Raw genomic sequence first — 144,179 nt, 5'->3', positions numbered from 1 at the left:
TGTGGGTGCCAAGTTTGCTCCTGGTCCGTCATTCATGGGTGTCGCAGTGGGCTCAGGAAGTGAGTGAGTGTACTGCAAATCCCATAATCCGTGACCCATCCTCCTCCAAACTGCACAAGGACGTGAAGTGGCTCATGCGGGGATCTGTGCGCCGCATCCCAGCCTGTGCGCACTCGGTGACATTTTGCAACCCTAGCCATCCGCTCGAGACTAATAAAGCAGGCCCAGCGCTCTTCGCACGGGGCTGGTGATGCCCTGAATTGTGATGCGCGTGCAAGAGCGTGGAACGGTGCGGAATCTTAATTCGGCCTCCCTGATTTCTCATCTCCCGCACATCCATATTCATCAGCCCCATTACCACAGCAGCATGCGGCTTTTGATTACCCTGCTACCTTTGGCTCCTTTTCCACTGCATTTCAAACACACCACCACAATATAGATAGATATTAAAAAGGAGGCCGCATACATAAAGCGCACGGCGCATGCAAATGATGCTCATTTCTTGATCTCTCTCCAGGGCCCTCTTCTCACACAACTCTGGATGGGGAAGTCGGCCAAGATCTGCCACGCCAAGCAAACTTTGCCGCTTCGAAGAAGAGGCTGGGGAGGGACGTTACTTCGCCTCCGAGAGTCATTAACTCTCCTCCGCGCATTTGCATTTTTCGCAAAGAGAGAGAGAGAGAGTTGCCAGGCAAAGCAAAGGGGGAAAAAATATATATAAAGGCAATACAAATCTATTCAGAATACAAATTGGCAATGCAGGGAAGAAGGGCGGTCTTTGGACAGCATCCGAAATCCAAGCACTGCGGGTTGTGGCGCATTAAAAGTCACTACTGACCAAAAAAGGTCATGAGTTCGAGGCCAGCCTGGGTTGGAGTGAGCTCCCGACCATTTGTCTAGCTTGCTGTCGACATTTGCAGCCCAAAAAAAAGTTGCATCTGTCAAGTAGGAAATTTAGCAATAACTCAATACTTTCAGCAACTGATGCCAGTCAAGATATGAACATCAACAAAACATTTATTTCCAAGGTTGACCCCGAGAGCGGCGGAGGCCCCCGCCTTCAAATTGGTGTGAACCACAGCAGAGAGTTCCGCAGTTCCTGGGAGCCAAGTTTGGGACCAACTGATGAAATGTGCCCCAGCAGGCAGCTCAAAACTAGGACTGCACTCAGCCTTCCACTACTTTCCCCCTCTCCTTACTTTGTAACCAATCCCTAATAAAGGTACTTCAATTTTGCAACTTTTTAACTTTTTCTGCTTGAAACTTTGTATCCTTCCCTGCCTCAAACTAACCCAAACTTGAAATAAACTTCTTTCCGGGCTCCGGGCAGCCGCGGGCCCGCATGAGATGCCTTCTGGGCGTCCCGGGGAGGCCAAATCTGCGTCAGTTAAAACCGCGGATACGGAAACCTACCTATTGGACCCCCGTATCCGCTAAAATCTCAAAATTGCGGATTGGCCCCGTTTCAATTTCATATCAGCCAGCACGTCAACGACTTAAATCTAGAAATCGTTTTCTAAGATCTACAGAGACACTTCCTGGAACACTTCAGCAAGCGAGAGTCCAAAAGTGGCAGGGTCAAACCCAGAACCTCAGCCAATGGCTGATACCAAATGAGAGACTCCACGCTGGGCACACAGAGGACTGGGTGACTTGGAAGGCGCTGGACAGACTGCGCTCTGGCACCACGAGATGCAGAGCCAACCTCAAGAAATGGGGCCACAAAGTGGAATCCTTGACATGCGAGTGTGGAGAGGAGCAAACCACTGACCACCTGCTGCAATGCACCCTGAGCCCTGCCACATGCACAAGGGAGGACCTTCTTGCAGCAACACCAGAAGTACTCCAAGTGGCCAGGTACTGGTCAAAGGACATTTAATCAACTACCAAGTTTGCAAATTTTGTCTGTTTGTTTGCTTTGTTCTGTTAGAAATGTAATATAATTTGACTGGTTGCCCTGACACGACAAATAAAATAGCAGTGAAGACAGAGAATAGGGTTAGGATGAAAACACATCCCTGTTTGACACCTGATTCCACCTTAAATGGGTTCAGTGAGAGGCCGAGCTTCTCGTATCCTTCTGCAAAGGTGTTTAGAGTGGCTTGTAGGTCTTCTTCTCCCTTGGTTTTCATATCAGAGGCTGAGAGTATGTGACGTTCCCAAGGTGGACTTTCCATGGCCAAGCAGAGACTCAGACCCAGCTCTCCAAGGTTGAGTCAGAATCCAATGCTCAAACCACAACACCAACATGGCTCTGCTATCTGTGATTTCCTTTCATTTCCAAAACAGAGAATCAAGCTACATCTTGAGTCTCTCTTTGAGAAAGAAAACTGCCGAGATGAGAAACAGTTGGTGTCTCTCCAAACAAGGAAAATAACCAGAGGGAACGCCACTCAGTCCAGGCTTGTCGGTCTTTTAACAGTCGACAAAAGATTTCTGGGCCGGAACAAGAGTCAAAAGGGGGGACCAATGTTTTGGAAAGGGGAGAAAAGATTCATCTATCTATGTATATAATAAAAGTCAGTGTTTGTATGTGGAGGAAGGACGGGAGGGAGGTGTATGTGGCAGCGTTCTGATTGGCTGCCACTGTGGTACAATTTGCATATGGTCTCTGAGTGGCTGAGAGGGGAAAGGAAATTTGCATATTGTTTCTGATTGGCCAGCTTCAACAGAAACCCCTGGTGGCGCAGAGGGTTAAACCCCTGTACCGGCAGGACTGAAGACCCACAGGTTGCAGGTTCGAATAAGGGGGAGAGCATGGATGAGCTCCCTCTGTCAGCTCCAGCTCCTCATGCAGGGACATGAGAGAAGCCTCCCACAAGGATGGTAAAAGATCAAAACATCCTGGCATCCCCTGGCCAACTTCCTTGCATACGGCCATTTCTCTCACGCCAGAAACGACTTGCAGTTTCTCAAGTCGCTCCTGACACAACAAACAAAAACACAAACAAACCATTCTAACATTCTCAAGTGGATGACAAGAGAAAGGAAAGGGCCTGAGGGATTTCAAGTACCTTCACTCACTCTACATCCTACTGCAGTTTGGAGGAGGGTGGACAATGGATGATGGGACTCGCAGTACCTTCACTAATTTCCTGAGACCACTGCGAGCCATATAAATAACTGATGAAGATCAACCTTGACACACAATTCCTTTCTCAAATAACCTGGGTCCCCAAGCTAGTCCTTATATAAACCTCTTCAATTCGAGGAGACATTAAAGAGCTGGGAGGAACTATTTACAAACAACTACTTACTAGGCATAACTATTTACTATGATTATCCTATGGATATATTCATGGGCATTTTGTCGGTTGCAGTGTGCAAGCAAGATCCACCAAACCCTCTCCTGCTTACTTACTTACTTACTTACTAGCTGTCCCCTACCACGCGTTGCTGTGGCCCACATGTAGTAGTTCACCTACATCCAAAGAGCACTGTGGACTAAAACAATGATGGATCTGGACCAAATTTGGCACACATACTCAATATGCCCAAGTGTGTATACTGGTGGAGTTTGGAGGAAATAGTTTTTGGCATTTGGAAGTTGTAGCTGCTGGGATTTATAGTTCACCTACAATCACCTGTTCACCTGGCAAGGAAACTAGTCCAATGTGGGCTAGGCAAAACTACGGTGAGGTGGATCTGTAATTGGTTAAGTGGACGAACACAGAGAGTGCTCACTAATGCTTCCTCTTCATCTTGGAAAGAAGTGACAAGTGGAGTGCCGCAGGGTTCCGTCCTGGGCCCGGTCCTGTTCAACATCTTTATTAATGACTTAGACGAAGGGCTAGAAGGCATGATCATCAAGTTTGCAGACGACACCAAATTGGGAGGGATAGCCAATACTCCAGAGGACAGGAGCAGAATTCAAAACGATCTTGACAGATTAGAGAGATGATTGGCCAAAACTAACAAAATGAAGTTCAACAGTGACAAATGCAAGATACTCCACTTTGGCAGAAAAAATGAAATGCAAAGATACAGAACAGGTGATGCCTGGCTTGAGAGCAGTACGTGTGAAAAAGATCTTGGAGTCCTCGAGGGGAGGAAGTTAAACATGAGCCAACAATGTGATGTGGCGGCAAAAAAAGCCAATGGGATTTTGGCCTGCATCAAGAGGAGCATAGTGTCTAGATCTAAGGAAGTAATGCTACCCCTCTATTCTGCTTTGGTTAGACCACACCTGGAATACTGTGTCCAATTCTGGGCACCACAATTCAAGAGAGATATTGACAAGCTGGAATGTGTCCAGAGGAGGGCGACTAAAATGATCAAGGGTCTGGAGAACAAGCCCTATGAGGAGCGGCTTAGGGAGCTGGGCATGTTTAGCCTGAAGAAGAGAAGGCTGAGAGGAGACATGATAGCCATGTATAAATATGTGAGAGGAAGCCACAGGGAGGAGGAGGGAGCAAGCTTGTTTTCTGCTTCCTTGGAGACTAGGACGCGGAACAATGGCTTCAAACTACAAGAGAGGAGATTCCATCTGAACATGAAAAAGAACTTCCTGACTGTGAGAGCCGTTCAGCAGTGGAACTCTCTGCCCCGGAGTGTGGTGGAGGCTCCTTCTTTGGAAGCTTTTAAGCAGAGGCTGGATGGCCATTTGTCAGGAGTGATTTGAATGCAATATTCCTGCTTCTTGGCAGAATGGGGTTGGACTGGATGGCCCATGAGGTCTCTTCCAACTCTTTGATTCTATGATTCTATGAAAGAGCATTCTGAACTCCACCAACAATAGAATTGGGCCAAATTTCTCACACAGAATCCCCATGACCAAAAGAAAATACTGTGTTTTCTGATGGTCTTTGGCGACCCCTCTGACACCCCCTTGTGACCCCCCTAGTGGTCCCGACCCCAGCTTGAGAAACGCTGGCTTAGATGGTTCATAAGGGGAGTTGCGTTCGGACAGGTAAATTGGTCTGAACGCATCTCCCCTTATGAACCATCTAGGACTTCAAGATCGTCCGGAGAGGAGATCTTCTGGAGATGGTAGTTTTCCAAAAGATTCACTGTTTTTCCACTGCATCCAGGTGCAAGACAGTCAAGTCCTTTATGTGCCATATTTATTTATCGTGTCATCAGCAACCATACCATTGTATTACAATTCTAACAGAGCAAAACAAACACACAGATTAAAAAGAAAAAGAAAAAAAGACACACACAGATTTTGCAAATTTGGTAGTTGGTTAAATGTCCTTTGACCAGTATTTGGCCCCTTGGAGTGCCTCTGGTGTTGCCGCAAGAAGGTCCTCCATTGTGCATGTGGCAGGGCTCAGGGTGCATTGCAGCAGGTGGTCAGTGGTTTGCTCTTCTCCACACTCGCATGTCGTGGATTCCACTTTGTAGCCCTATTTCTGAAGGTTGGCTCTGCATCTCGTGGTGCCAGAGCGCAGTCTATTCAGTGCGTTCCAGTCGTCTGTGTGCCCAGGGGGGAGTCTCTCATCTGGTATCACCCATGGATTGAGGTGCTGGGTTTGGGCCTGCCACTTTTGGACTCTCACTTGCTGGGGTGTTCCAACGAGTGTCTCTGTAGATCTAAGAAAACTATGTCTTGATTTAAGTCGTTGACGTGCTGGCTGATACCCAAACAGGGGATGAGCTGGAGATGTCTCTGCCTTGGTCCTTTCACTATTGGCTGCTACTTCCCGGCGGATGTCAGTTGGTGCAATACCGGCTAAGCAGTGTAATTTCTCCAGTGGTGTAGGGCGCAGACACCCCGTGATAATGCGGCATGTCTCATTAAGAGCCACATCCACTGTTTGAGCGTGGTGAGATGTGTTCCACACTGGGCATGCAGACTCAGCAGCAGAGTAGCATAGCGCAAGGGCAGATGTCTTCACTGTATCTGGTTGTGATCCCCAGGTTGTGCCAGTCAGCTTTCGTATGATATTGTTTCTAGCACCCACTTTTTGCTTGATGTTCAGGCAGTGCTTCTTGTAGGTCAGAGCATGGTCCAGAGTGACTCCCAGGTATTTGGGTGTGTTGCAATGCTCCCGTGGGATTCCTTCCCAGGTGATCTTCAGAGCTCGGGATGCTTGTCTGTTCTTAAGGTGAAAGGTGCATGTCTGTGTTTTAGATGGATTAGGGACGTGATGCAAATGGGAGCAGCTTTTTCGGGAAAAGAAAACAGATGCTGCCCCTGAACGGAGCTACCATAAATTCATTGCTGGGGGGAAAGAAAATTGGGGTGCCCCTCTCTCTTCTCCATCCTGGTCTCCGGGAGCCATAAATCTTGAAAGGCATCAGACCGGAGATGCATGTTGCTACCAGCCCTTCCTCGGGTGGATTGTTTGGCAGCCATAAATCTCGCTGGCTCTGGAGACAAGGGGCGATTTCTAATTGCCAGGCTGGTATCCTACAAGAGAAGAGCCGGGAGCTGTATTGGTCCTGCCTTGACAAAAACCAAATTCCGCAGCTATTTCCTCTCCTTTCCAAAAGCCTCACGGCTATTCAGATGTCCAAAGATGGCCTGGGATCCACAACCAGTTCTCCTTGCTTTTGCTATTCCTATTGAAAATTTCCTTCGAGTGAAATTTGCAAATGCTAAGAGGCTTTGAATGAAATTAACAGCAAAAGAGAAACATACCCTTTCTCTGTAGAAAAGGAGCAACATGGAAGAAAATGTTTTTAAGAAACAAGATGTGGCATGTAAAAGTCATACAAAGTTCAAGCCTACATAGGAAGTTGTTGTGTTGTAGTTAAGCCAAAGGTTGTGGTTAAGCGCAGAGTCTGCAGGTACAAGAAGATACTTTCCATCAAAAGGTCAAGGGAGAGGGGCTAGAAAGAGAGTATTTTCCATGACCTATTACTTGAATATAAAAGTCAGCAGAAACAGAGGAGGGGCGTGGCAGTCACTTGAAGGGTAGCATCTGCGTATGCTGCCAGGCTGTCTGTCTTCTTCATGAAGAAACTAAAATAAACCTTGTTTTTTAATCTTTTTGGGGGGGACTGTCTCCTTCTTTACATGTTCCCGTGATGTGGACCTAAGAAGACCCAATTTAGGGTCTCTAACATAATTAGGAAGAACATGAGGAAGAACTTCCTGACTGTGAGAGCCGTTCAGCAGTGGAACTCTCTGCCCCGGAGTGTGGTGGAGGCTTTTAAACAGAGGCTGGATGGCCATCTGTCGGGGGTGCTTTGGATGCAATTTTCCTGCTTCTTGGCAGAATGGGGTTGGACTGGATATCCCACGAAATCTCTTCCAACTCTATGATTCTATGAAACAAAGATCTCTTGTTTGGTCATCTGATCAGATCTTCCAATTCAGTCTTCATTAAATCTACTAGCTTAAGTACCTGGCGATATCTAAATAAAAGATTTTGTAATGCTACTTATTACTTACCCATCTGCAATGCCGTTGTCTCCTTCCTAACGTGTTCCCGTGATGTGGACCTAAGAAGACCCAATTTAGGGTCTCTAACATAATTAGGAAGAACTGCCTGACTGTGAGAGCTGTTCAGGAGTGGAACTCTCTGCCCCAGAGTGTAGTAGAGGCTCTTTCTTTGGAAGCTTTGAAACAGAGGCTGGATGGCCATCTGTAAGGGGTGCTTTGAATGCAATTTTCCTGCTTCGTGGCAGAATGGGGTTGGACTGGATGTCACACGAGGTCTCTTCCAACTCTATGATTCTATGAAACAAAGATCTCTTGTCTGGTCATCTGTTCAGATCTTCCAATTCAGTCTTGTGGTTTCTTTCATTAAATCTACTAGCTTAAGTACCTGGCGATATCTGAGTAAAAGATTTTGTAATGCTACTTATTACTTACCCATCTGCAATGCCATAAATACAGCTTAAAGGTGTGACATTAGAAAATGTGGACCATTTCTACTTCCTTGGCAGCCACCTCTCCACAAAAGTCAACATTGACACTGAAACACAACACCGCCTGAGCTCTGCGAGTGCAGCATTCTTCCGAATGAAGCAGAGTGTTTGAGGACTGGGACATCTGTAGGGAAACCAAGGTGCTTGTCTATAAAGCTATTGTCCTCCCAACCCTGCTATACGGCTGCGAGACGTGGACTGTCTACAGATGTCACATACAACTCCTGGAATTATTCCATCAGCGCTGCTTCCGGAAATTCCTGCAAATCTCTTGGGAAGACAAGCAGACAAATGTTAGCGTGCTGGAAGAAGAGCAACAATGTGCTCTTCCAGCAAAAGGCACCAATCAATCCCTCTGCAATGCCAGAAGTACAGCTGAATGGTGTAACATTAGAAAATGCGGACCATTTCTGCTCCCTTGGCAGCCACCTCTCCACAAAAGTCAACCTTGACAGTGAAACACAACACCGCCTGAGCTCTGCGAGTGCAGCATTCTTCCGAATGAAGCAGAGAGTGTTTGAGGACAACGAGGGATCGCCTAAGTCAGTAAATAAAGTCTGGCACTCTGCTATATTTTTAGTGGAATCACACTGAAATACAAAACCTCTTGAGCTCTGCGAGTGCAGCAATCTTCCAAATGAAGCAGAGAGTGTTTGAGGACCGGGACATCCATAGGGATAACAAGGTGCTTGTTTATAAAGCCATTGTCCTCTCCACCCTGTTCTACGCCTGCGAAAGGTGGGCTGTGAATCTACTAGCTTAAGTACCTGGCAATACCTGAGTAAAAGATTTTGTAATGCTACTTATTACTTACCCATCTGAAATGCCAGAAATATAGCTTAATGGTGTGACATTAAAAAATGTGGACCATTTCCGCTCCCCTGGCAGCCACCTCTCCACAAAAGTCATCATTGACACTGAAATACAACACCGCCTGAGCTCTGCAAGTGCAGCATTCTTCCAAATGAAGCAGAGAGTGTTTGAGGACCGGGACATCTGCAGGGATACCAAGGTGCTTGTTTATAAAGCTATTGTCCTCCCAACCCTGCTATACGCCTGCGAAACATGGTCTACGGATGTCACATGCAACTCCTGGAACAAGTGAGGGTTATTTTTGAGCCTAACAGCTCTGATTCCCAATATTCTGGTGTATCTAACCATGGTTTATTGCAGCAAGCCAGGATAGTGTATGATCCTGGTTTGTTTAGAAACCATAAATCAGCCCAAGTTTCCTCCAACTTGGATAAAGCAACATCTCTTTTGCTTCTTTCACTCTTAAGACCCAGCCATTTGTTTTCCCTGTGTACCCTTCCCTCCAAAGACAATCGGTGCTTATGATCTGCACCAGATTTCTTACAGTTAAATCAGGTAGAACTAAAGTGGAGCTGTTCTCCGGGAGCCACGCTGCGCCGCGCTCAGCTGGAAGCCGGCTTTCCAAAGTGCGTTCCAATGAATTGCGGCAGAGATTGGAAGTCAAGCTGTGCTTTGAGGAGCCAGAAATGTGCGGCTCTAGCCGGGGAACAAGAAAGGGCTCGTGCTCCCTTCCAGCAAGTCAAGCCACAGCCATTGCAAAGGGGGTCTCTCTGGAAAGGAATATATTAAAATACTAGCTGTCCCCTGCCAGGCGTTGCTGTGGCCCAGTCTGGTGATCTGGAAAAATAAAGAAATGAGAAAGTATTGGTGTCTAATATAGATAATTTCTTTATGTTTCTGGGTAAACAATATTTCTTGCTGTTGTAAGTTTTTTCAGGCTACATGGCCATGGTCTAGAGGCATTCTCTCCTGACGTTTCGCCTGCATCTATGGCAAGCATCCTCAGAGGTAGTGTTGGAACTAGGAAAATGGGTTTGTATATCTGTGGAATGACCAGGGTGGGGCAAAGGACTCTTGTCTGCTGGAGCTAAGTGTCAATGTTTCAACTGACCACCTTGATTAACATTTGATGGCCTGGCAGTGCATGGGGCAATCTTTTGTTGAGAGGTTGTAATTTTAGAGTTTTTTTAATACCAGTAGCCGGATTTTGTTCATTTTCATGGAAATAAGTGTACCATAACCTTAATAAAAAAAAGGTTTAAAATGACGTCACATCCGTTTGGCAAATGTGGAGCCAAACCTTTTGAACATGTGGAGACCACCTTTTGAAAACCACTAGTCAAGAAAAGTATGACTTTGTTAGAAGTCAACTCTTTGAACAGGTGATATTCATAAGTCTTAATGTAATGGCACACAGGTAACTCACCTGTTAGACTGAAGAACCATGTCTTTAAACTGCCAAGGATAGAGGCATGCCACTACAAAAATATATTGCGTTAGCAGAGGATGGTTGTTTCTTTGAAGTAGAATTTGCTGTTGTAATTGCTCAAAAAGATATATACTCCCTTAAAAACTTCTTCGTTAAAACATGCACTCAAGAGACAAAAACAAAGCAGAGCTCTCTGTGCCAAGTTTGGTCTTTATTGGTATTTGCATGAGTGTCGCTGTGGTTTCAGGAAGTGAGTGAAGGTACTGCAAATCCCATCATCCGTCATCCATCCTCCTCCAAACAGCACCGGGATGTAGAGTGGCTCATGGGAGCTCTGTGTGCCAAGTTTGGTCTTGATCGGTCATTAGATGAGGGTTGCAGCAGACTTGGGAAGTGAGTGGAGGTACTTGAAGTCCCATTTTATTTATTTCTTATTTATTTCGGGGTTCTTTTACCCCGCCCTTCTCACCCCGAAGGGGACTCAGGGCGGCTACAGAAAATAAAGGCACAATTTGATGCCTACATCACAGAACAATCAACACAAAACACAAAATTACATCAATTCACAGGTAACAACAATTCAACCATTATAAAATCAATAAAATCATTAAAAACCAATACAAACCCAATTCCTCCTCCTACATGGTCAGCGTTCGCTAACTCATAGTTCTAATTTTCCGTTCCACTTCGTCAATCCTGTTGGTCTTACTCGCCTGAATGTCTTATTTAATTGCCAGAGTGCCCAAAGGCCTGGCCCCAAAGCCACGCTTTCACTCTCCTCCTGAAGGAGAGGAGGGATGATGATGTCCTGATTTCCCCCGGGAGTGAGTTCCACAGGTGAGGGGCCACCACTGAGAAGGCCCTGCTCCTCGTCCCCAACAGCCTCACTTGTGACAGTGGTGGGGTCGAGAGCAGGGCCCCCCCCAGATGATCTCAGACTCCGAGGTGGGACGTAGAGGGAGATACGTTCGGACAGATACACTGGACCGGAACCGTACAGGGTTTTGTAGGTCAAAACCAGCACCTTGAATTGTGCTCGGAACTGAACCGGCAGCCAGTGGAGCTGACACAGCAGGGGGGTGGTATGCTCCCTGTATGACGCTCCGGTGAGCAGTCTGGCTGCCGCTCGCTGGACTAGTTGAAGTTTCCGAACAGTCTTCAAGGGCAACCCCACGTAGAGAGCGTTGCAGTAGTCTATTCAGGATGTAACAAGAGTGTGGACCACCGTGGCCAGATCAAACCTCCCAAGGTACAGGCGCAACTGGTGCACAAGTTTTAATTGTGCATAAGCTCTCCCAACCACTGCCGAGACCTGGGGTTCCAGGCTCAGTGATGAGTCCAGGATCACTCCCAAGCTGCGAACCTGCGTCTTCAGGGGGAGTGGAACCCCGTCTAACACAGGCTGTAACCCTATACCCTGTTCGGCCTTACGACTGATCAGTAGGACCTCTGTCTTGTCTGGATTCAATTTCAATTTGTTAGCTCTCATCCAGTCCGACACAGCAGCCAAGCAGTTCAAGGTCTGGACAGCCTCCTTGGTGACAGGCGAGAAGGAGTCTGTCCTCTTCGAAAGTGCACCAGGTCCATGGTCTGTCCTCTTCGAAAGTGCACCAGGTCCATGGTCTGTCCTCTTCGAAAGTGCATCAGGATATAGAGTGGGTCATGGGGGCTCTGTGTGCCAAGTTTGGTCTTGATCAGTCATTGGCGAGGGTCTCCGTGGTCTCAGGAAGTGAGTGAAGTGACTGCAAGTCCCATCATCCATCTCCAAATTCTTCCAAACTGCACCAGGATGTAGAGTGGGTCATGCGGGCTCTCTGTGTGAATTGTGGTCCTGATCCATTATTGTTGGCAGTTGTAATAGTCTCAGGAAGAGAGTGCAGGTATTGCAAGTCCCATCGTCCATGGTGCATCCTCCTCCAAACCGCACCAGGATGTAGAGTGCGTCATGGAGACTCAGTGTGCCAAGTTTGGTCTTTATCAGCAGTAGTGGCTAGGGGGCTTTTGCATGGTTAAAACTTGTGTGCCAACTGTGCCCGTACCTTGGGAAGTCAGACTTGGCCATGGTGGTCCACGCTCTCGCTACATCCAGGATAGATTACTGCAACGCGTTCTATGTGGGTTTGCCTTTGAAGACGGTTTGGAAGCTTCAAATAGTCCAAGGAGCCAGGTTAATAACTGGGGCGACATACAGGGACCATACAACTCCCATGTTACATCAGCTCCACTGGCTGCCTGTTTGCTATCAGGCACAATTCAAAGTGCTGGCTTCAGCCCATAAAGCCCTAAATGGCTCTGGCCCCATTTACCTGTCCAAACGCATCTCCTTTTACAAATCAACTAAGATCTTCTGGGGAGGCCCTGCTCTCGGTCCCGCCACCATCACAGACGTGTTTGGAGGGGATGAGAGACAGGGCCTTCTCAGTGTTTGCCCCTCAGTTATGGGACTCCCTTCCTGGTGAGATTAGATCAGCCCTGTTCTTCAGAAGGATGGTGAAGACCTGGCTGTGGGACTGTCCTGAATTGCCCTTCAAAAAAAAAAAAAGGAAAAGAAAAATGCTTTACTTCAGCAAGCACAAAGAATAAGCAAATGCAATTGAAAAGTGCAAAAGAAAGCAAGGAAGTCTTAATCCAGACACAAATTAAAGTCTCTTACAAAGTCTCAAACAAAACATCAGACAACGCGCAATGAACTAAGTCCTTAGCGGCAGACACAAAGCAGATTCCATTGGAGTGAAAACATCAGTATCAGGGTCGTTGTTACCAGTGAAAGCTGACTCCTCCTGCTACTAATTTATAGCCCTGAATTCCTCACTCAGGAGGTGTGTCTCCCAATTAGCTCAGCGTTTTTAGCAGCTATTCTAGCTGCACGCCGTCTATGCTCTGTCTCTTTTCGTCTCTCTAGAAATGTGGGCACTTTCAAACCCTCATCGTCTGATTCTTCTTCTTCCTCCAATTCCTGAGCACTTCCCTGCTCCCCTTCCTCTTCCGAAGATGAGGAATCCCCAACAGGGACCAAGCCTTTGGGGCAGTGCAAGGAGGCAAAATGGTGCCCTGAGATGGTTTTTAGGCAACTTTTAACATGGATATAATTGATTTTAATGTTTGTATATATTTATGGTTTTATATACCGGCATTGAATGTTTGCCGTATATATGTTGTGCTCCGCCCTGAGTCCCCTGCGGAGTGGGAAGGGTGGAATATAAATACAAATGTAATGTTCGTTTGTGGGATTAACATAACTCAAAAACCACTGGACAAATTACACAAAATTTGGACACAAGACACCTAACAGTCCAACGAGTGTCCATCACCCATAAACACACATACACACACACACACACACACACACACACACAACCCCAGCGGAACAGACTGAAAAACCTACAAAATACACCATATATACATACATTCATATAGATATACACATTCATACACACACGTCGTGTATATATATGCACAAAGACACACAAATATAGGATAGATAGAATGGATGGATGAATAGATAGATAGATAGATAGATAGATAGATATAGATAGGGGATGGGATGGGATGGGATGGGATGGGATGGGATGGATGGATGGATGGATGGATGGATAGATAGATAGATAGATAGATAGATAGATAGACAGACAGATAGGATGGATAGGATAGGATAGGATGGAGGGATGGAGAGAGAAAGAAAGAGAGAGAGAGAGAGATCTCTCTCTCTATGCATCCACCCATCCTGTCTGTCTGTCTGTCTGTCTGTCTATCTATCTATCTCTCTGTCTTTCTCTCTCTCCCCATCCATCCATCCATCCATCCATCCTATCTCTCTCTCTCCATCCTATCTATCTATCTATCTATCTATCTATCTATCCATCCCATCCCATCCTATCCTATCCTATCCTATCCATCCATCCAATCTATCCAATCTATCCTATCATCTATCTATCTATCTTTCTATCAATTCATCCATCCTATCTATCCTATCTAATCTAGCCTTCTAATCCATCTGATCTAGCTATCTTATCCACATGTCCATCTGTCTGTCTATATACACATATGCACACAGATATATATGTACACATGCACACATGCATACACACATACATATATACACTACAGTACATATACATATGCACACACATACATATCCACATACATACATATATACACACAAATATGCATATAGACAAGCACACAAATATACACAATATGCATGTACACATATAAGCACACAAATACACACACACATATATATACACACACACATATATATATCCACAAACACATATATACACAAATATATACAAACACATAAACACATATATTCACACACAAAACAGATATACACAGACTGAGCCACAGCAAAGCATGACAGGGGACGGCTAGTGTTTTAAATAAAGTAAATAAATAATCTAACCCTCTGGGAACGTCCAAACAAGAAGTCCATAATCCAGGAACAGACTGACTATGACAATCCAAGATCCATGCGTTTAGACACCAGTCTATGTGGGAGGACTGTGTTAAACGAGGAACTATAGTCTGCAAAAAGCATCCCCACATAGTTCCCCCATTGTTCCAGGTTGCTCTATCCAACTTGACCAACTATTAGGAATTTTTGGGAGCTGAAGTCCCAAACTTCTGGAGGACCATGGGTTGGGAGTTTTGTGTGCCATGTTATTGTTCATTCGTTCAGTCGTCTCCGACTCTTTGTGACCTCATGGACCAGCCCAAGCAAGAGCTCCCTGTCGCCCGTCACCACCCCCAGCTCCTTCAAGGTCAGTCCAGTCACTTCAAGGATGCCATCCATCCATCTTGCCCTTGATCGGCCCCTCTTCCTTTTGCCTTCCACTTGTGTGCCATATTTGGTTCAATTCCATCATTGGTGGAGTTCAGAATGCTCTTTGATTGTAGGTGAACTATACATCCCAGTAACTACAACTCGCATATGTCAAGGTCTATTTTCCCCCAAGAGCGCCTCAAGAGCCCCCCTGGGCAACATCAACTATACCGCAAGTGCTTACTTTGCGTAATGGGTTGAGGTGCCCCTGTGAATGAGGAACTATAGTCTGCAAAAAGCATCTCCACATAGTTCCCCCATTGTTCCAGGTTGCTCTATCCAACTTGACCAACTATTAGGAATTTTTGGGAGCTGAAGTCCCAAACTTCTGGAGGACCATGGGTTGGGAACCACTGTGTGAAACATCATGGAGGGAATCCAAACACAAAAACACAGCTTTACATCTCTCTGCCCCAAATGAGCCCACAAGAACTCCTATATGGCCACAATTTGGAAGAGAGAATGCCAGTCCCTTCTCATGACTCTTCTGGGCTCCAGTGGGGTTGTTGTCTCTTCTCTTTGAGAACAATTACATTTCCATGTTCCCAGCCTTTCAAGGTAATGAAAACTCCCCCTGGCCCTAAGGTCAAGCCATTGTTTGTGCGTTGTCAGGAGGGTTATTGCTGGCCGAAGGACAATTTCACCAGGAGGTTTTGTTTTTTTGCAAAGGGAAGACCCCGGCCACGGGACTATTAACATTCCTTCTGACAATGAGATCCCCAAAGCTTTCGTTTGGAAAAAGAGGCAAGTGGGCACCAGGCCCATCTCCTCCCTTTCTCCATTCCCCCCTCACTCTCAGCTTTCTGCACGCTTCTTAAAGGCATTGGGGATTCGTTTTATACAAACTCGTGTATAATAAAAGCCAAAGTATGTATATATGTATGCATATATAGCTGTCTTTCTGTCTGTTTGTCTATTTATCTATGTATCATTGTGTATTTCTCCATCTCTCACTCTATCTGTCTATCGGTCTGTCTGTCTGTCTATCTGTCTGTCATTGACTGTCTCTATTTATTTATTTATCTATCCATCCATCACCCTATCTGCCTGTCTGTCTGTCATTGACTGTCTGTATCTATCTATCTGTCTGTCTGTCCATCCGTCCATCCATCCATCCATCCATCCATCCATCCACCTACCTACCTACCTATCTCCCAAACGGATGCATACAATTTCATCAGTGACATCTATCTTTCTATCTGTCTGTCCGTCCATCCGTCCGTCTGCCCATCCATCCACCTACCTACCTATCTCACATATGGATGCATACAATTTCATCAGTGACATCTATCTTTCTATCTGTCTGTCCGTCCATCCGTCTGCCCATCCATCCACCTACCTACCTATCTCCCAAACTGATGCATACAATTTAATCAGTGACATCTATCTATCTATCTGTCTATCTCCAAAATGGATACATTTCATCAGTCATATCTATCTATCTATCTGTCTGTCCGTCCATCCATCCATCCATCCATCCTATCTATCCTATCTAATCTAGTGATCTTATCCTTCCGTCCATCCATCCGTCTGTCCATCTATCTATCTGTTTGTCATTGACTTCTCTACCTACCTACCTACCTACCTACCTACCTACCTACCAACCTGTTATCAGGTATCTATCTATCTATCTATCTATCTATCTATCCCTCATCTATCCCTCTATCTATCTATCTATCTATCTATCTATCTATCTATCCATCAATGTGTCCATCCATCCACCTACCTACTTATCTCCCAAATGGATGCATACTGTTTCATCAGTGACATCTATCTATCTATCTATCTATCTATCTATCTATCTATCTACCTACCTACCTCCCAAATGGATACATTTCATCAGTCATACCTATCTGTCTGTCTATCCATCCATCCATCCATCTGGACCAAACTTGGCACACAGACCCAACATTACCAACTTGGAGTCCTGGCAGGGATCGCGAGGGATTGATCCACTATTTTGGGAATTGTAGTTCACCTGCAATCAAAGATGAGCACTAGTACCTCACCAAACGACAAACCCCATGGTCCCAAAGCATTGAGCCATGACAGTTCATCGAACTGTCAAACTTGTGCTCCCTTCCGAAGGGTTGGACTACAACTCCCAAGAAGTGCTGGAGCACAACAGCTGATTTCAAACAAAAGCACAAACTGAACACTTGGGATCACCAACTCTTTAGTAAACTAAATTATCCAGAGAAGGTGATGTATGAGCTCCTCTCTTTTGCATCTTTATCCCAATGTACAAATAGTACAAACAGCAATAAGGCCTCTCTTTAATCCTGATTAAAAACCAGATTCTTGGCTGGTTTGGATTATTTTCCCCTCAATGGAACAAAGAACTTATTTTTCCAAATCCAAAGCTGATATTCCCTCCCTGGAAAGCTGGCATCCCAAAAGCTGTTCCAAGAGACGACACACAATCATGGCACGCTTGTGTCGACGTGTACACACATATCTCTAGAAAGCACGGCCATCAAATAGCTTGTTTTCCTACTTCAAAAAGCAGCTTGTTTGTGTAATTGCCAGCGCTCTCCCTGCTCTTCTTCGTTATTACAATGGCTAATTAGTCCGTTTTCTGCTTGGTCCCCTGTAAACAAAATGTCTCGTTTTGTGAGCAATTTGTAAAATATTTCCCCCCCCCCCCTTTCTGCATCGGGGGATGGGAACACGGGGCCCCATTTGATGCATTTTGACATTAATTTGGCAGCGCTGGTTGAGTAAGGGGTTCACTCTCCCCGGCTAAAAATAGGTTGTTTTTCCCCCCCGCTTCCTTTTATCTGTTGCTGAGCAATAACGTTGTATGTCTTTTCTCCTCTTTGCTGCAACAACAAGGGCGATGGGTCCTTTTTGGAATGCCCTTCATGTTGTCTTTCTATTTTTCTCAAAGCTTGGAATTGTTCTAATATTACAGCAGAGTCTCAGTTATCTGGAACTCAAGCAACCAGCAAAACAAAACCAAAAAAAGCAAGGAAATAGTCAATCAATTCAATTCAATTACGCAATCCTTCGTTGTCCGAGTAGGATTGTCCTACAAATGCAGGCATCGGTTTGCAGGTGGAAGGCGGTCCCAGTTGGGATTGGCTTAACGCACCTTCCTCTTGGCACATTTCTTCCTTTCACCCTCCATTTGTGCCTCTTAGAATTCTACAGCACTGCTGGTCACAGCTGACCTACATCTGGAGCGCTCAAGGGCCAAGGTTTCCCAGTTCTTGGTGTCTATGCCAGAGTTTTTAAGAGCCCATCTTTCAATCTCTTTTCCTGCCCACCAACGTTCCATTTTCCATTCTTGAGTTCAGAGTAGAGCAACTGCTTTGGGAGACGGTGGTCGGGCATCCAGACAAGTTGGCCGGTCCAGCGGAGTTGATGGTGGAGGACCATCACTTCCAGCAAAAGGCACCAGCCAATCCTCAAAAGTCAACATTGACACTGAAATACAATAGTGCCTGAGCTCTGTGCAGCATTCTTCCATTTACTTTGAGTCCATCTTTCAATCTCTTTTCCTGCCCTCCAACATCTCATTTTCCATTCTTGAGTTCAGAGTAGAGCAACTGCTTTGGAGACGGTGGTCAGGCATCCGGACAACATGGCCGGTCCAGCGGAGTTGATGGCAGAGGACCATCGCTTCAATGCTGGTGTTCTTTGCTTCTACCAGCACGCTGACTTCTGTCTGTCTTCCCAAGAGATTTGCAGGATTTTTCGGAGGCATCGCTGATGGAATCGTTCCAGGAGTTGCATGTGACATCTGTAGACAGTCCACGTTTCACAGGCGTATAGCAGGGTTGGGAGGACAATAGCTTTATAAAGAAGCACCTTGGTCTCCCTACCGATGTCGGTCCTGAAACACTCTCTGCTTCATTCGGAAAAATGCTGCACTTGCAGGATTTTTTTTGGAGGCAAGCGCTGATGGAATCGTTCCAGGAGTTGCATGTGATGTCTGTAGACAGTCCACATTTCGCAGGGTTGGGAGGGCAATAGCTTTATAAACAATCACCTTGGTCTCCCTACGGATGTCCCAGTCCTCAAACACTCTCTGCTTCATTCGGAAGAATGCTGCACTCACAGAGCTCAGGCAGTGTTGTAATTCAGTCTCTATGTTGACTTTTGTGGAGAGGTGGCTGCCAAGGGAGTGGAAATGGTCAACATTTTTTTATGTTACGCCATTAAGCTGTATTTCTGGCATGGGAGAGGGATTGGCTGGTGACTGCTGGAACAGTACTTTGGTTTTCTCGATGTTCAATGACAGGCCGAACTTCTCGCATGCTTCTCCGAAAGTGTTTAGAGTAGATCTTCTTGTAGATCTTCTTCTGAATGTGCACAGATGATGTTGTCATCAGCATGACATCGAGCATGCCTCCTCCCCCAACAAGGGATGGTGACTTATAGTTCTGCAAAGGACAAGGTACCAGACTGCACAATAGGGGTTAAGTCTTGGTCAATTTGCCAAGGCCTTAACAACAATGAGGACCCCATGAAACTTCGGGAATAGCTAGACCTTGGGGTCTCTGCCTCTTGCGGGAGCTGTAGTTCTCCAAGGACGGGGAGCAAAGCTAGTTTCCAGAGACACCAGGTCCATTTGGGCCACTCAAGAACTCCTGCCAGGACCTTTGTGCAACACCCTTGTGTTTTAGCCATCCCCTATGGACACTCTTTCCCTCCACATGGACAAAACTTATGAAATCTTGCCTTTTATGAACTTTAGATGTATGAAATGTGTTTTCTGATTTCTTTGTGTGGCAGAAGCCTTTCCCCTTTTCCTCTGATCTTTGTTTCCCCTATATATATGAAGAAACTCCACCAAAGGGACTACAAAGCCTCAAACATTCCAGGAATTTTTTATCCACTCGGAGGAATTGCCCAGCCCTCAGCTTGTCCCTTTGGCAAAAATCTTAATCATATTTCCTCCTGAAGAACAAAAGGTCCTCGAAAAAACCTTTTGCCTTCGCTCTGATTATTCATTCCACTCAAAGCACAATAGATCAGGCTGGCCTTTGTCTCGCCGGCCGCATGGCATGGCACTTCCTTTCCCAGATTCCTTTGTACTCCCTCATCCTGCCTCCATCTCTCCTGATTGGCTGTTGCCACCAGGTGGCAGAGATCTCCCCATTGGTTCCTACGGACCACTGGAGCCCATTGCCCAATCATAGCAGGGAACAATAGGGAAGCCGGGGCGGGGAGTTTGAACTCTGCAACTTTGAATTTGCTATAAATATGACTGTATTGGTGTATTCCCCTCATGCTTAGCTTGGCGAATTATTGCGGCTTTGCATCCATTTCAGCTGAATCACATTAAACCTCTTCAACTGGTGAGGCTTTTCATTGGGAAATCAGGGAAAATATGGGATGCTTCTCTGTCTCGCCAGGGAAAAAGAACTCTTTGATGAGTCTAATTGGTCTCTGCCACCCGGCAAAGACCCCTAAATTTTAGCTCTAGAACAAGCATACAGGAGTTCTATAGCACTTGGCATGGATTGGTGGTCTCCCACCCAAGTACTAACCAGGACCAACCATGCTCAATTTCAATCTAGGTAAAGGTTTTATTCATTTATTTATTTTATTTACAGTATTTATATTCCACCCTTCTCACCCCGCAGGGAACTCAGGGCAGATTACAATGTACACATATATGGCAAACATTCAATGCCAATTAGACATACAATGTATACAGTCATACACAGAGGCTATTTAACTTTTTCTGGCCGCCAAGGGAGCTGACGCTTTCATCGTCCATCTGCGACACTGATGAAGTACTTCTGCATTCCCCACATGCTTTTGCTGGAGTCTTTTTATGGCCTCATAAATTAGTTAATTAGCCTCCCCACACATAGGTGGAACCTTATTTTCCTACTTGACAGATGCAACTGTCTTTCGGGTTGCAAAGGTCGACAACAAGCTACACAATTGGTCGGACACTCATTCTGACCCGGGCTGGCTTCGAACTTATGATCTTTTGGTCAGAGTGATCTTAATGGCTGGACTAAGTGGCCGAAATATAAAGATATATTAAAGACAGATAGGGAAGGAAAAAGCTTAAAACCAATGGAGGAAATTAAAGAAACATATAAAAATATAACATGGCTTCAATACTGGCAGATACAAGAATATTTTGGAATTGACAAGAAAATGGGATTTGAGACAAAAGATAACAAATGGAATAAAATTTGGGACACAGAAAAGAAGAAAATATCAAAAATATATAGAGAATTATTAAAGTGGAGCACGGAAGAAGAAGAAGTGAAGGACTGTATGGTGAAGTGGGCTAAAAACATAGGCAGAACGATAAGACTAGACGATTGGAAAAAGGTGTGGAAGAAAAAAAATAAGTACTTAAAAGCCTATGATATGCAAGAAAATTGGGTAAAATTATTTTACAGATGGTACATGACACCATGCAAATTAAACAAGTATTACAAAAACATCAACCCAAAATGCTGGAAATGTGGCATAGAAGAGGGGACCTTTTTCCACACATGGTGGAATTGTAAAAAGGCAAAAAAAAAAATACTGGAGAGAAATACACACCATACTACAAAAAATACTAAAAATCCAAATCCCTTTAAAACCGGAAATCTTTCTGCTAGGAATCATAGATGACAAGATTGAAAGAAATACGGAAAAACTGATATTCCTATCATCAACTGCTGCGCGAATATGCTATGCAAAGTTATGGAGAAAAAACAAGACACCAAAAATTGAGGAGTGGAAAAAGAAAATGATGGATGTAAAGAATATGGATAGGCTGAGTTATCTTCTTCAAAGAAGTAAAGGAATAGAAGAGACGGAGACAGATTGGGAAAAATTTGAAGAATATTTAAAATAAACACAATGGAGGAATACTACTTAAGTAGACTACAAACAAACAACAAATAGGAAGTAATATAAAAAGAAGAAAAATGGAGAAAGGGAAAAAAGAAAAGGAAGAGACCATCCTCGATGAATCCTGGAAGTCTACTCAAGAAGAAATTACCATCTACACCATTTCTTAATTTCTCTCAATTTTAATTACCCCTTCCCCTTCCTCTATAGATACTTACTACTACTATACCTCTACATTTCTACTCTTTTACCTCACTATCCCCTACACTGCCATTATTCTCTTTCTTCACATCCCCGCCCTACCAAAACCCCCTTCTTTTTTAACTATTGTGTACCAAGAAAACTAATAAAGATCATATTAAAAAAAAAAAGATTGATCTTAATGCAGCTGACACTCAGCCCTGACATGAAGTCCAGTCGTGTCCGACTCTGGGGTATGGTGCTCATCTCCATTTCTAAGCCAAAGAGCCGGCGTTGTCTGTAGAGCCCTCCAAGGTCATGTGGTCGGCATGACTGCATTGGGCACCATTACTAACTTCAATCTACTGGCCAATTAATCCTTCTTTTGTGCTAAATAAATAAATAAATGTTAAAAGTGCCTAACGAATTCTCTTTTCTTTATTTCGCATTCCTGGAGCGTGACGAAAATGGTTGATTTCTGAAACAAAGAAAACTCTCGTAGCGATTTTCTCCAAAGTTTCCTCAAAGAAAGCAAGGAAGGAAACCAAGCCTCCCTCAGCCTTGAGCAGGAGCTGAATGCGCTTGCACTTCAAAGTGTGTTTTCAAGGGTTGCATGAATGCTTTGCAAATATCTATATCTATATATATATATATAAAGCAAAGCAAGCCCAAATCCAATGCCTTAATGGTTTACGCGCAATGCTACGTTCCTTAATTGTCAATTGGCTAATTAGCAATGCCCAATTTAACATTCTCGGTACATAAGATGGGGGTTCAGGGGAGAAAACGGTTCTCTCTCTCTCTTTCTTTCTCTTTCTCTCTTTTTTCCCCTTCCTATTTTTTGTTTTTAAGGCAAAAAAGGGATTAGCTTAAATAAATAATTTAAAACAAAGGCAGAGGCACCTCGGCGGCTTTCGTGGCATTTACATAAAAAGCTAAAAAGGGGAGACAAAGCCCAGCGCAATTAAACCGAGACCTCCTCCTCGCCTTCAGATCTAACCAGGGGGAAATTTTGCACAAAATGTGACTTTGGAAAGGAAGCTGTTGCTGTGTTGAAAACCTTTTTTTTAACCTGGTAATATCTAGAGAAACCATGTTTATTTAATGTGCTGTCGAAGGCTTTCATGGCCGGAATCACTCGGTTGTTGTAGGTTTTTTTGGGCTGTCTGGCCCTGTTACAGAAGCATTCTCTCCTGACGTTTCGCCTGCATCTGTGGCAGGCATCCTCAGAGGTTGTGAGGTCTGTTGGAAACTAGGAAAATGGAGTTTGTATATCTGTGGAAAGTCTAGGGTGGGAGAAAGAACTCTTGTCCATTTGAGGCAAGTGTGAATGTATCAACTGGCCACTTTGAATAGCATTGAATGGACTAGCAGTTTCAAGGTGTGGCTTCTTACTGCCTGGGGGAGTCCTTGGGTGTGATCCTGGATTCGTCGCTGAGCCTGGAGCCCCAGGTCTCGGCGGTGACCAGGGGAGCATTTGCACAGCTTAGGCTCATGCGCCAGCTGCGCCCGTGCCTCGAGAAGTCTGACTTGGCCACGGTAGTCCACACTCCGGTTACATCCCGTTTAGACTACTGCAACGCTCTCTACGTGGGGTTGCCCTTGAAGATGGGCCGGAAGCTTCAACTGGTCCAACGTGCGGCAGCCATGATACTAACAGGAGCGGGACGCAGGGAACATACAACCCCCTTGCTGTACCAGCTCCACTGGCTGCCGATTTGCTACCGGGCTCAATTCAAGGTGCTGGCGTTGGTCTAAAAGCCCTAAACGGTTCCGGCCAAAGATACCTATCCAACCACATCTCGGCCTACGAGCCCACCAGAACTTTGAGATCGTCCGGGAAGGCCCTGCTCTCGATCCCGCCTGTCTCACAGGCACGCCTGGCGGGAACGAGAGATAGGGCCTTCTTGGTGGTGGCTCCTCAGCTGTGGAACGCCCTTCCCGTGGACATCAGACTGGCTCCTTCCCTGATGATATTCCGCAGGAAACTAAAGACTTGGCTGTTCAAGAACGCGTTCGAACAAGAAGTGCAATGATTGGTAATGACGACAGGAATGGAACAACGGAAAATGACACTGGATTGTGGTTTAGACGATGAGACGACGTGGAATGGCTTTTGTAGTATTGATGATGTTTTTTGATGATGATGATGTTTTGGTTAATGCTGGACTGATTATTTTAGATTGTGTCTTGAATTTTGAACCTTGTCCTTTCCATGTTGTACACCGCTGTGAGTCGCCCCCGGGCTGAGAACAGCGGTATAGAAGCAAAGTAAATAAATAAATAAATAAATAAATAAAGGTGCCACTGCAACTCCCAGATCCAAGGTCAATCACCCCCAGTTGGCCATGTTTGGTCCAGATATGATGTTGGCTGTCTTCAGGACTTTCTGGATCCAGGTAAATAACAACTCCCATTGGAAAAGGGCCATCATTCCCCAATCCTTGCCTCTATGCACAGTTGCGCACATTGGCTCTATGTGCCAAGTTTAGTCCAGATCCAGTATTGGCTTGGTTCAACACCCTCTGGATAAGGATGCACTGCAACTCCCAGATCCAAGGTCAATCACCCCCAGTTGGCCATGTTTGGTCCAGATATGATGTTGGCTGTCTTCAGGACTTTCTGGATCCAAGTAAACAACAACTCCCATTGAGAAAGGGGCCATAATTCCCCAATCCTTGCCTCTATGCACAGTTGCGCACATTGGCTCTATGTGCCAAGTTTAGACCAGATCCAGCATTGGCTTGGTGCAATGCCCTCTGGATAAGGGCGCACTGCAACTCCCAGATCCAAGGTCAATCACCCCCAATTGGCCATGTTTGGTCCAGATATGATGTTGGCTGCCTTCAGCGCTTTCTGGATCCAGGTAAACAACAACTCCTATTGGAAAAGGGCCATCATTCCCCAATCCCTGCCTGTATGCGCTGTTGGGCACATTGGCTCTATGCGCATGGGGGTGTTGGGATAACGATACCAAAGGTTTGCTAGGGGAGATCCTCTCTCACTCAGACTCAGCCCCCCACTACACCCCCAAATGATGGGAAATGAAGCAAGGTTTCCATTTGGGTTGTTGTAGGTTTTTCCGGGCTATATGGCCATGTTCTGGAGGCAATTTTTCTCCTGACGTTTTGCCTGCATCTATGGCAAGGTAGTGAGGTTTCCATTTGTTTTGCAGGCACCCTCTCCCTCCACTCCCTCCTGATGGTGTTGTTGTTGTGTTCGACCCGCTCTGCCCCCTCAAAAATGAAAGAGGGCCCAAGGCATCCTCCCTTGGCTATCAATCACAAGCCCCCTTGCGGCCCCCTCATCCCATCCCATTTCGATGGAAATGAGGCCGTTGGCAGCCTCCTCTCCGCCTCCATCTGAGCATCTCCTGGACCAGGCAGAGGAAGAGAAGGAGGAGGAGGCAAAGGAGGTCAGCCTCCCCTGGCAAGACCCCAGAGGATGGACGGATGTGAGGGATGGACCTCCTTTGACCGTCTCCCAGGCGGGGTGAAAAGGTGGAGGCCGGCTGCAGAGGGCCGCGCAATGAATATGGATGGGCAGGCGGGCAGAGAGATATTGACAAGCTGGAATGTGTCCAGAGGAGGGCGATTAAAATGATCAAGGGTCTGGAGAACAAATTGGGAGGGATAGCCAATAGTCCAGAGGACAGGAGCAGAATTCAAAACGATCTTGACAGATTAGAGAGATGGGCCAAAACTAACAAAATGAAGTTCAACAGTGACAAATGCAAGATACTCCACTTTGGCAGAAAAAATGAAATGCAAAGATACAGAATGGGGGACAATGCCTGGCTCGAGAGCAGTACGTGTGAAAAAGATCTTGGAGTCCTCGTGGACAACAAGTTAAACATGAGCCAACAATGTGATGTGGCTGCAAAAAAAGCCAATGGGATTTTGTCCTGCATCAAGAGGAGCCTAGTGTCTAGATCCAGGGAAGTCATGCTACCCCTCTATTCTGCCTTGGTTAGACCATACCTGGAATATTGTGTCCAATTCTGGGCACCACAATTCAAGAGAAATATTGACAAGCTGGAATGTGTCCAGAGGAGGGCGACTCAAATGATCAAGGGTCTGGAGAACAAGCCCTATGAGGAGCGGCTTAAGGAGCTGGGCATGTTTAGCCTGAAGAAGAGAAGGCTGAGAGGAGATATGATAGCCATGTATAAATATGTGAGAGGAAGCCACAGGGAGGAGGAGGGAGCAAGCTTGTTTTCTGCTTCCCTGGAGACTAGGACGCGGAACAATGGCTTCAAACTACAAGAGAGGAGATTCCATCTGAACATGAGGAAGAACTTCCTGACTGTGAGAGCCGTTCAGCAGTGGAACTCTCTGCCCCGGAGTGTGGTGGAGGCTCCTTCTTTGGAAGCTTTTAAGCAGAGGCTGGATGGCCATTTGTCAGGAGTGATTTGAATGCAATATTCCTGCTTCTTGGCAGGGGGTTGGACTGGATGGCCCATGAGGTCTCTTCCCACTCTTTGATTCTATGATTCTATGATTCTATGACGGGGTCAAGCGACCTCTTCCTCCTTTCTGTATCCCTCCAGTTTGCCTCAGGCAAGGCAGCCGGGTTGCTTCCTTGCCTGCGGAGAAAAGACCAGGGACACCCAAAAGAAGGGGACAGTGACATTCAAGAACAAGGCCTGCATGCATTTCCATCATGGGACATTTCCACTATTTCCAGCTACCAGGGTTGAATGAAAAGTAATGCCTCCACCTTCGTAACTTCTCAACAGATGTCAGTACTTTGTCGAAGGCTTTCATGGCTGGAATCACTAGGATCTATCTATCTATCTATCCATCCATGTGTCCATCCATCCACCTACGTATCTCCAAATGGATGCATACAATTTCATCCACCTACCTACCTATCTCCCAAACGGATGCATACAATATCATCAGTGACATCTATCTATCTCAGTTGTTGTGGGTTTTTCCGGGCTATATGGCCATGTTCTAGAGGCATTTCTCCTGACGTTTCGCCTGCATCTATGGCAAGCATCCTCAGAGGTAGAGGTCTGTTGGAATTAGGACAATGGGTTTATATATCTGTGGAATGGCTGGGGTGGGGCAAAGAGCTCTTCCCTGCTGCAGTTAGGTGTGAATGTTTAGCTGATCACCTTCATTAGCATTTGAAGGCCTGCCTGAGCCTGGGAAAATCTCTTGCTGGGAGGTGTTAATCTGTGCCTGGTTTTTTCCTCTCTGTTGTTTAGCTGTTATAATTTTAGAGTTTTTTAATACTGGTAGCCAGATTTTGTTCATTTTCATGGAAGAGGAAGAGGAGGAAGAGACCATGAAAATGAACCAAAGAGACCAAGGAAGAGACCATGAAAATGAACAAAATCTGGCTATCAGTATTAAAAAACTCTAAAATTATAACAGCTAAACAACAGAGAGGAAAAAACCAGGCACAGATTAACACCTCCCAGCAACAGATTTCCCAGGCTCAGGCAGGCCTTCAAATGCTAATGAAGGTGATCAGCTAAACATTCACACCTAACTGCAGCAGGGAAGAGCTCTTTGCCCCACTCCAGCCATTCCACAGATATATAAACCCATTGTCCTAATTCCAACAGACCTCACACCTCTGAGGATGCTTGCCATAGATGCAGGCGAAACGTCAGGAGAAATGCCTCTAGAACATGGCCCTATAGCCCGAAAAAACCCACAAGAACCGAGATGTCAGTACTGGTATGTGGCCAGGGGCGGCTCGTCCATTACGTGAAGTAAGCGGTCGCAGAACACTTTTTTTTTACAGGGGTGCAGAGGCGCGTCTGTAAATGCCCCTCGACTGCCACTTGAGGAGCGCCCCCTCAGCTCACAACAAACCCTAACAGTCCGGGGGGAGTCTTGGCTTTCCTGCCTCACTGCTGGGCGATCCTCTTCCCAAAGGGGCCGGGCCCTTGAGCCTCAGCTAGCCAGTACCTGCTGCATACGTTGCTCAAGTCTCATTGACCGACCGTCTGCGCAGGGTTCCATACTTCGCCTTTCAACAACACAGCCGTTCAATGCTCAGGCTTCCCACCAAAATGGAACTGTAGGGGAGAGTCTACTGAACAAGCCAGTACCTGCCGCATACAGAGGCGGCCCTAGGTAATTTTCAACAGTAAGCTCCACCCGGCCACCGGGTGCGCGAGCAGAGCCGGCGCTCAATCGTTCTCCGCGTTCGATCCCTTCCCCATGACCGGCTCCCTTTCCCGATCCTCCGGCACTCCACTCACCTCCTCTCCTCTCCCCAATCCGCGGGTGGGCCAAGGGGCGGAGCCACCACACCTGGCCCGCTTCAGGTCCAGAGGCGTGTCTGAAGACCCCAGCGTGCACACCAAAAGTCGCCTCTTCTCCTGACTTTCTCTTCAGCCATTGGGACCAAGAGAGAGAGAGAGAGAGCCCCTCCGGCTGGAGGTATCTCCCACCTCCGCTCCCTCCTTTGTTTTTGCGCCTACCTTCAGGAAAGGTGGGCATCTCCACCTCTCTCTCTCTCTCTCTCTCTCTCTCTCTCTCTCGGTCCCAATGGCTGAGGAGAAAGTCAGGAGAAGAGGTGACTTTTGGTGCACACGCCGGGGTCTTCAGGCACGCCTCCGGACCCAAAGCGGGCCAGGCAAGGGAGTAAGTGCGGCAAGTGTAGTTACTGGGATGTATAGTTCACCTACAATCAAAGAGCATTCTGAACTCCACCAATGATGGAATTGAACCAAATATGGCACACAGAACTCCCACGATGAACAGAAAATATATATCAATGATTGGTTTGGGGTTCGGGGGGCGCCAAAATAATGTTTGCTTACTGTTGAAAATTACCTAGGGCCGCCTCTGTATGCGGCAGGTACTGGCTTGTTCAGTAGACTCTCCTCTACAGTTTCATTTTGGTGAGAAGCCTTAGCATTGAACGGTTGTGTTGTTGAAAGGCGAAGTATGGAACCCTGCACAGACGGTCGGTCAATGTGACTTAAGCAACGTATGCGGCAGGTACTGGCTTGTTCAGTAGACTCTCCTCTACAGTTCCATTTTGGTGGGAAGCCTTAGCATTGAACGGTTGTTTTTGTTGAAATGCGAAGTATGGAACCCTGCACAGATGGTCGGTCAACGCAACTTAAGCAACGTATGCGGCAGGTACTGGCTTGTTCAGTAGACTCTCCTCTACAGTTTCATTTTGGTGAGCCTTAGCATTGAACGGTTGTGTTGTTGAAATGCAAAGTATGGAACCCTGCACAGACAGTCGGTCAATGCGACTTAAGCAACGTGCAGTCATTGAATTCTTGACAGCAGAAGGTGTTACCCCAAAGGAGATTCCCGCCAAAATGGAACTGTAGAGGAGAGTCTACTGAACAAGCCAGTACAAACAGCTTGCATTCTCTGAGGAATCTCTTTTGGGGTGACACCTTCTGCTGTCAAGAATTCCATAACTGCGCATTGCTTAAGTCGCATTGACCGACCGTCTGCGCAGGGTTCCATATTTTGCACTTTAACAACCCAGTCATTGATCAGTCATTGAATGAGGGTCGCAGCAGTCTCGGGAAGTGAGGGGAGGTACTTCAAGTCCCATCGTCCATTGTCTACCCTCCTCCAAACCTCACCAGGACGTAAAGGGGGTCATGCGGGGTTATGTGTGCCAAGTTTGGTCTTGATCAGTGATTGGATCAGGGTCGCAGCGGTCTTGGGAAGTGAGTGGAGGTACTTCAAGTCCCATCATCCATTGTCCACCCTCCCCCAAACCTCACCAGGATGTAAAGGGGGTCATGGGGGGGGGGGGTTATGTGCGCCAAGTTTGGTCTTGATCAGTCATTGGATCAGGGTCGCAGCAGTCTTGGGAAGTGAGTGGAGGTATTTCAAGTCCCATCATCCATTGTCCACCCTCCCCCAAACCTCACCAGGATGTAAAGGAGGTCATGGGGGCTTTGTGTGCCAAGTTTGGTCTTTATTGGTTTTTATTGGGGGGCCACAGTGGTCTGTGGGAACTGAAGAGTTTGAAAGTATTACAATTCCCATCATCCATTTCCACCCTCCTCCAAACTGCAGCAGGATGTAGAGTGGGTCATGGGGGCTTTATGTGCCAAGTTTGGTCTTTATCAGTTTTTGTTGGGGGGCACAGTGGGAAACGAACTCTGTGTGCCAAGTTTGGTCTTTATCGGTTTTTGTTGGGGGGCCACAGTGGTCTGTGGGAACCCAGGGGTTTGAAAGTACTACAAATCCCATCATCCATTGTCTGTCCTCCACGTAAAGGGGTCATGGGGGTTATGTGTACTGAGTTTGGTCCAGGCCCATCATCTGTGCTGGTCACAGTGGTCTGTGAAAATGGGAGCCAAGCTACCACATATACCGCCTTCCGCATGCATACATATACATACATACATACATACATACATACACACACTCTATTTTATTATATACATAAATATAGATATAGATTAACTCAGTTGTGAACTTGCAGGGAGCGGTGTTACAGGGCTTAGAGAAGAGGAAAATTGCAAACACACATCGACACCCTCCTAGATTGACTCACACACGCACACGCACATGCACACACACACCCTTGGCACCGCACTGCCGATGCCACTTGGCACCCCTTCCGCTTCTCGCCACTCCGAGCATTTGGCATTGTGCTTAACAGCTCTCTCGCCCCATCAATTGGGGACCATTAGGGTGGGTTCTTTTCCCCGTGTAAATGTTGCCGAATATAAATTGTAATTAACGCCGATGCCAAAATGGCACTTAGAGAAAATAAGCACATTATTAACATCTGCTGATTCCTGCCTGGAGAGCACGCCGACGCATACGGCGCCACCGCCGACGCAACGTTCCTTCGCATTACGAGAATTTGTGGCAGGCAGCAAGCGCTCAGCAAAGTCGGGCAGGGAAAGGTCCCCGTCGATCTCCGATGTGCCAAGGAAGGTCACCGCTTGGGACTACAACTCCCAGAATCCACCGCCGGCCTGCTGCTAGGGGACTCTGAGAACCCCAGGCTTCCAAAGTTCAATTCCAAACTGTGGATACGAGCCAAATTGGGTTGTTGTGTGTTTTCCGGGCTGTCTGGACATGCTCCAGAAGCATTCTCTCCTGACGTTTCGCCCACATCTTTGATATATCTGTGGAATGATGTCCAAGGTGTAAGAAAGAACTCTTGTCTGTTGGAGGCAAGTGTGAATGTTGCCACTGGACAGCTTGATTAACATTGAATGGCCTTGCAGCTTCAAGGTCTGGCTGCTTACTGCCTGTTTACATACATATCTGTGCTTAGGTGGCACTTACAGTTGGAGGCAAGTGTGACTGTTGCGGTTAGCCACCTTGTTTAGCATTTAATGGCCTAGCAGTTTTTAAGGTGTGGCTTCTTACTGCCTGGGGGAATCCTTTGTCGGGAGATGGTTAGCTGGCCCTGATTGTTTCTTGACTGGAATTCCCCTGTTTTTTGAGTTTTGTTCTTTATTTACTGCTATGATTTGAATCTGGCAATTGGCCACCCTGATTCGCATATGATGGCCTTGCACTTTTCAAGTTCTGGCTTCTTACTGCCTGGGGGAATCCTTTGTCGGGAGATGGTTAGCTGGCCCTGATTGTTTCTTGACTGGAATTCCCCTGTTTTTTGAGTTTTGTTCTTTATTTACTGCTATGATTTGAATCTGGCAATTGGCCACCCTGATTCGCATATGATGGCCTTGCACTTTTCAAGTTCTGGCTTCTTACTGCCTGGGGGAATCCTTTGTTGGGAGGTGATTAGCAGGCTCCGATTGTTTCTTGTCTGAAATTCCCCTGTATTTTTAGTGTTGTTCTTTATTTATTGCTATGATTAGCATTTGATGGCCTAGCAGTTTTCAAGGTCTGGATTCTTACTGCTTGGGGGAAACCTTTGTTGGGAGGTGATTAATTGGCCCCGATTGTTTCTTGTCTGGAATTCCCCTGTTTTTTGAGTGTTGTTCTTTATTTACTGCTATGATTCGCATCTGGTGGCCTAGCAGTTTTTAAGGTATGGCTTCTTACTGCCTGGGGGAATCCTTTGTTGGGAGGTGATTAGTTGGACCCGATTGTTTCTTGTCTGCAATTCCCCTGTTTTTTGAGTGTTGTTCTTTATTTACTGCTATGATTAGCATTTGGTGGCCTAGCAGTTTTTAAGGTATGGCTTCTTACTGCCTGGGGAAATCTTTTGTTGGGAGGTGATTAGTTGGTCCTGATTATTTCTTGTCTGGAATTCCCCTGGTTTTTTTTTAGTCTTGTTCTTTATTTACTGCTATGATTTTAGAGTTTTCTAAATACTGGTAGCCAGATTTTGTTTATTTTCATGGTTTCCTCCTTTCTGTTGAGATTGTCCACATGCTTTTCGTGGATTTCAGTGGCTTCTCTGTGTAGTCTGACATGGTGGTTGTGAGAGTGGTCTGACATTTCTGTGTTCTCAAAGCCAAATTGTGCCATGGATTGGGGAAAGGTGGGGAGAGAGAATGGTTTCCTCCTTTCTGTTGAGATTGTCCACATGCTTTTCGTGGATTTCAGTGGCTTCTCTGTGTAGTTGGACGTGGTGGTTGTGAGAGTGGTCCGGCATTTCTGTGTTCTCAAAGCCAAATTGTGCCATGGATTGGGGAAAGGTGGGGAGAGAGAATGGTTTCCTCCTTTCTGTTGAGATTGTCCACATGCTTTTCGTGGATTTCAGTGGCTTCTCTGTGCAGTCGGACGTGGTGGTTGTGAGAGTGGTCTGGCATTTCTGTGTTCTCAAAGCCAAATTGTGCCATGGATTGGGGAAAGGTGGGGAGAGAGAATGGTTTCCTCCTTTCTGTTGAGATTGTCCACATGCTTTTCGTGGATTTCAGTGGCTTCTCTGTGTAGTTGGACGTGGTGGTTGTGAGAGTGGTCTGGCAATTCTGTGTTCTCAAAGCCAAATTGTGCCATGGATTGGGGAAAGGTGGGGAGAGAGAATGGTTTCCTCCTTTCTGTTGAGATTGTCCACATGCTTTTCGTGGATTTCAGTGGCTTCTCTGTGTAGTCGGACGTGGTGGTTGTGAGAGTGGTCTGGCATTTCTGTGTTCTCAAAGCCAAATTGTGCCATGGATTGGGGAAAGGTGGGGAGAGAGAATGGTTTCCTCCTTTCTGTTGAGATTGTCCACATGCTTTTCGTGGATTTCAGTGGCTTCTCTGTGTAGTTGGACGTGGTGGTTGTGAGAGTGGTCTGACATTTCTGTGTTCTCAAAGCCAAATTGTGCCATGGATTGGGGAAAGGTGGGGAGAGAGAACGTATACAGATAGCAAGAGACGTATAGAGAAGTGTTTATATACTTTCTCGACAGGGAAATCCACTGTAAATGCAATTCATACAGATAATCATCGTCACGTTTGAACACACACACACATATTGTTACAGATACTCAAGCCGGCCCATGACTTCAAGCACAACACAGCGGAAGCAAGCCACTGAGAAATAAACCCGGGAGAAGAGTGACCGGTGGCTGCTTCTCTCCTTCCCGGTCAAACGACCCCACGACGAGGAGAAGCTCCAAGCCTTGCCACATGCCACCTCCGCTGCAAAAGGGACACAGAAAGCCAAGTCTTTTCTTACGAGTCCACAAAGGATGGGTTTGTAAAGCAATACTGGAAGGGGATCCAGATGGTCAACGGTTCGGAAAAAGTGGCCGGCCAAAGGGGTCCAAACGGTCAAAACTGTGCCCAACCGTACACCCTGAAAGACCTGTTATTGTCGAAGACTTTCATGGCCAGAATCAAGGGTTGTTGCAGGTTTTTCGAGCTGTATGGCCATGTTCTAGAAGCATTCTCTCCTGACGTTTCGCCTGCATCTATGGCAGACATTCTCAGAGGTTGTGAGGTTTGTTGGAAACTAGGAAAATTGGGTTTATATATCTGTTCAGTTGGCCATCTTGATTAGCATTTGATGGCCTGACAGTTTTTAGATGTGGCTTGTTACTGCCTGGGAAATTCCTTTGTTGAGAGGTGATTAGGTGTTCCTGATTGTTTTTTGTCTGGAGTTCCCGGGGGAATCCTGTGTTGGGAGTTGTTACCTGGCCCTGATTGTTTCTTGTCTGGAATCCCCCTGTTTTTGAGTGTTGCACTTTATTTACTGTCCTAATTTTAGAGTTCTCAGTTCATTCTCGCCTGACGTTTCGCCTGCATCTCTGGCAAGCATCCTCAGAGGTTGTGAGGTTTGTTGGAAACTAGGAAATTGGGTTTCTATATCTGTTCAATTGGCCACTTTGATTAGCATTTGATGGCCTGACAGTTTTTTGTTGTGACTTGCTCCTGCCTGGGGGAATCCTTTGTTGAGGGGTGGTTAGCTGTCCCTGATTGTTTCTTGTCTGTAGTTCCCCTGTGTTTGAGTTTTGTTTTTTATTTACTGTGATAATTTTAGACTTTTTTAATACTAGTATCCAGATTTTGTTCATTTTCATGGTTTCTCCCTTTCTGTTGAAATTGCCCACATACTTGTGGATTTCAATGGCTTCTCTGTGTAGTCTGACATGGTGGTTGTTATAGTATTTGAGAACACAAAAATGCTGGACCAGTCTCACAACCACCATGTCAGCCATTGAAATCCACAAGAAGCAGGTGGACAATTTCAACAGAAAGGAAGAAACCATGAAAATGAACAAAATCTGTCTACCAGTATTAAAAAAACTCTAAAATCATAACAGTAAATAAAGAAGAACACTCAAAAACAGGGGAACTCCAGACAAGAAACAATCAGGGACAGCTAATCACCACTCAACAAAGAAACCATGAAAATGAACAAAATCTGGATAACAGTACTAAAAGAAACTCTAAAATTAGGACAGTAAATAAAGAGCAACACTCATAAAAAGGGGAATTCCAGACCACAAACAATCAGGGTCAGGTAACAACTCCCACCACAGGATTTCCCCAGGGAGTGAGAAGCCACACTTTGAAAACTGCTAGGCCATTGAATGCTAATCAAGGTGGCCAATTGCAAAATCTCTAAAGTTATAACAGTAAATAAAAAACAAAACTTGAACACAGGGGAACTCCAGGCTAGAAACAATCAGGAACACCTAACCTCCTCTCAACAAAGGAATTTCCCAGGCAGGAACAAGCCACACTTTGAAACTGTCAGGCCATCAAATGCTAATCAAGGTGGACAATGTAAACATTGTATTGTCGAAGGCTTTCATGGCTGGAATAACTGGGTTGTTGTAGGTTTTTTCGGGCTATATGGCCATGTTCTAGAGGCATTCTCTCCATCTATGGCAAGCATCCTCAGAGGTAGTGAGGTCTGTTGGAACTACGAAAAAGGGTTTATATAATATCTGTGGAATGACCAGGGTGGGACAAAGAGCTCCAACAGACAAGAGTTCGTTGTCCCACCCTGGTCATTCCACAGATATATAAACCCATTTTCCTAGTTTCCAACAGACCTCACTACCTCTGAGCATGCTTGCCATAAATGCAGGTGAAACGTCAGGAGAGAATGCCTCTAGAACATGGCCATATAGCCCGGAAAAACCTACAACAACCCAATTAAAACATTCACAATTGCCTCCAACAGAGAAGAGTTCTTTCTCCCACCCTGGACATTATTCCACAGATATATAAATCCAATTTTCCTAGTTTCCAACAAACTCTGAGGATGCTTGCCACAGATGCAGGCAAAACGTCAGGAGAGAATGCTTCTAGAACAGTGTTTCTCAACCTGGGGGTCGGGACCCCTGAGGGGGTCGCGAAGGGGTGTCAGAGGGGTGGCCAAAGACCATCAGAAAACACAGTATTTTCTGATGGTCCTGGGGATCCCATGTGGGAAGTTTGAGCCAATTCTATCGTTGGTGGAGTTCAGAATGTTCTTTGATTGAAATGAACTATAAATCCCAGCAACTACAACTCCCAAAAGTCAAGGTCTATTTTCCCCCAGGCTCCACCAATGTTTACATTTGCGCATATTGAGTATTTGTGCCAAGTTTGGTCCAGATCCACCATTGCATGAGTCCACAGTGCTATCTGGATATAGGTGAACTATAACTCCCAAACTCAAGGTCCATACCCACCAAACCCTTCCAGTGTTTTCCGTTGGTCATGGAAGTTCTGTATGGCAAATTAGGTTCAAATCCATCGTTGGTGGAGTTCAGAATGCTCTTTGATTATAGGTGAACCAGTTTGGTCCAGTGAATGAAAATACATCTTACATATCTGATATTTACATTATGATTTATGACTGGAGTAAAATGACTGTTATGAAGTAGCAACAAAAACAATGTTATGGTTGGGGGTCACCACCACATGAGGGACTGTATTAAGGGTTGAGGTTGAGGAAGGTTGAGAACCACTGTTCTAAAACATGGCCACATAGCACGAAAAAACTACAACAACCCCATTAAGGACTTTTCCAAAAGGCTCTGCAAAAAATTATTATGGGTATAAAACTAAACAAAACAAAACCGGAAGAGGTTCTTGAAGCAAAAATCCGAAGAGCAAACCTTAATATTGGGTCCTCCTTCCAATTAAATACAGGGTTAGTCAAAATGAATAGGCCAATAAGAAAATTAATTGTAGCCGAATGTATGTTTACTGTAACCAAACCACAGCTACGTAGCGACAGATAAACTATCAAAGTTTTTTTTGAGCAACACACATGTACGTTAATGCCGCTAGGCGTCGCTAGGAGTCGCTGTTTTCAAAATGGCGGAATCAGGCAAAGAGAAGGCGTTTTGTGTGATGACATTTGCTAAAACAATGTCAGTAATTACGGTCCAGCGAGAATTTCGAGCCAAGTATGGCAAGGAACCACCTCATCGACATTCCATTGCGAGGTGGGTAAAGCAATTTGAGGAGACGGGCTGCTTATGCAAGGGTAAAACCACAGGACGACTTAAAACAGCGCATATGTGCTGCATTCGATGCCATTACGTCGGATGTGCTGCAACGGATGTGGAATGAACTGGACTATCGCTTGGACGTCTGCCGTGTCACACGGGGCGCCCATATCGAACATCTCTGAAGGTGAGACAAAACTTTGATAATTTATCTGTCGATACGTAGCTGTAGTTTGGTTACAATAAACATACATTCGTCTAAAATTAATTTTCTTATTGGCCTATTCATTTTGACTAACCCTGTACTTTTCCGTAGTGCCTGAATCACTCCAGGTTGGCACCAAATCACAGAGCGCAACCTGAGACATGATGGGGAACCGTTAACGAAGTTCTCCTACACAACGAATAGTTGTGGCATGCAAAAACACAGGCATCGGAGTCCCCGGCCTTCCTTGCAGTGGGATTGCACAGAATGGAAAGTCCCCTGGAGAATCCCTAGTCAATCGTTCCAACGCTAGCACAGAAATCAAAGCTTGGAAATGTTAATATAGGGACTACAACTCCCAGAATCCCCTGCCAAGGGGATGTGCCAGCTGTAGTCCCAGAAAGGCAGCTTTCCCCAAGACTAGCACAGAAACCAAAGCTTGGAAATGTTAATATAAGGACTACAACTCCCAGAATCCCCTGCCAAGGGGATGTGCCAGCTCCTAGTCCCGGAAAGGCAGCTTTCCCCAAGACTAGCACAGAAACCAAAGCTTGGAATTGTTAATATAAGGACTACAACTCCCAGAATCCCCTGCCAAGGGGATGTGCAAGCTGTAGTCCCGGAAAGGCAGCTTTCCCCAAGACTAGCACAGAAACCAAAGCTTGGAAATGTTAATATAAGGACTACAACTCCCAGAATCCCCTGCCTGGGGATGTGCCAGCTGTAGTCCCGGAAAGGCAGCTTTCCCCAAGACTAGCACAGAAACCAAAGCTTGGAAATGTTAATACAGGGACTACAACTCCCAGAATCCCCTGCCAAGGGGATGTGCCAGCTGTAGCCCCGGAAAGGCAGCTTTTCCCAAGACTATCCCAGGCTTCACATCCACAGGACTAAAAGAAAACAAACCGACAAGCAAGTGAGCACCTTGCTTTGTGGAGAGACGCCAACACGTTAGCCAGGCTTGGCAGTTAAGGCTCAAGAGCGCATTGACACAGAATCCCTTTGCATTTCAGCCCCTTAAGACACTAAGGGAAAAAATAATAAATCATTGATGCACCAAAATATATCGATATATATATATATATAAAACAAATAGGTTCCCAAAACAGGCAACAACAGGGACAGCAAGGAAAAGGGGAGTACATTCTTTCAAGTCAAACCCCGCTTGCCTTTGAACTGTCATTCAAATTAGAGAAGGATATATTATTAAATAGCAAAACAAAAGGCTCCAATATTTCCCGACCGCAAACCCGGCCCGAGTTTGCCGGAAACAGGGACAGGCTAGGAGTGAAATGAATAAATACGAGGGTTTTTGCCCTCCAAGGGATCGGTGAGTCTGTCCGGCATCCTGGCGCACGAGGCCCTCCTCCCTGCAGCAGCACTGAAATGACCACGGCATTCAAACAAACTGGCAGCGAGACTCAAGAACGGGGATCCCAGTCGAGGAGAAGTGTCCTGCTCCGGCTCCTTGGCCATCACCACCACAGGTTCGGAGGCTCCTCGGCCACCCGGCTTTTGAACAAGGTGATCTCATCCAAGTGCATCATAGGGACGTCTCGGATGACGTCGGTCAGGTCCTCGTGGAGCAGAGGAAACACCACCACATCCAGGGCGGGTCGCTCAGCCTGAAAACTAAACCAGAAGGAGAAAGGTTATAGGGCCAACGAGAAAGTAATAATAATAATAATAATAATAATAATAATAATAATAATAATAGAATTTCACTGGGCAGGGCCACATTCAAGGCAAAAAAATTTAAAAACACTGGGAGATAGGACGATGTAAATTATCAGGATGAGGATCCGAGAATGAGGGAGGATTCAGTTGCACGAACCCTAAATAAAGTGCTTCTAAGGACATACTCTCACCCAACCTTTTTAACTTGTATGCAAAACACATCATGCAAGGATGTGTGGGGCTTGAGGAATGCAAAGCTGGGGTGAAAATTGCTGGAAGAAACATTAACAACCCCAGATATGCAGATGACACCACTCTGATGGCCGAAAGCGAGGAGGAGCTGAGGAGCCTTCTAATCAAGGAGAAAGAAGAAAGCGCAAAAGCCGGGTTGCAGCTAAACATCAAAAAAACCAAGATTATGGCAACAAGAATGATTGACAACTGGAAAATAGAGGGAGAAAATGTGGAGGCCGTGACAGACTTTGTATTTCTAGGTGCAAAGATGAGTGCAGATGCAGACTGTGGCCGGGAAATCAGAAGACGCTTCCTTCTTGGGAGGAGAGCAATGCCCAGTCTTGATAAAATAGTAAAGCGTAGAGACATCAGATTGGCAACCAAGATCCATTGCCTAGTCCAAGCCATGGTCTTCCCTGTAGTCACCTACGGATGTGAGAGCTGGACCTTAGGGAAGGCTGAGCGAAGGAAGAGAGATGCTTTTGAGCTGTGGTGTTGGAGGAAAGTGCTGAGAGTGCCTTGGACTGCGAGAAGATCCAACCAGTCCATCCTCCAGGAAAGAAAGCCCGACTGCTCATTGGAGGGAAGGAGACTAGAGACAAAGCTGAAGTCCTTTGGCCACATCATGAGGAGACAGCAAAGCCTGGAGAAGGGAATGATGCTGGGGAAAGTGGAAGGCAAAAGGAAGAGGGGCCGACCAAGGGCAAGATGGATCCTTGCCCTTGAAGTGACTGGACTGACCTTGAAGGAGCTGGGGGTGGTGACGGCCGACAGGGAGCTCTGGCGTGGGCTGGTCCATGAGGTCACGAAGAGTCGGAGACAACTGAACGAATGAACAACAAGGACATTTAGTGCAAAGTTTGGTCAGGGAGTTTTTTACATTCAATCACTGAAGGCACATTGGAATAGCCAGGTTTTCAGATTCCTCCTGAAGATTGCTAGCGTGGGGGCTTGCCTAATATCTCTGGGGAGTGAGTTCCAGAGCCGGGGGGCCACCACAGAGAAAGCCCTCTCTCTCTCGTCCCCGCAAGTCGCACTTGAGATGCGGGCGGGAGCAAGAGAATAGTCTCTCCGGAAGATCAAAGAGATGGCGTAGGTTCGTAGATGGGGATACAGTTGCGTAATGTGTTGTTATTGTTACGTGCCTTCAAACCATTGGTTACTTATGGCAAACCTAAGGAATACAGCAAGCATCGTCCTAAGGACTGCAACATATTCTATCCATCCCTCTATTTGCTTATATCTTTGCATCCCACTCCCTCGAACCTAGCAACAATGTAGCTTATAAAAGAGAGAAATTTATAAAAATAATAGAATCATAGAGTTGGAAGATACTGTTGCACTCCAGGACAGGAAAAGCCCTCTGAATGTAAACACCACACCGTTGATTGGAAAACAATCCTTTTATTGAAGATAATTAAAAAGCAGCAAAGTAAAATGCACTTTAAAGAAATGGGTGAATCCAATTAAGTAAGACGATAAGCAGGAACAAAAAGAGTCCAAGGTAAAGAGCAGCAAAGTCCATAAAAACAAAGTTCACACTTCTCTAATATAATTCAGAAAACCAGGATACATTAATCCAAGGCATGAGTTTGCATTCATACAATCCAAGAATCCAAAACATGAAACAAGAATGACTTAGACAAGAATCTTCCAAGCAAGGCTTTCATGAAACAAGGATGAGAATTTCACTTGATTCCAAATGATGCTTCATCTGACTACATTTCTCATACTTGGAACTTTTATCCCCTCTTTAAGCTATTCCAAGCGCTCAGAAAATTGGTTTCACTTTAATTGAGATTTCCTTATCTTTTTCTGTTGGATTCTGGCAGACCGCCGAAGCCACTGTTCGGTTTGCCTGTTTTGACTAATCTCCTGCCACCTATCTGTTTGCTCATTAAGTCTTGCAGCTGGGTCAGGTGCCCAGTTGTTTTGAAGCCCCAAATCCTGGGAACTCTCTGGTAGCAATTCAGGGAGGACACTATCATCCCCACACCCTTCAGGGACATTCTATTGGGAAACTATACTTTACACAGGGGTCTCCTGGGCCTTCTCTGCATCAGTATCATTGACCAAACCACTGCCATCTTGAAATTCATTGGCATCACTTCCCACATCCAAAGCACCCTAATCCTTAAAGACAATCAATCATAGGCTGAACTCCAACAGATACCTCGTGGGCTATCCAGTCCAACCACCTGCCAAGAAGCAGTAAAATCACATTTTAAGTACCCCGACAGACGGCCATTCACCCTCTATTTAAAAGTCTCCAAAGAAGGAGACTCCACCACACTCTTGGGCAGAGAGTTCCACTGCTGAACATCTCTCACAGTCAGGAAGTTCTTCCTAATGTTCAGGTGGAATCTCCTTTCTTTCCTGTTGTTTGAAGCCATTGCTCCAGACAAGAAACAATCAGGGACAGCTAATCACCTTTCAACAAAGGATTCCCCCAAGCAGTAACAAGCTACACCTAAAAACTGTCAGGCCATCAAATGCTAATCAAGGTGGCCAATTTAAACATTATCACCAACCTCCAATAGATAAGTGTTTTTTCTCCCACCCTGGACTTTACATAGATATATAAACCCAATTTTCCTAGGTTGTTGTAGGTTTTTTCGGGCTATATGCCCATGTTCTAGAGGCATTCTCTCCTGACGTTTCGCCTGCATCTATGGCAAGCATCTTCAGAGGCCTGCAACAAAAGGAGCATAGTGTCTAGGTCCAGGAAGTCATGCTCCCCATGCTCTATTCTGCTCTGGTTAGACCACACCTGGAATATTGTGTCCAATTCTGGGCACCACAATTCAAGAGAGATATTGACAAGCTGGAATGTGTCCAGAGGAGGGCGACTAAAATGATCAAGGGTCTGCAGAACAAGCCCTATGAGGAGCGGCTTAAGGAGCTGGGCATGTTCAGCCTGAAGAAGAGAAGGCTGAGAGGGGATATGATAGCCATGTATAACTTCCTGACTCTGAGAGCCGTTCAGCAGAGGAACTCTCTGCCCTGGAGTGTGATGGAGGCTCCTTTTTTGGAAGCTTTTAAACAGATGCTGGATGGCCATCTTTCAGGGGTGATTTGAATGCAATATTCCTGCTTCTTGGCAGAATGGGGTTGGACTGGATGGCCCATGAGGTTTCTTCCAACTCTTTGATTCTATGATTCTATGAGGTAGTGAAGTCTGTAGAAACTAGGAAAATGGGTTTATATATCTGTGGAATGACCAGGGTGGGACAAAGAACTCTTGTCTGTTGGAGCTAGGTGTGAATATTTCAGTTGGCCACCTTGATTAGCATTTGATGGCCTGGCTGTTGTTTGGTATGGCTTGTTAGTGCCTGGTGCAATCTTTTGTTGAGAGGTGATTAGATGTCCCTGATTGTTTCCTCTCTGTTGTTTTGCTGTTGTAATTTTCCTAGTTTCCAACAGACCTCACAACCTCTGAGGATGCCTGCTGTAGATGCAGGCGAAATGTTTAGAGAAAGCTTCTAGAACATGGTCATACAGCCCAAAAGATCTACAACAACCCAGTGATTATGGCCATGAAAGTCTTTGACAATACATTGCTCCAGTGCATCCTAGTCTCCAGGGCAGCAGAAAGGAAGCTTGCTCTCTTCTCCCTATGACTTCCCCTCATCTCTTGATGCATGACCCTCATCCTGTCTCCTCTCAGCCTTCTCTTCTGCAGTCTGCGACTGGGTAAGGAGCACATTGACTAAGTCCATGGCAACTCTACTAGAAGATCACCATGGTCCCACTTGTCCGTTGTGCAAGGACGTGATGCAATTCACCTGGCCTCCATGGAGGTAGAGCATAAAGAAAGGAAAGAACCAGCCCCTGAAGATGAAAACAACTCAGAGAGGAGACCATTCTTGGTTGCCAAAGCGCACTATGTGCAAACTCTGTGTTCAGAGGCAATGCTCCTTCTTGCATGCCTTCCTAAAGGACATTTGGTTAGGCAGGACTCAGGCCAAACCCAGAGCTTGCAAGAGGACTTCTTTTGTTTACTCCCACGGGTCCCTAGCTTTGACCGAGATGGACCATTAGTCTTCAACCATCTTCTCAGGTTCTTCCAGGCTCACAAAGAGCCAAAACCAGAGCTAGGAAAAGGCTGTTTTATGTTTTCACTCCCACTCCTGCAGTTTTCCAGCAAGCCAAGATGCAGCTGAGGTGGACCACCAGTCTGACCTCCAACCAATTCCTTAATTTCTTCCAGATTTGTGTTCAGACAAAGAGCAGCGCCTTCTCATGAATGTCTGCTGAGGACAGACATTAGAATCATAAAATCCGAGAGTTGGAAGAGACCTGGTGGGCCATCCAGCCCAACCCCATTCAACCAAGAAGCAGGACAATCGCATTCAAAGTGTTACTTCTTGAAGCACATCCTGGCTTGTGGGAGTTGGTGGAGTAGCCTTTGAGCCGTACAGGGGCTTTGACACCAAACATGAGTTTTCTCACATGGTGGACATCTGCACAAGCAAAGCAGGAGTGAGACTGCAGAGATCTAGGGATGAATTCTTGTAGCCATCCCTCATCATTTCCATAATAACGCTGGGAGCAGCACACATCTGGACCCAATGAACATACTCAATGCTTCCTGAGCAACCCAAGCATGCAATTTGGTGTAATTCTGAAAATATAGGCATGCTCCTAAACCTGATAATCTCATTTGAAGAGTGGAAGGAGCCACTCTCAAAGACTGAGTTTGCAATTAATACATTTTTCAAAAATTGGCACTTTTTAGCACTGGCACAGACTCACAGGTCTCACATGGAATAGGAGCTGCAATGCAATATATCTGAATTTATTATTTACTAGCCGTCCCCTGCCATGCGTTGCTGTGGCTCAGTCTGTGTATATGTGTTTTGTGTGTGCATATGGATTTGTATATATATATATGTATACTAGCTGTGCCCTGCCACGCGTTGCTGTGGCCTATAATAAAACTTATCAAAGTTGAGGTAGATATCTGGACTATTATGAAAGAGAGGTCCCTACCTATTCCTTCCCCCTTTTCCTCCCCCTTTCTCTCCTTTCTTCCTTCTCTACCTCTTTCTTTCTTTCTTTCCTTCTTTCACTACTTGGTTTCATCCTTCTCTCTTTCCTTCATTCCCTCCCCCTTTCTTCCTTTGCCTTTCTTCCCTCCCTGTTTGCTTCCTTCTTTCACTTTTTATTTCCTTTTATTTCACCACCATCATAACAATAACAGTAATGCAATGCATTGCCTCCGGGACCTGACACCTCTCCCATTCCCCCTCAAAGGGTCTCATACGAACAATAGCATAATAATAATAATAGAAATAACAACCTTTACCCGCCACGTGTTGCTGTGGCCAATCTTCCCTCTTTCTCTCCTTCTTTCCCTCCCTCCCTCCCTCCCTCCCTCCCTCCCTCCCTCCCTCCCTCCTTCCTTCCTTCCTTCCTTCCTTCCTTCCTTCCTTCCCATCTTTCCTTCTCCTCTTCTTTCTCTATCTCTTTCCTTCCTTCCCCTTTTTTCTTTCTCTTCTGTTGTCTCTCTTTTCTTTCCTTCCATCTTTCCTTTTCTTTCCTTTTCTTCTTCCTCTAACTTTCCTTCCTTCCCCCTTTTTCTTTTCCTCCCTTTCTCTTTCTTCTTTCCTTCCTTCCTGTCTTTCCTAGATTTGGACAGGGCGGGAAGGGGCGGGGTGGGGTTTGGAGGTGGCCTGAAGTAAAAGGAGGTAAGATTGGGGCAGGGGAGTGATGGAGCGTGGGGTTGCGTGTGTGTGTGCGGCAGCGGGGGGAGTGATGGAGCGTGGGGTTGCGTGTGTGTGTGCGGCAGCGGGGGGAGTGGGGTTGCGTGTGTGTGTGCGGCGGCGGGGGGAGTGGGGTTGCGTGTGTGTGCGGCGATGGGGGGAGTGATGGAGCGTGGGGTTGCGTGTGTGTGTGTGGCGGCGGGGGAGTGGGGTTGCGTGTGTGTATGCGGCGGCGGGGGGAGTGATGGAGCGTGGGGTTGCGCGTGTGTGTGCGGCAGGGTGTGTGTGTGTGCGGGAAGCGGCGCGGCGGGGCTTGGAGTGGGCATGGTTTCCGCAGAGGGAACGTTGGCCGGAAGGCCATGTGCGCGCGCCAGGGAACTTGCAGCTGGGCGCCAATGCGCATGCTCAGTTGTTTTGCCGTTTTGTGAGTGTGTTGTTGTGTTGTTTTTCATTTTGAGTAGATATGTTTGTACCTTGTGGGTTGTGTTATGGGCATGGGAATTTTGGTTAAGTTTCGTTGGGGTTTTTTTGAGTTTTGTTCTTTTGCCATTTTGTGAGTGTGTTGCTGTGTTGTTTTTCATTTTGAGTAGATATGTTTGTACCTTGTGGGTTGTGTTATGGGCATGGGAATTTTGGTTAAGTTTCGTTGGGGTTTTTTTGAGTTTTGTTCTTTTGCCATTTTGTGAGTGTGTTGCTGTGTTGTTTTTCATTTTGAGTAGATATGTTTGTACCTTGTGGGTTGGGTTATGGGCACGGGGATTTTAGTTAAGTTTCGTTGGGGGATTTTTGAGTTTTGTTGTTTTGCCGTTTTGTGAGTGTGTTGTTCTGTTGTTTTTCATTTTGAGTAGATATGTTTGTACCTTGTGGGTTGTGTTATGGGCACGGGGATTTTGGTTAAGTTTCGTTGGGGGATTTTTGAGTTTTGTTGTTTTGCCGTTTTGTGAGTGTGTTGTTGTGTTGTTTTTCATTTTGAGTAGATATGTTTGTACCTTGTGGGTTGTGTTATGGGCATGGGAATTTTGGTTAAGTTTCGTTGGGGGTTTTTTGAGTTTTGTTTCCTCGTTGGATGCCCCTAACAAATTTATATATATAGATGTGTATTTGCATATATATGTGTGGTTTTGCGCCTGCGTTGTAATACATTTTTTGTTTTTTGGATTTTTTAATCTCTCTGCTGTATTTTTCAGTGTTTTTATTTATTTGTCGTGCCAGGGCAACCAGTCAATTATATTACATTTCTAACAGAAACAAAGCAAAAAAACAGACAAAATACAAAATTTGTGAATTTGGTAGTTGATTAAATGTCCTTTGACCAGTATCTGGCCACTTGGAGTGCTTCTGGTGTTGCTGCAAGGAGGTCCTCCCTTGTGCATGTGGCTGGGCTCAGGTTGCATTGCAGCAAGTGGTCAGTGGTTTGCTCTTCTCCACACTCGCATGTCGAGGATTCCACTATTTCTGAAGGTTGGCTCTGCATCTCGTGGTGCCAGAGCGCAGTCTGTTCAGCACCTTCCAAGTCGCCCAGTCCTCTGTGTGCCCAGGACGGAGTCTCTCATTTGGTATCAGCCATTGATTGAGGTTCTGGGTTGCACCTGCCACTTTTGGACTCTCGCTTGCTGAGCTTTTCCAGCAAGTGTCTCTGTAGATCTTAGAAAACTATTTCTAGATTTAAGTCGTTGACGTGCTGGCTGATACCCAAACAGGGGATGAGCTGGAGATGTCACTGCCTTGGTCCTTTCACTATTGGCTGCAACTTCCCGGTGGATGTCAGGTGGTGCAATACCGCCTAGACAGTGTAATTTCTCTAGTGGTGTAGGGCACAGACACCCCGTGATAATGCGGCATGTCTCATTAAGAGCCACATCCACTGTTTTAGTGTGGTGAGATGTGTTCCACACTGGGCATGTGAACTCAGCAGCAGAATAGCACAGCACAAGGGCAGATGACTTCACTGTGTTTGGTTGTGATCCCCAGGTTTTGCCAGTCAGCTTTCGTACGATATTGTTTCTAGCACCCACTTTTTGCTTGATGTTCTTGTAGGTCAGAGCATGGTCCAGAGGGACTCCCAGGTATTTGGGTGCGCTGCAATGCTCCAGTGGGATTCCTTCCCAGATGATCTTCAGAGCTCGGGATGCTTCTCTGTTCTTGAGATGAAAGGCACATGCCTGTATTTTAGATGGGTTGGGGATCAGTGTTTTTTATGAGTGATGGTCACTCGTTGGCCTGACAGGTGTGTTGTGTCCAAATTTGATATCCATTCGTCCAGTGGTTTTTGAGTTATGTTAATCCCACAAAGGACCTTTACATTTTTATTTATATAGATTTATTTATTTACAGTATTTCTATCCTGCCTTTCTTAGCCCGAAGGCGACTCAAGGCGACTTACAAAATGGCAGCAATTCGATGCCATAACCATCTAAAAAATATAATTATGAACATTTCAAACAGCATTATAAAATCCAGACACAAAACCATTAAAAACATATACTAGCCAATATCTTCCTATTAATCACATTTTCCGATAGCATTGTCCATGTTTCAGTCTTACATAATTCTGTGTTTATCTATTGCACTGCATTCCCAAAGGATTTTAAAACGTTTTTTTCTGGAAAGTCAGGAGGAAGGGGGTCAATCTAATATCCCTGGGGAGGGCGTTCCACAGTCAAGAGGCCACCACTGAGAAGGCCCTGTCTCTCATCTCTGCCAAACGTGCCTGCGAAGAAGGTGGGATCGAGAGCAGGGCCTCCCTAGACAATCTTAAGTTCCTAGATGGTTCATAAGGAGAGATATGTTCGGACTGGTAAACTGGGCTGGAACCATTTAGGGCTTTATAGGCTAAAGCCAACACTTTGAATTATGCCCGGAAGCAAACTGGCAGCCAGTGGAGCTGGTGCAGCAGAGGAGTTGTTTGCTTCCTGAGCGCCGCTCCAGTTAGCAACCTGGCTAGACTATTTGAAGCTTCCGGACAGTCTTCAAAGGTAACCCCATGTAATGTGTTGCAGTACTCTATATGGGATGTAACCAGAGCGTGAACTACTATAGTCAAGTCAGGCTTCGCAAGGTATGTGTGCAGCTGGTGCACAAGCTTTAACTGTGCAAATTCTCCCCTGGTCACTGCCAAAACTTGGGGTTCCAGGCTCAGCGATGAATCCAGGATCACACCCAAGCTGCGGACCTGCGTCTAAAGGGGGAGTGTAACCCCGTCCAACATAGGCTGTAACCCTATGCCCTGTTTGACCTTACAACTGACCAGTTGAACCTCTGTCTTGTCTGGATTCAAGTTCAATTTGTTCGTCCTCATCCAGACCGTCATAGCGGCCAAGCACTGGTTCAGGACCTGAAGAGCCTCCTTAGCATCTGGGGGAAAGAAGTGGCAGAGTTGGACGTCATCTGTGTACAGGTGACACCACATCCCGAAACTCCAGATGATCTCTCTCAGCGGCTTCATGTCACTGCCTTGGTCCTTTCACTATTGGTTGCTACTTTGAATTGTGCTTGGAAGAAAACTGGCAGCCAGCGGAGCTGGTGCAACAGAGGAATTGTTTGCTCCAGTTAGCAACCTGGATGCTGCCTGCTGGACCATTTGAAGCTTCCATACAGTCTTCAAAGGCAACCCCATGTAGAGTGCGTTGCAGTAGTCTATACTGGATGTAACCAGAGCGTGGACTACTATGGCCAAGTCAGGCTTCGCAAGGTACGGGCATAGCTGGCGCACAAGCATTAACTGTGCAAAAGCTCCCCTGGTCACTTTGTTCATTAGTTCAGTCATTTCTGACTCTTTGTGACTTCATGGACCAGTCCACGCCAGAGCTCCCTGTCAGTCGTCACCACCCCCAGGTCGATCCAGTCACTTCAAGGATACCACCCATCCATCTTGCCCTTGGTCGGCCCCTATTATTATTATTATTATTATTATTATTATTATTATCTTTATTTATACCCCGCAAAATCTCCCGTAGGACTCAATGCGGCTTACAAAGGCCAAGGCCGCCAACAATCAACGACATACAATACACAATAAATTCAAAAGCAAATAATAAACATCAAGCAAAACAATAAAACAGTAAAACAATGACACCGCGACATAATTAAAACCAAAAGCTGGGCCAAATGTAATGGACAAAAATTAAAATGCTGAACTTGACAGGTAATATGTAGAGGTATATGGAGGTAGGTGCAATGTGCAGATAATCCTGAATCTCTAGTAAAGTGCAATTGGGCTTAAAACCAGGAGTTTCCTATTCTGGAATGGCACACTGAAACAGCCAGGTCTTCAGGCTCTTCCTAAAGACAGCCAACGTTGGGGCTTGTCTGATGTCCTTGGGGAGAGAGTTCCAGAGTCGGGGGGCCACCACAGAGAAGGCCCTGTCCCATGTCCCCACCAAACGCACCTGCGTTTCCTTCCATTTTCCCCAGCATCATTCCCTTCTCTAAGCTTTCCTTTCTTCTCATGATGTGACCTCTGGTCACTGCCGAAACCTAAATGGCAGTATGTTGAACAAGGATGCGACACGGGATGCCAGTGACAGGACCCAAGTATTTTAAAGTGCAAAAGAAGGGCTCTGCATTCACTTACACTCCTTTCCTTGGATTTTTGCAGAGAGCTGAGCTTTTTTTTCCTTCCCTCTTTCCAACAACCCTTAATCTCTGTTCTCCTCCCCTCTCGGCTCTGGCCTCCTTCCACAACTCGAGCATCTCTTGGCCCAGATTTTCTGCTACGTCGCTAATTTTTATTAAAAAATGACCAGGAAAAGAAAGGCAGGCCGGCGTAGATCTCCCCCCTCCCCACCGACAGCGGATAGGGAATGAATGCCAGAAGAGAAAGCGCTGCACCAGCAGGGTTGCAATTGCAGAAAGACGGCCGGCGTTAAATCCATACACAATATTTACCAAAAATGGGGGTGGTGTGCAGGGAGGGTTTGGAGTGGGGGTGAGAGGGAGGGAGAAAGAGAAGAGAGGAATAATCATTGAAAGCTGGCTTAGACAGGGAGCTCTATATAATGATCGCCACGTAGGGAGGCAATAGGACACACAGCAGGAGGGTCAAGATAAGGCATGCCGGGAAAGAGAAAGCGCCAGCACGCACAGGCACACACTCCCACAGCAAGCTAAAATATTTGGTATTGATCGCCAGAGGGCACAGGCGTGGGTCAGGTCTGTTTTCAGAGGAGAAAGGGAAAATGCTCGCTGCTGAAGCTTTAAAAAGCAGGCGCTAGCATCAAGCCGCAACAGGGCAATGGGCACATGTTGTGCGCAAGCAGTTTTTTCCCCTGCCAAGGGTGCAATACATTGCAAAACACCTCAAGGTCTGGCATAGGTCTCTTCTTACCATAATGAACAGGAGAAACAGGTACAGCTCGAGCACAGTGGTTCCCAACCTGTGGTCCATGGACCATCAGTGGTCCCCAAGAATAAAAATATGTATTGTCGAAGACTTTCATGGCCGGAATCACTGGGTTGTTGTAGGTTTTTCCGGGCTATATGGCCATGTTCTGGAGGCAATTTTTCTCCTGACGTTTCGCCTGCATATAGATATGCAGGGCAAGCATCCTCAGAGGTAGTGAGGTCTGACCTCACTACCTCACTACCTCTGAGGATGAAACCTGCTCTCGATCCCGCCTGCTTCTAAAGCACGGCTGGCGGGGACGAGAGATAGGGCCTTCTCGGTGGTGGCTCCTCGGCTGTGGAACGCCCTCCCTACCGACATTAGATTAGCACCATCTCTGATGGTATTCCGAAAAAAAGTGAAGACCTGGCTATTCGAGCAGGCGTTCGAACAATGAGTGCAATGATTGGTTAATGAACACTGGAATGGATCATTGGATGACAAATCTGGATCATGTTTTGATGATGAGATGATAGTGAATGGCTATTGTAGTAATTGTTAATTGATAATTGTTATTGTTATTAATTACGCAACTCTATTAAGTTGATAACTGCTTTTATACTGTAATTATTGAATTTTGTTGTCTCTTGTTGTTGTGAACCGCTGTGAGTCGCCTTCGGGCTGAAAACAGCGGTATATAAGCGAGGTAAATAAATAAATAAATAAATAAATAAATAATACAACAACCCAATAAAAATATGGTCCGCGGCCTCACCATTACAACACCTTAGCCTCAAAACCACATAGCAATGAGAGCGACTGGTCTCGTGAAACCCTCTAATAGTGCCGAGGCAACGAGGATGTCGGGAGGGGAGAGGCTGACTACCCACAAAAGATTACTACTACCACATTAGCTCTAGATCATTAAAAATGGTTTTCTGTGGGCAAGCAGAAGGTGACTATTGGATGGCATATGTTCTGTATCAGAAACTAGAGCTGATTTGGTGTATCCAGTTTTCTGAATCAGCACCCCAATTAACCAAACCAAAGTTGACCAAAAACTGATTCCTAACCCTTTTGGTACTAATGGTGGAGAGTGGTCCCTGGTCTAAGTGGTCCCTGGTCAAACTGTTCCTTGGTCAAGTGGTCCCTGGTCAAAGTGGTCCTTGGTCAAAGTGGTCCCTGGTGAAAGTGGTCCCTGGTGAAAGTGGTCCCTGGTCAAAGTGGTTCCTGTTCAAGTGGTCCCTGGTCAAGTGGTTCTTGGTCAAGTGGTCCCTGGTCAAAGTGGTCCCTGGTCGAGTGGTCCCTGGTCAAGTGGTTCTTGATTAAAGTGGTCCCTAGTCAAGTGGTCCTTGGTCAAGTGGTCTCTGGTCAAAGTGGTCCCTGTTCAAGTAGTCCTTGTTCAAAGTGATTCCTGGTCAAAAAAAAAAGGTTGGGAACCAGTGCTCTAGTAATACTTGAAAGTGGGATGCTCTTTGGGAAGGGAGACAGAGAAACAGGCAAGTGATAACTGGTCAACGTGGTCCCTGGTCAAAGTGGTTCCTGTTCAAGTGGTCCTTGTTCAAAGTGGTCCCTGGTGAAAATGGTCCCTGGTCAAAGTGGTCCCTGGTCAAAGTGGTTCCTGTTCAAGTGGTCCCTGGTCAAGTGGTCCTTGGTCAAGTGGTCTCTGGTGCTCCTAAAGAGACACGCCGAAGGCCATCTCCTTGGAAGGCAAGTGACACAACCACATCGTCAGTAACTCCGAAGCCTTGTCATGTCAGATTGTGTGGAGACTGTACAGAATGACCAGCTTTAAGAGGGGCAATGATCATTCATGGATACTTCGGTATTGAATCTCTTCATTGTGGAACACTGATTAGGAACAACAGCTTTGAACAGAGCTAGGGAAAGCTCCTTTTTGGACTACACAGCCTGGCTGAGGGATACTAGGACTTGTAGTCCCAAAAAGTGCTCAACCTGGTCAAGGACTATGGATTTCACCCCATCCGTTTTCCAAGTCTCAACAACAACAAGAAAGAGTTGGTTTGCGTGGGCTTGTGTATTGTGCATTCAGAAAGCCAGAGGATATATCTTTGCACTCCCTCTACAGCTTATGGCTTCCAGCAGTCAATAAAGTAAGGGAGTTCCCCTCTCCAACATACTACGAATTCCAAAATTCTTCCTTAACAAGCTGTGTTAAATGCAGTTTAACACAGAAGCTACACACTTCCAAGAAAACTATTCGATCCTTCAACCCACATAAAATTGGAGCAATATAATCTACTTTGCATAATCTCGTCAGCAATTTTCTCCTGTTCTGCACAACTTGTTCTGCTTTTCCTCGAGATGGGAGAAGAAAGGGCTTGGAATGAAACAGCCCAATGTTCTTCAAACTCTGAGATATCCTATTCCGCCCCCAGAGGATCCCTGGGTGTCGCATAGCTCCAGGACCACAACAGCGAAGTGTTTGCCATCACTTTGTTTTCAAAGAAAGCTGATATTCCCCAGAAATCTGTATCCCAGGCCCCAACCCATCCCCACCGCAACGTGGCCCGCCACAGAAATCATGGCATGCACATACAACACTGATTATGGTTGCCCCACAGCCTCTATATCTCCTCCGATGCATTTGCTTTGATCGACAGCCATCGCTTAAGCTCCCCTTCAAGACTGTGCCGACCAAGAACCCGCAATTCTTCAAACACTCGAGGGTAAACCGATGTCTCATCACTCTCCAGCTGCACTAGATTAAGTGCGCTGCAACTACCGCCCTGGTGTCAGTCTGACCCGGAGGCACACGGAGGTGAAAACAAAGGCACCGATTTAATGAGAGGGCCACAAGATGTTCTCTAATCTCTCCGTGGAAGTTGGCTCCTTCCGCCACAGCTGCAAGGGCTTCCCACTGGATCGGCCTCCTCAAGTGCGGAGACTGTCAGGAAAGACTGTCAGGTGGAGATCAAGAAGGGGAAAGCGAAGGCAGAGGCAGGTGGGGAAATGCTGCAGGTCTGGCCAACAAAAGCCAGCCACAGCTGGCAAGCTGACGGACATCGCTGTGAAGAGGTACACTAATGTACATCACCATAACACACCCCAAACCATAGTAGCACACGAGCCAGCTGCACCTCTGTTAGTCTCTTGAACACCAAAAAGAACTAAATGGTGGAAGATGGAGCCTTGCACAGAAATGACTGTAAAGCACAGTAGGCAAACTATAATGTTTTACTTGAATGGGTCTCAGTCCCCTCCATACTTACCCTACGTGCTCATGTACTTACTTAGAATCATAGAATCAAAGTGGTGCCGTGGGTTAAACCCCTGTGCCGGCAGAAATGAAGACTGACAGGTTGCAGGTTCGAATCCAGGAGAGGCGGATGAGCTCTCCTCATGCGGGGACATGAGAGAAGCCTCCCACAAGGATGATAAAAACTTCAAATCATCCAGGCGTCCCTTGGGCAACGTCCTTGCAGACGGCCAATTCTCTCACACCAGGAGTCACTCCTGACACAACAAAAAAAAATAGAATCAAAGAGTTGGAAGAGACCTCATGGGCCATCCAGTCCAACCCCCTGCCAAGAAGCAGGAATACTGCATTCAAATCACCCCTGACAGATGGCCATCCAGTCTCTGTAGGAAATCCCTCGTTGTCCGAGTAGGATTGTCTTCCAAGATTGGTGTCCTGGCGGTGGGTACGTAGGTGACTGTGGAGCCCACATATTCTCCCGCAGTGAAGGCATCGGTTTCCAGATGGAAGGCGGTCCCGGTCGGGGTTGGCTTGACATGCCTTCACCTTGGTACATTTCTCTCTTTTGCCCTCCATTCGTGCCTCTTCAAATTCTACAGCATTGCTGGTCACAGCTGACCTCCAGCTAGAGCACTCAAGGACCAGGGCTTCCCAGTTCTCGGTGTCCATGCCATAGTTTTTAAGGTTGGCTTGCAGCCCATCAATCAATCTCTTTTCCTGTCCACCAACATTCCATTGTCTGTTCTTGAGTTTGGAGTAGAGCAACTGCTTTGGGAGATGGTGATCCGGCATTCAGACAACGTGGCCAGTTCAGTGAAGTTGATGGCGGAGGACCATCGCTTCAATGCTGGTCGTCTTTGCTTCTTCCAGCACGCTGATATTTGTCCGCCTGTCTCCCCAAGAGATTTGCAGGATTTCTCGCAGGCAACGCTGATGGAATCATTTCAGAAGTTGAATGTGACATCTGTAGACAGTTCACGTTTCGCAGGCATAAAGCAGGGTTGGGAGGACAATAGCTTTATAAACAAGCACTTTGGTCTCCCTACGGATGTCCCGGTCCTCAAACACTCTCTGCTTCATTCAGAAAAATGCTGCACTCGCAGAGCTCAGGTGGTGTTGTATTTCATTGTCGATGTTGACTTTTGAGGAGATGTATCTGCCAAGGGAGCGGAAATGGTCAACGTTTTCTAATGTTACACCATTAAGCTGTATTTCTGGCATTGGAGAGGGATTGGCTGGTGACTGCTGGAAGAGCACTTTGGTTTTCTCGATGTTCAATAACATGCCAATCTTCTCATACGCTTCTGCAAAGATGTTTAGAGTGGCTTGCAGGTCTTCTTCTGAATGTGCTCAGACGACATTTTCATCATGTTTAAGTCTAGAAATTTTAGTCAAAACATCAGCCCAAAAAAACCTGGGTCAACTTATCTATGGGTCAATATGAATTCAGTACCTTAACGCTTATCAAAAAAGGAACCATCCCCTAATCAATGGTATTCCCCGTAGCAACCTATAGATGCGAGAACTGGACCATAATGAAGGCTGAGCGAAGGAAAATAGACCCTTTTGAACTGTAGTGCTGGAGGAACATTCTGAGAGTGCCTTGGACCACAAGAAGATCAAACCAGACCATCCGCCAGGAAATAAAGCCCAACTGCTCATTGGAGGGAAGGAGATGAGAGGCAAAGATGAAGTCCTTTGGCCACATCATGAGAAGATGGAGACGATAATGATGCTGGGGAAAAGGGAAGGAAAGGGGTAGAGAGGCTGACCAAGGGCAAGGTGAATGAATGGTATCCTTGAAGTGACTGGCTTGGCCTTGAAGGAACTGGGGTGGTCAAGGTCAACAGGGAGCTCTGACATGAGATGGTCCAGGAGGACACAAAGAGTTGGAAGCAACTGAATGGATAGTCCAGTAGCAAAAGGCAAGAGCTTAGTTCATTGAAGGAGAACCTAAAAGAAGCACTGACCTACTCGACTCTCTCTGCTATGATGCTGCTTTCGGCCTTTTTGAATGCCTACGTGGAAAAATGGCGGCAGTGCCTTTTGAGCTGGCATTGCTACTTTCCCTTCTCCACAAAATGACCATCAACATATCCATCAAACTAAAATCCAGGAGAGTTTTTGGTGATGGGCGAAGGACCGCAGAAAAGTATTTTGAAGTTCTTTGCCCATCATCCATGTCGTTAACAGGATTAAGAGAAATATAAGTTGGGCAGCTTCTGTCTAGTACGCCTGCAATTCTTTAGTCCAATTTAGTTCTCTTATCATCCTTTTAGCTTCTTTCAAAAGCAGGTAAAGAACGTGTATTTCATGATACAAAGTCAGTGGCACAAGATGGCACAGAGGAAGAGGCAACAAACGCAAAGCTTTCTAGCAGCATCCCTAGGTTTCTCACAGCTGCCTTTCCCAACTTGCATCCTTCCTCTGCACCAAAACTGTGTTTTGAACTACTATTGTTATCATCCCCATTACTCTCCAAACTGAGACAGTCTAGAGCAGTGTTTCACAACCTTCCTAATGCAGTGACCCCTCAATAGAGTTTCTCATGTGGTGGTGACCCCCAACCAGAACATTATTTTTGTTGCAACTTCATAACAGTAATTCTGCTACCGTTATGAATCGTGATGTAAATATCTGATCTACAGGATGTATTTTCAAATCCCAAATACCCGATATGAACAAATTTGAATACTGGTGGGATGGGGGTGATTGATTTTGTCATTTGGGAATGTTGGAGTTGCTGGGATTTATAGTTCACCTACAATCAAAGAGCCTTCTGAACTCCACCAATGATGGAATTAGATCAAACTTGGCACACAGAATTCCCATGACCAAGAAAAAATACTGGGAGGGTCAGGTCGAGATTGACCTTGAGTTTTGGAGTTGTTGTTCACCTACACCCAGAGAACACTGTGGACTCAAACAATGGCAGATCTGGACCAAACTTGGCACAAATACTCAATATGCCCAAATGTGAACACTGGTGGAGTTTGGGGGAAATAGACCTTGACATTTGGGAGCTGTAGTTGTTGGGATTTACAGTTCACTTACAATCAAAGAGCACCCTGAACCCCACCAATGACAGAATTGGACCAAACTTCCCACACAGAACCCCCATGACCAACAGAAAATACTATGTTTTCTGATGGTCTTTGGTGACCCCTATGACACCCCCTCGCGACCCCCACAGGGGTCTGACCCCCAGGTTGAGGGCAGTGTTTCTCAACCTGGGGGGGGGGGTTGCCAGGGGGTTTCAGAGGGGTCACCAAAGACCCTCGCAAAACATGTATTTCTGATGGTCTTGGCAGAGAAGGCTAAAGATCTCTCTGCCTGTCCTTCTTTTCCTTTTTGGAAACAGACAGCCAATCCTTCCACAAAAAGCCCTTCTAAGCTGTGAGGAGAGGGCTGTTTCTGAGACTCCAAGTGGAGAGGAGAGAGCAGGCGTGCTCGGCACATGGCAGCATGGTGCACATGTGCAGGTGAGGAAGAGCGTGTGAGGCTGGAGGGAGGTTCATGCCAGTGAGTCCTTTCAAGGCAGAGAAAAAAAGCACCCGTGTGATGTGGGACTGAGAGTGGCCCAGCAACATCCATTGTTGTTTGTGTCCACGGTGCTCTCTGGATGTAGGTGAACGACATCTCCCCTAAATCACTGTCAAATCATCCAACATCCCTTCAGCATTTTCTTTTGATAATGGGGGTTCTGTGTGGGAAGTTTGGCCCAATTCTATCACTGGGGGAGTTCAGAATGCTGTTTGATTGTAGGGGAACTATAAACCCAGCAACTACAACTCCCAAATGACAAAATCACCCCCCACCCAAACCCCACCATTATTCAAATTTGGGCGTATCGGGTATTTGTGACAAATTTGGTCCAGTGAATGAAAATCCATCCTGCATCTTAGATATTTACATAATGATTCATAACAGTAGCAAAATTAGTTAGGAAGTGGGAACCAAAATAATGTTATGGTTGGGGGTCACCACAACATGAGGAATTGTCTTAAGGCAGTGTTTCTCAACCTGGGGGTCGGAACCCCTGAGGGAGTCATGAGGGGGTGTCAGAGGGGTCGCAAAAGACCATCAGAAAACACAGTCTTTTTGTTGGTCATGGTGGTTTTATATGGGAAGTTTGGGCCAATTCTATTGCTGGTGGGGTTCAGAATGCTCTTTGATTGTACATGAACTATAAATCCCAGCCACTATAACTCCCAAATGCCAAGGTCTGTTTTTCCCAAGATCCACCAGTATTCACATTTGGGCATATTGAGTATTTGTGCCAAGTTTGGTCCAGATCCATCATTGTTTGATTCCACAGTGCTCTCTGGATATAGGTGAACTACAACTCCAAAATGCAAGGTCAGTGCCCACCAAACCCTTCCAGCATTTTATATTGGTCATGAGAGTTCTTTGTGCCAAGTTTGGTTCATTTCCATCCCTGGTGGAGTTCAGAATCCTCTTTGATTGTAGGTGAACTATAAATCCCAGCAACTACAACTCCCAGATGAGAAAATCAATCTCCTCCCCAATCTAATCAGATTTGGGTGTATCGGGTATTTGTGGGAGTATCGGGAAGTGGGAACAAAAATAATTTTCTCATTGGGGGTCATGACAACATGGGGAACTGTATTTAGGGGGTTGCGTCATTAGGAAAGTTGAGAAACACTATATTAAGGGGTTGCGTCATTAGGAAGGTTGAGAAACACTGGTCTGGATATTTTCTTCTGCTCCTTACTAGGGTTAAAGTTTGAGAATGTGCTCTGGATGCCCTGAATCGATTTACTCTAGGTAAGTAGCTTTTAGTAACTGTCCCACAACTACGTAAAGTCGGAAAGCTTGTGCATGCCCCCCTCAAGGCAGCCAAAGATCGATCATGGGAGTTGGCACCTGCAGGTGAGGATTTCAGTGCGCAAGGATCCCCTAAAACCTTGTATGACTCCCTTTCAAGATAGGAAATAAACTTCCAAGATTGGAAATATCTGGGCTTGTACACCACAGGAAACCAACAGAACTTGGAAGCACAACTTGTTCAGTCTGAACCCTGTCCGAGCACAACCAGAACTCAGATATTTGTGTTTGTTTGTTTTGGACTTACGAGGCTAGAGTGTTCTAGCAGTTCTGGTGCAAAGAGAGAGCCTTTCTCAAGCTCTGGACCAAAGTGGCCTCCTAAATACTTCTAGGAATCCCAAGACATAAGCGCGCCTGCCAACTGCATCGCCACTTGTGATCCTTCAATAGAAGAAGAGGAAAGAAAGCAGGCAATTTTCCCCCAAAGAGAAAACAAAAGACCATCAGGTAACCTGGGAGGATAATTCTCGAGATGTTAGGGATAGATCAGAAATCGCCCTGATGAAAAATAAAACAAAATAGCATTAAACTTGGGGGGAAATCCCACTTTTTTCTCTTATTTGAATGCACGAATGATCTAACTCTGAAATTATGCATGTTTGGTCCAGATAATGGGTTTTAATTCAGGGGGAAACGGAGAACTCTGTTCTCTCTTTACATGAGTGCAAAATATCATATTTCTTCCACTGCTGACGATCGTGCCATCACCGCCCAAGCAGGGAGCTTTGAAATGGTTGAACAGAAGCTCTCTGAAGCTTTAGGTACTCTTGCTGCCTATTACAGGGGAAACCAGCTGATTCCTAATCCATCTAACACAGAGACGTGTGCTTTCCACCTTAAGAACAGACAAGCATCTTGAGCTCTGAGGATTACAAAAAGCACTGCTTGACTATCAAGCAAAAAGTGGGTGCTAGAAATAATATCATATGAAAGTTGACTGGCACAACCTGGGGATCACAACCAGACACAGTGAAGGCATCTGCCCTTGCGCTTTGCTACTCTGCTGCTGTATACACATGCCCAGTGTGGAATACATCTCACCACATTTAAACAGTGGATCGGCTCTTAATGAGACATGCCGCATAATAATAATAATAATAATATAATAATAAAATTACAATAAACACAATCACGGTAACATGGGTGACCTACATGTAATGGATAAAAGAAAATTGGGTAGAAACAGATTAAAAGGAGTTTGTGGAGCAAAACTTTCCTATGGGGGGAATGCACTCCAATAACAAAAACCGTTAAACTAAACACTAGTATGAGGATGTAGATCAAATGCGCAGCGGAAGAGCCAGGTTTTGAGGTTATTTTTAAATTATCACAGGATGCCTACATTCCACACCATTGGAGAAATTATACTGTTTAGCCAGTATTGCACCACCTGACATCCACTGGGAAGTAGCAGCCAGGAATGAAAGAACCAAGGCAGTGACATCTCTGGCCCATCCCTGTTCGGATATCAGCCAGCATACCAATGCCTTAAATCAAGAAATAGCACCTTAAGATCCACAGAGATACTCACAGGAACACTTCAGCAAGCAAGAATCCAAAAGTGGCAGCCTAAAACCCGGAAGCTTAAGCCATGGCTAATGCCAAATGAGAGACTTCTCCCTGGGCACACGGAAAACTAGGCGACTTGGAAGGTACTGAACAGACTGCACTCTGGCACCACGAGATGAACGGACTGCGCTCTGGCCCCACAAGTTTTCTAAGATCTACAGAGATACTCACAGGAACACCTCAGCAAGTGAGAGTCCAAAAGTGGCAGGCTCAAACCAGGAACCTTAAGCCATGGCTGATGTCAAATGAGAGACTTCTCCCTGGGCACACAGAAGACTGGGCGACTTGGAAGGTGCTGAACGGACTGCGCTCTGGCACCACGAGATGCAGAGCCAACCTTAAGAAATGGGGCCACCAAGTGGAGTCCACGACATGCGAGTGCGGAGAAGAGCAAACCACAGACCACTGACTACAATGTGGCCTGAGCCCTGCCACTTGCACAAGGGAGGACCTTCTTAAAGCAACACCAGATGCACCCCAAGTGGCCAGCTACTGGTCAAAGGACATTTAGGATAATGCCAAGTTTTTAAACTTTCTTTGTGTTTTTAAATACATTACAACTGTAGCCTGAATTCACTTCTGACACGATAAATAAAAAATAAAATTGCAAGACATCATCGATTGTAAGTCACACCCTAATTTCAGTACCACCGTCATCACCACCACCAAAAATACATAAGACACACCTACCATTCTAAGACGCACTCCACTTTTAGAGATGTTTATATAGGAGGAAAAGTGCATCTTAGAATGGAAGAAAAACAGTATTCAATATTCCACAGCAAGCTTGTCACAAACGGGAAACCAATGTTTATATTGCAACACCCATATTTAGTCTCCGGCAGCCAAGTTAGGTTTGGAAGTGTAGGCTTACTGTGAAGGAAAAATGCAAAACTTTGTCGTATCCCCAATTTTAGACATGCAACCCATCCAAAAACAGGTGTGCCCTATGTACATAGTTTTTTGAGGAGTATTAAGCTGTAGGATGACTAAGTACTGATCATTTTTTCCTGCAATTAGAAGTTTCACTGCAAAAAAAACCCTCTCAAAAATCTCACCTTCAACAAAGCTTCAAACGACAGAAATTTGCTCCTGGTAATTAGAAAGTTTCTCATTAATTTTCCAGCAGCTTTAATGTCAATCAATCTGACATCCAAGAATACAGTTAAGCAAATCCTCCAGGAGGTTGCACCATATAGGCAGAATATGTCTCAGACCAAAATAGATAGAAATCCACCCCGTTGAACCATGAGTTCGGTCCATTCTGAACCAAAACAGACAAACCCTTCCCAAGTTCCATTTTCATAGGAAACGACAAACATTCTCCATTGTGCGCTTACAGGAAATCACATTACAGTTGTTGAAGGAAGAGCAGCTGTTCGGTTTGTGCTCCTACATCAAATATTCATTGTTTAAAGATATTTGAGATGCATTCCTTAAGGAATTCAACGTTGAATTGGGGGAAAAACATTCAGCAGTGCTAAATTTGAAGGTTTTTGGAAACCTGAAATTATCCCATGTTAAAGCCAGCTGTGCCCTACGGCAGAACTCAAATAGTCTGTCTTTACCCATCTGAAATATTCCACACCAGTAATTAAGCATGCTAACATAGATTTCACTGTGTGGTAGGGGACCTCCACGTTTAACTCTCTTACAATTGCTGCAGCTCCATAACTTTGGGACAAAACCCATCTTTGGACCCTTTCTGCTACTGCGAATTTTGTAGATGAGATGGACAAATAGATTCATCTAATCAAGGAGAAATCTTTGACTAATATTGGTGGACATATGGAGATATTGACAAGCTGGAATGTGTCCAGAGGAGGGCAACTAAAATGATCAAGTGTCTGTAGAACAAACCCTATGAGGAGCAGCTTAAGGAGCTGGGCATGTTTAGCCTGAAAAAGAGAAGGCTGAGAGAAGATATGATAGCCATGTATAAACAGGTGAGAAGAAGTCACAGGGAGGAGAGAGCAAGCTTGTTTTCTGCTTCCCTGGAGACTAGGACGCAAAACAATGGCTTCAAACTACAAGAGAGAAGATTCCATCTGAACATGAGGAAGAACTTCCTGACTGAGAGAACCGTTCAGCAGTGGAACTCTCTGCCCCTGAGTGTGGTGGAAGCTCCTTCTTTGGAAGCTTTTGAACAGAGGCTGGGTGGCCATCTGTCAGGGGTGCTTTGAATGCAATATTCCTGTTTCTTGGCAGAATGGGGTTGGACTGGATGGCCCAGGAGGTCACTTCCAACTCTATGATTCTATGATTCTATGTCAACATGGGCTTGAAGCTAAACTTTAAAAAAATGTGGAAAATCTGGGAAGCCCTGAGATGCATAGAGGGAGAAAGGTGAAAAATGTGCAAAGAGGAAGGCGTGTCAAGGACCGCCTTTCATGTAGAAGCCCATGTCCTCACTGCAAAAGACCATGTGGCTCCATAATAGGTCTCTGCAGTCACTTATGGACCCAATGCCATGAACTATACATCCCAGCAACGACAACTCCCAAATGTCAAGGTCTATTTTACCAGTGTTCACATTTGGACATATTGAATATTCGTGTCAAGTTTGATCCAGATCCATCATTGTTTGAGTCCACAGTGCTCTCTGGATGTAGGTGAACTACAACTCCAAAACCCAAGGTCAATGCCCACCAAACCATTCCAGTATTTTCTGTTGGTCATGGGAGTTCTGTGTGCCAAGTTTGGTCCAATTCAATCGTTGGTGGAGTTCAGCATGCTCTTTGAATGTCGGTGAACTATAAATCTTAGCAACTACAACTCCCAAATGACAAAATCAATCCTCCCATCCCAACCCCACCAGTATTGAAATTTGGGCATATTGGGTATTTGTGCCAAATTTGGTCCAGTGAATGAGAATACATCCTACATATTAGATATTTACATAACGATTCATAACAGTAGCAAAATTACAATTTTGAAGTAGCAATGAAAATAATTTAATGGCTGGGGATCACCACAACATGAGAAACTGTATTAAGGGGTCACGGCATTAGGAACATTGAGAACCACTGAGATAGATAGATAGATAGAGATGGATGGATGGATGGATGGATGGATGGATGGATGGATGGATGGGTGGGTGGGTGGATGGATGAATGGATGGGTAGATAGGCAGACGGGCAAGTAGACAAATAGACAATATTGTGGAGAATAAGTTAAACATGAGCCAACAATGTAATGCTTCAGCAAAAAAAGCCAATGGGATTTTGCCCTGTATCAATAGGACTCTAATGTCTAGATCCAGGGAAGTCATGCTCCCCATGCTCTATTCTGCCTTGGTTAGAACCCAATAGAAGACTGTGTCCAATTCTGGGCACCATAATTGAAGAGAGATGTTGACAAGCTGGAATGTGTCGAGAGGAGGGCGACTCAAATGACCTAGGGTCTGGAGAAAAAGCCCTATGAGGAGCGGCTTAAAGAGCTGGGCATGTTTAACCTGCAGGGGAGAAGGATGAAAGGAGAGATGATGGCCATGGTTCCAGATGGGAGGGGAAGCCACAGGGAGGAGGGAGCAAGCTTGTTTTCTGCTTCCTTGGAGACTAGGACGCGGAACAATGGCTTCAAACTACAAGAGAGGAGATTCCATCTGAACATGAGGAAGAACTTCCTGATTGTGAGAGCTGTTCAGCAGTGGAACTCTCTGCCCTGGAGTGTGGTGGAGGCTCCTTCTTTGGAAGCTTTTGAACAGAGGCTGGATGGCCACCTGTCAGGGGTGATTTGAATGCAATATTCCTGCTTCTTGGCAGAATGGGGTTGGACTGGATGGCCCAGGAGGTCACTTCCAACTCTATGATTCTATGATTCTATGTCAACATGGGCTTGAAGCTAAACTTTAAAAAAATGTGGAAAATCTGGGAAGCCCTGAGATGCATAGAGGGAGAAAGGTGAAAAATGTGCAAAGAGGAAGGCGTGTCAGGGACCGCCTTTCATGTAGAAGCCAATGTCCTCACTGCAAAAGACCATGTGGCTCCATAATAGGTCTCTGCAGTCACTTATGGACCCAATGCCAAGACTCTGACTATGAATAATCACCAATGGCGATGAGATAGACGGACGGACGGACGGACGGACAGACAGACAGACAGATAGATACATAGATAGATAGATAGATAGATAGATAGATAGATAGATAGACGGGTGGATGGATGGGTAGATAGGCAGGCAGGTAAGTAGACAAATAGACAATCTTGGGGTCCTCGTGGAGAACAAGTTAAACATGAGCCAACGATGTCATGCAGCAGCAAAAAAAGCCAATGGGATTTTGCCCTGCATCAATAGGAGTCTAGTGTCTAGATCCAGGGATGTCATGCAACCCATGCTCTCTTCTGCCTTGGTTAGACCACACGTAGAAGCACACTGTGTCCAATTCTGGGCACCACAATTGAAGGGAGATGTTGACAAGCTGGAATGTGTCCAGGGAAGGGTGACTAAAATGATCAAGAGTCTGCAGAATAAGCCCTATGAGGAGCGGCTTAAGGAGCTGGGCATGTTTAGCCTGAAGAAGAGAAGGCTTAGAGGAGACATGATAGCCATATATAAATATGTGAGAGGAAGCCACAGGGAGGAGGAGGGAGCAAGCTTGTTTTTTGCTTCCCTGGAGACTAGGACATGAAACAAGCTGAGAGGAAGGCTGAGAGGAGACATGATAGCCATGTATAAATATGTGAGGGGAAGTCATAGGGGAAAAAGAGCAAGCTTGTTTTCTGCTGCCCTGGAGTCTAGGACGCAACGGAACAATGGCTTCAAACTACAGGAAAGGAGATTCCGCCTGAACATTAGTAAGAACTGCCTGACTGTGAGAGCTGTTCAGCAGTGGAACTCTCTGCCCCAGAGTGTGGTGGAGGCTCCTTCTTTGGAGGCTTTTAAGCAGAGGCTGGATGGCTTTGAAAGTGATTTTCCTGCTTCTTGTCGGAATGGGGCTGGTCTGGATGGCCCACCACGTCTCTTCCAAGTCTACGATTCTATGACCGAAGACTGTCATTTGCATTTTCATGATGGGCAGCTCATTTCCGCACCTGAATAACACACTCACAATTGCTTACGCTTCACCCTCCCTCCACTCACCCCCAGCAGATTGGTGGCTTGCGTATTTGAAATGAGTGCAGCGTGGCAAAAGGGGGTGGCGCATTTCCACTCCATTGCAGCGCCTGGCAGGATGGGGAGCGGAAGACCCTTGTAATCCCTCTCGGTGACTGCAAGGACAAAGAATCTGGCTGCGCTGTTGCTCGGAATTAATGCACGCAGAATGATAATGTTCCAGTGACATAATAAACATGCCTATTAAGAGCAGAAGCAGAAAGAGCGGGTACTTGAAGGCCTAGTTTCCACCCAGGTGGCATTGTTCACAATTCAGAGCGGAGGCAGGAGGTGGGATAGGATGGGATGGGTGGTTTAAAATACACTATTATTCGCATATTCAGGCATTGCTTTCTTCCACAGCTAAGCTCCGTTTGTAGGGAAGATAGAAACAAATCAACACACACATCTTTTCCAATCTGGCATCCTCCAGATGGACTGCAATGCCCATCATCCCTAGACTTTCCATACTGGATGAAGAGGATGGAGGATGAAGTGTTATACAGTCTTCCCTCGCTACTTCGTGGTTCACTTTTTGCGGACTCGCTTTTTCGCGGCTTTATAATAAATATTAATGTAAAATATTAATCGTGATATTTTTGCTGTTTCGCGGGTTTTTGCAGTACTTGTTCTGCACATGCACAGCAATGTATATATTTACGATTTACAGTAGATAGCATATTTACTCAGCGGATCAATACACACCAAAAATGAAAGTAGGACTTCCACAGCAATTGCTTGAAATGCTACTTCTCAATGTGAAGAACGGCCTGCCTCAGGGGAGCGTGCTCACTCCATCCATGTTCAACATCTACACAAATGACCAGCCACTGCCAGAAGGGACAGAGAGTTTCATCTATGCTGATGATCGTGCCATTATCGCTCAAGCAGGGAGCTTTGAGATAGTTGAACACAAGCTCTCCGAAGCTCTAGGTGCTCTTACTGCCTATTACAGGGAAAACCAGCTGATCCCTAATCCATCTAAAACACAGACATGTGCCTTTCATCTGAAGAACAGAGAAGCATCCCGAGCTCTGAAGATCACCTGGGAAGGAATCCCACTGGAGCATTGCAGGGCACGCAAATACCTGGGAATCACTTTGGACCGTGCTCTGACCTACAAGAAGCACTGCCTGAACATCAAACAAAAAGTGGATGCTAGAAACAATATCATACGAAAGCTGACTGGCACAACCTGAGGATCACAACCAGATACAGTGAAGACATCTGCCCTTGCGCTATGCTACTCTGCTGCTGAGTACGCATGCCCAGTGTGGAACACATCTCACCACGCTAAAACAGTGGATGTGGCTCTTAATGAGACATGCCGCATTATCACGGGGTGTCTGCGCTCTACATCACTGGAGAAATTACACTGCTTAGCCAGTATTGCACCACCTGACATCCGCCGGGAAGTAGCAGCCAATAGTGAAAGGACCAAGGCAGAGACATCTCTAGCTCATTCCTTGTTTGGGTATCAGCCAGCACGTCAACGACTTAAATCTAGACATAGTTTTCTTAGATCTACAGAGACACTCGCTGGAACACCTCAGCAAGCGAGAGTCCAAAAGTGGCAGGCTCAAACCCAGCACCTCAATCAATGGGTGATACCATATGAGAGACTCCCTCCTGGGCACACAGAGGACTGGGCGACTTGGAAGGCGCTGAACAAACTGCGCTCTGGCACCACGAGATGCAGAGCCAACCTGAAGAAACGGGGCCACAAAGTGGAATCCACGACATGTGAGTGCGGAGAGGAGCAAATCACTGACCACCTGCTGCAATGCAACCTGAGCCCTGCTACATGCACAAGGGAGGACCTTCTTGCGGCAACACCAGAAGCACTCCAAGGGGCCAGATACTGGTCAAAGGACATTTAATCAGCTACCATGTTTGCAAAATTTGTGGGTTTTTTTATCTGTTTGTTTGTTTTCTTCTGTTACAAATGTAATTCAATGTTCTGGTTGCGGATGACACGATAAATAAATAAATAAATGTGAGATTGTAAATATATATACATATAGCGTTCATAGAATCATAGAATCAAAGAGTTGGAAGAGACCTCCTGGGCCATCATCCAGTCCAACTCCATTCTGCCAAGAAGCAGGAATATTGCATTCAAATCACCCCTGACAGATGGCCATCCAGCCTCTGTTTCCAAAGAAGGAGCCTCCACCACACTCTGGGGCAGAGAGTTCCTCATGTTCAGATGGAATCTCTTCTCTTGTAGTTTTAAGCCATTGTTCCGCGTCCTAGTCTCCAGGGAAGCAGAAAACTTGCCAATGTAAGATTGTATATATAAATATAGAGAGAGAGAGAGAGAGAGAGAAAGAGAGAGAGAGAGAGAGAGATAGCGTTCTTACTCCGCGGATTTTCACTTTTCACAGGTGGTCCTTGAAACTGCTAGGCCATCAAATGCTAATCAAGGTGGCCAATTGATACATTCACACCTCCCTCCAACAGACAAGAGTTCTTTCTCCCACCCTGGACATTATTCCACAGATATCTAAACCCCAGTTGCCTAGTTTTGAACAGACCTCACGACCTCTGAGGATGCCTGCCATAGATGTGGGTGAAACGTCAGGGGAGAATGCTTCTGGAACATGGCTGTACAGCCCGAAAAACTTACAAGCACCCAGTGATTCCAGCCATGAAAGGCTTTGACAACACATTATCAGTTACTCCTTGGTACTTGCAGGAAAAGAGGAGAAAAATGGGAGCAGGCTTTAGCTGTAGAAGGAATGGGTAGTGGTAAAGGTGCCATGCTTCAAATGGAGAAAGATGATGCTTTGGAGACTGCAAGGATTACTCTAAGGCGACAACAGCGGAGACATTTCTCTTTCTATCTCTTCCTAACCCATCCCCTGCTCAACTGAACATCTAAATCCTGCTAGTCACGCCACTGTAGTGAATTCTGCCAAGGGAGATATTTTGAGATCCAACCATCAATGGCCCTGAACATCACAATTTCCAAATGGAAGTGGGCAGTGCGAGAGGGGCAAAGGCCAAACAGGAAAGACGCCCAAGCAATACCCCGTCATCAAGTCTTGGGGCCAACTTCTGCCATTACTAGCTCAAACATGCAGAGAAGCTGTTTTTCCAACAGCAAATTAAGAAGTTGTTTCAATAATTGGCCAATTAAGCTCAGTTTCAACTCGGGGAAACGCATTACAGCAACCAACTGTCGATGCGCCTTGCTCGGCCCTCCCTTTTCTGCATGCATAGCGGGGCACGTTTACAAAAGGAAGGTGCAACTGCAAAGCTTCCAACGCAGAGAGAGCTGCATTGACCCAGAAAGCAAAGAGGAGGGAGGGGAAGACGAACCACTGGATGTCTGCCAGCTGTGCAAAATCCAAAACCCCTAGAATCATAGAATCAAAGCGTTGGGAGAGACCTCCTGGGCCATCCAGTCCAACCCCATTCTGCCAAGAAGCAGGAATATTGCATTCAAATCACCCCTGACAGATGGCCATCCAGCCTCCGCTTAAAAGCCTCCAAAGAAGGAGCCTCCACCACACTCCTTGACAGAGAGTTCCACTGCTGAACAGCTCTCACAGTCAGGAAGTTCTTCCACATGTTCAGATGGAATCTCCTCTCTTGTAGTTTGAAGCCATTGTTCTGCGTCCTAGTCTCCAAGGAAACAGAAAACAAGCTTGCTCCATCCTCCCTGTGGCTTCCTCTCACATATTTATACACGGCTATCATATCTCCTCTCGGCCTTCTCTTCTTCAGGCTAAACATGCCCAGCTCCTTAAGCCGCTCCTCATAGGGCTTGTTCTCCAGACCCTTGATCGTTTTAGTCGCCCTCCTCTGGACACATTCCAGCTTGTCAATATCTCTCTTCAATTGTGGTGCCCAGAATTGGACACAGTATTCCAGGTATGGTCTAACCAAGGCAGAATAGAGCATGGGGAGCATGACTTCCCTAGATCTAGACACTATACTCCTATTGATGCAAGCCAAAATCCTGTTGGATTTTTTTGCCACCACATCACATTGTTGGCTCATGTTTAACTTGGTGTCCACGAGGACTCCAAGATCTTTTTCACACGTCCTGCTGTCGAGCCAGACATTGTCCCCCATTCTGTATCTTTGCATTTCGTTTTTCCTGCCAAAGTGGAGTATCTTGCATTTGTCCCTGTTGAACTTCATTTTATTCGTTTTGGCCCATCTCTCTAATCTGTCAAGATCGTTTTGAATCCTGCTCCTGTCCTCTGGAGTCTTGGCTATCCCTCCCAATTGGGTGTCGTCTGCAAACTTGATGATCCTGCCTTCTAACCCTTCATCTAAGTCATTAATAAAGATGTTGAACAGGACCGGGCCCAGGACGGAACCCTGCTGAGGGCACTCCACTCGTCACTTCTTTCCAAGATGAAGAAGAAGCATTGGTGAGCACCCTCTGGGTTCGTCCATTTAACCAATTACAGATCCACCTCACCATAGTTTTGCCTCGCCCACATTGGACTAGTTTCTTTGCCAGAAAGTCGTGGGGGACCTTGTCGAAGAAGGCCTTCCTGAAATCCAGGTACGCTCCATCCATGGCATTCCCCACATCTACCCACAGGGCACAGACAAGGGCCCTTTCCCCATTCCTGCAGGTTTTCAGCCTCACTGGTTTTAGGTAAAAAAAAGGTAAAGGTAGTCCCCTGACATTAACTCCAGTCATGTCTGACTCTGGGATGTGGTGCTCATCTCCATTTCTAAGCCAAAGAGCCAGCGTTGTCCGTAGACACCTCCAAGGTCATGTGGCCGGCATGACTGCATGGAGCGCCGTTACCTTCCCGCCGGAGCAGTACCTATTGATCTACTCACATTTGCATGTTTTCGAACTGCTAGGTTGGCAGAAGCTAGGGCTGACAGGGGAAGCTCACGCCGCTCCCTGGAATCGAACCTGCGACCTTTCGATCAACAAGCTCAGCAGCTCAGTGCTCTAACCCACTGCGCCACCGGGTTTTAGGTAGGCACTCATTAAATAAAACAGCCAGCTCCTCTATGGGACCTGCCTCATTTTTCCCCATCCTGACTCTGCCCTTCTCCTCAAACCAAGGCATGGAAGAGCATTCGTCTACCCCAGTGGTTCTCAAGCCACCTAATGCCGCGACCCCTTAATCCAGTTCATCATGTGGTGGTGACCCCCAATCATAACATTGTTTTCGTTGCTACTTCATAACAGTCATTTTACTACTGTTATGAATCGTCATGTAAATATCTGATATGCAATACACCAACACTTGAATACTGGTGGGGTTGGGGAGGGGTTGATTTTGTCATTTGGGAGTTGTAGTTACTGGGATTTATAGTTCACCTATAATCAAAGAGTATTCTGAACTCTACTAGCGATGGATTTGAACCAAACTTGGCACACAGAACTCACATGACCAACAGAAAATACTGGAAGAGTTTGGTGGGCATTGACTTTTAGTTTGGGAGTTGCAGTTCACCTATATCGAGAGAGTACTGTGGACTCATGTAATGGTGGATCTGGACCAAACTCTACATGAATACTCAATATGCCCAAATGTGATGACTGGTGGAGTTTGGGGAAAATAGACCTTGATATTTGGGAGTTGTCGTTGCTGGGATTTATAGTTCACCTATAATCAGAGCATTCTGAACTCTGCTAGTGATGGATTTGAACCAAACTTGGCACACAGAACTCCCATGACCAACAGAAAATACTGGAAGGGTTTGGTGGGCATTGACTTTGAGAGTTGTAGTTCACCTATATCCAGAGAGTACTGTGGAGTCATGGAATGGTGGATCTGGATCAAACTTGGCACGAATACTCAATATGCCCAAATGTGGACACTGGTGGAGTTTGGGGAAAATAAACCTTGATATTTGGGAGTTGTGGTTGCTGGGATTTATAGTTCATTACAATCAAAGAACATTCTGAACTCCACCAACGATAGAATTGGGCCAAACGTCCCACATGAAATCCCCATAACTATCAGAAAATACTGTGTTTTCCAATGGTCTTTGGTGACCCCTCTGACACCCCCTCGTGACCTCCCCAGGGGTCCCGACCCCCAGGTTGAGAAACACTGGTCTACCCCCTTACAGCAGAGTCGGATTTCCACAAGTGCCCCAACCCTCGAGTAACCCAAGCCAAGGAGGCGGCTCCCGGGTTTATTATTAATTCAAACTGACAGGCTGATTCAAGGGTTCCAAGAGAGCAGGAAGCCAAACAGACAATGAAAGCTGGAACGAGATCTTAAATGATTCACTACGCCAGCCGAGCGATACATTAAGCCGCCTGCAATGGGAGGTGGGGACCCAGCCAGGAGACATGCTTAGGCTAGCAAAGTGGGATTGGCAGCTAACGTGCCAACGGAGCGCGGCTCATCTCGCCGGGCGGCAAGCTGCAATGGAGAACCAATGCTGGGAGCCTTTTCAAGGTCAGGAAGGAGCGGAGGAGGCGCAGGGCTGGGCCAGGAAAGAGAGGGGCTGTGCGGCAGAGAAAGAACTTCTCCCCTTCTTCTTCAAGCAAGGGTGGGGGGCTTGCTTTCCAATGCAGCAATGGGTCTGCTTCTGCTGACAATGCATCTTTCAAGGGGTGCTTTTCAAGGGGTTCCACTCCCCCTGAAGACTCAGGTTCGCAGCTTGGGGGTGATAGAATCATAGAATCATAGAATCAAAGAGTTGGAAGAGACCTCCTGGGCCATCCAGTCCAACCCCATTCTGCCAAGAAGCAGGAATATTGCATTCAAAGAACCCCTGACAGATGGCCATCCAGCCTCTGCTTAAATGGCCATCTGTCAGGGGTGATTTGAATGAAGTGACTCCAGACCGCTCCTGGATCGGACAGATTTCCACCATTCGGGCAACTGACTTGCGAAGGATACTACTGAAGGCCCATCAGAAGCACAAGTTAGACCAAGCATTGCACAGGTATCCCTATTCCCTTTCCTCGCCTGTTTTGCACTCACTTACATACACACACAAACAACAAAGCTTGGGTGATGGTGGCAGACTACAACTCCCAGAACCCACCCACTCCTAGCTGAACAGAATAAGAAACATACTGGCTATACAAAATATAATTAAAACAAAATTAAAACAAAATTCGAAATGAAACCAGAGTACAATTTGCTGAACATAACAAACCTCGACTTAGAATCATAGAATCAAAGAGTTGGAAGAGACCTCATGGGCCATCTTCCAACCCCATTCTGCCAAGAAGCAGGAATATTGCATTCAAATCACCCCTGACAAATGGCCATCCAGCCTCTGCTTAAAAGCTTCCAAAGAGGGAGCCTCCACCACACTCCGGGGCAGAGAGTTCCACTGCTGAACGGCTCTCACAGTCAGGAAGTTCTTCCTCATGTTCAGGTGGAATCTCCTCTCTTGTAGTTTGAAGCCATTGTTCCATTGCGTCCTAGACTCCAGGGAAGCAGAAAACAAGCTTGCTCCCTCCTCCCTGTGGCTTCCTCTCACATATTTATACATGGCTATCATGTCTCCTCTCAGCCTTCTCTTCTTCAGGCTAAACATGCCCAGCTCCTTAAGCCACTCCTCATAGGGCTTGTTCTCCAGACCTTTTATCATTTTAGTCGCCCTCCTCTGGACACATTCCAGCTTGTCAATATCTCTCTTGAATTGTGGTGCCCAGAATTGGACACAATATTCCAGGTGTGGTCTAACCAAAGCGGAATAGAGCATGGGGAGCATGACTTCCCTCGATCTAGACACTATGCTCCTCTTGATGCAGGCCAAAATCCCATTGGCTTTTTTTGCCGCCACATCACATTCCTGGCTCATGTTTAACTTGTTGTCCACGAGGACTCCAAGATCTTTTTCACACGTACTGCTTTCGAGCCAGTCCTTGTCCCCCATTCTGTATCTTTGCATTTCGTTTATTCTGCCAAAGTGGAGTATCTTGCATTTGTCACTGTTGAACTTCATTTTGTTAGTTTTGGCCCATCTCTCTAATCTGTCAAGATCGTTTTGAATTCTGCTCCTGTCCTCTGGACTATTGGCTATCCCTCCCAATTTGGTGTCGTCTGCAAACTTGATGATCCTGCCTTCTAGCCCTTCATCTAAGTCATTAAGAAAGATGTTGAACAGGACCGGGCACTCCACTCGTCACTTCTTTCCAAGATGAAGAGGAAGCATTAGTGAGCACTCTCTGTGTTCGTCCACTTAACCAATTCCAGATCCACCTCACCGTAGTTTTGCCTAGCCCACATTGGACTAGTTTCCTTGCCAGAAGGTCATGGGGGACCTTGTCAAAGAAGGCCTTCCTGAAATCCAGGTACGCTACATCCACGGCATTCCCTTAACGAGCAATTGCCCTTAACGAGCAATGAGGAAAAAAAATATTTTACCTATCTGCAGCTGCAAGAATACTAATCGCAAAAAAGTGGAGAATCAAAGAAATTCCCTCTATTGACAAATGGTTTAAGAAAGCAGTAGAATTTATGGACTTGGATAGACTCTCATATCTACTAAAGCAGTGTTTCTCAACCTTCCTCCTGCCACGGCCCCTTAACACAGTTCCCATGTTGTGGTGACCCCCGACCATAAAATTGTTTCCGTTGCTACTTCATCACTGGAATTTTGCTACTGTTGTGAATCGTCCTGTAAATATCTGATATGCAGGATGGATTTTCATTCACTGGACCAAATTTGGCCCAAATACCAGATACGCCCACATTTGATTACTAGTGGGGTTGTGGGGGGGATTGAATCTGTCATTTGGGAATTGTAGTTGCTGGAATGTATAGTTAGGCTACAATCAAAGAGCATTCTGAACTCCACCAATGATAGAATTGATCCAACTTGGCACACAGAGCTCCCATGACCAACCGAAAACCCTGGAAGGGTTTGGTGGGCACTGACCTTGAGTTTTGGAGTTGTAGTTCACTTATATCCAGAGAGCATTGTGGACTCAAACAATGATGGATCTGGACAAAACCTGGCACGAATACTCAATATGCTCAACTGTGAACACTGGTGGAGTTTGGGGAAAATAGATCTTGACATTTGGGAGTTGTAGTTGCTGGGATTTATAGTTCACCTACAATCAAAGAGCATTCTGAACCCCAACAATGACAGAATTGGGCCAAACTTCCCATGACCAACAGAAAATACTGTGTTTTCTGATGGTTTTTGGTGACCCCTCTGACACCCCCTCGCGACCCACCCAGGGGTCCCGACCCCCAGGTTGAGAAACACTGTACTAAAGGATCAGAACAAGGAGAAATCAATAAACCGGAACCAATTAAAAGAGTACCTAAGAAAGAAAAACAAACTTAATATACAGTACTAGGCATTAGGAATTAAATTGAATAAGAAATGAATGAGAGACCAAAAGAAGATGTGTAAAACTTAAGACATTCCCTCGGTGGACTGAACGGAAGCCACCAATGGACCTCTTTTTTTTCTGGTTTTTTTTTTTTCAATTTTCTTTTCTGCACAGACAGGTGGACTTGCCCTTTCTGAAATCCCCCATTCACTCCCTTTCCCCCCTCCCATATCTTCATTCCAATCTATCAATTTTCCAATCTTTCTATCACACCGATTGTTCACACCGATTGTTCACCTTAAGAACAGACAAGCATCCCGAGCTTTGAGGATTACCTGGGAAGGAATCCCACTGGAGCATTGCAGCACACCCAAATACCTGGGAGTCACTCTGGACCGTGCTCTGACCTACAAGAAGCACTGCCTGAACATCAAGCAAAAAGTGGGCGCTAGAAACAACATCATACGAAAGCTGACTGGCACAACCTGGGGATCACAACCAGACACAGTGAAGACATCCGCCCTTGCGCTGTGCTACTCTGCTGCTGAGTACGCATGCCCAGTGTGGAACACATCTCACCACACTAAAACAGTAGATGTGGCTCTTAATGAGACATGCCGTATTATCACAGGGTGTCTGCGCCCCACACCACTGGAGAAATGACACTGCTTAGCCGGTGTTGCACCACCTGACATCCGCCGGGAAGTGGCAGTCAATAGTGAAAGGACGAAGGCAGAGACATCTCCAGCTCATCCCGTTTGGGTATGAGCCAGCACGTCAATGACTTAAATCTAGAAATAGTTTTCTTAGATCTACAGAGACACTCGCTGGAACACCCCAGCAAGCGAGAGTCCAAAAGTGGCAGGCTCAAACCCAGAACCTCAATCCATGGGTGATACCAGATGAGAGACTCCCCCCTGGGCACACAGAAGACTGGGCGACTTGGAGGGCGCTGAACAGACTGCGCTCTGGCACCACGAGATGCAGAGCCAATCTTAAGAAATGGGGCTACAGGGTGGAATCCTCAGCATGCGGGTGCGGAGAGGAACAAACCACTGACCACCTGCTGCAATGCACCCTGTGCCCTGCCACATGATGCACAATGGAGGACCTTCTTGCGGCAACACCAGAGGCACTCCAAGGGGTCAAAGAACATTTAACCAAATACCAAATTTGCAAAATCTGTGAGTTTTTTCTTTTAATCTGTGTGTTTGCTTTGCTCTGCTAGAACTGTAATACAGTGGTATGGTTGCTGATGACACGATAAATAAATACCGATTGTTCTTCCTCTTTCGTTGTTATAGTGAAAATCACAATAAAGATTACTTTTTTTAAAAAAAAAAAAGAAAGAAACATACTGGCAAGGGGATTATGGGGCTTCAGATAAATAATTTTCCCACTGACACATATGTATTCATGTATGTTAATCTTAAGGACAGCTAATCACTTCCCAACAAAGGATTCCCCCAGGCAGGAGGCAGCCAAGCCTTGAAGCTGCAAGGCTATTCAATGCTAATCAAGGTGAGCAATTGCAACATTCACACTTGCCTCCAATCTCCCACCCAGGGCATTTCACAGATATATAAACCTCACTTGCCTATTTTCCAACAGACCTCACAAGCTCTGTGGATGCCTGCCATAGATGAGGGTGAAACGTCAGGAGAGAATGCTTCTGGAACATGGCTATATAGCCTGGAAAACTCACAGCAACCCAGTCATTCCGGCTACGAAAGCCTTTGACAACAGAATGGTTAAGAATATTATTAAAAGACAGGACTACACCAACCACTGGACTGAGTTGAAACTGCAGAAATACAACAACAGCGGCAGCAACACCACCACCACCAACAACAACAACATATTTATTACCAGCCTTTCCTCGTGGATCGTTACCACAAACACCTTAGATGCCACACTTCCTCCTAATGACCTCAGGGGTTATTTATTTATTTATTTATTTATCGTGTCAGGAGCAGACCAAACAGTTGCATTGCATTTTTTTAACAAACAAACAAACAAACAGACAAAATACAAAGTTTGCAAGCTTGGTAGTTGATTAAATGTCCTTTGACCAGTATCTGGCCACTTGGAGTGCCTCTGGTGTTGCCGCAAGGAGGTCCTCCCTTGTGCATGTGGCAGGGCTCAGGTTGCATTGCAGCAGGTGGTCAGTGGTGTGCTCTTCTCCACACTCGCATGTCGTGGATTCCACTTTGTGGCCCCATTTCTTGAGGTTGGCTCTGCATCTCGTGGTGCCAGAGCGCAGTCTGTTCAGCGTCTTCCATGTCGCCCAGTCCTCTGTGTGCCCAGGAGGGAATCTCTCCTTTGGACTCAGCCATTGATTGAGGTTCTGGGTTTGAGCCTGCCACTTTTGGGCTCTCGTTTGCTGAGGTGTTCCAGTGAGTGTCTCTGTAGATCTTAGAAAACTATTTCTTGATTTAAGCCGTTGACGTGCTGGCTGATAACCAAACAGGGGATGGGCTGGAGATGTCTCTGCCTTGGTCCTTTCACTATTGGTTGCTACTTCCTGGCGGATGTCAGGTGGTGCAATACCGGCGAAACAGTGTAATTTCTCCAGTGGTGTAGGGCGCAGACACCCCGTGATAATGCGGCATGTCTCATTAAGAGCCACGTCTAATGTTTTAGCGTGGTGAGATGTGTTCCACACTGGGCATGCGTACTCAGCAGCAGAGTAGCAAAGCACGAGGGCAGATGTCTTCACTGTGTCTGATTGTGATCCCCAGGTTGTGCCAGTCAGCTTTCGTATGATATTATTTCTAGCGCCCACTTTTTGCTTGATATTCAGGCAGTGCTACTTGTAGGTCAGGGGTGCAAATGTGCACTTGGGCTCTGGATTTTGGGTACAGCCTACACTAGACACCATGACAGTAGGAATACAAACAATGGGGAAATAGGGCTACCTCCTTCAGGAGCAAGCAACCAAGCCTGTGAGGGCATAAGAGGGAATCAGGAGCCCATTTTCGCACCCTGCCCAAGTTCTGCAGGGCAAGAAGCTCTAAACCCCTTGCTGCTGCCTTAAGGATGCCTGGCCAGAAAGAAGATGCCGTACCCTCGATCCTTCGCTTGTTGCTGATCCCAATATCGAATGGTTGCTATTTAAATGGTTGCTATTTAAAAAGAAGAGAAGCTGTTTGTGATTAATGAACTGGAGAGATTAACTCTGGGAACGAAAACGAGAGAGAGAGAGAGAGAGAGAGAGAGAGAGAGAGAATTAAATATTTACAGCTTGACTAAATGACAATTAAAGGGATTGGGGTGGGGGACAAAGAATGGAAGATAAATATTTTAAGGGTGGGATCACTGTCGCGTGAGGCATGGTTTAGAAACGGAATGGAATTCGGGGCTCAGAAGCTATGAGAAAGCATCTGATTGACACAATACGCGGGGCTTGCGTTCCAAGAAAATGCAAAGGCAAATACCACGCTCTAAATGGAGAGTGCCTCAGGTATGAGGGTTCTTTTGACTGAGTGGCGAGGAACTTGTCATTTAGACATACTTTGGAGGCAGGCATTTTACGCAGATTTTGTATGACAAAGAAACTCTGTATGTTGCTCTCTCAATGGAACCACAACTCGGCATGTCTAGGACTGAGAAGCCACCGTTCCGTAGCTACGGAAGAGATTACATTGGTTGGAGAAGGTCGGCTTTCAGAAGACCGTCTGGAGAGATGTAGAAAACAAGTGATGGAATTGTCAAGGAAGTGTAGCTTTGAGAAGGAAGAGAGAAGAACCCTAGTTCAGGGTTGGTGCAACCTGCTTAGAGATGAATAAGGTCCCAGGGTCAGTCCCCTTTAATTCCTTACTTACTTACTTAGGCAATCCCTCGTTGTCCGAGTATGATTGTCTTCCAAGATCGATGTACTGGCGGTGGGTCGTAGGTGACTGTGGAGCCCTATTCTTGACCTGCATGTTCTCCCACATTGAGGGCATCCCTTTCCAGGTGGAAGGCGATCCCAGTCGGGGTTGGCTAGACGCGCCTTCCTCTTGGCACGTTTCTCTCTTTTGCCCCTCCATTTGTGCCTCTTCAAATTCTGCAGCACTGCTGGTCACAGCTGATCTCCAGCTGGAGCGCTCAAGGGCCAGGGCTTCCCAGTTCTCAGTGTCTATGCCACATTTTTAAGGGTGGCTTTGAGCCCATCTTTCAATCTCTTTTCCTGCCCTCCAATGTTCCATTTCCCATTCTTGAATTCGGAGTAGAGCAACTGCTTTGGGAGACGGAGATCGAACATCCGGATAATGTGGCCGATCCAGTGGAGTTGATGGCAGAGGACTATTGCTTCAATGCTGGTGGTCTTTGATTCTTCCAGCATGCTGACGTTTGTCTGCTTGTCTTCCCAAGAGATTTGCAGGATTTTTGAGAGGCAACGCTGATGGAATCGTTCCAGGAGTTGCATGTGACGTCTGTAGACAGTCCACGTTTCACAGGCGTATAGCAGGGCTGGGAGGAATTGGTTTCCAGGTGGAAGGCGGTCCCGGTTGGGGTGGCTTGACGCGCCTTCCTCTTGCACATTTCTCTCTTTCGGCCTCCATTCGTGCCTCTTCAAATTCTACAGCACTGCTGGTCACAGCTGACTTCCAGCTGGAGCGCTCAAGGGCCAGGGCTTCCCAGTTTTCAGTGCCTATGCCAGAGTTTTTAAGGTTGGCTTTGAGCCCATCTTTAAATCTCTTTTCCTGCCCACCAACATCCAATTTTCCATTCTTGAGTTCAGAGTAGAGCAGCTGCTTTGGGAGATGGCGATCGGGCATACGGACAATGTGACCATTGCTTCAGTGCTGGTGGTCTTTGCTTCTTTCAGCACACTGACATTTGTCCACCTGTCTTCCCATGAGATTTGCAGGATTTTTCAGAGGCAACGGTGATGGAATCGTTGCAGGAGTTGCATGTGACGTCTGTAGACAGTCCACGTTTCGCAGACGTATAGCAGAGCTGGGAGGACAATAGCTTTATAAACAAGCCCCTTGGTCTTCCGAAGGATGTCCTGGTCCTCAAACACTCTCTGTTTCATTCGGAAAAATGCTGCACTCGCAGAGCTCAGGCGGTGTTGTATTTCAGTATCAATGTTGACTTTGGTGGAGAGGTGGCTGCCGAGGGAGCCGAAATGGTCAACATTGTCTAATGTTACACAATTAAGCTGTATCTCTGGCATTGGAGAGGGATTGGCTGGTGACTTCTGGAAGAGCACTTTGGTTTTCTCGATGTTCAATGATAGGCCGATCTTCTCATATGCTTCTGCGAAGATGTTTAGAGTGGCTTGTAGGTCTTCTTCTGAATGCGCACAGACGACGTTGTTATCAGCATATTGGGGTTTTATAACAAATGTTGTTGCAACCTTGGTTGTGGCTTTCAGTCTGCTGAGGTTCAATAGCTTGCCATCTGTCCGATAGATGATCTCCACTCCTTTGCTTCCAGATTGCATAGAACCATAGAACAATATTGGAAGAGACCTCAGGGGGCATCAAGTCCAACCTCTTTTGCCTTCATGTAGGAAAAGCACAATTAAAGCACCTCCGACATATGGCCATCCAGCCTCTGTTTAAAAGTCTCCAAGAAAGGAGGCAGAGAGTTCCACTGCTAAATAGCCCTTCTTATGGTCAGGAGGTTCTTCCTAATGTTCAGGTGGATTCTCCTTTCCTGCCATCTGAACCCATGGCTCCACTGAGTCCTAGTCTCCAGGGCAGCAGATAACAAGCCTGTTCCCTCTTCCTTAGGACAACCGTTCAAATATTTACATGGCTCTCATATCTCCTCTCAACCTTCTCTTTTGAGGCTGTCCAGAGGAAGAGGGTAGCAAAAATGATCCAAGGTCTGGAGACCATGATGTCCTCTGAGGAGTGGCTTAAAGATCTGGGGCTCTTTAAGACACTTCTCAGAGGGCATCATGGTCTCCAGACCTTGGATCATTTTTGCTATCCTCTTTCTCTGGACACCTTCCAGCTTAGAGTCAATATTTCTCTTAAACTGTGGGACCCAGAACTGGACACAGTATTCCAATAATAATAATAATAATAATAATAATAATAATAATAATAATGCCCTATCTTCCCAAGGGGACTCAGGGTGGATCACAGTGCACATACGTGACAAATATCCAATGCTATTTGGACAGACAGGACAGAAACGACAGAAAGGAGGTATGTTGTGTTGATGCCCAGCTTTTCAGTGCCTTTGGAGGTTGTGCTTGAATCCAGCCATGGAGGGTGCTGTCGCTCCATCCTCTATGACGAAGAGCCATCAGGACTTCCTCTTTCCATTTGGTCATCCACATATTCTGGTCTTTTTCATTTATGCTGTCGTAAAATACCTCCCCCACTTTTTTAGCGGACAGTGAGCTAGGCTGACAGTCAGATGCTCACTCCGACCCTGGCTTTGAACTGGCAACCTTTTGGTTGATAGATCTTATTGCTGTTGGTGATGCTTTACCAGCTGTGCTATAGCCCGACCCTATAGAATAGAGATGAACTGTGACTTCCCTTGATCTAGACACTATAATTCTTTTGATGCAACCCAAAATCCCATTGGCTTTTTTAGCTGCTACATCACACTGTTGGATCATGTTCAACTTGTGGTCCACTAAGACTCCAAGATCTTTTTCAGAAGTACTATTGTTAAGCCAAGCGCCACCCATCTTGTATCTGTGTATTTTATTTTTTTCTACCTAAGTGAAATATCCTACACACTATTGACATTCATTTTTTTAGTTTGGGTCCAACTCTTTAATTTGTTGAGGTCCTTTTGAATTCTGATTCTGCCTTCTGGAGTATTAGCTCTCCATCCCAATTTGTTGTTATCTGCAAACTTGATAAACATGCCCTCTAAACCTTCATCCAAGTCATTAATAAAGATGTTGAACAGCACTGAAAGGCCTAGGAAACCCTTTGGCACCCCACTAGTCACTTCTTTCCAGGATGAAGATGAACCCTTGGGGAGAAGCACCCTTTGGGTTCGGTCACTAAGCCGATTACAAAATCAATTAACAGTAGTATTGTCTAGCCCAAATTTTACTAGTTTGCGTGCAGGAAGATCACGGGGGACTTTGTCAAAGGTCTTACTGAAATCAAGATATACTACATCGACAGCATTCCCTGCATCTACCAAGCTTGTAACCCTGTGGAAAAAGAGGTAAGTCTGGCATGACTTGTTTCTGAGAAATCCGTATTGACTTTCTGTAAGAACAGCAATCTTTTCTAAGTGAATGCAGACTGGTTAAACCCTGTGCCGGCAGGACTGAAGACCGACAGGTCACAGGTTTGAATCCGGGGAGAGGCGGGTGAGCTTCCTCTATCAACTCCAGCTCCTCATGCGGGGACATGAGAGAAGCCTCCCACAAGGATGATAAAAACATCAAATCATCTGGGCATCCCCTGGGCAACGTCCTTGCAGACGGCCAATTCTCTCACACCAGAAGTGACTTGCACTTTCTCAAGTCGCTCCTGACACAACAACAAAAAATCTCAAACTGAGAGACTAACTGACTCTGACTTCGAGTCTGTCAACACAAGGATGAGACCTCAAAACCTCTGAGGATGCCTGCCATAGATGCAGGCGAAAAATCAGGAGAGAATGCTTCTGGAACATGGCCAGGCAGCCTGAAAAAATAACAGCAACCCAACACAAGGATGGATTCTGGGCAGGGATTAAGTTGATGAATTTGTCACAAAAATCTAAGTAGAGAGTGGACAGCACATTTGTCACTTCACACTTTTTCAGCATTATATGAATCTGTTTCTCCCTGGAGCCCTTGAGAGTTGGATAACAGCTCCCAGAATCATCCAGACAGCCATGGAATGTGGAAAGCTGCTCCCTCTATGTTCCGAGCGTGCATTGGATGTGCTCAGCGACATAGCAAGATGGGTGTTTCTGAAACACAGACTGGACTGGGATGGCCCTTAGGCCTTAGTTTTCTTCAATGCCAAGGAATACTTGTTTATTGTTTGGCCGAAATCCCAGTGCAAGTTGTGGAATCTGGCTTTCAGGGTGGTTGTGTTCCCGACCCAGACAATTCTTGGGAAGCTTGGGTTTTATTTCATTGATTGTTAAGAAAAGCGCCAAGGTCTTAACCCTCCCATTTCCAGGAGCAGCCTTGAAACACTGAAATGCCTGCTTGTTTAGTCTTTAAAGGATCCCCGACTTCTTCAGACCTGGAGCCGACTTCTAGATTCTCCATCTGACCACCTTTTGCCCTTGTCTGAAAATCCCCAAAAGCGAGTAGAAAGAGTAATGTGACTCAGAGAAAAGACTTGAAAGACCCAGAACAACTGGTTTGAGGATTATTATCAGAAAAAGGTATCTCTAAGAAGTTCTTGGTACGCTGTAGCAAGAGATTTCCAAAAAATGAAGTGTGGTATAGAGACTGGGAAGAGAAGGTTTTAGGCACACCAACAGATAATCAATGGTCATTATGGATTTCAGGCTAATTGAACTCCTATATCCAGAAACTGCCTGCCATGAAATGCTACTTTTTGGGAAGAGAAAGCTGGTAGAACATCCAAACAAGATACTGGGTACAACTGGGATATCTGTTCTAAACTAGAGCTTGGAGACCATGCAATGTCTGCACTAACTAGCGATGTCCAGAGATCTCTGATGAGAAAGAGGGAGTCTTCGAAGCTCAGTCTACACAGAGATGCTATGGATAAATAACTGGGGGACTTGCTGGGTGGGAAAATTGGAAAGCTATGTTGCCCCGCAACTATCTCCTACCTCCATCAGAAGAGCTCTCAGGTTGGTATGATGCTCTCCCATTCCTAACTCTTTCCCTGTCCTCCACAGATTCATGTTCCATCTCTTCCCTGCTGACCAGAAGTGACAAGTGGAGTGCCATCAGCAGGGTTCCGTCCTGGGCCCGGTCCTGTTCAACATCTTTATTAATGACTTGGATGATGGGTTAGAAGGCAGGATCATCAAGTTTGCAGACGACACCAAATTGGGAGGGAGAGCCAAGACTCCAGAGGACAGGAGCAGGATTCAAAACGATCTTGACAGATTAGAGAGATGAATGGCCAAAACTAACAAAATGAAGTTCAACAGGGACAAATGCAAGATACTCCACTTAGGCAGAAAAAACAAAATGCAAAGCGACAGAATGGGGGACAATGCCTGGCTCGAGAGCAGTATGTGTGAAAAAGATCCTGGAGTCCTCGTGGACAACAAGTTAAACATGAGCCAACAATGTCATGTGGCGGCAAAAAAAAGTCAATGGGATTTTGGCCCTCATCAATGGGAGCATAGTGTCTAGATCTAGGGAAGTAATGCTACCCCTCTATTCCGCTTTGGTTAGACCACACCTGGAATATTGTGTCCAATTCTGGGCACCACAATTCAAGAGAGATATTGACAAGCTGGAATGTGTCCAGGGGAGGGTGAGTAAAATGATCAAGATCTGGAGAACAAGCCCTATGAGGAGCGGCTTAAGGAGCTGGGCATGTTTAGCCTGAAGAAGAGAAGGCTGAGAGGAAACATGATAGTCATGTGTACATATGTGAGAGAAAGCCACAGGGAGGAGGGAGCAAGCTTGTTTTCTGCTTCCCTGGAGACTAGGATGTGGAACAATGGCTTCAAACTACAAGAAAGGAGATTCCATCTGAACATGAGGAAGAACTTCCTGACTGTGAGAGCCGTTCAGCGGTGGAACTCTCTGCACCGTAGTGTGGTGAAGGCTCCTTCTTTGGAAGCTTTTAAACAGAGGCTGGATGGGTGCTTTGAATGCAATTTTCCTGCTTCTTGGCAGAATGGGGTTGGGCTGGATGGCCCATGAGGTCTCTTCCAACTCTTTGATTCTATGATTCTATGATTTGAATGCAATTTTCCTGCTTCTTGGCAGAATGGGGTTGGGCTGGATGACCCATGAGGTCTCTTCCAACTCTTTGATTCTATGATTTTATGATTTGAATGCAATATTCCTGCTTCTTGGCAGAATGGGGTTGGACTGGATGACCCATGAGGTCTCTTCCAACTCTTTGATTCTATGATTCTATGACCAGCATTGCTACAAGCCTCCGTCCATCCTCCTTCTTCCTCCTCCTCCCCTCCATAGCACTGCTGTAGTTTCCAACAGAATAGCTAACCCACAGCAAGAGGACTTTTCATGCCCCAGTTGCCACCATTTCTGCTGATGCTGAATGAAGCTCAAATATAAATAAGACCCAGGCTGTTAAATCAAGCCAGGTATGCTGCCTGTGTCACCAAATGTGCTTGTGTTTGCAACACTTGGCTTTCGGCTTTCTTGCTCTGCAAAATGTGTATGTGTGTGTGTGTGTGTGTGTGTGTGACTGGCTCGCCATAAAACCAGAGTTCTCAGGAACCACTGAGCACATCAGCTCAGACCCGACCCCCACCGCATCTGCCGCTTTGTAGATACAAACACACACTCACTAAATCGTGGCAGGCTGCCCACAGGTGAAAATTGGCTTGTTCTTGCTCTCTTTTTGCTGTCCTTGAAGAGACTCTCCTATAAAAGCTGGCATTTGACGGGCAAAAACCAGAAAGAGGTGCATTCTGGGGCCACAGAAGGACATCTGCTAACACAAACATTTCTTTTTTTAATGTCACCCTCCGCTTCCCGGTGGTGCGCGTGTGGCAAGGGGAGCAAGGTAGGGGAGCCTCTCTTTTGCAATAACAGTCCAACACAACGCATTGGGATTCTCCGCTTGGTATGACTTCTGCAGTGGGGAAGGGGGGGGGGGGAAACAATGTTAGATACACAGCAGAAAAAGGCTTGCCCTGCAGTGGGGTTGGGCTGGGAGTGGGGAGAGGCTCCCTTCGAAGATTGGTAGCGAGAAACCACAGCTCCATCTAGGGGAAACTCAACAGAAAGTGAACTGACACAACATCCACATTCTGAGAAGACAGAGAGGGAGAGAAATACAAACACAACCCGAAAAACCTACAAAAACCCAATACAAAGCCTGTCACTCTCCATGTTTTCTCCCTCTATTTGCCAGTGGAGTTGCCTCTGAAGACTGCCCAGAAGCTGCAATTAGTCCAAGATTACTAACGGGAGCGGGGTACAGGGAGCGCACAACTCCCATGTCGTGCCAGCTCCACTGGCTGCCAATTAGCTTCCGAGCACAATTCAAAGTCTTAACCTACAAAACCCTATACGGTTCCAGCCCGGTTTACCTGTCCAAACATATTTTCCCCTATGAACCATCAAGACAATTAAGATATTCAGGTGGGGGCCTGCTCTCAGTCCCACCACTTTCGCAATCGCGTCTGGTGGGCACGAGATACAGGGCCTTTTCTGTGGTGGCCCCTCGGCTATGAAACTCTCTCCCAATTGAGATCAGATCTGCCCCCTCCCTCCTGTACTTCAGGAGGCTGGTGAAATCCTGGCTATGGAAGGAAGCATTACCAGAGTAATGGTTGAAGAAACTTATCAATCACACACATGGACTGAATTGGACACTGGGTTGTTGTAGGTTTTTTCGGGCTATATGGCCATATTCTAGAGGCATTCTCTCCTGACGTTTCGCCTGCATCTATGGCAAGCATCCTCAGAGGTAGTGAAGTCTGTTGGAACTAGGTAAAAGGGTTTATATATCTGTGGAATGACCAGGGTGGGACAAAGGACTCTTGTCTGCTGGAGCTAGGTGTGAATGTTTCAACTGACTACCTTGATTAGCATTTGATGGCCTGGCAGTGCCTGGGGCAATCTTTTGGGGGTTTTTGGGGGGGTGGGGGTTGTCTTTTTGGTTTTTTTTGTTTTGTCGTGTCAGGAATGACTTGAGAAACTGCAAGTCGCTTCTGGCGTGAGAGAATTGGCCGTCTGCAAGGACGTTGCCCAGGGGACGGCCGGATGATTTGATGTTTTTATCATCCTTGTGGGGGGCTTCTCTCATGTCCCCGCATGGGGAGCTGGAGCTGATAGAGGGAGCTCATCCGCCTCTCTCCGGATTCGAACCTACAACCTGTCGGTCTTCAGTCCTGGCTGCACAGGGTTTTAACCCACTGCGCCACTGGGGGCTCCTAATCTTTTGTTGAGAGGTGATTTGATGTCCTTGATTGTTTCCTCTCTGTTGTTGTGCTGTTGTAATTTAAGAGTTTTTTTAATACTGGTAGCCAGATTTTGTTCATTTTCATGGTTTCCTCCTTTCTGTTGAAATTGTCCAGGTCCAGGCACTGCCAGGCCATCAAATGCTAATCAAGGTGGTCAGTTGAAACATTCACACCTAGTTCCAACAGACAAGAGTTCTTTACCCCACCCTGGTCATTCCACAGATATATAGACCCATTTTCCTAGTTCCAACAGACTTCACTACCTCTGAGGAAGCTTGCCATAGATGCAGGCGAAACGTCAGGAGAGAATGCCTCTACAACATGGCCATATAGCCCGAAAAAACCTACAACAACCCAGTAACACAATAAAGTTCAACAGGGACAAATGTAAGAGACTCCACTTAGGCAGAAAAAAGGAAATGCAAAGAGACAGAATGGGGGATAATGCCTGGCTCCACGGCAGTATGTGTGGAAAAGGCCTTGGAGTCCTCGTGGGAAGGAAGGGGAACATGCGGCAGGAATGTCATGCGGCAGCTAAGAAAGCCACTGGGATTTTGGCCTGCATCAAGAGGAGCCTAGTGCCTAGATCCAGGGATGTCATGCTCCCCCTCTCTTCTACTCTGCCTTGGTCAGACCACTTTACCTGTAATCACACTGTGTCCAATTCTGGGCACCACAATTGAAGAGAGATGTGGACAAGCTGGAATGTGTCCAAAGAAGTGTGACTAAAATGAGGACAAGCCCTATGAGGAGCGGCTTAAAGATCTGAGCATGTTTAGCCTGCAGAAGACAAGGCTGAGAGGAGACATCATGTGGGCCATAGATCAGAATGTGAGGGGAAGTCATAGGGAGGACAGAGCAGGCTTGTTTTCTGCTGCCCTGGAGTCTAGGAGGAGATATTGCACTATTTGCATTATTATTGTGAGAAATGGTTTTCCGAAGAGACGGGAAAACAGGGGAAGGAGGCAAAACTGCCTGAGAAGGAAGAAAGCAGCTGCAGCCTAGCTGCTGGATGGCGTAACCCAGCACAGGAAAAAGGATATTAAAGTTTAAATCAGTGCCGTTACAAGACGTTGGACAGGCAAAGAATGAGGGGGGGGGGGATGAAGAAAGGATTTCTAGGTCTCAGGGAAAGACAAAAATCCCCATAGACAAATTCAATTAAGACACAGAAGAGGGGTCTGTTTAGAAAAAGGGGAAAAAACATTACTGACATCACAGGGTGTTTTAACAGTCCTCGTCTTGGCGGGTTGCCCAGCTGCTGCAATGCCAAAAGCAACACAGTGCTGAGGAAAGCAGTTCTGCAGAAAAAGAGGGAGAGAGGGATTCTTCTGCGACTGAGGAAGATGCCACAAGATGCCTCCTGGCAGAAGGACCCCACACTTGGGCAGCACTTCCCCTCAACTGGCCTTCACCCCAACTGGTGCCCTCCAGAGGCGTGGGAGACCCCACTTCCAGAATTCCCCAGCTAGCTTTCAAGTAGGAACACATAAGGAATAGTTGCTGTAAGTTTTTCGGGCTGTATGGCCATGTTCCAGTAGTATTCCCTCCTGACGTTTTGCCTGCATCTGTGGCAAGCATCCTTAGAGGTTTGTTCAGAGGTCTGTTGGAAGTGAGGCATGTTGAGTGTATATATGTATCTGTGGAATAATGTCAGGGGTTGGAGAAAGAGCTATAATAGTAATAATAATAATAACAACAACAGCGACTCTGGCAGAAACCAGTAAAGGTGGTCCCAGTAGTGATCGGCACACTGGGTGCAGTGCCTCAAGACCTTGGCCTGAACTTAAACACAATCAGCGCTGACAAGATTACCGTCTGCCAGCTGCAGAAGGCCACCTTACTGGGATCTGCACACATTATTCGCCAATACATCACACAGTCCTAGACACTTGGGAAGGGTCTGACATGTGATCCAATTCAACAGCCAGCAGAGTGTCTGCTGTGGACTCATCTTGTTGTGTTTCAAATAATGATGATGATGATTAAATACAGCTCAATGGTGTAACGTTAGAAAATGTTGACCATTTCCGCTACCTCAGCAGCCACCGCTCCACAAAAGTCAACATTAACACTGAAATACAATGCCGCCTGAGCTCTGTGAGTGCAGCATTTTTCCAAATGAAGCACAGAGTGTTTGAGGACCGGAATATCTGTAGGGAGACCGAGATGCCTGTCTATAAAGACATTGTCCTCCCAACCTTGCAATACGCATGAAAAATGTGGACTATCTACAGAGCTGATCTTTGGGAGGAAAGTATTTTCTTATCTTGGTGGTAGATGCTGCTGGTTTCCCCCCAGGGTTGTGGATTTTCAGTGTCCTGACCTGTCTCCTGAACTTTTGGAACCCTGGAATCTTCAATTTTTGGGCTGGCTTTTGACTACGGTATAGACTCTTGATCCCTGGACTTTGCTCATTGAACTCTTGGCATTTGACCACTGGACTGGACCTTTTGACTACAGTGTAGCATTTGCTATTAGTTTTTGTTTTATATTCTGTGACTGAGTGCTATTTTTATGTTTTATATTTTGGACTATTAAAACAGCCAGAAAGTAAGGGCTGCTTTAATTAAACTATTTGATACAAACTGGGTGTTTATTGGATTCACCTCTGCAGAACCCTAGTATCGTGACACCTGGCCACCACCAAAACCTGTGGTTCCAGGCTCAGCAATGAGTCCAGAACCCATTGGGTACGGAGGTGATTGTGGAGCCCTATTCTTGACCTGCATGTTCTCCTGCAGTGAGGGCATCAGTTTCCAGGTGGAAGGCGGTCCCCGTCGGGGTTGGCTTGACGCGCCTTCCTCTTAACACATTCCCATTCAAGTTCCCATTCCTGCTCTCAGCATCAAACAAATGTGCAGCAATCATGCGTCCTTGGCTCAGTTTGCAACAATAGAGTATAAGAAAAGGGCAAAGGTACATCAAGAAGAGAAACTAGAACACCAGAGGTTATAATAAATATCAATAAACATTATTTATGTCCCACCAACATCTCCCCAAAGGGACTTGGGGCGGCTTACAATGCGCTCCAAGTGCAGCATGAGTATAAAACAACATCACATAAAAATTATAAAAACTGTTGCAAACCAGAGCAGGGAACGAGGCCCTAAGATAACTATCCACCACACTTGGCTGTGAAAAACAATCCTTTTTTATTGAAGAAAAATGGTTACAAAATAAAGGAAAAATGCAAGTCAAAAGCCACAGCAAGATCAGCAAACATGAATTTAAATGGACAAAGCAAAACCAAAAGCCTCACTGGGAAAATACTGGAATCTGTTAGCAATCCACTAACCGTACTTGATATCCTAGAAATCTTCCCAAACTATGGCCAGGGAACCGGGAGAACTGCCAAGGTCTTCATCATTTCTGAAACGATGCCTGAACTGAGACAATCAGCCCGACGTAATGCAATTAAAACTCAAGAATTGGTTCCGTGAACCGCCCTTCTTTTTTGAAGCCAATGTTTTTAATTCTTGAATTCGGGAGGTTCGACGCAAACTGAGTGATTTACTTCTGTCTTCCCAAATTTGGCCCCTTCTGTTGTCATTACAGTTAACAGGTGCAGAAGGGAGGGAAAGTTCAAGGTCTCCCTCTGAAACATTCTCATGAACAAATCTACAGAAGTTCCTTCCTCACTAATTTCAGGAACATTGGCATTTTCCAAACCTACAGCAGTTTCTTCCTCACTAATTTCAGGAGCATTGGCATCAAGAGGTACATTTCCACTAGCATCAGTAAATATATTTTCATTAGCATCAGGAGGAACAAACAGAGAATCAGGTTCAAGTTCAAACTCAGGCTGAACCCCAACAAAAACAACCACTATCAACACAAAAAAAATAAAATAACAGTTTAAAAACACAGACCATCTGCAGTTAAAATTAGCTGCCATCAATTCACAATTAAAGTGCCAGAGTGTCAACCTCATATGAGCCCAGTTCAGGTACTGAAGATCATTTAGACACCAATGATTTATAGAACAACACCATCCCATGATTTCCCATTGTAATGAGTAGGGACAGATTTGCTTCAAAGACATCAATATGTATAGCCAAATGAATATGTTTTTCTAGCCATACTGGAGAAGAAAATAACAGATGAATGATTGATTTATACACCTCACTAGTTTAGCCCAGGCATGGGCAAACTTCGGCCTTCCAAATGTTTTGGACTTCAACTCCCATAATTCCTAACAGTATGCTGTTAGGAATTGTGGGAGTTGAAGTCCAAAACACCTGGAGGAAGGCCAAAGTTGGCTTATGCCTGATTTAGCCTCTCACAAGGATCCAAATTCAAACCTAAATATTATTACTGTGTACGAACCCACACGATCTCTTTGATCATCTGGAGAGGCCCTGCTTACGCTCCCACCTCCTTCGCAGGCGCAATTGGTGGGGACGAAGGAGAGGACCTTCTCGGTGGTGGCCCCCCGACTCTGGAACTCACTCCCCAAGGACATCAGGCATGCCCCAACTCTGGCAGTCTTTAGGAGGAGCCTGAAAACATGGTTGTTCCAGTGTGCCTTTCCAGAATAAGGAAAACTCTCAGCAATATGCCCTCAAAATGCACTTTACCACTGGCTTAGGATTGCCTGGCAGTCCTCATCTCTCTTTAAAAACCCTATCCCAGTTATATCCTACCTTGTTCATGCCCAGCATTATTTTTTAAATTTTAAATTATCACATTTGGCTCGGCCATTGGTTTTTTGAATGCTGTGTGCTACTGTTTATTGTTTATTTTTCGTTTATGTTATTTATATTAATTGTGTTGTCTTGATTGCTTTTGTTAATTGCTTTTGTTTATTGATGTACTGTGGGCTCGGCCTCATGTAAGCCACACCGAGTCCCTTGGGGAGATGGTAGCGGGGTATAAATAAAGTATTATTATTATTATTTATTACTAACTAGCTATCCCCACCACACATTGCTGTGGCCCAGTCTGTGTATATGTATGTATATATTTGTGTATACATGTATATATGTGATTTTGCGCATGCGTTGTAATGTATTTTTATTTTTTGGCTTTTTAAGTCCCTTCTGCTGTGTTTTTCAGTGTTTTTATGAGTGATGGTCACTCATTGGCCTGAGAGGTGTCTCTGTCCAAATTTGGTGTCAATTCGTCCAATGGTTTTTGAGTTATGTTAATCCCACAAACGAACATGACATTTTTATTTATATAGATAACTAGCTGTACCTGCCATGCGTTGCTGTGGCCAACCTTCCCTCCCTCTTTCTCTCCTTCTGTCCCTCTTTTTCTTTCCCTTCTCCTTTCTTCCTTCTCTACCTGTTTCTTTTCTCGCTTCCTTTGCTCTTTGATTCCACCTTTCCTTGTCTCTTTTCTTCCTTCCTTCCTTCCCTCCCTCCCTCTTTCACTTTTTTATTTCCTTCTCTCCTTCCTTCCTTCTCTAGCTTTCTTTCTTTCCTTCTCTCCTTCTTTCCCTCTTTCTCTCCCTCCTTTTCTCCTTCCTTCCTTCTCCCTTTATGTGTATGTGTTTTGTGTGTGCATATGTGTGTATACATTTCTGTATATAATTGTGTATATGTGTATATATGTGGGTTTGCGTATATATGTGGTTTTGCGCATGCATTGTAATGTACTTTTAGGTTTTTTTACTATTAAGTCTCTTCTGCTGTGTTTTTCAATGTTTTGTGACTGATGATCACTTATTGGGCAGATACGTGTCTTGTATCCAAAGTTGGTGTCTATTTGTCCAGTGGATTTTGAGTTATATCCATCCCACAAACCAATATGACATTTTTATTTATATAGATAATGAACTGAGCATTTGGAATTTTCTCTTGATTTGTTGCAAGACAAGAGTCCAAACAGTAGATTTTGATCTGTTTCCTGGCCACCTCTCTTAGCCTACTTGTCAGAAGCTCTGAGCAGATTGATGCAGCCATGAAGACACAAACCAAGAGACAGAAATCCTTTTGGTTTTCAACTCAATCGATAGATCACTGATCAACCACACAGGAAGAAAAGGCTGAGCGGGGGAGCCGAGTCATACCTTCTGTCTGCACTCACCTCCGTATCAGGGAGTGTTGGAGGTTTCTGCAAACGGTGAGCGACTCTCCCGTAAACATGTGGCACATGATGACCTCTAGGCAGTTGGCCATGAACGACATCACAGCATCCGACTGCAAAGTCCCGCTCCGGGAGACGATGCAAAGGCGCTGCAGCGAAGAGCAGTGGCTCAAGGCTTGGAAGAACTGAGCGTTGGCACTGAAGTACGGCTGCTCTAGCCTGCAAGGGACAACAGAGACCCACATGAACGGCATAGACCTTAGCATTTCTATAAAGGGAGACCAATGTTCAGAAGCCATTATCTCCCAGAATCCCCAGCTCATGATCATGCTGGCCATGGGATACTGGGAGACCCAGTCTGAAAGGCAGCTTTGCAAGTCTGGAGAAAAATGGCACCCTGAGAGGTGCATGATTGGATATGCATGATTTTGCAATGCTAATGGCAAGGAGAAAGCAGATAAGACCATGCTTTAGGAGAGCAGTTCTCAACCTGTGGGTCCCCAAATGTTTTGGCCTTCAACTCCCAGAAATTCTAACAGCTGGTAACCTGGCTGGGATTTCTGGGAGTTGTAGGCCAAAACACCTGGGGACCCACAGGTTGAGAACTACTCTTCTAAATCTATTCTTCACAAAAGGCAGTGAGTGGGTGGGTGGAAAATATCTATCATGCCATACACCATCAATTCCACCAGGTGCCACTGTTGCTTTGTTATACTTTGAAAATAATATTTTAACACTGGGAGGATCTCAATTCTCCCCATCTATTGAAGGAAAAGCTTTATTTCATGAACCAGACAGAGGGGGAAAGCCCTCCCAATTAACTTCAGGGAGCTGCTTCAAAGCTATTTGTTTATTTGGGAGAAAAAGGTTTATCTGTTGTTGTTTTTTAATTTAATATGTTCTGTTTACTTTTCACTTTTATGGATTGTTTAGTTACTTGTGTTGATGCTATTTAAATTGGTTACTGGTTTATTGTTTTCCTATCGTCATTTTATTTTGATTACTAGCTGTACCTGGCCACGCATTGCTGTGGCCCTCAGAAAACAGGATTTGCAGACATGAAGCAATCTGGCTAGGGAAGTCCTCCCACCAAAGGTTTCCTGCTGGCTAGTAGAAGCCAGGCTGTTAAGGTGCAAGGTGGGATGGAAAATAAAGTAATGAGAAGCAGCCACTGAAGCTGCAAGGCTTTTCAATTATATTCATGCTGGCCAAAACACTCAAAATAGCCTCTTTGAAACAGAAGCTGGGTGGCCATCTGTTGAGGGTGCTTTGAATGTGATTTTCTTGCTTCTTTACAGAATGGGGTTAGCTTGGATGGCCCACCAGGTATCTCCCAACTCTAGGACTCTCTGATTCTATATTCTTCTCTTCCAGTTTCCCCCTGTCTTTGTTCCTTCCCTGCCTCTTCCTTTCCTTTCCTTTCCCCTCCTTCCTTTTTCTTTCCTTCTACCTTTCCTTCCATTCATAATCTTCTCTTCACCAATCCTTTTCTTCCTTTCTTCTCTTCTTTCCCTTTCTTTCCCCTCCTTCCTCCGGGACAGTTTGTAAGGGTTTTTAAGGGGTTTTTTTTTGGGGGGGGGTGTGAAAGGGGGGATGTGGAGCCCAAGTGGGAGAGTTGCTGGCCTTCTCATGGTCTGCATCCTCCCTTCACCCAATTTGGGGGGGGGGGTGTCCAGCCGCTCCTGCAGTCAGGCTTGCCTTGCAATCTTCTGGTCTTAGGGGAAGAGTTGCCTAGTAGCCACGTGGGCCTCATGGAGCCACTGCGGTGGCTCCAGCTGCTGCCGGGGCTTGCCTCGCCAAGCTCCCACCCCTCCGTTGGGCCAGAACTTCTCCTTCCTTCCCTCTTTCCTCACTTCCTCCCCTCCCCAAAAGAAAAAGGATTCTGCCTTCCTGCATGGAAAGGGACTCCATGATGAGGCTTCTCTTCCCTCACAACGGTTGGTGCTTCATTCTTCTCGCGCAATGGGGAGAGGGGCTTTTGCGCATGCTCTGTAAGGCATTTTTCTTTCTGGGGAGGTTTAACTTATTTTCTCTTCATTTTTTATGTTTTTTTTTTTGTTTGAAAGACATAGATCGGACTAGAATGTGTTTTGCCACCAAATTTGGTGTCAATTCGTCCAGTGGTTTTTGAGTTCTGTTAATCCCACAAACGAACATTACATTTTTATTTATATAGATTATTGTGTTGTTTACACTGTTGTAAGCCGCTTTGAGTCCCCTCGGGGAGATATGGCGGGGTATAAATACAGTTGTTGTTGTTATTGGAAGGAACCCCACTGGAGCACTGCAGCATTCCAAAATACTTGGGACTTACCCTGGACCATGCTCCAATTTACAAGAAGCACTTCCTGAGTATCAAGCAAAAAGTAAATACTAGAAATAATATACGAAAGCTGACTGGCACAACCTGGGGATCACAACCAGACACAGTAAAGGCATCTGCCCTTGTGCTTTGCTACTCTGCTACTGAGTATCCATGCCCAGTGTGGAACACATCTCACCATGTTAAAACAGTGGATGTGGCTCTTAATGAGACATGCCACATTATCACAGGATGCCTACATCCCAAACCACTAGAAAAATTGTAGTGTTCCCTCGCTACTTCACGGCTTGCTTTTAGCGGACTTGCTGTTTTGCAGGCTTTAAAAAATATTAATAAAAATATGAAATATTTACGTTCAGTGGAGGTCAGAGACCCCGGAAGTGCGGCGACCTGAGGCACAGCAGGGAAGGCCTGTCTCCCTGGCCTCCACAGACCCCAAAAGTGCGGCGGCCTGAGGCATGGTGGGGAAGGCTGCCTCTGCCTGCATGGCTCCTGAGGCTCTGGCAGCAGGTGCCCTTGGGATGGGCCAGGAGGTGGGTAAGGAAGTGCAGTTAAGAAAATAATACATAAAATAATGTATAAATACGAGGGGTATTTTTAAAGTAAAGTCCGTTTTGTTGTAGACACTAGTAGTTTACGCGCATACCGCAACGAGCGCGTGCGTCGTGTACCGGCATGCCTCAGGAACAACTGTGCTAACCTGTACGGTTCAGTTCTGTGCTTTAAAAATGTTTAAGACTATCAACTCACCCTCCGCATGTGAGGTTTGCTCAGTAATACGGTTTTTGTCAGCAAGGAACCTGCCTGCTGCAGAAATTCATCAACAGATTTGTGAAGTGTACGGTGAGACTGTTATGAGTGAAAGCAAAGTGGGTATGACAATTCAAAGATGGCCGTGACAACGTCCATGATGAGGACTGCTCCGGTCGCCCTTCTTTGATTACAGTGAACGCTTGGTTATCGGAGCAGGCGGCAAGTTTTTATGAAGAGGGTATTTAAAAATTGGTTCAGAGGTATGATAAGTGTTTGAACAGACTTGGCAACTATGTCGAAAAATAGAGTGAAGTATGTACTTTCTGAAAATAAATTTACTTTTTTGAAAAAAACTTTCGTTGTGTACTTATGTTCAAATGGACCTTACTTAAAAAAACACTCCTTGTATTAAAATTAGTATGTCGTCCCTACTTCGTGGATTTTCACTTAACACAAGAGCAACCCTGATGGCCACAATAGAGAAGCCAGCCTCTGTCCCTCTCACCTGAGATCTTGCAAGCACTTGCACTGCTTCAGCATGTCCATGAGGGCTGATATGTACATCATTTTCCCCATAAGGCCAATGTTGGCCAGCGAGAGAGTCCGCAGGCGTTGGCATTGGACACCAATGCTAATCAGTCCAGAGCCGGTGAGAACATTGGGCAGCTGGGCCAAAGTGAGGCTCTGCAGGAAGGCCAGCTGGCCAATGGCAGCCATCTCGGCATCCCCGACAAGCTGTGCCCGGCTACAGGGAGGCAGGGAGTTCCGGATGGCCGGCTCGTTCCTCGGCATGGCCGAGGAGAAACTGGAACCGATCAACTCCAGCTTCTCCAGAAAAGGAAGGCTTTCCAGCAGAGTCCAAAATACAGACGAAGGGGGCTTGGAGTTCCCCTGCTCAAGGCAGTTCCTGGAATAGGTCTGGACCCCAATCCGGACTTTCTTGCCAAACCCTTGGGAGGCCACATTAGCCACCGGCTGCACTGTCGGCTTGTCAGTCGTTGTGATGGAAACATCGGCAACGGCACAAACAGGCAAGGCCAAAGACAGAAGGCCTTTCAGCTGGCCAAGGAGCTGGCATAAGTGTTTGCCCATGCCTTCCGAGCTGTGGTGGTGGGCCGCGGAGAGGTTCAGGTGCTTCAGGAGGCAGCAGGACGCGACCAGCGTCTCCACAATGCTGCTGTCGATGTCGTCTTCCGCCTTGCGCAGGAGGGAGTCCGGAGACAGGCAGTGGACACAGCCGCTCAGGTTCAAACCGACCAAGCTGCGGAGGTCTTTCCCGCCATTCAGGACCCTTTGGACCAGCTGGCTGCCAGATAAGCTGCAGCGACTGAAACTGAAATAGACGGGGTTGCTGAACTTCAAAAGCTGGAGGAGGCTGGAGCCGTTCATCCAAGAACGGGGGAGCTGTAAGGTATCTAAGGTCACATTCCGGGCCATGGAGTCCAAAAGGTTTTTCACGGCACAGCTCTGCGCAAAACCACCAGGAGCAGAGATGAGAAAGGCATGGAGTTTCTCCGGAGTCCGGTCACTCAGCACCGCCAAGTAGAGCCTCACCACCTCCTGGTTGACCGGTCCAGGAGCCAACCTAGCATAGAAGACCCGGAGGTTTTGGTAGTGGGGCACATTACTCTCACCCACCATCAACTGCCCAGAGATGATTAAACCCTCTCGCGACCGGTCGAGGATCTCAAAATACAGGAGGAGTTTTTCGAGGCTGGTGCAACATGGCACCACCCCATACGAGGGAGTGTAGAGCGTCTGCTTGAGCTCCAGCACTCGGCTCAGCGTAGCTTTGCATTCGCTACTCAAGTGGGAGGCATCAAAACCCGGGTTCACATCGATTGCCAGGGAGCGGAGGTGCTGCAAGGCCGAGAGCATCTTGGAGAGGCGAAGGGAGGTGAGGTGGCAGCCAGACAAGTTCAGCTTCCTCAGGTTTTTGCAGCGCGTCACCTGGTCGATGGTCATTCCCGGCACCCAATAGCAGCCAGCCATGTTCAGCTCGTGAATGTCTATGCCGATTTCCCTCATGAGTTGCTTCACTTTGCCTTTGTCCACCTGAAGTCAAAGAAAAGAGAAATGTGTGGCAGCAATTACAGTTGGGATGGTCCACCACATGCTCATACATCCAATTTTTGAAACAGAACTGATAAACAGTAGCTTGTTGGGCAAGTGGGCTTATTAACAAAAGACCATTCTTCTTTTCTTTTAAAATTTATGTGTTGTTGGGTAATTTCATGCTTATGTTGCTGTTACAAGATACTCCACTTTGGCAGGAAAAACGAAATGCAAAGATACAGAATGGGTGACGCCTGGCTCGAGAGCAGTACGTGTGAAAAAGATATTGGAGTCCTCGTGAACAGCACGTTAAACATGAGCCAACAATGTGATGTGGCGGCAAAAAAAGCCAATGGGATTTTGGCCTGCATCAATAGGAGCATAGTGTCTAGATCTAGGGAAGTAATGCTACTCCTCTATTCTGCTCTGGTTAGACCACACCTGGAATATTGTGTCCAATTCTGGGCACCACAATTCAAGAGAGATATTGACAAGCTGGAATGTGTCCAGAGGAGGGCGACTAAAATTATAAAGGGTCTGGAGAACAAGCCCTATGAGGAGCGGCTTAAGGAGCTGGGCATGTTTAGCCTGAAGAAGAGAAGGCTGAGAGGAGATATGATAGCCATGTATAAATATGTGAGAGGAAGCCACAGGGAGGAGGGAGCAAGCTTGTTTTCTGCTTCCCTGGAGACTAGGACGCAATGGAGCAATGGCTTCAAACTACAAGAGAGGAGATTCCATCTGAACATGAGGAAGAACTTCCTGACTGTGAGAGCCGTTCAGCAGTGGAACTCTCTGCCCCAGAGTGTGGTGGAGGCTCCTTCTTTGGAAGCTTTTAAACAGAGGCTGGATGGCCATCTGTCAGGGGTGATTTGAATGCAATATTCCTGCTTCTTGGCAGAAAGGGGTTGGACTGGATGGCCCAGGAGGTCTCTTCCAACTCTTTGATTCTATTATTCTATAATTCTATGATTCTACTGTTATTTTTTGTTCATGTTGTGACTCTGTATGCTTTTGTTGTTTTTGCTTGGAAACCGCCCTGAGTCCCCCCGGGGAGATAAAGCAGTATATAAATAAAGTTTTATTATTATTACTAGACGTCCCCTGCCACGTGTTGCTGTGGCCCAGTCTGTGTATATATGTTTTGTGTGTGCGTATATGTGGGGGGTTTTTGCTTTTAAAGTCCCCTCTGCTGTGTTTTTCAGTGTTTTTATGAGTGATAATCACTCATTGGCCTGAGAGGTGTCTTGTGCCCAAATTTGGTGTCAATTCGCCCAGTGGTTTTTGAGTTATGTTAATCCCACAAAGAAACATTACATTTTTATTTATATAGACTATAAATGCACAGCAGAGTAACTTAACAGCAGCGTGACCCGGCACCAGTAGCCCAAAGTGATAAAAAGGACAAAAACACACAGACCAATGTTATGTCTTCCACAGGCCTTTCTTTGTAGTAAAATATTATGGTTGCACTATTTACAAGAACTAGGTTTCCATAACACAGATAAACAAATACATAGCAGCTTTACACACAGCAGCCTTCACACTGGAGCTTTCTCATACGAGGCTTCTCTCACAGTGAGGTTTACCTCACACTCCTTGGGACAACACTAGCTTTGGCCCACTGACTCTATTTATTTATTTACAACATTTATATGCTGCCCTTCTCACCCTGAAGGGACTCAGAGTGGCTTACAAGATATATATATATATACACACACACAATAGTAAATTATTAGCATAGTACAATATCAGTATTATATATTACTATATTGTACTACATCATTATATTATAATAGTATTTATGTATTTATTTATTTATTTATATTTCAAACTTATATGCCGCCACTCCCCTAGGGCTCGGAGTGGCTTACAAAAACAAACTAAAATCTAACACAAATTAAACAACATATCAAAGATCAAAAGCCTGTTGAAACAAATATGTCTTACAAGCCCTGTGGAAAGCTGATAAATCCCGCAAGGCACGGACTTCTGGAGGCAGAATGTTCCATGGTGCCACTACTGTGAAGGCTCTGCGTCTGGTTGCTGTTAGACGCAAGGTTTTAAAACTGGGGACTTCCAATAAATCTTGGTCCTCAGAGTGGAGGGATCTCTGGGGTTGGTAGAGGGTGAGGCGGTTCCTCAGGTACATCGGCCCCAGACCATGCAAGGCCTTAAAGGTGAGTACCATCACTTTAAAAGTGATCCGGTGCTCAACTGGTAACCAATGCAGCTGCAATAAAATTGGTGTTATATGGCATCTCATTGGCGCTCTTGCAAGAAGCCGAGCAGCTGCATTTTGTACCAATTTGAGCTTCCGGATCACCGACAAAGGAAGGCCAATGTAGAGGGTGTTATAATAGTCCAGTCTTGAGATGACCGTGGCCTGGATCACTGTAGCTAGGTCGTCCCTGGACAGGGAGGGGGCCAGCCGTCTAGCCTGCCGCAGGTGAAAGAAGGCGGTTCTGCTCACGGCAGAGACATGAGCCTCCATCATCAGCAGAGGGTCCAAAAGGACTCCCAGACTCTTTACCAATGATGACAGGTGTAACACCTTGCCATCTAGGGTAGGCAGCCGGATATCCCCACTGCCCAGTCGACCCAGCCAGAGAATCTCCGTTTTTTCCGGGTTCACCCTCAACCTGTTGGCACGCAGCCATCCAGTATGCCTCAAGGCATTGATGAAAATTGTCGGGTACAGAGTCCGGTCGGCCTTCCATCTTCAACATAAGCTGAGTGTCATCAGCGTACTGGTAACACTCAAGCCCAAAACCTCGGACCAGCTGAGCAAGTGGGTGCATACAGATGTTATATAGTATTAGTAATATTACATGTAATATAAAATATATAATTATATTTCATTATTATCATTAGGATTATATTGTATTACATTATAATATTTTAAATATTATATGGATATACAATATATTATATTATATTATTAATAAAACACAGGAGACAAGATGGAACTGTCTTCAACTGTAGCCCCCTCTCTCTTCACTCTGGTCAAGCAGCAGTTGGTGTAGGGGGCTCCCAACTGATGATATAGGCAGGAGACAAGATGGAACCTTCTTATAGTAACACCAGAGGCACTTCAAGTGGCCAGCTACTGGTCAAAGGACATTTAATAGAATGCCAAGTTTTTAAACTTTGTGTTTTCTCAAATACTTTGGTTCGCTCCTGAAACGATAAATAAATAAGTAGGCTGAAGCCTGTTAGAGTTGGGAGGGCTCCCCATCCCCGGCAACAACTGCTGCTCTGACCAGAGTGAAGAGAGAGGGGGGCAGGAGACAGTTCTCCATTGTGCATGTGGCAGGGCTCAGGCTGCATTGTAGTAGGTGGTCTGTGGTTTGCTCTTCAGCCTAACTCTCCTAGTGCTTGACTCACATTTTTGTAATCAAAAATACTTAGTTAATCCTTTATATTTCTGGCATATGCTACTACTGAACTTGCTTACATACTTATTCCTTCTCTCTCACACACATACACATACACTGACCTCTGTGATTGCTCAAAAGCAGCACATCAAAACAAAGTGAAATCCTGGAATAAAACCCCAAACATCCAAGTCTCATAGTTAGTTCTGTTTTGAGGCTGCAATCCTCTCAATGTTTGTTCCTCACCTGATAGTTCTTATGTAGGATAACCGTGTGGGTGAGGCTTTTGTCAAGACTGAGGACAGAAAGCTTCCGGCAGACCCTCCGGACATTCAGGACAAGATCCGAAACTGGAATGTATCTCAGGATGTGCAAGAGGATCTCATCTGAGAAATCCATTAAGTTCATACCATTGCTCTCCTCCCCGCTCTCCTCACTTGTCACTTCCTGAGAAGACAGAAAGTAGGCATCAATACTCAGAAGCTAGAATGGGTGAAAGGAAAAGATCTAAAAGGGATACAGTTCATTTTTTAATTAAAAAAACAACCTTGAATTGATTAAGGCCCCTTCCACACAGCTGAATAAAATCCCACATTTTCTGCTTTGAACTGAAATATATGGCAATGTGGACTCCGTTTATTTATTTAGAACATTTCTACCCCGTCCTTCTCAACCTCCGAAGAGGGACTCAGGACAGCTTCCAACAGGCCACTGTTCAGTACCAACACAGTAAAACATAGCATAAAATACAGTTAAATACATTAAACAATTATAAATATACATTAAATAGTTCAAGTTAAAATCGGTGTCCCAAATCAATCCAGTCTTGTCTTCTCTAGTAAATCGGTCTATTCTGCGAACGCTTGATCCCATAGCCAGGGTTTAGGTTTTTCTGGAAGGAGGGAAGGGGCAGATCTGACCTCATTAGGGAGGGAGTTCCACAGCCATGGGGCCACCACCGAGAAGGCCCTTTCTCTCGTCCCCACCAACTGCAATGGCGGTGAGACCGAGAGCAGAGCCTCCCGCACATGATCTTAAGGTCTTTGGTGGTTCGCAGAGGGAGATACGTTTGGACAGATAAACTGGGCCAGAACCGTTGAGGGATTTATAAGTTAAAACTACCTCTGAGGATGCTTGCCATAGATCAGTGGTTCTCAACCTGGGGGTCGGGGTGTCAGAGGGGTCGCCAAAGGCCATCAGTGTTTTCTGTTGGTCATTCTCTGTTTCTGACCTAATTCTATCGTTGGTGGGCTTCTGAATGCTCTTTGGTTGTAGGTGAACTATAAATCCCAGCAACAACAACTCCCAAATGTCAATGTCTATTTTCCTCGAACTTCACCAGTGTTCACATTTGGGCATATTGAATATTCGTGCCAAGTTTGATCCAGATCCATCATTGTTTGAATCCACAGTGCTCTCTGGTGTAGGCGAACTACAACTCCCAAACTCAAGCTCAATGCCCACCAAACCCTTCCAGTATTTTCCGTTGGTCATGGGAGTTCTGTGTGCTAAGTTTGGTCCAATTCCATTGTTGGTAGAGTTCAGAATGCTCTTTGAATGTAGGTGAACTATAAATCCCAGCAACTACAACTCCCAAATGACAAAATCAATCCTCCCATAACACTCCAATAAGAATACATCCTGCTTACCAGATATTTACGTAACGGTTCATTACAGCAGCAAAATTACAATTATGAAGTAGCAAGGAAAATAATGTTATGTTTGGGGGTCACCACAACATGAGGAACTGTATTAAGGGGTCGCGGCATTAGGAACGTTGAGAACCACTGCCATAGATGCAGGCGAAACGTCAGGAGAAAATGCCTCCAGAACATGGCCATATATAGGATATTAAGGACTAGGACATTAAGATCGTCTGGGGAGGTCCTGCTCTCGGTCCCGACTGCGTCACAGGTGTGTTTGGCAGAGACGAGGGACAGGGCCTTCTCAGTGGTGGCCCCTCGGCTATGGAATGCCTTACCTGTAGACATCAGACAGGCCCTGTCGCTGTTGGCGTTTTGGAGGAAGGTTAAGACTTGGCTCTGTGAACAAGCGTTTGGCTAAACAGTGCAACTGAACATAGGAAGACGGCAAAATTGAACATAGGAATGGCACAAGGATTATGAGAACGGATTCTGATTTTCATTGAGGCGTTATGATATGATAATAATTGCTTTGATTTGTCTGTTGTGTATGATGTGTTTTTAATTGCTTATGACATTGTTGTGATAACCTGTATTGTGTAATTTATTTATTTATTTATTTATTTATTTGCTTTATTTTTATACCGCATTTTTCAGCCTAAATCGGCGACTCAATGCGGTTTACAATGCAATTTATATAACAATAACAATTAGATTAAAACACAACATACACGACAGACAATACAAGACAAAACAACGTGGTCATCAAGACCTCAGTAAAATCAGATTCCGTTCTCATAATCCTTCTACCATTCCTTTTTTCATTTATACCGTCTTCATGAGTTCAGTTGCCTTGTTGACCGAACGCCTGTTCATAGAGCCACGTCTTGACCTTCCTCTGGAACTCCAGCAACGAAGGGGCCTGCCTGATGTCTGTGGGTAGGGCATTCCATAGCCGAGGGGCCACCACCGAGAAGGCCCTGTCTCTCGTCCCCGCCAGCCGCGCCTGCGACGCAGGCGGGACCGAGAGCAGGGCCTCCCCGGACGATCTTAACGTCCTCGTCGGTTCATAGGTGGAGATGCGTTCGTGTAAACCGCATTGAGTCGCCTGATTGGGCTGAAAAATGTGGTATAGAAATAAAGCAAATAATAATAATATACTCAGTTCTTGTGAGTTTTTTCGGGCTATATGGCCATGTTCTAGAGGCATTTCTCCTGACATTTCGCCTGCATCTATGGCAAGCATCCTCAGAGGTGAGGTCTGCTGGACTGGGAAAAAAAGGGGTTTATATATCTGTGGAATGACCAGGGCTTTTGTAAGTTGGGCTGGGTGTGAATCTTTCAACTGACCACCTTGATTAGCATACAATGGGTGACTGTGCCTGGAGCAAACTCTTCTTGAAAGGTGATTAGATGTCCCTGCCTGTTTTTCTCTCTGCTGTTTTTGCTGTTGCAATTTTAGAATTTTCTAATACTGGTAGCCAGATTCTGTTCATGGTTTCTTCCTTTCTGTTGAAATTGTCCACATGCTTGTGGATTTCAATGGCTTCTCTGTGTAGTCTGTGTATAATAGTATAGCCCGAAAAAACCCATAAGAACCTAGTAAACACAGGGGAGTTCCAGACAGGAAACAATCAGAGCCAGCTAATCACCTCCCAACAAAGGATTCCCCCAGGCAGGAAGCAGCCAGGCTTTGAAGCTGCAAGGCCATTCGATGCTGATCATGGTGGCCAGTGGCAACATTCAGACTTTCCTTCAACAGACTTTGACAAGACATCCCCGCTCAAAGGCAGAGAAGGCCTCAAAGGGAAACAAGGCCTGGAGGAAAGGAGGAGGAGGAGCGAGGCGTTGCCATGGGCACTGGGAGTTGCCATGGAAACTGAAAGGGAAGAGGGTCGAGGAGGGGGGTCTCTCTTACCTCTCCGGAGCAGGCCATGGCCCTCTTCCAAACCGCTTCCCCCGTTGACAGCAGCCGCCGGCGAGGCTCAATCTCTCTCCTCACAGGGCTTCCTCCCAGCCGGTCCAAGCTAGCACCACTTCCGGCGCTTTCGTGACCTCACTTCCGCTCCATCCGCCTGCAAGAGGTCTGGCCGCCATTTTGGGAGAGGCAAAGGAGCGGCGCCATTTTGGCAGAGGCGAGTAGAGACGCCATCTTGGGAAGGGCTCTTCTTCCTCCAAGGCCGTTGCCGGCTGGGCCGCCATTTTGAGAGAGGCAAAGCAGCGGCGCCATTTTGGAAGGGGCGAAGGACGGCGCCATCTTGGGAGAGACTCTTCCTCAAAACAACCACCTTTGGAAGCAGGCCTCACTCACTCAATATGTTCTCTTTGATTTTCTATTATTCATTATCATTATAATATCATACTATATAATCATATTTAAAATATGATAAAATAATATTATATATATTGTTATACTATTATAAAATAATATTTAATATTTATATAATATTATAATATTATACTATATAATGATATTTAAAATATGATAAAATATTATTATATGTATTATTATAATATTATAAAATAATATTTAATATTTATATAATATAATAATATACTATATTATGATATTTAAAATATTATAAAATAATATATTATTATATTATAAAATAATATTTAATATTTTTATAATATTAAATATTATAATATACTATATTATAATATTTAATATTATAAAATAATTATTTTATTTTTATTTTATTGTATATTTTATACAATTCTATTTTATGTTTATATCTATCTATATAATTTAATATTATATGATTGTATATTGTTTTCTTTTATAATCTTTTGTTTTCTATTATTTATTATGATGTTATTATACTATATTATAATATTTAAAATATACTATATTATAATTATTTTATTTTTATTTTATTATATATTTTATACAATTCTATTTTATGTTTATTTATTTATTTATGTATTTACTTTTGCTTCTATACGGCTGTATCTCAAGCCCGAAGGCGACTCACGGCGGTTCACAAACAGTAAAAACAGTAGAAACAGCAGTGGTTCCATGCAACATATAACAATTGACTTAACACATTATCCATAAATTACCAATAAGCAATTACAATGCACAATTATTACAAAAAACAACCGTACCCAATCTTCTCATCATCCAAGCGTAGTCCAGGTTCGTCGTCCATTGTTCCATTCCTATGTTCCATTACCAGATTGCACTAAATTACTCAAACGCCTGCACAAACATCCAGGTCTTCACCTTTTTGCGGAATACCATTAGAGATGGTGCTAGTCTAATGTCCGTAGGAAGGGCGTTCCACAGCCGAGGAGCCACCGCCGAGAAGGCCCTATCTCTCGTCCCCGCCAGCCGAGCTTGAGAAGCAGGCGGGATCGAGAGCAGGGCCTCCCCGGAAGATCTCAAACTCCTGGTGGGTTCATAGGCAGAGATGCGGTCAGATAGGTAGCTTGGGCTGGAACCGTTTAGGGCTTTAAAGGCCAACACCAGCACTTTGAATTGAGCCCGGTAGCAGATCGGTAGCCAGTGGAGTTGGCGCAACAGGGGGGTTGTATGCTCCCTGCGCTCCGCACCTGTTAGTATCATGGCTGCCGAGCATTGGACTAGTTGGAGCTTCCGAGCTGTCTTCAAAGGCAACCCCACGTAGAGAGCGTTGCAGTAGTCTAAACGGGATGTAACCAGAGCGTGGACTACCGTGGCCAAGTCAGACTTCCCAAGGTACGGGCGCAGTTGGCGCACGAGTTTTAACTGTGCAAATGCTCCCCTGGTCACCGCCGAAACCTGGGGCTCCAGGCTCAGCGATGAGTCCAGGGTCCAACACAGGCTGTAACCCTATACCCTGTTTGGCCTTGCGACTGACCAGGAGGACCTCTGTCTTGTCTGGATTCAGTTTCAATTTGTTCGCCCTCATCCAGACCGTCACAGCGGCCAGGCACCGGTTCAGGACCTGGACATCCTCCTTAGTAGCAGGTGGAAAGGAGTGACAGAGTTGGACATCATCCGCGTACAGATGACACCGTACCCCGAAACTCCGGATGATCTCCCCCAGCGGCTTCATGTAGATGTTTATATCTATCTATATAATTTTATATTATATTATTGTATATTGTTCTCTTTTATAATCTTTTCTATTATTTATTATTATATTATTATACAAGATTATAATATTTTAAATATTATATTTTGATATATTATTATAATTATTTTATTTTATTATATATTTTATACAATTCTATTTTATGTTTATATCTATCTATCTAATTTAATATTATATTATTGTATATATTTTATATTATTTTTTATTTTTATTTAATTTCCACTATTTGGAAATTATTCAGTATTTATCACTCATTGTTTATTATCTTCTATTTTTATAATATTTTGTTTTTTGTTATATTTCTATGTTCTATTTTATTTTTACTTTCCTACATATGTTGTATACTATTCTATTACATATCTATTCTATTTGATTTGTCATCAGTCCACTCCTTTGAGCTTCATGCAAATCGACCATTTGCCAAAAATATACAATTCTCTGGGTTGCTATGAGTTTTCCAAGCTGTATGGCCATGTTTCAGAAGCATTTTTTCCTGACATTTCACCCACATCTATGTTCAGGAATCCTCAGAGTTTGTGAAGTCTGGTCGAAACTTACTTACTTACTTACTTACTTATTGTGAAGTCTGGTCGAAACTAGGCAAGTGGGGTTTATATATATTTGTGGGATGATGTCCAGGGTGGGAGAATGAACTCTTGTCTGCTTGAGGTAGGTGTGAATGTTGCAACTCGCCAGTTTGAATACCACTAAATGCCCTTGCAGCTTCAAAGCCTGGCTGGTTGCTACCTGAAAACAGCATATTATTGGAAAACACAGAAATGCTGGGCCACTCTTACAACTAACTAGTCAGACTACATAGAGAAGCCATTGAAATCCACAAGCATATGGACAATTTCAACAAAAAGGAGGATACCATGAAAATCCAACCAATGGACCAGAGGGATTCTCTCATCTCTGCAAGAGTTTCAGGTCAGAGAAGCAGATGGCGGAAACAGAAGAACGGCTTGCTTCAGGGAAGCGTGCTTGCTCCATCCATGTTCAACATCTACACAAATGACCAGCCACTGCCAGAAGGGACAGAGAGCTTCATCTATGCTGATGATCGTGCCATCACCTCTCAAGCAGGGAACTTTGAGATGGTAGAACAGAAGCTCTCCGAAGCTCTAGGTGCTCTCACTGCCTATTACAGGGAAAACCAACTGATCCCTATTCCATCTAAAACAGACATGTGCTTTTCATCTCAAAAACAGACAAGCATCCTGAGCTCTGAGGATTACCTGGGAAGGAATCCCACTGGAGCATTGCAGCGCACCCAAATACCTGGGAGTCACTCTGGACCGTGCTCTGACCTACAAGAAGCACTGCCTGAATATCAAGCAAAAAGTGGGTGCTAGAAACAAAATCATACGAAACCTGACTGGCACAACCTGGGGATCACAACCAGACACAGTGAGGACATCTGCCCTTGCGCTTTGCTACTCTGCTGCTGAGTATGCATGCCCAGTGTGGAACACATCTCACCACACTAAAACAGTGGATGTGGCTCTTAATGAGACATGCCGCATTATCATGGGGTGTCTGCGCCCTACACCACTGGAGAAATTTACACTGTCTAGCCGGTATTGCACCACCTGACATTCGCCGGGAAGTAGTAGCCAATAGTGAAAGGACCAAGGCAGAGACATCTCCAGCTCATCCCCTGTTTGGGTATCAGCCAGCACGTCAACAACTTAAATCAAGAAATAGTTTTCTAAAATCAACAGAGACACTCACTGGAACATCCCAGCAAGCAAGAGTCCAAAAGTGGCAGGCTCAAACCCAGAACCTTATCCAATGGCTGATACCAAATGAGAGACTCCCCCCTGGGCACACAGAGGACTGGCCAACTTGGACGGCGCTGAACAGGCTGCGCTCTGGCACCACGAGATGCAGAGTGGGGTTGGACTGGATGGCCTATGAGGTCTTTTCCAAATCTAGGATTCTAAGTTAAAGATTGTTTTCTAGTTCCAACCGACCTCACTACCTTGGAGGATGCTTGCCATAGATGCATGCGAAATGTCAGGAGAAAATGCCTCTAGAACATGGCCATATAGCCCGAAAAAACCTACAACAACCCAGTAAAGATAGTTTGAAACTTGTTTTTATGTATTAGTGCAACAGTCCTCCTGGAGGAAAAGACTGAATGAAACATATACTTGTAATCAGCAAGCATTTGAACCACTGTAACCATTACGCTTTTGCCACAAGAATGCTACAAATAAACTGAGTTACTGTTTCATTTCAAACAAGGCCTCTCTCTCCATATATCACCTCCAACTTGAGAAGTCATAAAAGGAAGAATTAAACAATCTTTTATTCCTTAGTGCAGTGGTTCTCAACCTTCCTAATGCTGTGACCCCTTAATACAGTTCCTCGTGTTGTGGTGACCCTGAACCATAACATTTTCATTGCTACTTCATAACTGACATTTTGCTACTGTTATGAATCGTAAAGTAAATATCTGATCTGCAGAATGTATTTTAATTCACTGGACAAAATTTGGCACAAATACCCAATACACCCAAATTTGAATACTGGTGGGGTTGGGCGGGTGGATTGATTTTGTCATTTGGGAGTTGTAGTTGTTGGTATTTATAGTTAACCTAAAATCAAAGAGCATTCTGAACTTCACCAATAATGGAACTGAACCAAATTTGGCACACAGAACTTCCATGACCAACAGAAAATTCTTGAAGGGTTTGGCGGGCATTGACCTTGAGTTTTGGAGCTGTAGTTTACCTAGATCCAGAGAGCACTGTGGACTCAATCATAGATCTTGACCAAACTTGGCTCAAATACTCAATATGCCCAAATGCGAACATTGGTGGAGTTTGGGGAAAACAGACATTGACATTTGGGAGTTGTAGTTGCTGGGATTTATAGTTCACCTACAATTAAAGAACATTCTGACCCCAGCCCTCAATGGATCTGCACCAAACTTGGCACGTTACCTACATGGCCAACATTGATAACTGGTAGGGTTGGGGGGGGGGGGGAGGCTGTTTGAATTCTGGGAGTTGCAGTTCACCAAGACCCTAAAGGAAGAGAAGTACAGGTGGAGAGATCTTCAGCCTTCTCTGCTAAAAGGGTTCCAAAGACCATCAAAAATATGTGTCTTCTGATTGTCTTTGGCAACCCCATCCAGGGGTCCCAACCCCCAGGTTGAGAAACACTGCCTTAGTGTCGTATTTGTTCAGGCAGGTAGTCTGCTCCCTTCCTGATCGTTGTGCATTACTGGTTAGATAAACAAATAAGAAGTCCCTTCCGCCATGCCACACGTTAAGAGTGCCTCACATAATAAATGGTGGCAGCGGTGGGATAGAAAGTTTGCCCTGCTGTGTGTTTCAGCTACCAAAGTAAAACAGATCTTTTTATTAAAGCTATGGGGCCAAACTGTGCATCTTCTTGCTACTTTTATTATTCCAAACTGGTGGTATTCTCCATTTATAGAGCTACTGTCCTCCCAACCCTGCTATATGCCTGTGAGACGTGGACTGTGTACAGACATCACATGCAACTCCTGGAACGATTCCATCAGCGCTCCAGAAAATCCTGCAAATCTCTTGGGAAGACAAGCGGACAAACGTCAGTGTGCTGGAAGAAGCAAAGACCACCAGCATTGAAGCGATGGCTCTCCGCCACCAACTCCGCTGGACCGGCCACATTGTCCGGATGCCCGACCACCATCTCCCAAAGCAGTTGCTCTACTCTGAACTCAAGAATGGAAAACGAAATGTTGGTGGACAGGAAAAGAGATTTAAAGATGGGTTCAAAGCCAACCTTAAATACTCCAGCCTAGACACGGAGAACTGGGAAGCCCTGGCCCTTGAGCACTCCAGCTGGAGGTCAGCTGTGACCAGCAGTGCTGCAGAATTTGAATATGCACAAATGGAGGGCGAAAGGGAGAAGCGTGCCAAGAGGAAGGCGCGTCAAGCCAACCCCGACCGAGACCGCCTTCCGTCTGGAAACCGATGCCCTCACTGTGGAAGAAGATGCAGAGCAAGAATAGGGCTCCACAGCTAATTTGTTGTTGTTCATTCGTTCAGTCATCTCAGACTCTTCGTGACCTCATGGACCAGCCCACGCCAGAGCTCCCTGTCAGCCATCACCACCCCCAGCTCCTTCAAGGTGAGTCCAGTCACTTCAAGGATGCCATCCATCCCTCCATCTTGCCCTTGGTCGGCCCCTCTTCCTTTTGCCTCCCACTTTCCCCAGCATAATTGTCTTCTCTAGGCTTTCCTGTCTCCTCATGATGTGGCCAAAGGACTTCAACTTTGTCTCTAGTATCTTTCCCTCCAGTGAGCAGTCAGGCTTTATTTCCTGGAGGATGGACTGGTTGGATCTTCTCGCAGTCCAAGGCACTCTCAGGACTTTCCTCCAACACCACAGCTCAAAAGCATCTCTCTTCCTTTGCTCAGCCTTCCCTAAGGTCCAGCTCTCACATCCGTAGGTGACCAAAGGGAAGACCACAGCTACATACAGACCAACAATAATATTGGAAGACAATCATCCTCGGAAAGCGAGGGATCGCCTAAGTACATAGCCATCCAATCCAGGTTATCAAAGCAGATAATCCAAACTTTTATGGAGCCCCCAGTGGCGCAGTGGGTTAAACCCCTGTGCCGGCAGGACTGAAGACCGACAGGTCGCGGGTTCAAATCTAGGGAGAGGCGGATGAGCTCCCTCTACCAGCTCCAGCTCCTCTTTCGGGGACATGAGAGAAGCCTCCCACAAGGATGATAAAAATATCAAAATCATCTGGGCGTCCCCTGGGCAACGTCCTTGCAGACAGCCAATTCTCTCACACCAGAAGTGACTTGCAGTTTCTCAAGTCTCTCCTGACACGACAAAAAAAAAATCCAAACTTTTGTTATACTTTTGCCTGTCTTATATAGTTTTAGATTGTGTTATTAAATGGTGGCAGCGGTGGGATAGAAAAGTAAAGGTCCGCCCTGCCTCAAGTTTGCCCTGCTGTGTGTTTCAGCTACCAAAGTAAAACAGATCTTTTTATTAAAGCCATGGGGGCCCAATTGTGCGTGTTCTTGGTACTTTTATTATTCCAGACTGGTATTATTCTCCATTTATAGAGCCATTCCCCTCCCAACCCTGCTATATGCCTGTGAGACGTGGACTTAGACGTCACAGGCAACTCCTGGAACGATTCCATCAGCGCTTGCCTCCAAATAAATCCTGCAAGTGCAGCATTTTCCCAAATGAAGCAGAGTTTTTGAGAACCAGGACGTCCATAGGGCGACCAAGGTGCTTGTTGATAAAGCTATTGTCCTCCCAACCCTGCTAAATGCCTGCGAGACGTGGACTGCGTACAGACGTCGCATGCAACTCCTGGAACGATTCCATCAGTGCTGCCTCCGGAAATTCCTGCAAATCTCTTGGGAAGACAGGCGGACAAACGTCAGCATGCTGGAAGAAGCAAAGACCACCAGCATTGAAGTGATGGTCCTCCACCATCAACTCCGCTGGACCGGCCACGTTGTCCGGATGCCTGACCACAGTCTCCCAAAGCAGTTGCTCTACTCCGAACTCAAGAACGGAAAACGGAACGTTGGTGGGCAGGAAAAGAGATTGAAAGATGGGCTCAAAGCCAACTACAAAAACTCTGGCATAGACACTGAGAAGTGGGAAGCCCTGGCCCTTGACCGCTCCAGCTGGAGGTCAGCTGTGACCAGCAGTGCTGCAGAATTTGAAGAGGCACGAATGGAGGGTGAAAGGGAGAAGCGTGCCAGGAGGAAGGCGCGTCAAGCCAACCCCGAACAAAACCGCCTTCCACCTGGAAACTGATGCCCTCACTGCGGAAGAAGATGCAGAGGAAGAATAGGGCTCCACAACCACATACGGACCCACAATAATATTGGAAGACAATCCTCGGAAAACGAGGGATCGCCTAGGTACATAGCCATCCAATCCAGGTTATCAAAGCAGATAATCCAAACTTTTGTTATGCTTTTGCCTGTCTTATATAGTTTTAGGTTGTGTTATTAATTGGTGGCAGTGGTGGGATAGAAAAATAAAGGTCCCCCTTGCCTGAAGTTTGCTCTGCTGTGTGTTTCAGCTGGAAGAAGCAAAGACCACCAGCATTGAAGCGATGGTCCTCCGCTATCAACTCCGCTGGACCGGCCACGTTGTCCGGATGCCCGACCACTGTCTCCCAAAGCAGTTGCTCTACTCCGAACTCAAGAACGGAAAACGGAATGTTGGAGGACAGGAAAAGAGATTTAAAGATGGGCTCAAAGCCAACCTTAAAAACTCTGGCATAGACACTGAGAACTGTGAAGCCCTGGCCCTTGAGCACTCCAGCTGGAGGTCAGCTGTGACCAGCAGTGCTGCAGAATTTGAAGAGGCACGAATGGAAGGCGAAAGGGAGAAGCGTGCCAAGAGGAAGGCGCGTCAAGCCAACCCCGACTGAGACCGCCTTCCACCTGGAAACTGATGCCCTCACTGCGGAGCAAGAATAGGGCTCCACAGCCACATACAGACCCACAAGAATATTGGAAGACAATCATCCTTGGAAAACAAGGGATCGCTTAAGGAAGTAAGTAAGTAATTCTCCGTTTGGAACCAATGCGCTTCAGAGCAGAAAGAGCCAAACAACAGGAAGTCTATTGTGTGCATCTTTATTTGAACCGTTCTTTTAGGTCAGTGTACAGTTCTGCCCCCACTGGATCCCGAATACATACTGGCACCAAATCTGTGTAAGGATTTCCCCCCCAAAGAAGAGGGAAGGGCTAACTGCAACAAGCCTTTGCGACTGGATTGTGAAGAAGAGAAACATATACAGCCCATCGTCATCATCATTTATTATTTGCTTGACCTAAAACGGGGAAGGGGAGGGAAATGGGATCAAAAGGGGGGGGGGTGGTTCGTTTGTTTGTTTTAAGGCGCAAGATACAGAAAGACACTTGTTGGATTTTCAACGATTCGCATGATTATTACAAGCAATCCTTCCCCAGAATTAAAACGTGTTTCCGCTCCTTCCAGAGCCAGGCTGTTTCGATGCCTCCCGACGGAGGCCCGGGGGGTTTAACTTCCTCTCAATGCACTACGAGACAATTATTATTATTTGGAATGACTATTTAAAAAAAAGGAAGAAGAAGAAGAAGAACACAAATGTACAATCAAAGTCCTCAGATGCATGGTAGAACTTTTTTTGGGGGGGACAGGGACATTTTCACTCTCTTTTATTATTATTTTTCTCTAAAGACTGCTGCTGCTGCTGCCAACTTTTTCACCGTTCCAGTTTTTATATCCTGAGTCAAGCGCCAAAAAAAAGAAAGGAAAAAAAACACAAATAAAGCCATGCCAAATCTCAACTCTTTTTTGTTTTTTAAACGCGCAATTATGGGGTTTTGTTTTGTTTTTTTGTCAAAAACCGTTATTATGGTAACTAGTCCTTTTTTTTTAGAAGCATTTGCGGTGGACGATGGAAGGTCCAGATTCGTCGTACTCTTGCTTGCTGATCCACATCTGCTGGAAGGTAGACAGCGAGGCGAGGATGGAGCCTCCGATCCAGACAGAGTATTTACGCTCCGGTGGGGCAATGATCTGCAAGGGAAGAAAGAAAGTGGGAGAAAGGGTCAGAAACATAGAATTGGAAGAGACCTCCTGGGCCATCCAGTCCAACCCCATTCTGCCAAGAAGCAGGAATATTGCATTCAAATCACCCCTGACAGATGGCCATTCAGCCTCTGCTTAAAAGCTTCCAAAGAAGGAGCCTCCACCACACTCCGGGGCAGAGAGTTCCACTGCTGAACGGCTCTCAAAGTCAGGAAGTTCTTCCTAATGTTCAGATGGAAACTCCTCTCTTGTAGTTTGAAGCCATTGCTCCATTGTGTCCTAGTCTCCAGGGCAGCAGAAATCAAGCTTGCTCCCTCCTCCTCCCTGTGGCTTCCTCTCACATATTTATACATGGCTATCATATCTCCTCTCAGCCTTCTCTTCTTCAGGCTAAACATGCCCAGCTCCTTAAGCCGCTCCTCATAGGGCTTGTTCTCCAGACCCTTGATCATTTGAGTCGCCCTCCTCTGGACACATTCCAGCTTGTCAATATCTCTCTTGAATTGTGGACACAATATTCCAGGTGTGGTCTAACCAAGGCAGAATAGAGCATGGGGAGCATGACTTCCCTGGATCTAGACACTAGGCTCCTATTGATGCAGGCCAAAATCCCATTGGCTTTTTTTGCCGCCACATCACATTCCTGGCTCATGTTGACCTTCCTGTCCATGAGGACTCAAAGATCTTTTTCACACATCCTGCTCTTGAGCCAGGCATCATTGTCCCCCATTCTGTATCTTTGCATTTCGTTTTTCCTGCCAAAGTGGAGTATCTTGCATTTGTCCCTGTTGAACTTCATTGTGTTAGTTTTGGCCTTTCATCTCTCTAATCTGTCGAGATCGTTTTGAATCCTGCTCCTGTCCTCTGGAGTCTTGGCTCTCCCTCCCAATTTGGTGTCGTCTGCAAACTTGATGATCCTGCCTTCTCGCCCTTCATCTAAGCCATTAATAAAGATGTTGAACAGGATCACTCTGACCAAACCAAAAGGTCATGAGTTCAAAGCCAGCCCGGGTTGGAGTGGGTTTCCAACCAATTGTGTAGCCTGTTGTCGACCTTTGCAACCCGAAGGACATTTGCATCTGTCAAGTAGGAAAATTAGGTACCACCTTAAAGGGTGGGGAGGCTAAATTAACTAATAATAATTTAAAAAATACTCCAGCAAAAAGCATGCGGGGAGTGCGGAAGTGCTTCATCAGCGTCGCAGATGGACGATGAAAGCGACAGCTCTCCTGGCGGCCAGAAAAAGTTAAATAGCCTCTGTCTATGTCTGTATACGTTGTATGTCAAAATTGGCATTGAATGTTTGCCATATATGTGTACACTGTATTCTGCCCTGAGTCCCCTGCGGGGTGAGAAGGGCGGAATATAAATACAGTAAATAAATAAATAAATCGATTTATTTAGTGCTTGTTTGTTTTAGCAATGAATATTGGCCACTTTGTTAAGGTAAAGGTTTCCCCTTGACATTAAGCCTAGTCATGTCAGACTCTGGAGGGCAATGCTCATCTCCATTTCTAAGCAAAAGAGCTGGTATTGTCCACAGACACCTCCAAGTTCATGTGGCCAGCATGACTGCATAGAGCACTGTTAACTTCCTGCTGAAGAGGTACCTATTGATCCACTCACACTTGTATGTTTTTGAACTGCTAGGTTGGCAGGAGCTGGGGCTAACTGCGGGAGTTCACCCCACTCCCCGGCTTCCAGCCGCCAACCTTCCGGTCAGCAGGTTGAGCAGCTCAGCGGTTTAACCCACTGCGCCACCGAGGGGCCAATTTGTTACCATTGTGGGAAACCACCCTGAGTCAAAGCAAGCCTTCCTTTGTGTGTGTGTATATATATATATCTGTGTGAGTATCTATCTGTATGTGTATATATATGTGAATGTGTATGTATATATAAATATATTTGTAAGTGTATATGTGTGTGTGAATATATCTGTATGTGCATATATATGTGTATATGTATGTGTATCTGTGTGAATATCTATCTGTATGTGTATATATATGTGAATGTGTATGTATATATATATTTGTAAGTGTATATATGTGTGTGAATATATCTGTATGTGTATATAAAATATATATCTTTTATATATATCCGTGTGAATATCTATCTGCATGTGTATATATATGTGAATCTGTATGTATATATAAATATATTTGTAAGTGTATATATGTGTGTGAATATATCTGTATGTGTATATATATGTGTGTATGTATGTGAATATATGTGTATATAAATATATATCTTTAAGTGTATATATATCCGTGTGAATATCTATCTGCATGTGTATATATATGTGAATGTGTATGTATATATAAATATATTTGTAAGTGTATATATGTGTGTGAATATATCTGTATGTGTATATATATGTGTGTATGTATGTGAATATATGTGTATATAAAATATATATCTTTAAGTGTATATATATCCGTGTGAATATATGTATATATATGTATGTATATATAAAGATATATATTTTATATGTGTATATAAAATATATATCTTTAAGTGTATATATATCCGTGTGAATATATGTATATATATGTATGTATATATAAAGATATATATTTTATATGTGTATATAAAATATATATCTTTAAGTGTATATATATCCATGTGAATATATGTGTATATGTGTGTGTATATATATACATATGTGAATATGTGTGCATATATAAATATATCTGTATATATATTATCTGTGTGAATATAAATCTGTATGTGTAAATATATGTGTATGTAGGTACATATATGTATGTGAATATGTGAGTGCATATAAAAATATATCTGTATATCTATCTATGTGAGCATATATATATATATATCTGTATGTGATTGTGTGTATATATAATTATATCTATATGTGACTATATATCTGTATGTGTGTATATATATATGTACATGTATATATATCTGAATATTTATCTGTATGTATATGTATACACATGCACACATAAATACACACATATATATACATGCACAAATATGTGTAAACACACATACACATATGTGTATGTATATATATATGTGCGTATTTATGTGTGTGCATGTGTATATGTGTTTTTGCCATATTTGTTGGAAACCGTCCCAAGTCCCTTCAGGGAGATAGAGTGGTCTATTAATAAAGATAGATAGATACGTTTTATTGATTGGCCTATTGGCCGTATCAAAACATTTAACTATTAATAAAGATGATGATGATGATGGTTATTCCTCACCTTGATTTTCATTGTGCTGGGAGCCAGGGCTGTGATCTCCTTCTGCATCCTGTCGGCGATGCCTGGGTACATGGTGGTGCCACCAGACAGGACGGTGTTGGCGTACAGGTCTTTGCGGATATCCACGTCGCACTTCATGATGGAGTTGAAGGTGGTTTCGTGGATGCCGCAGGACTCCATACCTGCCAGGAGAGAACAAAGGGAGACAATCGTTACCATCGCGTGATTGGGAACGCCTCCGCAGATATCTTCGCTCCCAAAATTCGGAGTGTTCATGTTCAAAGGTCTCTGGAAACTTACCCAAAAAGGATGGCTGGAAGAGGGCTTCCGGGCACCTGAACCGCTCGTTACCGATGGTGATGACCTGCCCGTCGGGGAGTTCGTAGCTCTTTTCCAGGGACGAGCTGGAAGCCGCTGTGGCCATCTCCTGCTCGAAGTCGAGCGCGACGTAGCAGAGCTTCTCCTTGATGTCGCGGACGATTTCCCTCTCGGCCGTGGTGGTGAAGCTGTAGCCTCTCTCGGTCAAGATCTTCATGAGGTAGTCGGTCAAGTCACGGCCAGCCAGGTCCAAGCGGAGGATGGCGTGGGGCAGGGCGTAGCCTTCGTAGATGGGCACGGTGTGGGTGACGCCATCGCCAGAGTCCATCACAATGCCGGTGGTGCGGCCGGAGGCGTAGAGGGACAGCACGGCCTGGATGGCCACGTACATGGCTGGGGTGTTGAAGGTCTCAAACATGATCTAGAAGAAGGGGACACAAAAGGCACAACAAACGACCGTCAAGGATGCGGCGGGCAACACGGGAAGGCATGCTTTGGACGAACCACGAAGATCAGCTCATGCCAAATCACACACAGATCCGTCCCACACCGTTGTTGTCAACGTTAAGGCTCTGTCTTGTATTGCGTCGCCTTATTCCCCGCCCGGTTATCTCACAATACAGGAATTGGTTATCCAAGTCACTCAAAACACAAGTCAAAGTTAGTTAGTCGGAAGGAGAAAACCATATGCTTCTGTGAAGACAGCAAGTCAAGGAGAAAAGAAAGCCAACAGATAAAAACCTTTCAGGTTCCAGCAAGAGAGATATTCAGACCAGAAAGGAAACCCCTGCAGAGATGAGCAAAAAGAGAAGGAAATGAACAAAAACAGAACAGAAGAAGGCACCCCTTCTTAAGAAATTATACAGCCAGTCTGGGCAAACTTCGGCCCTCCAGGTGTTTTGGACTTCAACTCCCGCAATTCCTAACAGGGTCTATTTCCTTTCCTTCACAGGGACGTAGTCTTTGGGAGTAAGGAATTCCAGACAGCCGGTATTTCCCGTAGAGGCAGACTGTCTGGAATCCCTTACTCCCAAAGACTACGTCCCTGTGAAGGAAAGGAAATAGACCCTGTTAGGATTTTTGGACTTCAACTCTCGCAATTCCTAACAGTCTCTATTTCTTTTCCTTCACAGGGGCGTAGTCTTTGGGAGTAAGGAATTCCAGACAGCCGGTATTTCCCTTAGAGGCAGACTGTCTGGAATCCCTTACTCCCAAAGACTACGTCCCTGTGAAGGAAAGGAAATAGACCCTGTTAGGATTTTTGGACTTCAACTCCCGCAATTCCTAACAGTCTCTATTTCTTTTCCTTCACAGGGGCGTAGTCTTTGGGAGTAAGGAATTCCAGACAACCGGTATTTCCCTTAGAGGCAGACTGTCTGGAATCCCTTACTCCCAAAGACTACGTCCCTGTGAAGGAAAGGAAATAGACCCTGTTAGGATTTTTGGACTTCAACTCCTGCAATTCCTAACAGTCTCTATTTCTTTTCCTTCACAGGGGCGTAGTCTTTGGGAGTAAGGAATTCCAGACAACCGGTATTTCCCTTAGAGGCAGACTGTCTGGAATCCCTTACTCCCAAAGACTACGCCCCTGTGAAGGAAAGGAAATAGACCCTGTTAGGAATTGCGGAAGTCCAAAACACCTGGAGGATCCAAGTTTGCCCAAACCTTTTAGTGTGTTTTGAAGTGAGACCTATGTACTTATGAGCCAACCTGTGTCATCTTTTCTCTGTTGGCTTTGGGGTTCAAGGGGGCCTCTGTCAGCAGCACGGGATGTTCTTCGGGGGCGACTCTCAGCTCGTTGTAGAAGGTGTGGTGCCAGATCTTCTCCATGTCATCCCAGTTGGTGACGATGCCGTGTTCGATGGGATACTTCAGGGTCAGGATGCCTCTTTTACTCTGCGCCTCGTCCCCCACGTAGCTGTCTTTCTGGCCCATGCCAACCATCACGCCCTAAAAGGAAGGAAGGAAAGAAAGAAAGGCGTTAGGACGGAAACAAGATTCCCAACTTTCTCTGAGTGGAATCACAACAAGTCCAAAAACCGCTCAAGGGAGACCAGAAAGTGGGGTATAGAATAACAATGTTTATGACGGTCCATAGACCCATCAGTAAAACCAAGTCATTAACAATTCTCCCATCTCAGGAGAAGTCTGTTGTATAAGATATATCTACATGGTTTAGGGTAGTCATGTGCATTTAGGGCAGTGGTTCTCAACCTGTGGGTCCCCAGGTGTTTTGGTCTACAGCTCCCAGAAATCCCAGCCAGTTTACCAGCTGTTGGGATTTCTGGGAGTGGAAGGCCAAAACATCTGTGGACCCAGAGATTGAGAACCACTGATTTAGGGTAAACCTTGATCTGTTTCGTGTCCTGGCTTTCAGTCAGGGCACTGATTCGATTTGGCTGAGCCTCCCGAAATCGGGCGGTCAGATATTTTGTTATTGGTGTCGAAAGATCGGTTTTCTTTTGACCCATTATTTGAGGGTGAGGGGGCCACTACACCTCTATGCACTCCTTACTCGGCACTTAGCTGCAGGCCCAAAGCATCGGATTGCCTGCAACCCAGTGCACCAAGTAAGGAGCACTCCTTAGCAGCTGCAGGCCCTGCCACGTAGGCCCAAAATCTGCACCTGTAGGCCCAAAGCTCCAAAGTGCCTGCAAACCGAGCTCCAAGTAAGGAGTGTTCTTTACTCAGCTGCAGGCCCAAAGTATCTGACTGCCTGCAGCCGAGTGAGCACCAAGTAAGGAGCACTCCTTAGCAGCTGCAGGCCCTGCCACGTAGGCCCAAAGTGCCAGGGTGCCTGCAAACCGAGCTCCGAGTAAGGAGTGCTCCTTACTCAGCACTCAGCTGTAGGCCCAAAGCATTGGATTGCCTGCAGCCCAGTGCTCAGCTATAGTCCCTGGTGCCTGCAGCCGAGCGAGCGCCAAGTAAGGAGCACTCCTTAGCAGCTGCAAGCCCTGCCACGTAGGCCCAAAGCGCCGGGGTGCCTGCAAACCGAGCTCCGAGTAAGGAGTGGTCCTTACTCAGCTGCAGGCCCAAAGCATTGGATGGCCCAGTGCTGAGTAGGTGATCCGCTGTAGTCCCTGGTGCCTGCAGCTGAGCGAGCGCCAAGTAAGGAGCGCTCCTTAGTAGCTGCAGGCCCTGCCACGTAGCCCAAAGTGCTAGGGTGCCTGCAAACCGAGCTCTGAGTAAGAAGTGCTCCTTACTCGGCACTCAACTGCAGTCCTTGGTGCCTGCAGCCAAGCAAGTGCCAAGTAAGGAGAGCTCCTTAGCAGCTGCAGGCCCTGCCACGTAGGCCCAAAATCTGCACCTGTAGGCCCAAAGCTCCAAGGTGCCTGCAAACTGAGCTCCAAGTAAGGAGTGCTCCTTACTCGGCACTTGGCTTCAGGCCCAAAGCATCGGATTGCCTGAAACCCAGTGCCGAGTAGGTGCTCGGCTGTAGTCCCTGATGCCTGCAGCCAAGCGAGTACCAAGTAAGGAGCACTCCTTAGCAGCTGCAAGCCCTGCCACATAGGCCCAAAGCATGGCCTGCAGTCAAGTGCCGAGTAAGGAGCACTCTTTACTCAGAGCTCGGTTTGCAGGCACCCTAGCGCTTTGGGCTTACAGGTGCAGGTTTTGGGCCTATGTGGCAGGGCCTGCAACTGCTAACAAGTGCTCCTTACTTGGCATTTGGCTGCAGGCCCCAGTGCTTTGGGCCTATGCGCATAGTTATCAATCCGAAAAGCAGGCTTGGAGCCAGTACCTGCTCCTTTCTGCCTTTCGTATCGAATTTATTTTCATTCCAGGAGACCTTTCAGTTTTGGAGTGGACAGAACGAAACAGAAACACGAATCAAATGAATGAGACTAATTTCAGACTAGTTTCAACTAACTCCTATTGGAGATGTTTTGCTTTCTCAGCCTTGTTGCCACTGCGAGGCAGTTTGCACAATCAGAGCCACCCTGTGGCACTTGTCCTCTAAAAGACATCTAACGATCCTCTGCATATGGGCTATGGCTGGTCATGCGGGACAGGCTCGGATATGGAAGTTGGCTACGTTGCACTGTGTAGCAGCAGCACTGCAATAAAATGTTTTCTATTGTTTCGATTTCTTTTCCCTCCACAGGGACATAGTCTTTGGGAGAAAGGAGTTCCAGACAGCCTGCCTCTTTGCAGCTCAGAGGGAAGGAGTCTGCAATATTTAGTCACTGCAAGGCTTTTTGGGTATCCACATGTCTTCAATGGCTCCCTGTATGGTAAATTTAGGACTCTGGGGGAGCATGGTGAATTTGAGCGGGCTCAGGGCAATCTCCCACAACCTTTGCTTCAGAACCCTTATCTGTTTGAAGCAAGGATGAATGTTGCAATTAGCAAACTTGATTAGCATTGAGTAGCCATGAAGTTTGCAAAGTTAATCAGTGAGGGTATCTGAGCCCCCGGTGGCGCAGTGGGTTAAACCGCCGAGCTGCTGAACTTGCTGACTGAAAGGCTAGCAATTCAAATCTTGGAGAGCAGGGTGAGCTCCCGCTGTTAGCCCCAGCTTCTGCCAACCAAGCAGTTCAAAACATGTAAATGCGAGTAGATCAATAGGTATCGCTTCGGCAGGAAGCTAACAGCGCTCCATGCAGTCATGCTGGCCCAATGATTTTGGAGGTGTCTACGGACAACACCGGCTCTTTGGCTTAGAAATGGAGATGAGAACCACCCCAGAGCCCGACACAATTGGACTTAAGGTCAAGGTAAAACCTTTCTCTACTTTACTATCTGTATAGAGGTAGTGAAGCAAGTGATGTGTATCCATCTATCCCTGTGGAATAATGTCCAGGATGGGAGAATAAACCTTTATCTGTTTGAAGCAACTGTAAATGTTGGAATTAGGAAGCTTGATTAGCACTGAATAGCCTTGAAGTTTGCAAAGTCAATCAGTGAGGGTATCTGCAAAGTAGTGAAGCAAACTTTGTGGTGTGTGTGTGTATTCCTGTGGAATGAAGTCCAGGGTGGGACCCTTATCTGTTTGAAGCAAGTGTGATTGTTGCAACAAGCAAGCTTGATTAGCACTGAGTAGCCATGAAGTTTGCAAAGTCAATCAGTGAGGGTATCTGCATAGAAGTATCGAAGCAAGCAGTGTGTGTGTGTATATATATATATTCCTGTGGAATGATGTCCAGGGTGGGAGAAAGAACCCTTATCTGTTTGAAGCAAGTGTGATTGTTGCAACGAGCAAGCTTGATTACCACTGAGTAGCCATTAAATTTGCCAAGTCAGTCAGTGAAGGTATCTGCATAGAAGTAGTGAAGTAGTGTGTGTATCCCTGTGGAACAATGTGGGAGAAAGAACACTTATGTATTTCAAGCAAGCGTGTATGTTGCAATTGGCCATCTTGATTAGTATTGAGTAGCCTTGCAGCTGCAAAGTCAATCAGTAAGGGTATTTGCATAGTCAGCCTGTCTGTTGTTGCCTAGAGGCATACTTTCTTTGTTTGGGAGGTGTTAACTGGCACTAGAATTTGCTGTGATTGGGAGAAAGACTCACTTTCGAGCTCAGAGCTGCTTCAAATCCAAGTTCGACTCAATGTGCCAGTCGAGTAAAAACGACGGCTAATAGGAACTAGTGCAACTGAAGACATGTGTAGATATGGATTGTAGGTTTTTCCAGGTTATATGGCCATGTTCTAGAGGCATTTTCTCCTGACGTTTTGCCTGCATCTGTGGCAAGCATCCTCAGAGGTAGTGAGGATGCTTGCCATAGATGCAGGCGAAACGTCAAGAGAAAATACCTCTAGAACATGGCCATATAACCCGGAAAAACCTACAACAACCCAGTGATTCCGGCCATGAAAGCCTTCGACAATGTGTAGATATGTTTTCCAGACTAGACAGAGATCTGGATTAAATTTTGCATGCAGATGGGTCATTGAGACATACCTGGTGCCTGGGGCGGCCGACGATGGACGGGAACACCGCGCGAGGGGCATCATCCCCGGCAAAGCCAGCCTTGCACATTCCGGAGCCGTTGTCAACCACGAGCGCAGCGATATCATCATCCATCTTTGGAAAGAGAAAGAAAAAAAGATAAAATTATGAGAAATTCAGATTTCTTTCTGCCTTATAGAAGCACAGGCCAACTTTGGCCCTCTGGGTGTTTTGGACGAGGCTCTATTTCATTTCCCTCACAGGGGTGTAGTCGTTGGGAGTAAGGAATTCCAGACAGTCAGCTTCTTACCACTTCTCTGATGGACATACCGGCTGTTAGGGATTGTGGGAGTTGCTTTAGACCAGGGGTCCCCAAACTACGGCCCGCGAGTCACTTCCGGCCTGCCAAGGGCCCTTATCCGGCCCGCGGAGGAGGAGCACCCCCCCCCCACACAGTGCCCCTCCGTTGGCTGGCTCACGCTATCCGTCAGGCCCGATGGACAGCGTGAGCCAGTCAAGGGAGGCTGCTCCGCGTGGTCTACTTGCGTGTAAAGCACCTTGCGAGGTGCTTTACTCGCAAGTAGGCCACGCGGGCCTGCTGCCCCCTTGGCAGGCTCACGCTATCCGTCAGGCCCAGTGGACAGCGTGAGCCAGCCAAGGGAGGCTGCCCCGTGCTCCATGCAGTCATGCCGGCCACATGACCTTGGAGGTGCCTATGGACAACACCGGCTCTTCGACTTAGAAATGCAGATGAGCACCACACCCCAGAGTCAGACACGACTGGACTTCATGTCAGATGAAAACCTTTAACCAGGAAAATTGGGTGGGAGAAAGAACTCTTGTCTGTTGGAGTTAGGTATGAATGTTTCAATTAGCCACCTTGATTGCCATTTCATAGCTTGACAGTTTTTTTAGGGAGAATCCTTTGTTGAGAGGTGATTAGCTGGCCCTGATTGTTTCTTGTCTGGAGTTCCCCCGTGTTTGAGTGTTGTTCTTTACTTACAGTTATAGTTTTCTGTCATTTGTGGGTTTCAGAATGCTCTTTAATTGTACTGAACTATAAATCCCAGTAACTACAAATCCCAAATGACAAAATCAGGGTTTTTTTGAGTGGAGGACATAAATTGGACTGTTAGGTGTCTTGTGTCCAAATTTGGTGTCAATTCCCCCAGAGGTTTTTGAGTGCTGATGGTAGCAAGAACTAACATTACATTTTTATTTATATAGATGCAGATATATAGATGCCTTATAGAAGCACAGGCTCTATTTTATTTCCCTCACAGGGGCGTAGTCTTTGGGAGTAAGGAATTCCAGACAGTTAGCTTCTTATCACCTCTCTGATGGAAATACCAGCTGTTGGGGATTGTGGGAGCTGCTTTAGACTAAGCTGGAAAGAGATGGTGCTGTTAGTAGAAGGGATCACCCCACCCACTTCCGGCCCCGGCTTCCTGTTTTGTCGTTCTCGTGCGCACTTCTTCCCGCCGCCAGGAGAGGGAGCCAATGCCGCGCAGCATCCCTCCCGAATGGGGACAAAGGAAGTCCTCCTCTCCAGTCCCATGTTATTACCATAAAAGGCAATGGTTAGAAGAGCAAGGCAGGAAGGATCTCCAGGCAGCTTTCGTCCCACCCACTTTTTTTCTCTTGCAAGGGAAAGAGGAGGAGGGCGGATGAGGATGATGAGACATCTGCCTGGAAGCCACGCCCAGGGACATGAGAGAGAGAGAGAAAGAGGACCTCAATGGGGGCAAAAGCAGAATTAGGGCACCATCTCACTCTTTCCACGCCCTTTCTAGGGTTTTGCAAAAAAAAGGGAAGCGCCCTGCAACTTGCTCGTCTTGCAAACCAAGTTTGGCTGCAACCAAACCCGCTCGAACGCCAAAACGAACGAAACTAAGCTTTGCAAGAGTCAATTTCTGACCCTTTCCACCCACATTTTATATACAACATGACTTAATACATTGACAGATTAAGTAGGGTTTTAAGGGGGACGCAGATACATTTCCAGACCCTTTCCCCCCACCTTTTATTTATGGCAAACTGAGTATTGACGTGCAATGGAGGAAAATAGTTCTGGCTTTGCAATGAAAACACCTTTTGGTTAGGTTCAGGAATTTAGTTCATTTATTATCTATATCTATATATAATTTGTTATTGTAAATTATAATAGTTCTGGCTTTGCAATGAAAACACCTTTGGTTAGGTTTAGGTATTTAGTTCATTTAATATTATCTATATCTATCTATATATATATAAATTTATTATTATAAATAATCATAATATGCAATGGGGTAAAACTTTGCAAAAAAAGAGCTTTGGTTAGGTTTAGGAATTTAGTTCATTTATTATATATATATATATATATATATATATATATAATTTATTATTATAAATAATAATAATATGCAATGGGGGAAATAGTTCTGCTTTGCAATGAAAACACTTTTGGTTAGGTTTAGGAATTTAGTTCATTTATTATTATCTATATAGATATATAATTTATTATTATTATAAATTATAAATAAATAATAATGTGCAATGGGGAAATGGTTCTACTTTGCAATAAGAACACATTTGATTAGGTTTAGGAATTTAGTTCATTTATTATTATCTATATATAGAGAAATATAATTAATTATTATTATTATAAATTATAAATAAATAATAATGTGCAATGGGGGAAAATAGTTCTGCTTTGCAATGAAAACACCTTTGGTTAGGTTTAGGAATTTATTTCATTTATTATTATCTATATATAGAGAGATATATAATTAATAATAATATAATAATACTGATAAGCTTCTGAAACCTTTCCCCCACAATTTATTATTATTATTATTATTATTATTATTATTATTATTATTATTAAGAATATACAATACTAATAATATTATTATATTTCCCCACCTTTTACTTATGGCAAATTGAGTTTTGATGTGCAATGGAGGAAATAATCTATAGAGAAATATATTAATTTGGGAAAATTGGAGGAGATTGGAGGATATCGTTCTGATTTGCAATGAAAACACCTTTGGTTAGGTTCAGGAATTTAGTTCAAGTATTACAATAAATGTATATAATTTATACTAACAATAATAAATAATAATATAATATAGAATACTAATTAATAATAAGCTTCTGAACCCTTTCCCCCACCTTTTATTTGTGGAAAAATGAGGATAGACATGCAATGGAGTAAAATAATAATATGAGAGCCGTTCAGCAGTGGAACTCTCTGCCCCGGAGTGTGGTGGAGGCTCCTTCTTTGGAAGCTTTTAAGCAGAGGCTGGATGGCCATCTGTCAGGAGTGATTTGAATGCAATATTCCTGCTTCTTGGCAGAATAGGGTTGGACTGGATGGTCCATGAGGTCTCTTCCAACTCTGTGATTCTATGTTATAATATTTAATACTAATTAATAAGCTTCCAAAACCCTTTGCCCCACCTTTTATTTATGGCAAATTGAGGATAGACGTGCAATGGAGGAAATAATCTATACAGAAGTATATAATTTGGGGAAATTAAGAGGAAGGGGGTTGGAGTAAACAGTTCTGCTTTGCAATGAAAAATTCTTTGCTTAGGTTCAGGAATTTAGTTTTATTTATTTATTTAATGCATTTTAGTGGTTTCAAAATAGGCAACAATTCAATGCTGCATTAAACATAAAACATATTAATTAAATAGGCTGTTAAAAATTGCACATAGACCCCAAATCATAATCCAGAAGCTGTTTCAATTAGTTAAATTCCATTCACTTCACAGCTATATGTTGCCTTGTAACTACTCTCCCCAAACGGTTCAAATATATAGTATATAATAATAGTTTATAATATACTAATAGTATATAATAATTAGTGATTAGTAATACTATGAGTGAACCAAGGGTACAGCTGTGATGTATTTAAAAACACAAAGTTTACAAATTTGGCAATATATTAATATATAATAATATGAATATATAATATATAACATAATATAATCATATTAATATATAGTATTATATATAATACTAATATACACTATAACATATAATAAAATTATGATAGTTATATTATTATTATTATTATTATTATTAAAATTAAAATAAAATTAGTTAATTTCAGGAATGTGCTGTGCAATTAATTTGATACATTTATGGTATCAGGAGCAAACCAAGGGGTACAGTTGTGATGTTTTTAAATAATAATAATAATAGTAATATTTATTTATACCCTGCCACCATCTCCCCAGTAGTTTAAAAGCTTGGCATTATATTAATATGTAATACTAATATAATAATAATAATAATATATAGAATATGATAACACAATAATAATATAATATAATCATATATATATATATATATATATATATAATACATATAATACTAATATATAACACATAATAAAATTATAATAGTTATACTAATATTAATAAAATTATAATAGTAATAATAATAATATAAAAATACTTAATCTCAGGAACGCGCTGTGCAATTAATTCCCGTATTTCCAAAAATAATAGTATATTAATATGCAATACTAATATATAATAATACCAATATATAATAACACAATAATATAATCATAACCATATAAATATATATATAATACATATAATACTAATATATAACATAATAAAATTATAAGTTATAATAATATTAATAAAATTATAATAGTAATAATAATAATAATATAAAAATACTTAATCTCAGGAACGCGCTATGCAATTAATTCCCTGATTTCCAAAAATAATAGTATATTAATATGCAATACTAATATATAATAATACCAATATATAATAACACAATAATATAATCATAACCATATAAATATATATATAATACATATAATACTAATATATAACATAATAAAATTATAAGTTATAATAACATTAATAAAATAATAATAATAATAATAATATGTAATCTCAGGAACGCGCTATGCAATTAATTCCGATTTCCAAAAATAATAGTTTATAATATGCTCTATTTATGCCCCACCTGTCTCTCTGTATGCATGTATATATATAGAGAGAGAGAGAGAGAGCAATTAGCTGCAGTGCAATCAAGGAGGACAGTCTTTTCTTATTAATGCATCTAAAAATATAAGGCCAAGCAAAAATATGTTGTCCCAGCCAAGCAGATTTTGCATTTCCGAAACCATAATAATACATATTATATGATTTGAAGGCTGCATTGAGGATCTGCAAAGACAAAGAGCCCCCCCCCCAATATCTTGCCCTTCAGAGACCCCCTCCCCAAAAGGGAGCCTTGGAGGAAACAAAGGGGCTGCCTGGAAGCCCCGCCCACTTCACAGGCCCCCTCCCCTCCCATGTGCTCTGCATAGGATACAATGGGAAAGGGAGGCTTCCCCCACCGGAAGTGGCCCCCACCTTCCCTCTCTCCATCTGGTGTCACGCCCTATCAAGTCTGGGGGGCTGAGAGGAGGCAAGCAGCCCCTCCTTTTGTGCTCAGCAAGGAAATGCCTGCTTTTGGGGGGGATTTTGAGACAGAAATGGGGGAAGGAAGTGTCCCCAGTCCCCTTCTTTGCTAAAGCAATGCAAATGCAAGGAAACAGACCCCAAAGTTGGGGGGAAAATGTGCACTTTGGAACAGAAATGGGCAAGGAAGTGTCCCCAGTTCCATTCTTTGCTAAAGCAATGCAAATGCAAGGAAATAGACCCCAAAGTTGGAGGGAAAATGTGGTTTTTGGAAAGGAAATGGGCAAGGAAGTGTTCCTAGTTCCCTTATTTGCTAAAGTAATGCAAATGCAAGGAAATAGACCCCAAAATAGAGAGGAAAAGGTGCTTTTTGGAAAGGAAATGGGCAAGGAAGTGTCCCCAAGTTTCCTTGCTTTGCTCAAGGAAACAAACCCCAAAATAGATGGGAAAATGTGCTTTTTTGAAGTAAATTGGGTAAGGAAGTGTCCCCAGTTCCTTTATTTGCTAAACCAATGCAAATGCAAGGAAACAGACCCCAAAATAGAGAGGAAAAGGTGCTTTTTGGAAAGGAAATGGGGTAATGAAGTGTTCCTAGTCCCCTTCTTTGCTAAAGTAATGTAAATGCAAGGAAATAGACCCCAAAATAGAGAGGAAAATGTGCTTTTTGGAAAGGAAATGGGCAAGAAAGTGTCCCCAGTTCCCTTGCTTTGCCAAAACAATGCAAATGCAAGGAAATAAACCCCGAAGTTGGGGGGAAATTTGCTAAAGTAATGCAAATGCAAGGAAACAAATCCCAAAATAGAGAGGAAAGGGTGCTTTTTGGAAAGGAAATGGGCAAGGAAGTGTCCCCAACTCCTTTCCTTGCTAAAGTAATGCAAATGCAAGGAAATAAACCCCAAAATAGAGGAAAAGGTGCTTTTTGGAACAGAAATGGGCAAGTGTCCCCTTGCTTTGCTAAAACAATGCAAATGCAAGGAAATAGACCCCAAAAGAGAGAGGAAAATGTGCTTTTTGGAGAGGAAATGGGCAAGGAAGTGTCCCCAACTCCTTTCCTTGCTAAAGCAATGCAAATGCAAGGAAATAGACCCCCAAAAAGAGGAAAAGGTGCTTTTTGGAAGGGAAATGGGGTAAGGAAGTGTCCCCAGTTCCCTTCCTTGCTAAAGTAATGCAAATGCAAGGAAACAGACCCCAAAGTAGAGGGAAAAAGGGACTCCTTGCAAGGTTTTGTGGCTTTTTTGCAGCAGCAACAATCCTCTTAGGCCTTAAGAGCAGATTAGGAGCCTGGCCGGAAATCCATCCTCTCACAAACACACAAGAGACAGCATTGTGTGCATGCACAGGAAGCAAGGAAAATGCAATGCATGGTCAGGGTGCCCAACTGTCCTTCAAATTGGGTCTCACATTCTTCTGATGTGAGGAAGTAGGCCCAACTCAAGGAATTTCTCTCCTTTTCCCCATTTTGCAAGGCTTCCCAAACCTGGAAAAGGTTCTGCCAGTTTGCAAGGAAAGGGAGGCTTGGAAGTTGGCAAGGCGTGCATCTTTCTGGTCTCCAATTCTGCAAATTCTCCATCTATGTGCATGCAAGTACCAGTATTTATTTATCTCTATGTTCTCTCTGCATCCATGCCAAATCTAACTGAAACAAGCCTAGGATGGAACTCATTGGGGTCTTATTGCAAGACACACTGAACAGTCAATTCTCAAGCTGCCTCTAAGCTCAAAAATCCGGATTATAAAGCAGTGTGGACTCCTGCCATTAGGGCAGGACCGATAAGACACATTGAGTAGTCATTCAAACTGGATCTGCCTTATCAAACTCCGGATTATCTTTGATCCGGATTATATACCAGTGAGGACTCCTACCATTAGGACAAAACCCATAAGATACATTGAATACTCCTTGAAACTGTGACTACCTCAATAAAATCCGGATTATCTTTGAACCGGATTATACAGCAGTATGGACACCTACCATTAGGGCGTTGTTGCCCTAAGAGACACATTGAAGACTCCTTTCTCAGGCTGGGTCTACTTTAAGAAATTCGGATTATCTTTGAACCGGATTATACAGAAGTGTGGACTCCTACCATCAGGGCGTTATTGCCTTTTCATATTTAAGACACACTGACCACTCCTTTCTCAAGATGGGTCTACTTTAAGAAATCCGGATTATCTTTGAACCGGATTATACAGCAGTGTGGACTCCTTACAATTAGGGAAGTGTTGTCTTTTTATATTCCAAAAGGACAACGAACACGCATTACCCGGTTTTTTAAAATCCGAATTATATGGCAGTGTGGACTCCCAACAATCCGCTTCAAAGTGGATTTGAATGCATGCAGCCTTGGCAACGACTCTCTACCATACTAATACATAGGGGTTTTGATGAGATATGTTACAAGACAAAATCCGGATTATGTTGCAGTGTGGACTCCCAATAATCCGCTCCAAAGTGGATTTGAAAGCATGAAGCCTTGACAATGACTTTCTACCATACTAATACACAGGCAGGGCGTGGATAGATAGGGTTACAAGACAAAATCCGGGTTATGTGGCAGTGTGGGGTCCCAATAATCCGCTCCAAAGTGGTTTTGAAAGCATGCAGCCTTGGCAACGACTGTCTACGATACTAATACACAGGCAGGGCGTGGATAGATAGGGTTACAAGACAAGCTTTGTTAAAATGTTACACGACAAAATCTGGATTATATGGCAGTGTGGACTCCCAATAATCCGCTTCAAAGTGGATTTGAAATCATGAAGCCTTGGCAACGACTCTCTACCATACTAACACACAGACAGGGCTTTGATAAGATGTTACAAGACAAAATCCGGATTATGTGGTCGTGTGGACTCCCAATAATCCGCTTCAAAGTGGATTTTAAAGCATGCAGCCTTAGCAATGACTGTCTACTATACTAATACACAGGCAGGGCGTAGATAGATAGGATTACAAGACAAGCGTTGATAAGATGTTACAAGACAAAACCCGGATTATGTGGCAGTGTGGACTCCCAATAATCCGTTTCAAAGCGGATTTGAAACCATGCCGCCTTGGCAACGACTCTCTACTATACTAATACACAGGCAGGTCGTTGATATATAAGTTACAAGACATATCTATAGAGAAATGTGATAAATAGGTTATATGACAATCCGGATTATGTGGCAGTGTGGACTCCCAATAATCCGCTTCAAAGTGGATTTGAAAGCATTCAGACTTGGCAACGACTCTCTACTATACTAATACACAGGCAGGGCTTTGGTAAGACGTTACAAGACAAAATCCGGATTATGTTGCAGTGTGGACTCCCAATAATCCGCTTCAAAGTGGATTTGAAACCATGCAACCTTGGTAAGGACTCTCTACTATACTAATACACAGGCAGGGCGTGGATAGATAGGCAACATGAAAAATCCGGATTGTTACAAGACAAAACCGGATTATGTGGCAGTGTGGACTCCCAATAATCCGCTTCAAAGTGGATTTCAAAGCATGAAGCCTTGACAATGACTCTCTACCATACTAACACAGAGGCAGGGCGTGGATAGGTTACAAGACAAAATCCGGATTATATGGCAGTATGGACCCCCAATAATCCGCTTCAAAGTGGGATTTGAAACCATGCAACCTTGATAAGGACTCTCTACTATACTATTATACAGGCAGGGCGTGGATAGATAGGTTACAAGACATATATAGAGAGAGATATTTCCAATCCGCATTAAGAACCCGCATTAAACTCCCTGCCACATTGCAAACCTCTCTAAACCCAAGGGAAAAAACAGGCTTACTTACTTTTGGAGGAGTGGTGAGGGTCTGCCTTGGAGAATAAGAGTACTAAAGAGGAGGAGATGGAGAAGGGGGCGTCCAGACGAGGCCGGGTATCGCGGGATAGGCGAGTGCGAGCGGGCGTCCACGCGCGGCGGGGTTTTATACGGGCTCGGCGGCTGCGCTCGCGCCATATAAGGCCACTTTCGGAACGGCGCCCGCTGATTGGCTGCTCCCTCCTTCCCTCCCATTGCAGCACAAGCCTGGGCCGGCCCCCGCCTCCTCCTCCTCCCAGGCTGCAAAGGAAGAAAGGAAGGAAGGAAGAGCAGTGCAGCTTGCATGGCACACACACACACACACTCTTGAAGTTACCCACATTGCAAAGGGTCAGCGTTGCAAAGGGGGGAGGGAAGTGTCAGAGAAATTATTATTATTATTATTATTATTATTATTATCCTATTGCAATCTTAAAAGGGGCTCCAAAGCCTCCAAGGAGCTGCAAAGAGAGCCCAGATCTGGAAGGGCCTGCAAAAAGCTTGCAAAAGTGGGGGGAAGTTTGGGGGTTCCATTCCTTAGCCTCTATTATTATTATTATTATTATTATTATTATCCTATTGCAATCTTAGGAGTTCAAACCCTGAAAGGCTGTCACTGCAAAGAGAGCCCAGTTGCAAAAAGCTTGCAACTATTGTGTGGGGAAGTTTGGGGTTCCATTTCTTAGCCTCTGTTATTATTACTATTATTAGTGTTGAGGAGTTTTGGGTTCATGCCTTATTATTATTATTATTATTATTATTAGTGTGGGGAAGTTTGGGATCCATTCCTTACCTTTATAATAATAATTATTATTATTATTATTATTAGGGAGTTTGGGATTCCAAGCTTCTATTATTATTATTATTATTATTATTAGTGTTGGGAGTTTTGGATCCATTCATTATTATTATTATTATTATTATTAGTGTGGGGAGTTTTGGATCCATTCCTTAGCCTATATTATTATTGTTATTATTATTCAATTGCACTTTGGATCGTCCTTGCAAAAGTATTTCATTTTGGATCCATTCCTTAGCCTCTATTATTATTATTATTATTATTATTATTATTATTAGTGTGGTGGAGTTTTGGATCCATTCCTTAGCTTCACTATTATTATTATTATTATTATTATTATTATTATTAGTGTGAGGGAGTTTTGGATCCACACCTTAGCTTCATTATTATTAGTGTGGGGGAGTTTGGGATCCATTCTTTAGCCTCTGTTATTTATTATTATTATTATTATTATTATTATTAAAACCTGAAAGGCTGCCACTGCAAAGAGAGCCCAGATCTGGAAGGGCCTGCAAAAAGCTTGCAGCTATTGTGTGGGGAAGTTTGGGGTTCCATTCCTTAGTCTCTATTATTATTATTATTATTATTATTACTATTATTATTATTATTAAAACCTGAAAGGCGGCCACTGCAAAGAGAGCCTAGATCTGGAAGGGCCTGCAAAAAGCTTGCAACTATTGTGTGGGGAAGTTTGGGGGTTCCATTCCTTAGTCTCTATTATTATTATTATTATTATTATTATTAGTGTGGGGGAGTTTTGGATCCATTCCTTAGCCTCTATTATTATTATTATTATTATTATTATTATTACTAGTGTGGGAGAGTTTTGCATCCATACGTTATCCTATATTGTTATCGTTGTTGTTATTATAATTCAATTGCACTCTGGATCAGCCTTGCAAAAATATTCAAGAGTTGGGATTTCATTCATTAATTTATTATTATTATTATTATTAATGTGGGAGAGTTTTGGATCCATTCCTTAGCCTCTATTATTATTATTATTATTATTATTATTATTATTATTATTATTATAAACCTGAAAGGCTGCCATTGCAAAGAGAGCCCAGATCTGGAAGGGCCTGCAAAAAGCTTGCAACTATTGTGTGGGGGAGTTTGGGGTTCCATTTCTTAGCCTCTGTTATTATTACTATTATTAGTGTGGGGGAGTTTGGGATTCCAAGCTTCTATTATTATTATTATTATTATTACTATTATTATTATTAGTGTTGGGGAGTTTGGGATTCCCAGCTTCTATTATTATTATTATTATTAGTGTTGGGGAGTTTTGGATTCATTCCTTATTATTACTATTATTAGTGTGGGGGAGTTTGGGATTCCATTCCTTAGCCTCTATTATTATTATTATTATTATTATTATTATTAGTGTGGGGGAATTTTGGATCCATTCCTTAGCCTCTATTATTATTGTTATTATTATTTAATTGCACTCTGGATCATCCTTGTAAAAAGTATTTGAGAGTTGGGATTTCATTCATTAATTTTTTATTATTATTATTATTATTATTATTATTATTAGTGTGGGGGAGTTTGGGATTCCATTCCTTAGCCTGTTATTATTATTATTATTATTATTATTATTATTATTATTAGTGTGGGGGAGTTTTGGAGCCATTTCTTGGCTTCATTATTATTATTACTATTGTTAGTGTGGAGGAGTTTTGGATCCATTCCTTAGCCTATATTATTATTATTATTATTATTATTATTCAATTGCACTCTGGATCAGCCTTGCAAAAGTATTTGAGAGTTGGGATTTCATTCATTAATTTATTATTATTATTAGTGTGGGGAAGTTTGGGATTCCATTCCTTAGCCTCTATTATTATTATTATTATTATTATTAGTGTGGGGAAGTTTGGGATCCATTCCTTAGCCTCTATTATTATTATTATTATTATTATTATTATTAGTGTGGGGAAGTTTGGGATCCATTCCTTAGCCTCTATTATTATTATTATTATTATTATTATTATTATTCAATTGCACTCTGGATCAGCCTTGCAAAAGTATTTGAGAGTTGGGATTTCATTCATTAATTTATTATTATTATTAGTGTGGGGAAGTTTGGGATTCCATTCCTTAGCCTCTATTATTATTATTATTATTATTATTATTATTATTATTATTAGTGTGGGGAAGTTTGGGATCCATTCCTTAGCCTCTATTATTATTATTATTATTATTATTATTATTATTATTATTAGTGTGGGGAAGTTTGGGATTCCATTCCTTAGCCTATATTATTATTATTATTATTATTATTATTATTCAATTGCACTCTGGATCAGCCTTGCAAAAGTATTTGAGAGTTGGGATTTCATTCATTAATTTATTATTATTATTAGTGTGGGGAAGTTTGGGATTCCATTCCTTAGCCTCTATTATTATTATTATTATTATTATACGGGCTCGGCGGCTGCGCTCGCGCCATATAAGGCCACTTTCGGAACGGCGTGAATTTGACCCAGCTTTGCCCACCAGGTTTTTCCGTGCAGCACCAGCCGAGATCCGGAGGGCGGGGAGGCGGGGTCGCAGTGGTCTATAGAGATTCCATCCCTCTGACCAGGGGCCCCATCCCGCAGTCAACAAATTTTGAATGTGTCCACTTGAGGTTGGGTGACCGGGACAGAATAGGGATTCTGTTAGTGTACCGCCCACCTCGCTGCACTACAGTCTCCTTACCTGAGCTAGCGGGGGTGGTCTCAGGCCTGACATTGGAATCCCAGCGGCTCCTTGTGCTGGGGGACTTCAATGTCCATGCCGAGGCGGCCCTTTCAGGAGCGGCTCAGGACTTCATGTCTGCCATGGCAACCATGGGGCTGTCCCAGCAAGTATCTGGCCCCACTCATAGTGCAGGACATACATTGGACTTGGTTTTCTGCCAGGGATGGGAGGAAAGTGGTGGGGTTGAGAAGCTGACCATCTCTCCGTTGCCATGGACCGACCACTTCCTGGTCAGATTTAGGCTCACTGCGCCCCCTAACCTCTGCAGAGGTGGAGGACCCATTAAGTTGGTCCGCCCCAGGAGGCTTATGGATCCGGATGGATTCCTGATGGCTCTTGGGGAGTTTCCCGCCGCCTCGGTAGGTGATCCTGTCGAGGCCCTGGTCACTCTCTGGAATGGGGAGATGACTAGGGCAATTGACACGATCGCTCCGGAACGTCCCCTCTCAAGTAGCCGAGCTAAACCAGCTCCCTGGTTCACCGAGGAGCTGGCAGCGATGAAGCGAAGGAAGAGGGAACTAGAGAGTGTGTGGCGTTCGGATCCGAGCAAGCCAAATCGAACACGGTTTGTGTCCTTTTTAAGGGCATATGCCGCGGCAATAAAAGCCACAAAGAAGGCCTTCTTTGCGGCCACTATTGCGTCTGCAAAGAACCGTCCGGCTGAGCTGTTCCGAATTGTCAGAGGCCTTTTAAATCCCACCACTCAAGGTGGTAACCCTGACGATTCGACTTCTCGCTGTGAAGCTTTTGCTCAGTTCTTTGCAGACAAAGTCGCTTTGATCCGTTCTGGTCTGGATACCATGTTAATGGCAGTCTCTGAGGACGTAACACGAGCACCTGCTTGTCCAGTTTTGATGGATTCATTTCAATTGGTGAAACCCGAGGATGTGGACAAGATACTTGGAGGAATGAGGCCAACCACATGCATCCTGGACCCCTGCCCATCCTGGCTTCTAAAGGAGGCCAGAGGGGGATTGGCTGAGTGGGTTGAGGTGGTGGTTAATGCTTCCCTTCGGGAAGGCAAGATTCCAGCGAGCTTAAAACAAGCTATAATAAAACCGCTGTTGAAGAAACCATCACTGGACCCCACTAAATTCGACAACTATCGGCCAGTTTCCAATCTCCCCTTCTTGGGCAAAGTCTTGGAACGTGTGGTGGCCTCACAACTCCAGGTATTCTTGGTAGACACGGATTATCTAGACCCGGCACAGTCTGGCTTTAGGCCGGGACATGGTACCGAGACAGCCTTGGTCGCCTTAGTGGATGATCTGCGCCGGGAGCTTGACAGGGGGAGTGTGTCCCTGTTGGTGCTGCTGGACCTCTCAGCGGCCTTCGATACCATCGACCACGGTATCCTTCTGGGACGCCTCGCAGGGATGGGTCTTGGAGGTACTGTTTTGCAGTGGCTCCGGTCATTCCTGGAGGGTCGATCTCAGAAGGTGTTGTTGGGGGACACCTGTTCAACCCCACAACCGTTGTCTTGTGGGGTTCCTCAGGGCTCAATATTATCTCCCATGTTGTTTAACATCTACATGAAGCCGCTGGGGGAGATCATCCGGAGTTTCGGGGTACGGTGTCATCTGTACGCGGATGATGTCCAACTCTGTCACTCCTTTCCACCTGCTACTAAGGAGGCTGTCGAGGTCCTGAACCGGTGCTTGGCCGCTGTGACGGTCTGGATGAGGGTGAACAAATTGAAATTGAATCCAGACAAGACAGAGGTACTCCTGGTCAGTCGCAAGGCCGAACAGGGCATAGGGTTACAGCCTGTGTTGGATGGGGCCGCACTCCCCCTGAAGACGCAGGTTCGCAGCTTGGGTGTGATCCTGGACTCATCGCTGAGCCTGGAACCCCAGGTTTCGGCGGTGACCAGGGGAGCATTTGCACAGCTAAAGCTTGTGCGCCAGCTGCACCCGTACCTTGGGAAGTCTGACTTGGCCATGGTAGTCCACGCTCTGGTTACATCTCGTTTAGACTACTGCAACGCTCTCTACGTGGGGTTGTCTTTGAAGACAGCTCGGAAGCTCCAACTAGTCCAACGCTCGGCAGCCATGATTTTAACAGGAGCGGAGCGCAGGGAGCATACAACCCCCCTGTTGCGCCAACTCCACTGGCTACCGATCTGCTACCGGGCTGTATTCAAAGTGCTGGCGTTGGCCTTTAAAGCCCTAAACGGTTCCGGCCCAAGCTACCTATCTGACCGCATCTCTGCCTATGAACCCACCAGGACTTTGAGATCTTCCAGGGAGACCCTGCTCTCGATCCCGCCTGCTTCTCAAGCTCGGCTGGCGGGGACGAGAGAGAGGGCCTTCTCGGTGGTGGCTCCTCGGCTGCGGAACGCCCTTCCTGCGGACATTAGACTGGCACCATCTCTAATGGTATTCCGCAAAAAGGTGAAGACCTGGATGTTTGTGCAGGCGTTTGAGTAATTTAGTGCAATCTGGTAATGGAACATAGGAATGGAACAATGGACGACGAACCTGGACTACGCTTGGATGATGAGAAGATTGGGTACGGTGGTTTTTTGTCATAATTGTGCATTGTCATTGCTTATTGGTAATTTATGGATAATGTGTTAAGTCAATTGTTATATGTTGCATGGAACCACTGCTGTTTCTACTGTTTTTACTGTTTGTGAACCGCTGTGAGTCGCCTTCGGGCTTGAGATACAGCGGTATAGAAGCAAAGTAAATAAATAAATAAATAATAAATAAATTATTATTATTATTATTATTATTATTAGTGTGGGGAAGTTTGGGATCCCATTTCTTAGCCTCTATTATTATTATTGTTAGTGTGGAGGAGTTTTGGATCCATTCCTTAGCCTCTATTATTATTATTATTATTATTATTATTATTATTACTGTGGAGGAGTTTTGGATCCATTCCTTAGCCTCTATTATTATTATTGTTATTATTGTTAGTGTGGAGGAGTTTTGGATCCAATCCTTAACCTCTATTATTATTATTATTATTGTTAGTGTGGGGAAGTTTGGGATCCCATTTCTTAGCCTCTATTATTATTATTGTTAGTGTGGAGGAGTTTTGGATCCATTCCTTAGCCTCTATTATTATTATTATTATTATTATTATTATTATTACTGTGGAGGAGTTTTGGATCCATTCCTTAGCCTCTATTATTATTATTGTTATTATTGTTAGTGTGGAGGAGTTTTGGATCCAATCCTTAACCTCTATTATTATTATTATTATTGTTAGTGTGGGGAAGTTTGGGATCCCATTTCTTAGCCTCTATTATTATTATTGTTAGTGTGGAGGAGTTTTGGATCCATTCCTTAGCCTCTATTATTATTATTATTAATATTATTATTATTATTATTAGTGTGGGGAAGTTTGGGATTCCATTCCTTGGCCTTTATTATTATTATTATTATTATTATTATTATTATTCAATTGCACTCTGAATCAGCCTTGCAAAAGTATGGGAGAGTTGGGATTTAATTAATTAATTAATTAATTAATTATTATTATTATTATATTGCACTGCCCTCTTACAGAAGAGACCCCAAACCTGAAAGGGAGCATTGTTACTGTAAAGAATCAGGCTTGCACAAGTTTGGGGGAGGTTGAGATTTAATTCCTTAACATCTATTATTATTATTATTGTATTGCACTCTGAATCAGCGTTGCAAAAGTATGGGGGAATTTGAGATTTCATTCCTTAACATCTATTACGATTTTTATTATTATTTTACTAACGTAATAATAATAATAGAAATAATAGATTTTAAGGAATGAAATCCCTAATTATTATTATTATTATTATTATTATTATTATTATTATTGCACTCTGAATTAGCTTTGCACAAGTATGCGGGGGTTGGGATTTAAATCCTTAACGGCGATTATTATTATTTCTATTATTGTATCTATTATTGTTGTTGTTGAACTCTGAATTAGCTTTGCACAAGTATGGAGGAGTTGGGATTTCATTCCTTAATGTCTATCATCATCATCATCATCATATTTCACTTATTATTATTTCTATTATTATTATTATTTGATTGCACTCTGAATCAGCCTTGCAAAACTATGGGGAAGTTTGAGATTTCATTCCTTAACACCTATTATTATTATTATTATTATTATTATTATTGCACTCTGAATTAGCTTTGCACAAGTATGGGGGGGTTGGGATTTCATTCCTTAACATGTATCATCATCATCATCATCATCATCATCATCATCATCACATTGCACTTATTATTATTTCTATTATTATTATTATTATTATTATTATTTGAAACACAACAAGATGAGTCCACAGCAGACAACATCACTCTTCTGGTTGTTGTATTGGATTACACGTCGGACACTTCCCAATTGTCTAGGACTGTGTGATGTATTGGCGGATAATGTGTGCAGATCCCAGTAAGGTGGCCTTCTGCAGCTGGCAGATGGTAATCTTGACAGCGCTGATTGTGTTTAAGTGCAGGCCAAGGTCTTGAGGCACTGCACCCAGTGTGCCAGTCACCACTGGGACCACCTTGACTGGTTTGTGCCAGCATCTTTGCAATTCAGTCTTTAAATTCTTATATCGTGTCAGCTTTTCCAGTTGTTTCTCTGCAATCCTGTTGTCACCTGCAACATCAACGATCCATACTTGGTTTTTTAACACGATTGTGAGGTCAGGAGTATTATGCTCCAAAACTCTGTTTGTCTGAATTCAGAGGAGTTTGGTGTGTTCATTCTTTGTACTTTTTCCGGCTTGTGATCCCACCAGTTCTTGGTCGCAGGCAGATGGTGTTTGTGGCACAAGTTCCAATGAATCACCTGAGCAAGGGTGTTGTGCCTCTGCTTGTAGTCTGTCCACGATCTTCTTGCAGCAGCTCAGGATGAGATCTATTGTTTCATCTGCTTCCTTGCAGAGTCTACACTTGGGATCTGTCGTCGACTTTTCAATTCTGGCCTTGATGGGATTAGTTCTAATGGCTTGTTCTTGGGCTGCCAGAATCAGGCCCTCCTTTGTCTCCTCCAGGAACTCTCCATGGAGATCCTTCTTCTTTGGCCAGTTTTCTCTTCTGCTCTGGATTGTATTTTTACGGTATTCACTCTCTGTCTTTTGCACTTGACGCAGTTTACTACTGCTGACTTCTCATCCATGTTCAATGTCTACACAGTGACCAGCCACTGCCAGAAGGGACAGAGAACTTCATCTATGCTGATGATCGTGCCATCACCACCCAAGCAGGGAGCTTTGAGATGGTAGAACAGAAACTCTCCGAAGCTCTAGGTGCTCTAACTGCCTATTACAGGGAAAACCAGTTGATCCCCAACCCATCTAAAACGCAGACGTGTGCTTTTCACTTTAAGAACAGACAAGCATCCTGAGCTCTGAGGATGACCTGGGAAGGAATCCCACTGGAGCATTGCAGCGCACCCAGTTACCTGGGAGTCACTTTGGATCGTGCTCTGACCTACAAGAAGCACTGATTGAATATCAAGCAAAAAGTGGGTGCCAGAAATAACATAATATGAGAGTTGATTGGCACAACCTGGGGATCACAACCAGACACAATGAAGACATGTGCCCTTGCACTTTGCTGCTCTGCTGCTGAGTATGCATGCCCAGTGTGGAACACATCTTGCCATATTAAAACAGTGGATGTGGCTCTTAATGAGACATGCCGCATTATCACGGGGTGTCTGCACCCTACACCACTGGAGAAATTATATTGTTTAGCCAGTATTGTACCATCTGACATCCGCTGGGAAGTAGCAACAAGCAATGAAAGGACCAAGGCAGTGACATCTCCGGCCCATCCCCTGTTTCGATATTAGCCAGCATGCCAATGCCATAAATCAAGACATAGCACCCTAAGATCCACAGAGATACTTGCAGGAACTCCTCAGCAAGCAAGAGTCCAAAAGTGGCAGGCTAAAACCCGGGACCTCAATCAGTGGCTGAGACCGGATGAGAAACTTCCTCCTGGGTACACAAGCCTGGGCGATTTGGAAGGTGCTGAACAGTCTGCTCTCTGGCACCACAAGATGCAGAGCCCACCTTTAGAATTGGGGTCACAAAGTGGAGTCCACGACATGCGAGTGCAGAGAAGAGCAAACCACAGACTACCTACTACAATGCAGCTTGAGCCCTGCCACATGCACAATGGGGGACCTTCTCACAACAACAGCAGAGACATTCCAAGTGGCCAGCTACTGATCAAAGCACATTTAGCATAATGCCAATTTTTAAACTTTGTGTCTTTCTATAAATAATAACTGTATTCTCAATCATTTATTATTTACGACATTTCTATGCCGCCCTGCTCACCCCAAAGGGGACTCAGAGCAACTTACAAGATATATATACATACAATATATTATATTATTAGCATAGTACAATATCAGTATTATGTATTACTATATTGTACTATTACCATTATATTGTAATATTATTAGTAATATTACATGTAATATAAAATATATAATTATAATATCATATTATTAGTATTATATTGCATTACGTTATAATAATATAAATCTATGTATATAATAGGAGCCCCCGGTGGCGCAGTGGGTAAAAGCACTGAGCTGCTGAGCTTGTTGATCGAAAGGTCGCAGGTTCGATTCCGGGGAGCGGCGTGAGCTTCCGCTGTCAGCCCTAGCTTCTGCCAACCTAGCAGTTCGAAAACATGCAAATGTGAGTAGATCAATAGGTACCGCTCCGGCGGGAAGGTAACGGCGCTCCATGCAGTCATGCCGGCCACATGACCTTGGAAGTGTCTACGGACAACGCTGGCTCTTCGGCTTAGAAATGGAGATGAGCACCACACCCCAGAGTCAGACATGACTGGACTTAACGTCAGGGGACTACCTTTACCTTTTATGTATATAATATATTATATTACAGTACGTTATTAGCATTTACTTTCACTTAGGCGATCCCTCGCTTTCCGAGGATGATTGTCTTCCAATATTCTTGTGGGTCCGTATGTGGCTGTGGAGCCCTATTCTTGTTCTGCATCTTCTTCCGCAGTGAGGGCATTGCTTTCCAGGTGGAAGGCGGTCTCGGTCGGGGTTGGCTTGACGCGCCTTCCTCTTGGCACGCTTCTCCCTTTCACCCTCCATTTGTGCCTCTTCAAATTCTGCAGCACTGCTGGTCACAGCAGACCTCCAACAGGAGCACTAAGGGCCAAGGCTTCCCAGTTCTCAGTGTCTATGCCAGAGTTTTTAAGGTTGGCTTTGAGCACATCTTTAAATCTCTTTTCCTGTCCACAAACATTCTGCTTTCCGTTCTTGAGTTCGGAGTAGAGCAACTGCTTTGGGAGACGGTGGTCAGGCATCCGGAGAACATGGCCGGTCCAGCGGAGTTGGTAGCGGAGGACCATCGCTTCAATGCTGGTGGTCTTTGCTTCTTCCAGCACGCTGAAGTTTGTCCGCTTGTCTTCCCAAGAGATTTGCAGGATTTTCCGGAAGCAGCACTGATGGAATCGTTCCAGGAGTTGCATGTGACGTCTGTAGACAGTCCACGTCTCACAGGCATAGAGCAGGGTTGGGAGGACAATAGCTCTATAAACAAGCACCTTAGTATCCCTACGGATGTCCCGGTCCTCAAACACTCTCTGCTTCATTTGGAAAAATGCTGCACTTGCAGAGCTCAGGCGGTGTTGTATTTCGGCGTCGATGTTGACTTTGGTGGAGAGGTGGCTGCCAAGGGAGCGGCAATGATCAACATTTTCTAATGTTACACCATTAAGCTGTATCACTGGCATTGGAGAGGGGATGGCTGGTGTCTGCTGGAAAAGCACCTTGGTTTTTTCAATGTTCAATGACATGCTGAGCTTCTCGTATGCTTCTGCAAAGGTGTTGAGAGTGGCTTGTAGATCTTCTTCTGAATGTGCACAGACGACGTTGTCATCAGCATACTGGAGTTCTATAACAGATGTTGTTGTAACCTTGGTTTTGGCTTTCAGTCTGCTGAGGTTAAACAGCTTGCCGTCTGTCCGATAGATGATTTCCACTCCGGTGGGAACCTTCCCATCAACAAGGTGAAGTATCATAGCAATGAAGATGGAGAATAGAGTTGGGGCAATAACACATCCCTGTTTGACACCCGATTCCACCTTAAATGGGTCACTTTGGGAGCCACTGCTGTCCAAAACTGTTGCCATCATGTCATCATGTTGATCAGTTGTGCACTGACCTCCACACATTAAAAAAACTCACGCACAGGCGTCTTCCAAAGAAAATAAAAACCAACCAACCAATACCAGTATTATATATTACTATATTGTACTATACCATAATATTGCAATATTATTAGTAATATTACATGTCATATAAAATATTTAATTATAATATATTATTATTATATTGTATTACATTATAGTATTATAAATATTATATGTA

At 45.0% G+C, this 144,179-nt stretch overlaps 2 protein-coding genes across 3 annotated transcripts; both read right to left on the bottom strand.

Moving 5' to 3' along the window:
• Positions 1-37,357: 37,357 nt before the first annotated feature.
• On the bottom strand, positions 37,358-103,987 carry LOC132779999 (F-box/LRR-repeat protein 18). Of its 2 annotated transcripts, none has more exons than XM_067473674.1 (5): positions 103,873-103,987; positions 100,558-100,758; positions 95,385-96,934; positions 91,804-92,022; positions 37,358-38,473 (listed from the first exon to the last, which is right to left on the bottom strand). In XM_067473674.1, the coding sequence occupies exons 1-5, from the start codon at positions 103,888-103,890 to the stop codon at positions 38,317-38,319; spliced, it is 2,145 nt and encodes a 714-aa protein (XP_067329775.1). In that variant the 5' UTR covers positions 103,891-103,987; the 3' UTR covers positions 37,358-38,316. The 2 variants fall into 2 exon arrangements, with proteins under 2 accessions (XP_067329775.1, XP_067329776.1); XM_067473675.1 differs by having other exon boundaries at positions 38,390-38,473; positions 91,787-92,022.
• An 8,662-nt stretch (positions 103,988-112,649) lies between these two features.
• On the bottom strand, positions 112,650-132,374 carry LOC132780002 (actin, cytoplasmic 1). Its single transcript, XM_067461196.1, has 6 exons — positions 132,252-132,374; positions 123,048-123,170; positions 118,858-119,097; positions 117,130-117,568; positions 116,830-117,011; positions 112,650-113,593 (listed from the first exon to the last, which is right to left on the bottom strand). The coding sequence occupies exons 2-6, from the start codon at positions 123,168-123,170 to the stop codon at positions 113,450-113,452; spliced, it is 1,128 nt and encodes a 375-aa protein (XP_067317297.1). The 5' UTR covers positions 132,252-132,374; the 3' UTR covers positions 112,650-113,449.
• Between the last annotated feature and the right edge of the window lie 11,805 nt (positions 132,375-144,179).

Source organism: Anolis sagrei, chromosome X, assembly GCF_037176765.1.
Source record: "Anolis sagrei isolate rAnoSag1 chromosome X, rAnoSag1.mat, whole genome shotgun sequence".
Classification (NCBI taxonomy): domain Eukaryota; kingdom Metazoa; phylum Chordata; class Lepidosauria; order Squamata; family Dactyloidae; genus Anolis; species Anolis sagrei.
The sequence above is the reverse complement of the archived record's forward strand: the minus strand, read 5'-3'. Positions and strand labels throughout refer to the sequence as shown.

Bases quoted from the DNA above. Each gene is read 5' to 3' on its own strand.
- LOC132779999 (XM_067473674.1), bottom strand. The intron at 92,023-95,384 runs GTGAGAGGGACA...TGTCCCTTGCAG, and splicing joins AAGTGCTTGCAAGATCTCAG to GCTAGAGCAGCCGTACTTCA. The intron at 38,474-91,803 runs GTGAGTGCAGAC...CTTCTGGTTTAG, and splicing joins CAACACTCCCTGATACGGAG to TTTTCAGGCTGAGCGACCCG.
- LOC132780002 (XM_067461196.1), bottom strand. From the start codon at position 123,170: ATGGATGATGATATCGCTGCGCTCGTGGTTGACAACGGCTCCGGAATG. The intron at 119,098-123,047 runs GTATGTCTCAAT...CCTTCCTTTTAG, and splicing joins TCGGCCGCCCCAGGCACCAG to GGCGTGATGGTTGGCATGGG. The intron at 113,594-116,829 runs GTGAGGAATAAC...CTTCCCTTGCAG, and splicing joins CCAGCACAATGAAAATCAAG to ATCATTGCCCCACCGGAGCG.